A 110,164-nucleotide genomic window follows, 5' to 3' on the forward strand; every position below is an offset into this window, starting at 1 on the left:
ACTCCAGAGCCCTTGCTTTTCTGCCACCTCTGTTGTCTCCATAGACCTTTTTCTTTTTAAATTAATTTTTATTTTTTTGGCTGCGTGTAGGTAGATTTGGCAAGTAGGGACTACTCTTATTGTGGTACGCAGGCTCTAGGTGTGTGGGCTCAGTAGTCGTGGAGTTGTGGTGCATGGGATTGGTTGCCCCGAAGCATGTGGAATCTTCCTGGACCAGGAATTGAACCCCTGTCCCCTGTATTGTCAGGCCAATTCTTAAGCCCTCTCCATAGACCTTTGGATACAGTTCTAAACAGTGGGTTTTCCCAGCTCAGAGTTGAGAGGACAGAGAGCTACACTGTCGGGATGTAGCAAGGACACCCAACAGAAGGTCACATACACGCACATCTGGACTAGATTTAGATCTATAATCTCCAACAGATAAGAGAATAGAACATTTCAATAGCCTGGGGCCAGCAAGCACAAGGGAAAATGGCCCTTTCTATCTTCATATCCCCCAAGAACACCCCAATAGTGCAATGTTTCGTGGGAGCTGACAGTAGGACTATGAGTCCTTGATAAAAGCTGAAATTTTCAGAATAGTGTGTTTAGGAAGGCTGCGAAGTCTATGATCTATCTCAGAAGCAGTCCATCCACAATTATCCTGAAAAGATACAGTACTGTGGAAGACAGAAAAGAGGAAAATCCCCGACTGATCTATGTCGGGTTTCTAACTGAGCCCTCCAAGGAAGTAAGTGACACGACTAGAATGCCTTCCGCTTACTCAGAACAAAAGGGACCAATCGCTGCTGGACAGTTGGAGGGCAAATCACAGCTTCGGAGTCGGACCATGGCTCTTCTCTGGACTGTGACAACGCTGGACAACCTACAGCCTCTCTCTGAGCCCAGCTGTCACCTCCCTCAGCGGGCTGGTGCAGTCAGTGGTCTTAGCATAGGTGCCTGGTGCACTGCCAATAGAGCTGGAGCTCAATGAATGTACTATGTACCTGGACAGCAAAAGTCAAGGATTCTGCCCACTGGGAGCTAGTCTGAGAAGGTCCCATGCAAGAAGTCAGATGACAGGGCTTCATAACAAGAGGGAAGATCCAGGTAGTCTGGAAGTCATCCTGGCAGAATGGCCAGGACGTGAGAATTCCTAAGCTGTCTGCTGGCCCTCGCAGAGGACAACAGTGTCTTCACGGGGGTGAAGAAGGAATTTAATTCACCAGAGCAGCGAACTAAAAAAATAGCAGCATGTCTTCTCTGACCCCTTGGAGAAGGCAATGGCACCCCACTCCAGTACTCTTGCCTGGAAAATCCCATGGACGGAGAAGCCTGGTGGGCTGCAGTCCATGGGGTCATGAAGAGTCAGACATGACTGAGCGACTTCACTTTCATTTTTCACTGTCATGCGTTGGAGAAGGAAATGGCAACCCACTCCAGTGTTCTTGCCTGGAGAATCCCAGGGACGGGGGAGCCTGGGGGGCTGCCGTCTATGGGATCGCACAGAGTCGGACACGACTGAAGCGACTCAGCAGCAGCAGCAGCAGCAGCACACCCCCTGCCTGTGGATGACGAGGAGGGCGGAATCTGGAATGGACTTTGTATTTCCCTGGGTGGTGGCCTCTAAGCACCTGTGGCCTAGTTGAGGACACACCTGTCCCTGCCTCCAGGCATGATGACCCCAGATGTCCCACAATCATCACAATTTTTTTTTTAAAGAAAGCTAATATTTAAAAAGATAATTTTATTTATTCACTTTTATTTACTTTTTACTTTTTTACTTAAATAAAAATATAAAATTACTTTTATCTAGTTTATTATTTATTTACACATTATTTATTTTATTTATTCATTTTTGACCATTCTGGGTTGGTTGCTGCAGGGCTTTTCTCTAGTTGCAGCTAGCTGGGGCCACTCTGGTTGCGGTGCGCAGGCTTCTCACTGTGGTGGCTTTTCCTGTTGTGGAGCATAGGCTCCAGGCATGCAGGCTTCAGTAGCTGTGGCTTTCAGGCCCTGGAGCACAGCTTCCACAGTTGTGGGATGCGGGCTTATTTGCTTCACAGCATGTGGTATCTCCTGAATCAAGGATCAAACCCGTGTCTCCTTCATTGTCAGGCATTCTTTACCGCTGAGCTACCATGGAAGCCCCTCCTTCTCTTCTTGACTTTATTTATTCTAAGTGCTCAGCATTCTGTTCCTTATCAGTTACACAGCAACGACAACAACACACTTGCACACACAAGCTTAGGAATGGATCCTGGATCCCAGCAGTTCCCACCCCCTCTCAGATCAGAATTGTGCTTGTGAGTGCTGTGGTGTGATGCGCAGGCAGGAGCAGGTCTTTCCACCTCTATCTGAACTAGGTGTGGTGCAGAGAACACAGGCCTGGGGATCAGGAGATCTGACCACTTGACACTGGTTAGGCATGCACTGAGCTGCAGGTAACAGCCATCCTAAACTCTCCTGGCTTGAACAAACGGGGGCTTATTTTTCTGGCATAAGGAGCCTGGAGGAGAGCAGTTTCAGGACTCGTGCGGTTGCTCTTTCTTTCTGGTGCTGGGGTGGAGTGAGTGCTACACAGATTTCCCCACCACACGCCCACAGTAGCTGTGGACAAGGACACAAGTCTGGGGCTTCTGAAATCGGGGCCCATTCTGGCTCTACTGCTAATCAGCTGTGCAACTTCAGACAAGTCACTTCACCTCTCCCAGGCTGTTTCTCTTCTACAGCAGCAAGGGTAGGACTAGATTATCTTCAAGATGACCCTCCTTCTTGACACGAAAGCAGGCCCTATCTGTGCACATACACAACTTGGTGTATTTAGTTATATCTTTTCAGTTCAAGGAGCCTGAGATACAACCTATTTTAATATGAAGACAGGAGGGGCTTCCCTGGTGACTCAGTGGTAAAGAATCTGCCTGCTAACGCAGGAGACATGGGTTTGATCCCTGATCCAGGAAGATCCCACATGTGACAACTGAACCTGTGCTCTACAACTATACAGCCTGCGCTCTGGAGCCTGGAAGTCCCAACTACTGAGCCCACTTGCTGCGACTACTGAAGCCCGAGCACCCTAGAGCCTGTTCTCCGCAACAGTAAAAGCCTCCGTGACGAGAAGCCCGGGCACTGCAACTACAGAGTAGTCCCCACTCACCACTACTAGAGAAAAGGCCACTCAGCGATGAAGACCAGCACAGCCAAAAATCAATACATAAAATTATAAAAAAAAAAAAAAATGAAGACGGGAAATAGGCATATGAAAAAGGACAGAAGAAGACATTTCAAGAACAATTTTCAGATCCTACCCTTCCATCTCTTCCAGACAGATCCTTAGATGTACATAATTTAGGCTACAGAGGGTCCTTTAGACAGAAAAGTGGGTTGTCTTTCTTTTTTTCTCCTCCTCCATTTTGCGTGGAACATGTACACCTTGCCTCCCATTTCCAGGTCTTTATAGTACAATCATATCATTTGACACGAGTGCTATGAAAGTTTTGAAGTGTTTCTTTAATTGTAGCCTTTATGAAAACCAGAAGCATCTTGTTAAGTACTGTCAGCTTCATTTCCTACCTCTTGGCATTCACTGACTCATTATTTAATGTGTGCCTTCAGTGAAAAAAGCGTTGAGGTGAAAACCTCACCCGCCAGCCACTTCTCTGGCCAATGTGGAATGTTCTGAATTGTCCAAACCCTTTCTCTCAGCTCTTGTCCCAGGCTGAAACCCTTTTGTGGGTCCTCTGGGTGTTTACGCAGCTGACCTAGTTAACATTCCTGTCATCAGGAGTTCCATGCTGTGTCCAAACCTGGCCTGGGCCTGGCCTACCCCTCCAGTCTCACCACTCACCTCTTGACCTTTACCTAAACCACCACGTTGCTCCTCATCTGTACAAGTCATCTTGCTTGGCATCCCCTTTCAGCCACCCTCACCTGGCTAACCCGACTCATGCATTTAGATGCAGCATAACCACCACGCTTCCAGGAAGCTTTCTTGACCACCTTCCCAGGTTGGGGGCCAAATGTGCCTACAGGGACTCCACAGTCTTGTGCTCACCCACATTTCTCAGTTGAACTGTGTGAAGCATACATTTAACTAACAAAAATCCAACCATCTCTGCTTGGCCAAAGAGAGAAAGAGAAGGGCATTTTAATTCAAACAGGGCAACCTTTGGCCTGAACACTTTCCTGAGAGGAAGCAATGGAAGCCCTGACTGCATCTTAGTACTCCTATGTCCTAACGTTGTGAGCATCTGTCCTTTCTGGGAGTGATTCTGGCGTTTAAAGATCTATGTGTCGCACAGGGCAGGAAATGTCCCAGACAGAGCAAGAAGAGTCACATCCTGGGGGACGAAAGGAGAAAACATTAAAAATAGGAAAGGAAAAGCAGGACATACCCAAAACAAGCGCTTTTCTTTTATAAGTTTTAGGATATGAGTTCAAATCCCAGCCTTGCAGCTAACCAACTTGAGTATTTTGGTCACGTCACTGTAACCTGTTTAGACTTGGGATCGCTAGGTGTGTCTGCCCATCTTAGAGGGTTACCCCGAGGCTTAAATGAGCTAACAGATGTATGGAACCCACAAGGTGGACTCTCAGTAGCAGATCACTGTTACTTCAGCTCCTTCCGCCCTGGCTTCTCAGAACACTGCACTGAAGCATTCCGTCCACCGACGGCCAGACTCTGGGCAGGTCCACGCGTTACAATCAGAGGTTCAGGAGCTGGAAGGGTTGCAGGGGAGGTTCTATCTCCAACGCCTCAGTCTGCAAGCGTCCACCAAACTCCGACCCAAGGTGGGACCCGGGAACGAAGAAGAGTCCGGTTATAACCCTCCCCCCGACGGAGATTTACGCAGTAGTCCCAGGGGGACTCTAGGGCTCCCGGCCCCCTTGTAGCACTCTTCCTTCTGCAAGCTGCGTCCGGGTCTATCTCCCTCCCGACCGCGAGTTCCTCGTGGGCGGGACGGGTCTGCTGCCCTCAGGATGCTGAGCTCAGCCTAGGGCTGCTCAGCGTGCCGGGGGCAGGAAAGGTGACTGAGTTCACGGTTCCCGGGTCACCGTTAACGATGCAGGAACTCGGCTCCTCCCCGCAGCCCTGACCCCATAACTACTGTCACGGCTCCATCTGGATGCAGCGCGCTCCCAGCTTTTATTGAGGGACGCGACCTCGGCTGTTGCACACAGTAGACGCTCCATCAACACTACAAACGCCAGTCCAACAGTCTTAGCTCATGCCGCCGCCCAGGACCATTTGCCGGCTCCTTCCCGACGACCGCGTGCTCAGGACGCCGGGAACCCGCCGCCCCAGCCACCCGCGGGTACCAGCAGCCCTTCCCTGCCATGGGCACCGCCCCCTCGGCCCGGGAGTCGCCCCTAGCAACAGCAGTCCGGCCGGCTTCCTCGGGCCGCGCTGATTGGCCGAACCCCGGGAGGCGGCGGTGTCGTCACTTCCGGCATCCGGAGGCAGCAAAGGAAGCCGAGAGGCGGCCATCTTGGGTCCGTGAGGCTCGAAGGTGCCGGGAGCGGCGGTGTAGGCAGCCACCGGGCGGAGGCTGAAGCGGAAATAGAGCCGGAGGGAGAAGAGTAGCCAGGCGCAGGCGCCGCTTCCGCAGTTCCCTCCATGGTCGGCGCCCGCAGCTCGCGGGGACCTGTCTCGCACTCCACATCCTCTTCAGGGGCCGCCGGCGGCGCTGTGTGGAGGCTCAGGCGCTGAAATCCGCGGCGCGACGGGCGGGGGCGGAGGAGGAGGCGAGGGGGTCCGGGCCTGCGGGGCGCCCTGAGGCGCGGGGACGCCGGCGGGCCGAGCCGCAGCCCGCCGCCGCCGCCGCCGCCGGCGGCCCGGCCCCGCCACCGCCGACCGCGGGGCTCCTCGGCGCGGCCGCCGGGGCCGGGGGAGCATGAGCCCCGCGACCCTCCGGGGGACGGCCCGGGCCCGGCCCGGGTTCTAGACGGCCGTGGGGGAGGGGAGCCGCCCTCCCGCGGCGCCGCTCCGGAACCGCCGGGCTCTCTTCGCCGCGACGCCGGCCCCGGGGCCGCGCTGTTTTGTTTCGCCCTCCCGTTGTGAAGTGAAGTGAAGTAAAATGTCCACTAGGACCCCGTTGCCGACGGTGAATGAACGGGACACTGAGAACGTGAGTAACCTCGGCGGCCGCTCGGGTTGGGTCTCCGCGCGCCGCCCCCGGGAGCGCGGCCGCATCCCTCTCCTCGCCACCTGGGGTCCGGTGGGCGGCCCGTTTCCTGAACGCGCGGGGCGGGAAGCGCATCCGTGACTATGCCGGGTGCTCTCTCGGAAGCGAAGCGCTGAGGCTGCAGCGTGGCCGGCCGCGGTCCTGAGAGGCGGTGGCCGCGCAGTGGGCTCTCAGAGCGTGTGTCGGGTCTCCGCTACCAGACTCTCTTCAGATGAAGTAGGCAGCTCTTGAGAGGCTCTCGGGTTAAAAACGGGTTCGTGGTGTTGACTAAACGTACTTAATTGGACCAAGTGGACTGTCCTTTATGCCTCTTTCTGTAAATCGTCTGCAACTGAGTGTAGTGACAGTCACTAGAAGTAAACGCCCTCTGAGGGATTTTTTCGGCCCCCTTAGGTGGAACTCCAGAGCTACTCAGAAATTCTTGGAGAGAGTTTAGACTTATCGAGTAGCAGCCGCGTTTCCAGACGAATCTGTTTTGAAGGAGTTAGTTGAGCACCTTTCAAATGAGGGTGTGTAGTCAAGCTGCCTGCCTCGCACTGCCTAACCGAGGGTTACCCACTCTGGGCTTAGCTCTTCTCCTTCCTGAAAAGAACTTGGCTTAGATGAGCTCTTTGGTCTATCCTGGCACTTACATTCTATGATTCTGTAAAAGGAACCTTGGCTTTTGTTCTTGTGAACTTTTTAAAAAGGCAAGGAACAGCAGTTTTAGTGACTGACAACTTGTAGTAAAAATTCCATTCCAGAGATGTTGACTCTGTCCCAGTGCGATTGGAACTCTTCTAGCTCTGGCTTCAGGACTGTTCCCAGTCTAGCTGTGAGTTATCTTCTGTTAAAAACAAAAACATCTAGGTTGGGGGTGGGGATGGGGGGATGGACATGTACACACTGCTGTGTGGATAACCAGCAAGGACCTAATGTATAGCACATGAAGCTCTGTTCAGTGTTGTGGGGCAGCCTAAATGGGAGGGGGCTTGGGGAGATCGGATACATGTATAGGTACGGCTGGGTCCCCCTCACCTGAAACGCTCATAGCTTTGTTAATTGGCTCTACCCCAATACAAAATAAAAAGTTTTTAAAAAGTCTAGAAAATAACTTGTAAAGAAACTTCACTGGCCTTTTATTATAAGTGTTATGAGGTAATTCCTGGCAAGAAAATGCTGTCACTTAGGAAAAGCTTCCTTGCTCTGCCTGTTTTCATGCTTTCAATAACGTCCTGAGACCTTGTGACTTAGTGGTATCAAATACCTTTATTTCACTCTTCAAAATGCCACTTATTTGCTGGATAACCATTAGGTGATTTAATCTGTTTATGTAAATCTTGGCCTAAAGCATCCCTTTACGTATATTAATGGATGATATTTAATGCTCTTTAACCTGGACATGAATTAGGAAATTACATGAAAAGCAGTAGAAAATCTAGACAAGGTGAATTGGTGAATTTCATTTTCTCATAGAACCTAATTCTTCATTGTTTTCTTGTTCTTTGACTGTGTAGAGTGGAGCAGGCAAAAATGTGAGTTAACTTGCATCATTGACTTTCACTCAGAGAAGCACAGTCTTACATCGAACCAAAACAGGAGGTCCATACTTCCTATTTTGTTTCTATTATTTTTCTATTTTTTGACTGCACTGCATGGCATATGGGATCTTAGTTCCTTCACCAGGCGTGGAACCTGGGCCCCCTGCAGTGGATGCGGGGAGTGTTAACCACTGGACCACCAGGGAAGTCCCAGGAGCTCCATAATTTCTAAGTAAACTATAATCAGAAACAATGATAGCAGATTTGTGATAATGAAGGGTTTACACCAAATGGGTCTTTACTGGTTTCTCTGTTGAATTTGTTGAATTACGGTGTAATCTTTTTGTGTGTCATTAGAAATTACTAACTTTAAAAAAAATGTAGGTTATGGAGTGTGCCTTTATTCTCTTGGAATGTATTTAAAATTGAATTTCTGACAGTGATAAAATAGAGGTTTGTAGTACATCATTGCATTATTTCTCCATGCCCTCTTTTTAACTCTGGTGTTGACATGTTCTGAAAGTAGTTGTATATCTTTCACAGTGTGATACCTTGTGTGGTGTTTCATGTCTGGCATATACCATATTATTTACCTGATACTACTGAACTGAGTATTAGACTTCCTGCCAATTGAGTAATGAGGGTTCAAGAATGAATGGGAGTTCTCAGTCTGATGGGCAGCTCTTTTAAGTTGTGTATGTTGAGATAGAACATTCACTCTTCCCAAGTGTGCAGTTTGATGAATTTTGACAAATGTATGGTTATGTAATCACTATCACGGTCAGGTTAGAGAACCTTTCCATTGCCCAGAAAGGTGCCCTGTTTCTCTTCACAATTCCCTCTCCCTTCCCCCAGCTGTTGGCAACTATGGATCTGTTACCTGTCTCTCTGGTTTTCCTTTTTCTGAAATGTTACTTAAATGGTGTCAAAGAGCGTATAATTTTGTGGCTAGCATCTTTAATTTGGCTAATATTTTTGAGAATTATTTGTGTTTGTGTGTGTATCAGTAGTTCATTCCTTTTTATTGCTGAGTAGTAAGTAGTTCATTGTTTGGGTGTATAGCAGTTTTTTTTTAATCAGTTCACCAGTTGATGGACAATTTTGGCTGTTTTTTTTTAAAACACTTTGTTCAAATTGGAGTCTATATTGGGTCCACATATTATTAGATGAGTAATATGTGAAACAAGTGCTTTTTTTACTTTTTTATTTATTTTTAACAAGTGCTTTTTTTAAAGGCAACAAAAAGTTTGCATTTTAGTTTATGTTCCACAGTCGACTTGTATAGAGGTCATGAACAGATTATGTTTGTGTACTGGTAAATTTGAAATGTATTTTCCACTTACATTTCAAAGCATATGACACTTTGTAAGTAAGCCTGGGTTACTTGCCAAAGTACCGGAGGCCCTGGAATACTTTGCCACTTAAACAGCTCCTGGTCTGTGCACATTGTGTCCTTACTTATTGCATTATTTGTTAATGCAGACAGTCATCAGAATTTTTTATCTCTGTGAAATAATAAACTGATGTTGTTATTGTCCAGCCAGCCACTGGCAATTTGACTGTTACCCTGCTCAGACCTGAGTGCCTGCTCTGTGTGTGGCACTGTGCCAGGCTCCATGGAGGATATGCCTAGGAACTCCATCACTCCTCTGCCTCTGGGCTCCCAGTCCCCGAAGAACACACCACCCCGAGCTCTGTGAAACTAGCCCGCTAACTCTCAAACTGGAGCAAACACTGGAGGGCTTATGGAAGCTCTGATGGCCAGGCTCACCCCTAGACCTTGATTGTAGCTTTGGGGCCCTAGAGTTTGCGTTTCTAACAAGTTCTACCAGATGATGTTAATGCTTCAGATCTAGGGACCACACTTTAAAGAATTGCTGTGTTAGTATTCAGTGAAGGCTTGCTGACTAAATTATGTTCCTTTAGATTGTCTTGTGACTAAAGAAGAGATTTCAGTGGTTTCAATAACATTTTCAGGTTCCTTGAGTTGTAAAATTGGTTCTTTGTTGAAAGTGAGGTTATCAAGAATAAAAATAGTTACTGGTTGTTGAATACTATGTATCAGGCAACAGTACTAGGTACTTTATATAATATTTAAAACATGTCCTGTGGTTTCACTTAATCTGCTTAACTTCCAAGCACAACTGTCTATGGAATCAAGCGGTTTGAGCCTTAAAAAAAAAGGTTGCTCTCTGAAGAATTAGTGTTTTTATTGGGCAAAGTGTTTGGGAAAAGATCTTATTCAATTTGAGAGTTGTTTTCATTTCTTTTTTATGTAAATTAGGTGAAGGTGGAAATTTTCAGTGAGTAGAATATTTGTCGTTTTGAGTGTGTGTGTGTAGGCTTGGCTGTGTCTGACTTCTTTGCAACCCCATGGGCTGTATAGCCTTCCAGGCTCCTCTGTGAAATTCTCCCAGCAAGAACACTGGAGTGGGTTGCCATTTCCTACTCCAGGGAATCTTCCTGACTCAGGGATCGAACCTGGGTCTCCCGTGTCTCCTGCAGTGGCAGGTGGGTTCTTTACCCCTGCTCCATCCGGGACACCCCTTTGATTGTGTAGTGCATGATTATTTGTATTGTAATTACTTTTAAGAGATTCATACACAGTTTAATATGAATTAATGGTACTTGTTTGTTACCTTTAATTTCAAAGAGGATTGCTCTGGATTCTAAAACATGGCTAGATTTTATCCCTGGAATTTGTTTCCAAGTTGGAAGTAAGAGTCAAGGAGTATAGCCACTTCTGATCACCACTGGGAAGATTAAAGTATTAATTCACTTGTCTCCCATCCATTTTAAACTTTCAAAATAATGAGAAAACAGATCTCTTCCTTGGGAATCTCCCAACTTTAATGTTGTCTTACACAGGAATTTAAAGAATGTGCTTGGAATTGATCTACAAGTAGTCACAAAGGGTTTGTGCTGACCCACATGCACCTGCCTGTACAGTAATTGAGAGGGCAGAAGTTGGCACTGGAAGAAAATGACTTTTTTGAGGCAAGTCCAGCTTTTTCTTCAAACTAGATTCTTTAGCACTGCCCTTAGGTCACCTGAGCTGCTCGGTGATGGTTGGTTAGTCCTGCACAATCTTGTGTAGAGTAGATAAGGCATTGTTTCTACCTTATTGCATCTGGGTTACCTGGGATCTTGGTTTTCAGAACTGAAGCTTGAACAAAGCTTAAGATGTTTTGTTTGTGTTTCTCACTAATAGGCAGTTGCTTGGGGGGAGGGGGTGGAGGTTAGATATTGTGGGATTTGTGCTGTTCATTTGCCTAGTTATGTCTTTGATTCTTCGTGACTCTGTGGACTGAGCACACCAGGCCTCCCTATCCCTCACCATCTCCCAGAGTTTGCCCAAGTTCATGTTCGTTGTATCGGTGAAGCTGTCCAGCCTTCTCATGCTTTGACTCCCTCTTTTCCTTCTGCCCTCAGTCTTCCCCATCATCAGGGCCTTTTCCAGTGAGTCGTCTGTTTACATCAGGTGACAAAAATACTGGAGCTTCAGCTTCAGCATCAGTCCTTCCAGTGAATATTTAGGGTTGATCTCCCTTAAGATTGGCTGGTTTGATCTCCTTGCTGTCCAAGGGACTTTCAGGAGTCTTCTCCAGCGCCACAGTTTGAAGGCATCCATTCTTTGGCGTTCTGCCTTTCTTATGGTCCAGTTCTCATGACTGCACATGACCATTAGGACATTTTATATGAAAATCTATTTTGGGAGAGTTTCGTATGAAGTTTGAGTAAGCTGAACTCAAGGGTCTTATTCTAGAATTTTATATAGCCCCATTCTTTTTATAGTCAGTACCTTTATGACTTCATTGACCACAGTAGCAGATTAAAATGAGAATCCCAGGGAGGAGTAAACATAGAACAATTTCCTAACACAGCCTTCCACTCTTAGTCTTACCATTCTTTGTCCAGAATCATAATTTAAGCTGGGCAGGCAACTTTTATTGTTGAAGGCACATGAGGTGTTTTTGGTGGCACTCCATTCACATTCTGTCTTCACCTCTTTCCGTGTCTTCCTTCCTTTGCGTAGTCCTTGCCTGTCCCAGACTTGCTTTGGTATTCATGGGCGTGTGTTAGCTTCACTAGTGAATGGACTAAAGGAGCTTATATAGTGTTTCTCTTAAAAGAAGGTTGCCTTCTAGACATTAAAGATTTTCAATGATAAAGAACTTTCGACATACTATGGTAATGTATTCCAGTTTCTTTTTCTTTCTCTGTTAACTTAGGTCAGGTGCTTAACATTTATTTCCTGTTTATTATATAGTTATCCTACTTATTATTGCTGTGGAACTAGCCACTCCACAACTTAGTAGTGTAAAACAACAACTGTTTCATTGTACTCACAGATTTTGTGTGAGTAGTGTAATTTAAATGGGAATGACTTATATCTGGGACTTCACTTGGGGTATCATGAAAGGCTTGGGGATTTGAACAGCTGGGTTGAAAGATGCATATCATAAGTGAAAGTGAAAGTCGCTCAGTCGTGTCTGACTCTTTGCGACCCCATGGACTATATACAGTCCATGGAATTCTCCAGGCCAGAATGCTGGAGTGGGTAGCTATTCTCTTCTCCAGGAGAATCTTCCCAACCCAGGGATCGAACCAGGTCTCCTGCGTTGCAGGCAGATTCTTTAGCAGTTGAGCCACCTAAGACTACTTCTTAATCTGGCACATTGACAGGTGTTGTTAAAAGGCTGCTGGGGCCCTTGGTCAGAGCCACTGCGTGGGCCTCTCCAGCATGGAGACCTTAGTGTGATCAGACGCGAGGTGGCTTGATATTTCAGCAAACAAGACAGAGCTGCTTGCCTTTTATGGCCTATTCTCAGAAGTCACATAGTATTAGTTCTTAAAATGCTAAAGCATTCCGGGGCGCCCAGATTCAAGTGGAAGGGACATCACCCTTTCCTTGTAATGGGAGTCAGAGACTTTGGGGTCATGTTTTCCAGCCACTGTAATAGTTACTCTTGGAGTTTATAATCTGACCTAGCGTTTTTTGTGTGCCCTTGGACAAGTTTTTTAACTTCTTCATGTCTCATCTGTAAAATGAGGTTTTACCTCATCTATAAAATGGGATTGGTGGTAGTAATCAGCTCATGGGGCTGTTATAAGATAACACCTTCCATGCTGTGGCCTGCCCTACCTCTCTGCTCTCATCTCCTGCCTCGTCTCACTCACCGTGTCCGTAGACCCGAGGATCTTCTTGCTGTTCTTTGAGTACACCAGGGACACTCCAGCCTCAGTGCCTTGGCGTCGGCTCTTCTCTTTGTCCGAACACTTTTCTTCCAGGTACTCTCATGGCTCATTCTCTCACCTTCTCTTTTCAGGCATCACCTCGGTGAGGTTTGCTCTGACCATTGATGGCCCTCCCAACCTCCCTAACCCTGATCTAGTGTTTTTCCCCCCATTGCATTGTCACCTTTAGCATAGTATATAGTTTATTTATTTCTTAGGTTTATTGTGTTTTGTCGATATCCTCTGGCATACTGAACACTCCATGAGATTTTTTTTTAATTGATACTATTTCAAATACCTAGAACATGCTGGTCATTTATTACAGGTGATCAGTAAATAAATATTGGTTGAATTAGTGATTAAATGGGACAGTATGGGTAAAGCATTTAGAATGGTGCCTGACACATAGTAAGTAATAGATAAATGCTAGCCATCATTAATGCTTGTTTATTGGTGTTTTCATCTCATCTCTATGTTGTCATTTCTTTCATCTCTCATGTCCTGTGTCTTCAGCCGCTTTTTTCTGTAATTCGAGTGATTTCATCATCTTTCTCCTTTTTTAAAACCTCAGATAGCTTTCTTAAAGGGAGGCTTAATGGGAAGAGTCTGGGCTTTTGAAGTCAGAGTTAAAGATGGGAGCCTAAGACTGTGGTTGAGGGAGAGATTCTGAAGTCACTTCTGAGGTGGAGTGGACCAGATGTGGAGCCAAAAAAGAAGGAGCAGCAAAATATGAGAGAAATTTGGATTTGGAGTTAGAGGCTTGTGTTTGAACCTGGTCTTCCAATACTAATACAAGTAATTTGACCATGGGCAAGTTAATTACTTGTCTGTGCCTCATTTAAAATTTTTTAATATAATTAAAAACTTTAATTGATGTAATTGACACGTAGCATCATATTAGTTTCAGGTGTACAACATAATGATTTGATATTTGTATATGTTGTGAAATGATCACCAAAATGAGTCTAGTTAATATTCATCACCACATAAAATTAAGCGTTTTTTTCTGTTCAGAGAATTTTAAAATCTACACTCTTAGCTACTTCAAATATATAATTTAGTATTATGTATTCAATATAATATAATCCGCATGCTATACATTACATCTTTTTATCTAACAGAAGAGAGTTAACATCATCTATTCAGGGTTGTTGTGACTGAAGAAACTAACCCCAAAAAGTGCTTGGCCCAGTCTGCTCCACATGATGAGGATTCTGAATGTAAATGTCAAAGTCCCTCTTCAGGTAGCTTTTGTAGTGTTATTCTAGAAAGCTGGGTAATCTAAAGTTTGGTTCATTATTCAAAGTTACGGACCCACCTTTCTAATTCTGTTTTTTCTAACTGTTCACCTATTTTCCTTGACTTTTCATCTAGCAGTTTCACACCTGCTGGTTGCCAGTTCTTGTGTTCTAAGAATAGAGAGAGAGAGAATTATTACCATCAAGGAGCTCTTAGTCAAGTACTTCAGTGTAGGAATTAACTAAAGCAAGGGGATGCAAGACAGAAGTGCCAGCCTAGTCAAGAACAGAAAGAGAAGAAATTTCCAGCAGTCATGATGTCAAGGAATTAAGCCAATTTTTTTTTCAGTGTTAGAGGTGTGTGAAAGAATTGTGAGAGGTGAAATTGGCTAGACCATCAGGTTAAGGGATGTCTCTCCTGGCACCCTCCAGGCTTTTTAAGCTTTCCTTGTGCTCATGTCAGGCTTGAAATGGCCTTCATCTTCCTTTAAAACTCTGCTACTTGTCTTTCAAAGACTCCATCCCCATTTTTCCCCTCCATCCTGGTTATCTGTTTTTCCTTCATCTTGCCCAAACATAGTCATGTTGTCTGTGTGCTTAGAGCTGCATTGTCCAGCACAGTAGCTACCAGCTATGTGTGGCTACTGAGTCCTTGAAATGTGACTGGTCTGAGTTAAGATGTCTTGTGTATAGAAAGTATATTCCAGATTTTAAAGACAGTGTGAAAAAAGGAATGTAGAATCTTACTCTTTTTATATTAGGTGTTGAAATATTTGGGGATATATTTTTGAAAATAAATTAAAAATTGAATAAAATTAACCTGTTGCTTTAATAGAAAGATGAAAACTTCACACATTTCTCACAAACCTGTTGGATGGTGCTTGGAGTAGTCACACTTTGATTTTCTCGTGGGGCAGGGATTGCCCCTGGTTTCAGTTACTGTTCTCCGTTAGCTCCCCAGCTAAACTGTGTGCATATGTTCTATTTGTTTTATTCCTCTGTAGAACCTGTTATTTAATGAGTACTTAGCATATAATTAACTGGTCAGAAGCTACTGAGTCAGTTTTCTTTAGCTGCAATTTGTGCTTTATTCTTCTGAGGGTAAGTCAAGTAAATTTATTTTTCAGTATGTTTCATTATTACGATGCTTCATCTGCCATACCAGTAATCAGTTCAGTTGAGTCACTAAGTTGTCGTGTTCAACTCTTATGACCCCATAAACTGCAGCACACCAGGCTTCTCTCTCCATCACCAACTCCTGGAGCGTGCTCAAACTCACGTCCATCGAGTCGGTGATCCCATCCAACCATCTCATCCTCTGTCGTCTCCTTCTCCTCTTGCCTTCAATCTTTCACAGCACCAGGGTCTTTTCAAATGAGTCTGTTTTCACAACAGGTGGCCAAAGTATTGGAATTTCAACTCCAGCATCAGTCCTTCCAGTGAATATTCAGGATTGATTTCCTTGAGGATTGACTGGTTTGATCTCCTTGCAGTACAAGGGAGTCTCAAGAGTCTTCTCCAACTCCACAGTTCAAAAGCATCAGTTCTTTGGTGCTCAGCTTTTTTTATGGTCCAGCTCTCAACATCCATATTGATTACTGAAAAAACCATAGGTTTGACTAGACGGACCTTTGTTGCCAAAGTAATGTCTCTGCTTTTTAATATGCTGTCTAGGTTGGTCATATCTTTTCTTCCAAGGAGCAAGCATCTTAATTTCATGGCTGCAGTCACCATCTGCAGTGATTTTGGAGCCCAAGAAAATAAAGTCTTTGTCACTGTTTCCATTGTTTCCCCATCTATTTGCCATGAAGTGATGGGACTGGATGCCATGATCTTTGTTTTTTGAATGTTGAGTTTTCGGCCAGCCTTTTCACTTTCATCAAGAGGCTCTTTGGTTCCTCTTCGCTTTCTGCCGTAAGGGTGGTGTCATCTGCGTATTTGGGGTTATTGATATTTCTCCCAGCAATCTTGAGTCCAGCTTGTGCTTCGTCCAGCCCAGCATTTCCATGATGTACTCTGCATATAAGTTAAATAAGCAGGGTGATGGTGTACAGCCTTGTTGAACTCCTTTCCCAATTTGGAACCAGTCCGTTGTGTGTCCGGTTCTAACTGTTGCTTCTTGACCTGCATACAGATTTCTCAGGAGGCAGGTCAGTTGGTCTCGTATTCCCATCTCTTTAAGAATTTTCCAGTTTGTTGTGATCCACACAGTCAAAGACTTTGGCATAGTCAGTAAAGCAGTAGTAGATGTTTTTCTGGAACTCCCTTGCTTTTTCAATGATCCATTGGATGTTGGCAGTTTGATCTCTGGTTTCTCTGCCTTTTCTAAATCCACCTTGAACATCTGGAACTTCTCGGTTCACATACTGTTGAAAGCCTCACTTGGAGAATTTTGAGCATTACTTTGCTAGTGTGTGAGATGAGTGCAATTGGGTGGTAGTTTGAGCATTCTTTGGGATTGTCTTTCTTGGGGATTGAAATGAAAACTGACCTTTTTAGCCCTGTGGCCACTGCTGAGTTTTTCAAATTTGTTGGCATATTGAGTACAGCTCTTTCACAGCATCATCTTTTAGGATTTGAAATAGCTCAGCTGGAATTCCATCACCTTCACTAGCTTTGTTCACAGTGATGCTTCCTAAGGCCTGCTTGACTTCAGACTCCAGGATGTCTGGCTCTGAGTGAGTGATCACACCATCGTGGTTATATGGGTCATTTAAGATCTCTTTTGTGTAGTTCACTTCTGTGTATTCTTGCCACTTTTTAAAAAAAATACTTTCTGCCTCTGTTAGGTCCTAATACCAGTAATAAGCATTTTATTACAAATGAAACCAAGTTGGCTGAATTTATGCATATGAACAATAATAGTTCCTCTTCCCTATTATTCATATTCTTGGAAACATTTTCATAAACTCAGCTGCAGAAGTCACATCTTGATGAGTGTGAGGCCATTCTCTTTATTCCTGTTAATCCCTATATATCATATCCCTTATCTTCCCAAGATGTTAGTGTTCTTCTGTGTGTTCTTAAACCTGTATGTTTTGTGCTTTGTGTAAATATTCCAGTCTCATCTATGCATCAAACCTGTTGCCTCTAACTGTAGAATAGCACTTCTGTGGTATGAGTCTGCCACATTTTACCTACTTGCCAGAGGTTAGAGGCAACATAAAAGACACCCTGTGACTTTATAGAATATTGTAATCTTTGTATCTTTATATGTATATACCTATCAAACTTTTTATGTTAAAATAAGTTTAGACTTAAAATTGTGAGATTAGTACAGAGTACATACATATTTTTCACTCAGTTTCCCCTGATGTTGAACACATAGATACCAGTGAACCAGTAAAGTTGCTCAGTCGTGTCCGGCTCTTTGCAATCCCATGGACTGTAGCCTACCAGGCTCCTCCATCCATGGGATTTTCCAGACAAAGAGTACTGGAGTCGGTTGCCATTTCCTTCTCCAGGGATCGAACCCAAGTCTGCGTTCCAGGCAGATGCTGTACTGTCTGAGCCACCAGGGAAGCCGGAACCATGGTACAGGTATGAAAACTAGGAAACTGACCCTGGTCCAGTACCCTTAACAAGGGCTGCAGAGCTTATGTGAATTGTCACCTGCTTTTCTCCAGGGTTCTTTCTCTGTTTCAAGATCCAGTCAAATATCCCAAAATTTAAGTTTGTCTAATGTTTTCTCAGGATTAGATTAAGGTTATATCCTTTCGGCAAGAATGCCACAGAAAAGATGCTGTGTTGCTCTTAGTGCATGCTTTTGAGGGTACAGTGTGATGCAGGTATGTCTTGTTACTGGTTTTAACCTTGATAACTTTTTATTTCTGAGCTTTATTTAACTCTTTTTCGAGGCTGACCTGGTAGCCATGAAATATGTGTCCATGTACACTTTAGAGTAAGTTTAAAATTACTCATAAACTACTAGCTAGAAATGTTAACTGAGATTGCCTTGAACTTACAGATAAATTTGGGTAGATTGTATAATATTATCTGTCCAAGACTGTGGAATTCCCATTTTACAGTATATAGGGTATCTTTTATGTCTTTTATTAAAAATTTAAAGCTTTGTCCAGGGAGCTCTTGCATAGTCTTCAAGTTAATTTCTACCTACTTTTTAGTTTTTATTGCTATTGTGAAGGTTATTTTTTAGTTAAATTTTGTGGTAGGTTACTACTCATGTAGGGAATGTTTGTTATAGGTTGATCTTGCACCTTGCTAAGCTCTCTCTTGAGTTCCAGTGGTATTTCCATTTCTTTTGGTTTGCAGGTGGTTTATATCATCTACAAATAATGACATTTTTTCTCTCTTTTTAAGATTCTTTTTTTTTTTTAATTTTTTTTTCTTTTTAAGATTCTTATAAATTTTTCCTACAAGTACTAGCCATGAGCTCCAGTTTTTTGTTAAATAACGATAGTGATAGTAGGCAGCTTTGTCTTGTTTCTGATCTTAAGAAAATGATTCTAAGTTTCTCTGTTTAGGACTTCCCTGGTGGTCCAGTGTTAAGAATCCGCCTGCCAGTGCAGGGGGCACGGGTTTGATCCCTGGTCTGGGAAGACGCCACATGCCATGGGGCAGCTAAGCCCACGCACCACAGCTGCTGAGCTGTCATGCTGTAGAGTCTGCTCCGCAGCAAGGGAAGCCACTGCAGTGAGAAGCCCGTGCACTACTACTGGAGGGAAGCCCCAGCTCCCCGCAGTTAGAGAGCCCACACGCAGCAGTGAAGACCCAGTGCAGCCAACAAATAAAAAATGAAGTCTCTCTGTTTAGCGTAATATTTGTTAAAGGGTTTTTGGTCTATGATTTTTGTCAGATTGAGAAAGTTCTATTCTATTCCAAGTTTGCTAAATTTTTTAAAACACAGGTTATTCAGTCTTAACAGGTATTTTTCCTTCAGTGAATGAAATAACTGCTCAATTGTTTTCAAAAGTAAATTTTGACTTTGTGACTATCTTTATAAAGTACAAAATACTTGAGGAACAGGTTTTTACTGTCATAGTTTGGATTTGTAGACCCCCCCACTTTTGTAGATTTTTCCCCCCACTTTTGAAAATCCTGCCCATGTGTTAACGAGGTGGCTTGTTATTTTAAGGATTAGAAAGGATGTGTGGGCACACACATTTTATAGACGAGGCCAAGCTCTGTTCAGGAAAAGTTAAGATAGAGCATTAAGTTGCTGTAAACATTTAAACCTGATTTCTTAAGTAGGCCCCTCAAATTTCAGCTTGGTGCTTTAGCAGGTAGATCCAAGGGCAAACCTGGAATCATACAGTTTAAAAAATCGTATAGTTAAAAAATTTTTTTAGTGTGTGTGTGTCTTAGGTATATTCTCATTTGTGTCATCATAAGCACAATAATTTATATTCTATGGTTCTTTGTTCCCCTCTAGGTTTCCTTTTTTTTTTTAATTAATTTTTATTGGAGTATAGTTGATTTACAACGTTGTGTTAGTTTCTGCTGTCCAGCAGAGTGAATCAGTTATGCGTACATCCGCTCTTTCTTAGATTTTATTCCCATGTAGATGATTACAGATGTAGGTTCTTACTAGTTACCTGTTCTACCACAGTCGTGTGCATATGTCAGCCCCAGTCTCCCCGTTTGTCCCCCACCCACCTTCTCCCTCTGTAACCATAAGCTTGTTTTCTACGTGTGTGACTCTGTTTCTTTTTGATAAATAGGTTCATTTGTACCATTTCTTTATATTCCACATACAAGTGATAACACATGATAGATGTCATTCTCTGTCTGACCTACTTCACTCAGTATGACAGTCTCTAGGTCCATTCAGGCTGGTGCAGATGGCATTGTTTCATTCTTTTTTTTTTTTTATGGCTGAATAATACTGCATTATGGGGCTTCCCAGTTGGCGTGGTGATCAAGAACCAACCTGCCAATGCAGGAGACGCAAGAGACACAGGTTTGATGCCTGGGTTCCACAGAGTAGGAAATGGCAACCTGCTCCAGTATTTTTTTTTTTTTCCTTTGTATTTTATATTGGTGTATAGCTGATAACAACGTCATGATAGTTTCGGGTGGACAGCAGAGGGACTCAGCGATTAATATACATGTATCCATTCCACCCCCAAACTCCCCTCCCATCTAAGCTGCCACATCACATTGAGCAGAGTTCCCATTGTGCTATACAGTAAGTCCTTGTTGGTTATCCTTTTTTTTTTTTTTTTTTTTTTTGAAATTAAATGTCCACTTTTAAATGATGGGTGTATCTAAGAAGCCATAACAAGGAAAATTAGAAAATATTTGTAACAGAATAAAAATGAGAAGAGAATTTACCAGAATTTGTTGCATGCAGATGAAACTGATTGATGCAGTTAAGTACAACAGGGAATCTTGAATAAGATATGAAAGCAAATAATGGACACTAGCATAAAATTTTGTGAAATTTGAACAAAATCTATACTTTCATTAATACAGTACCATGTTAATTTGTTTTGTTTCTTTAACAACATAGTATTTCTTTGTATTCTCAGAATTGGATTAAAAGTTTTAAACCTCATTCAAATTTTTTTTTAAGTCACTAAGATAATAAACTTTCTAGACTTTTAGTAGTAACTACTTCAGTATTCCTGCTTAGAAAATTCCATGGATAGAGGAGCCTGGAGGGCTACAGTCCATGGGGTTGCACAGAGTCAGACAGATTGAGTGACTGAACACACACCCACTATTCCATTTTATATATATGTTTTGTTGATGGACGTTTAGGTGACTTCTGTGCTGCAGTGAACATTGGGGTTTTTTGATGATAACCATTCTGATTGGTGTGAGGTGATAGCTTTTTGTAGTTTCTATAGCTCTTCTACATGTAGACAAATTTTTAAAGAAGAACTAATATGTATAGCAAAATGGAGTGCATTCCTCATTCAGTTTTTATTGCTTCTTTCTTCAATATTGATATGGCACCTGGGACAGATTAGTGCTTTGGCTAAAAGTAACTAACTTATACCATGACTTAACCAAGTAAGGGTTTATTTGTCTCACAAAACAAGTCTAGACAGCCTCTAGCTTTGGTTCAGCAATTCAATATTGTTGGAGTTGGTGGTTTTTAAAAATATTTTTATCTTCTCTCTCATGTTTCAGACCTGCAGCTACAGGGTGACTTACAGAGCTGTAACTCTTGTGGTTTCATTCAAGGCAGCAGAAGGGAGGAAGAGGCCATATTAATTAGAGTACTTGTCTGCCTTTATGAGAAACAAAGTTTTTCCAGGACCACCCAGTAGACTTTCACTAATGAGAACTGACCAGAACTAAGCCATGTGCTACCTCCAGCTACAGGGAAGTTTGGGAAAACAAGAATTTCACTGACCGTGTTTCCTCCCCAAATTCACATCTGGCTTCTGTTAGATAAGAAGGGAGGTATGGATGTTGAGTAGATACCTACAGTATTTGCTCCATTCCTTAATATTACCTAGCAGCTTAAATATTTTGCATTAAACAGAAACTTTAGTTTGAAAATGAACACTTTATGAATTTGTTAATACTCTTTTATCTTTGCCTTGATTCTGCATAATTTTTAGTAGCACTGCCCATGTTCTAGTTTTCTTGGTGGATAAAGTGGTTCAGCTCAATTCCCTGAGAGAAAGATCTGGACTCTTTTACTCTTTAATAAAGATTAAATTAAACAGCTTTGAGTGCCTGTTGGGTTTTTAGTGCTTCCACAAAAAGTGGCTACTATTATGTCACTTTTTGTTGTCACCTTAGGGAGAAAAAAATTTATGGATAAACTGGCTAATAGTGCAATAATTTAGTTATTTGCTAAAATGCTAGGAAATTTTTTCTTCTTTGGGGCTACTGATGGATGCATGGGGAAGATGGAAGCCAAGTCGAATCAAAAATGCAGTTTAATTTGCTTCTGTTCTGAGAAGTTTTTAGTTAAACACCTTAGATTTTAAAATTTAAGGAATTTATCAAACTAAGTATTCTTAACTCTGTTGGAATTTAGCAAACATCAGCTATTTCAATCTGTTATATGAGTTTATACACTTGTGGGACAACACAGTTTTCTTTTTGGATTTGTGTTATTATTTATTTGCATGAGGGTGTATTACGTAGGCTGGGTTATGCTGTGGTAACATACATGACCAAAATCTTAGTGGCTTAACATTGACTCCATGAAGCCTGATCTTCATTTCCAGGCCTTTTGGTCCTATGACCCTCACTTTTTGGACAGTATTCTAAATTCAGGAGAACAGAAGAACACAGGGCTAGAGTCAAGCACTGTCAATAAATACTTCAGCATGAAAATGGCATATTCACTTTCACTCATATCTCATTGGCCACACTTGGTCAAATGACTGTGGAACCTCAGGTTGAGTTTGTCTTTCTAGGAAGTGAGTGTAGTATGGTGGATAAGTGTCTACAACAAAGTAGCAAGATAGAGATAGATACAAGCAAAGTACATTGGCAGTCCAGAGAAAAAGCAGTTCTGCTGGGATGCAGGGAGAGTCAGGGAAGATTGCTTAAAGATGGTGACAAATGACTCAAGCATACGGGAATGAGTAGGATTTTCTTAGGTTTGAGTGAATGGAAGAAAGGGCACTCAGACTGAGGGAGGCTCACGCTAGAGAATATAGCAGGTGATATAGCAGCGGAAGAGTAATGGATTAGATCAGAGAGGACCTTGACTTCATTTAATATTCGTGCAGCAACAATGTATTGCGTAGCCACCATAGTAGGCACTGTTACAGTTTCTGGGAGTATCTGATAATGAACAAAACAGACAAGGCTCTGTTCTCCTGTAGGGTACATGCTAGTGGAGGTAGCCCTAAGGAGTTAGTTTGGGGGAGCAGTTGTTTGTGTCTTGTTTTTTTAATGTTTTGACCTTGCTTCAGGCAGCATGTGGGATGTTAGTTCTCTGACCAGGGATGGATCTGGGCCCCCTGCCATGGAAGTGCAGGGTCTTAACCACTGGACCACCTGAGAAGTCTCAGGATTTATTTTTTTATTATAAGTAGCTTGGAGAGTAAGCAAAGGTATAAACTTCATGCTTATGAATTTTAAGGTTCTTCTAATATTTCTATTTCACATGTAGTAGAAGACAGTTGATTTGTGCAAAAGTTAGTATTTTGTCTACTTAACTGTGCCGCACTCCAGAAAATTAATTTTATGTAAACTAATTAATACATGAAGGGTTGAATTTGTGAACATAAAAATTAAAAGTGTATGTTTGCATTTAAAAAGCTTTTATAACCAAAATTTTGAATAGTAGTTTAATTTTAATAACTATGTTTTCATTGCATAAGTAGTAAAACCACTTGACGTACACCTCATGGTTACAGGGACTTTGTTTTATGTACTGCTGGGTTTGTGACACTCAGAACAATGCCCAACTCATAATTATATAAAATCTGTTATACATTATCATTCAATAAATATTTGAATAGAAGAAAGAAATTTGGGAGATAAAAATTTCTTGTAATTTAACCATCTGAATGCTACAGTGGTTAGTGTTTTGATATCATTTATTTAGTCATTCCAATATTTATTAAGGCTTCCCTGTGGCTCAGTTGGTAAAGAATCTGCCTGCAGTGCAGGAGACCCAGGTTTGATCCCTGGGTCAGGAAGATCCCCCTGGAGAAGTAGATGGCAAACCTCTCCAGTATCCTTGCCTGGAAAATCCCATGGACAGAGAAGCTTGGTGGGCTGCTTTCCATGGAGTCACAAAGAGTTGGGCACGATTGAGCAACTAACACTTTTCACTTTCCAGTGTTTAGTACCTGTTACATATGTCAACTACTGTTCTAAGATACAGGAATAGGAAATTACTGTCCTTGTTTTTATGGAACTTACGTCTAGTTTGGAAATAAGCATATCTTGAACATGTTTACCAAAATTCTTTTAAAACTGTACTTTGTTGTTGTTCAGCCTTTAACTTGTGTCTGACTCTTTGTGACCCCATGGACTGCAGCATGCCAGGCTTTCCTGTCCTTCACTATCTCCCAGAGTTTTCTGTAAACTCATGTCCATTGAATCGGTGATGCCATCCAACCATCTCATCCTCTCCTGCCCCCTTCTTCTCCTGCTCTCAGTCTTTCCCAGAATCAGGGTCTTTTTTTTTTTACCAATGAGTCGGCTCTTCACACAGGTGGCCAAAGCATTGGAACTTCAGCATCAAGTCCTTCCAGTGAATATTCAGGGTTGATTTCCTTCTAAAAAACCCCATAGCTTTGACTAGACAGACCTTTGTCAGCAAAGTGATGTCTCTGCTTTTTAATGTGCTGTCTAGGTTTGTCATAGCTTTCCTTCCAAGAAGCAGACGTCTTTTAATTTCATGGTTGCAGTCACCATCTGCAGTGATTTTTGGAGCCCAGGAAAGAAAATTTGTTACTGCTTCCACTTTTTTCCCTTCTATTTGCCATGAAGTGACTGGATGCCATGATCTTTGTATTTTGAATGTTGAGTTTTAAACCAGTGTTTTCACTCCTCTTTCACCCTAATGAAGAGGCTCTTTAGTTCCTCTTGCTTTCTGCCATTAGAGTGATATCATCTGCATATCTGAGGTTGTTGTTGTTTCTGCCTGCAATCTTGATTCCAACTTATGATTCATCCAGCCTGGCGTTTCGCATGATGTACTCTGCATATAAGTTAAATAAGCAGGGTGACAGTATATAGCCTTGACATACTCCTTGTCGTATTCCTTTCCCAGTTTTGAACCAGTCAGTTGTTCCCTGTAAGGTTTTAAATAGCTGTTGCTTCTTGATCTGCATACAGATAGCTTTCTCAGGAGGGAGGTAAGGTAGTCTAGTATTCCCAGCTCTTTAAGAATTTTCCACAGTTTATTGTGATCCACACAGAAGCTTTAGCCTAGTCAGTGAAGCATAATAGGTGTTTTTCTGGGATTCTGTTGCTTTTTCTGTGATCCAGCAGATGCTGGCATTTGATCTCTGGTTCCTCTGCCTTTTCTAAATCCAGCTTGTACACCTGGAAGTTCTCGGTTTACGTACTGTTGAAGCCTAGCTTGAAGGGTGTTGAGCATTACCTTGCTAGCGTGTGAAATGAGTGCAGTTGTACACGATGTACGTTCTTTGGCACTGCCCTTCTTTGGGATTGGAATGAAAACTGACCTTTTCCAGTCCTGTGGCCACTGCTGGGTTTTTCAAATCTGCCAACGTATTGAGTGCGGCACTTTAACAGCATCGTCTTTGAGGGTCTTTCAGTAGCTCAGCTAGAATTCCATCACCTCCACTGGCTTTGTTTGTTGTAGTGCTTCCTGAGGCCCATTTAACTTCACACTCCAGGATGTCTGGCTCTAGGTGAGTGATCACACCATCATGGTTAGCCTGGTCATTAAGACTTTTTTTGTACAGTTCTGTGTATTCTTGCTATCTCTTCTAAGTCTCCTGCTTCTGTTAGGTCCTTGCCATTCTGTCCTTTATCGTGCCCATCCTTGCATGAAATGTCCCCTTGATATGTCCAGTTTTCTTGAGGAGATCTCTAGTCTTTCCCATTCCATTGTTTTCCACTACTACTTTGCATTATTCATTGAAGGTCTTACTATTCCTCGTTTGTAATGGGCTATTTTCCCAAAATTCTCATTTGAAAATTAGAATCTTTTTGCTACAGGAATAAAGTTGTTTAGATTTGCAACCAGTTTGTAAAAGTTTTTTTAACTTAAAATAGAAGAAAACCTATCTCAAAACTTGGTACAGAAGGGATAGAGATTTAGTAAGAGGAATATAAAAATCTAGATGGAAATTAACGTGGACATTCTGAAAAGGATATCTTTTGTGGAATTCAGAGGTTGATGGCACAAATTCTTAAGCTTTCACTGTAAAATATAGGGGTTTTTTTTTGTTTGTTTTTGTTTTTTTTCATTTTTCCTTGATAAGAATGTGTTACCAAGTGTAGTTTCTTATGTTTATCACCTAGAATCAGGCTTGTTTTGACCTACAGGTAGAGAGAGAACATGAGAAACAAGGGACATTTTCCAGGACAAAAAGCTAAAAAGGAGAAAGGAATGAAGGTGCTTGAAAGTGTCCTGAGAGGGAGAGGAAGCAGTTAGTGGTCATGAGAGGTAGGCAGTGAGGTGTGGCAGCCTTGCAGCGTGTGTGGGGAGAAAGGACGCGCTAGGCAGCTGGTTGGTTATGCATGCAGAGCTGTCCTCATCAGGCATTTGTAGCTCAAGCACCTTTCTATTTAATGTGGTTAAAGGCATTTATGATTTGTTTTACCTTTTTGGAGTATGTTGAGTACTGTATTCATCTGTTCAACAAATGTTTATCAAGGGCTTTAGAGTCTGGCACACATCTTAAAAATCATTGTTAGCAGCATAGTTTAGAAAGAAGTTGGGAATCCATATTCTCTTTGGATTTCTCACTAGTGATTTGGTGGTGAATAAATCTCAAGATATCCTCATCTGGTGAATGGTGATGTTACCTGTTCTACCTGTATCATAAAGTGTGTTAAGTAAAATATGTGCTGGTATATTTAATAGCATGTGGGAAAGTTAAGTTCTTTATGACTGTAAGGCAGTCTTCTTTCTCCTATTTTATGTTATAGCCACATACAGAAAATAACCTTATCTATCTGAACACCCAGGTGAAGCTCAAGACTGGTATTTCTCTTCTCAGCATTTTATTTTCCTCATGAGTTTATATCACGTGGGGGCTTCCCTGGTAGCTCAGACGGTAAAGCTTCTGCCTACAATGTGGGAGACCCGGGTTATATCACTGGATCGGGAAGATCCCCTGGAGAAGGAAATGGCAACCCACTCCAGTATTCTTGCCTGGAAAATCCCATGGACCGAGAAGCCTGAGGGGCTACAGTCCATGGGGTCGCAAAGAGTCGGACACAACTGAGCGACTTCGCTTCTTCGCTTTGTATCACGTGGGCAAGTCCCCATAAAGTGCCATATATATTGGGATTAAAATTAAAGCAGTGATGTTTTGTTCCTTCAACTAGAGACTCTTAAACCTTGTCAACTACTGTGGGTTCCTAATTTCCTACCCTTTGTTGTCTTGTTTTATTGTAGCACACGTCACATGGAGATGGGCGGCAAGAAGTTACCTCTCGCTCTGGGCGCTCTGGAGCACGGTGTAGAAACTCTATAGCTTCCTGTGCAGATGAACAGCCTCACATTGGAAACTACAGGCTGTTAAAAACTATCGGCAAGGGGAATTTTGCAAAAGTGAAGTTGGCAAGACACATCCTTACAGGCAGAGAGGTAAGTAACAAATTATGCTTGATTTCTGTTAATACACTTTTCTGTTTATTTCCATGTGAGAGAAAGAGGGACACAGTGTATATATTTGGACTTTCTGTAAGCTAATTAAACATTTTTTAAGAATAGGAAGCTTATATATTAATTATCCTGGGAGTTCTTTTACTTTTTCATTTCTTTACCTGTTGTAAAGATTACATATTGAGTGTTTGAATGATCTTTGCCTTTATAAAGAGGTAGCATTCTTTTTCAGTGGTAAATGTCTACCACCACAGTAAAAATGTTTAACTTCATTACAAACTCATGGTACTTGGAAAAATCAAGTGTTGACTGTTTTTATAAATTTATCCTCAAGAAGCTTCTTCATCTCCCCAAACATTTATCTCATAGCTTATGTTTGATAGGTTATTATGTAGAAAGGCACATGCTTTCCTAATTTTTGTTATATTTGCTTTCTGCTCAACCACATTCCGTGTTTATCAAAAACACTTCCATTAAAACTGCTCCTGAATTAAGCCCCTCCTCACATAGGCTTTGGGCAGCACAGAGCTGTTTTGGTGTCTGGGTTCTGGCTGCACTGGGTCTTGGTGGAGGCGCGGGCCTTTGCTGGCGTGCAGGCCCCTCAGCTGTGACGCAGAGGCTGAGTTGCTCTGTGGCACATGGGGTCTTAGTTTCCCAACCAGCCATCAAACTTGTGACCTCTGCATCGAGCAGTGGATTCTTAACCACTGGACCACCAGGAAAGTCCCTGTTCTGCTTTTTTTTTTTTTTCACATAGTTTCTTGGATTTGGATCTTTGTACCTGCTGTTTCTTGCCTAAAATACACTTCATCCTTTTGTATCAGAGTCACTTCTTGGGGAAAGTAGTGGTTGACAGACTCCCTTTCCCCGGGCATGGCACTCATGATAAAAATCATGATACTTTCCCCCTAGATAGCATTTACCATTACGGTTATGTAAGTAATATGTTTTACTATTATAATTACAATTATGTTGCAAATGGCTTATTTATCTGTCTTTCCGCTCTAATCTATAGGGAAGACATCAGCACAACCATATTTGGCACATATTAGGTACTTGTTGTTTAGTCGATAAGTTGTGTCTGACTCTTTTTTGACTCCATGGACTGTAACGCCCAGGCTCCTCTGTCCATGGGGTTTTCCAGGCAGTGGATTTTCCTGGAGTGGATTGCTTTTTCCTTCTCCAGGGAATCTTCCCAGACCAGGGATCAAACCTGCATCACCTGCATTGACAGATGGATTCTTTACCACTGAGCCACCAGGGACGCCTTAGTAAATTTTTTTAAAAAACTTTATTTTGTATTGGTATATAGGCGATTAACAAGTAGTGTTGTGATAGTTTCAGGTGGACAGCGAAGGGACTCAGCCATACGTATCCATGTATCCGTTCTCCCCCTGTACTTAATATTTACTGAATGAACTTAGTGTTACTTTTGAAGGAAGCTGTAAAGAAATGATCCCCGTGTGGCAGAGGCTCCTGATACGTGTGCCAAGGCAGTGTTAAGGTGTCCTGAGGCCTGCAGTCCTCTGTGCAAGGGCCTGCTGGAGCGGGACCCACCCTGGGTTTGCTACAATTTGCCCTACAAATATTCTAACTTCCTCTGTGTTCTGAGACCTGAAGAAGGTTGTGCATCATTGGTCTATTCTAACGGGAGTCTTAAGTAAAAACTCTAACTAAAAATTTGCCTCTTCATCTTTCATCTCAATTTTAGTGACACTTCCCTGGTTAAGACTCCATAGGGATGCGGGACTGCTTTTGGAATCAGTAAATAGCATGAGTTGGTGGAGCTTTGTTTGCTGCCCTAGATCCAAACTTTTTGAAATAAGGAACAGAACCTCTGAGTTTATTTACCCCAACCAGTTTTAGGTGGTTACTTAGCCAGTTTCCTTATATAGATAGAGATGGTGGGTTAAAAGAGGAGTGAGACAGATAGACCTTTTCTGCTTTAACATAACATATGTGTGCTGGAGTTAGACTTACAATGTTTACATCTAGTATGTTCTCTCCAGAAATGCTTGAATTTGACTAGATAGTGGCTAACTTAAAACACTTTTTTTTTGAGGTCTGAAAAAATTGATTTTACTTTTTCTCCCCCATATTGTAGGTCTTACCCAGAATCATGTAAAATATAAATGTTATAGAAATTCATTATGTAGAAAATAAAATTCCTGAAACTTTCTCCCAGAGGATCACTTTCAGCAGTTTGGTATACATTACCACAGTTTTGTATATACACAGTAACTTTTTGTTTATTTTAACAAGAAAGGACATAATGGTAGTTTTTCTAGCAAGTGGTTGGTCACGTCTGGATGTTGGTGCTTCTAGATCTGACGCACTCTGTTTAATGGGATGTTGCCTCTTCTGGTGTGTGCTGGCACCATGGTTTACCTGTATTGATGGGCCTTGAGTGGCTTCTGATTTTTTTGCTATTACAAACATCTGCACTAAATGTCCTTACACATAACTTTCTGTCCTTTATTAAGAGTGTTTCTGTAGGTTAATTTCCTAGATGTCTGGAAATCCTGGGTCAGAGGGAATGTGAGACTGTAGTTTGTTGCTGTTCAGGCAGTAAGTCGTGTCTGACTCTTTGCAGCCCCATGGACTGCAGCACGCCAGGCTTCTCTGTCCTCCACTGACTCACATTTTGCTCAGGTTCATGTCCATTGAATTAGTGGTGCTGTCTAACCGTCTCATCCTCTGCCACCTCCTTCTCCTTTTGCCTTCAATCTTTGCCAGCATCAAGGTCTTTTCCAGTGAGTCAGCTCTTGGCATCAAGTGGCCAAAGTATTGAAGCTTCACCATCACCATCAGTCCTTCTAATGAATATTCAGGGTTGATTTCCTTTAGGAGTGATTGATTTGTCTCCTTGAAGTCCATGGGACTCTCAAGAGTCTTCTCCAACACCACAGTTCAGAAGCATCGATTCTTTGGCATGCAGCCTTTATGGTCCAGCTCTCACGTCTGTACATGACTACGGGAAAAATCATAGCTTTATCTATATGGACCTTTTGTTAGCAAAGTGATGTTTCTGCATTTTAATACTGTAATAGGTACTGCTAAATTGGTTTTGAGAGAATGTGTACTGTTTTATTAGCCTACCAAAATGAATGAGAGTGCCTATTTTTCTACACCCTTACTAACACTATAGATAATTTTTGTCTATCAGATAAACAAAAAAATGATACTTTTTAAAAGAGATTGCTTTTTCATGATAGCTACTTAGATTGATGATATTTTCATATCTTGGTGTTATTTATATTTTCTTTTTAAAATAAGCTTCCTGCTGTATATACTTTATCTGTGTTTCTTTTCTCTTTTAATCTTAGTGATGTAAACCTTTTATGTGGTTTTAGACATTGGTCTGATCTGTCTGGGTTTCATGTCTTGGTGAGAACAGTTTACTTTTTTCCCAGATTGTAAACATTCTGCTTTTTTCTTTATTTAAATCCTGCTGTGACTGGTATTTGAATGTTTAGTTGTGACGTTCTGTGTATTTTGGAGGATTCGTGTGAGGTTTAGAGTCTTAACTTTTTCTCCCCTATTTATGTGCATTACTGGTTTCCCAGGGTCATCAGTTCTTTCCCCCAATTGTTAAATTCCCTTCTGTTTCTCTGATTTAATTCATTTAGGTTTATACCCAGTCGTGGTGTTCTTATTACTGCAGCTTTTGATTGATTTGTTGGAGTAGGTTAAAGTTCCCTGCTGATTATTCTTATTTCTTAAGAGTTTCATTGATCTTCTCACCATTTACTCTATCAGATGAATTTTTATTTCATTCCACTTCTTTTGGCGGGGTGGGGGGTGGCATGCGGGATCTTGGTTCCCCACTGGGGGTTGAGTCTGCGCCCTGTGTTGGGAGTGTGGTGGGGTCTTACCCCCTGGCCCAGCAGAGAAGCCCCTGTACAGGCCTTTGTGTGAGCATGAACGGGGATTTCCCTAGGATGGTTAATCCAGGAGTGGGATTGCTGGGTCATTTGGTAAAAAACTGGTTTTTTTAGACAGTTGATTTTATTATAGATATATTATGGTATATATTATATTACAGGCTTATTATAATATTCCTCATAGATCAAAAGAAACCTAAAAACTGTAGTTACTGTATTTTTATCACTTGGTACTGTTCTCCGGTCAGCCCATTGAAAATGAAAGTTTTTTCCGTCAGCATTCTGTTGCCCTTTTATGGAAAGGTGATGTGTCTTTCCTGTTGAGGTACTAAGACCTCTAAAGAAAACCCAGAGTGCTCCAGGAGGTGATTTTGGTAATTCAGAGACTTAATTCATTCAGTCAATAGACGGTAAACAGTTACTATATGGTATATTAAGAGACATCAAACCAGTCAATCCTAAAGGAAATCAATCTTGAATATTCTTTGGAAAGACTGATGCTGAAGCTCCAATACTTTGGCCACCTGATGCAAAGAGCTGACTCATTGGAAAAGACCCCGATGCTGGGAAAAGATTGAAGACAGGAGGAGAAGGGGACGACAGAAAATGAGATGGTTGGATGGCATCGCTGACTCAATGGACATGAGTTTGAGCAAGTCTGGGAGATGTTGAAGGACAGGGGAGCCTGGCGTGCTGTAGTTCATGGGGTCTTTAGTTCCCTGACCAGGGGTTGAACTAGTACCCCCCTGCAGTGAAAGTGTGGATTCCTAACCACTGGACTACCAGGGAATTCCTTGGAGTTCTAATTAATCAGAAATTGGAAGCCTTGAAAAGGCCTTGATTTATATGATTTTTGATTGTGCCATATGGCTTGTAGGATCTTAGTTCTGTGACCAGGGATTGAACCTGGGCCTGGCAGTGAAAGTGCTGAGACCTAACCACTGGACCACCAATGAATTCTCAAGAGCCTTGATTTTTTAAAGTTTTTGTGTATTGTTTTCTGTCTGTTTCTGTTTTGCTTTCTGGAAGATGTCTCCATCTTCCAGTCTTTCTCTGAAATGTGTGTGAGATCCTGTGGGTGTCCTCCTCCTCCCCCCAGCTCTAAGAGTTCTCTGGTTATGTGTCTTTATAGTGTCCAGTTCTGGTATCAGTGCTGTTTCTTCTGTTAAATCCCTGAGGATGGTATAATGCATTATTCTTTTTGTTGCTCTTGTTCCCTACATTGTTTCTCTTTTCGCTGGGTTTCTTTATTGGTGTCTTTCTTAAGAGACTTCATTTGGAATCTGGTAAGTCTTGGTTGTCTGTCTGTCTTAGGTGGAACCTTAAGAAGCTGATTGGAAGCTGGGTTCGCATGCATAGAGTATGTTTGACCACTTTCATTTGGGAGTTGTCCAGTGCTGTTGTTGGAGGACCCAGGTATCTCTGCCATCTCTTCTCTGGGACCCTTCTGTTCTCTCGACTAAGGACCCTCTGCTCCGCTTGGGAGGCTCAGTGGTCCGGGCCCTCCTCAGTGGCAGTCTGACACCTGATCCCCCGTTTCCTCTCCAGGCCTCACTCCTGCCCTCTCCTGGCTGTGACTCAGTCCAGAGCCTCTTTTCTGGAATTCGTGGTCATTGGTTGGGCTGAGGAGCAGCAGCGTTCTTTATGCAGACTTTTGACTTTGAAATTAGCCCAGCAGCTCCTGTCACCTGGAACCTCTATTCCAAGCCATGGTGGGAATCACATTGTTTCTGGTTATAGTGTTCCTCCACCCTCTCTCCTTCAGAAAGTTACTGAAATATATTTCCCACTGTTGTCTTCTCAAGTTGTTACTGCACTTTTTGTGATTGTATGCTTTTACTGTCAGCCTGTGTCCTCTCTCCTACACTAGAGGAGGAACCAGAGAGGAGCGAGAGGAAAAAAGATTGCAATCTTGAACCTCATTTGTCCTCGGCCTATTTTTCAACATACTTTTGGCCCTGATTTTGTATGCTGATTTTTTTTCCCTTCAGAATTTTATCCTTAACAGTTTTCCCCAATGCTGCATAATCATAAATTGTAGGTTTCAGTCGTTATATGCAGTTTCATTGATTTGAATAGTAGTTTTCAAATTTTTTAATCTCACAATTCCATTAAACTTTTTAAATTGGGGACTCAGAACAAGTTTTTGTTTATATGAGTTACATTTGTTGCTGTTTATTGTTTTAGAAGTTAACACTAAGAAACTTTAAAGATATATTAATTTATTAAAAGTAATAGACCTTTTACTTGTTCATATAAGCATCATATTTTTATGTAAAATGATTTATTTTCCAAAACAAATTACAAAGAAGAATGACATTATAGTCATTCTTATAGTTTTATATTATAGTCATTCTTTTAGTTTTCATTTTTTGCAGTTCACTTTAATATCTCATTTAATAGAAGGTAGCTGTATTTTTCCACTCCAGTACTCTTGCCTGGAAAATCCCATGGACGGAGGAGCCTGGTAGGCTGCAGTCCATGGGGTTGTTAGGAGTCGGACACGACTGAACTACTTCACTTTCACTTTTCACTTTCATGCATTGGGGAAGGAAATGGCAACCCACTCCAGTGTTCTTGCCTGGAGAATCCCAGGGACGGGGGCTACTGTCTATGCGGTTGCACAGAGTCGGACATGACTGAAGTGACTTAGCAGCAGCAGCAGCAGCAGCTGTATTTTTATGTCTGTTCTGCATTCAGACAATTTTGGTATGTGGTTCTGGTTGAAGTGCATGAAGAAAATCTGGCCCTACTCAGATAAGCAGCAAACAAAGAAAGGAGGACCTCATTATCTCTCTCAGGTGGTTCCAGGTATTACCCTTTGCTGCTCTGTTAAAACTCAGTAAGTAGTCGTTACTGGGATGGGGACAGTGATTAATCGAATATTTCTTCAAAACAACTGTTGACACATGAAAAGAATATTTTGAACAGTTTGCTTTTATTGGAAATAATAGTAGCAGATTTGGAGATAAGCGAGCAGAATGGTAAAAATGAGCTAAAAGCGTTAGTAGTCTAATAACATAACTAAAAAGCATAAAGATGTTAGTGGTTTATTATGGAATATTTATAGCTAATGTGCAGAGAAAGAAAAAACTTCACATAAACCTAGTTCTTACAAATTAAAAAGGACTTAATTACATAATTGTGACACTTTTTTATTGTGATAAAATATACATGACATAAAACTTACCATTTTAGCCATTTTTAAGTATGCAGCTCAGTGACATTAAGTACATTTATATTGTTTGCAACCATCAGCACTCTCCATCTTCAGCATAGACCCACTAGTCAATCTCATTATTCACAAATCCCATATTTGCAGATGTCCATACTCTCCAGAATCTGTTTGCAGTCCCTAAGTCAGCGCCAGCGGTGCTTTTGCAGTCTTTTTGGCCATGCACAGAGCAGTGAAAAGCTTGAATTGCTTTATGTGTGTTGCCTCTGCTGAGGTCCAACAGGTAACACTTGACCTTCTTTCAGCTTTCATACTATAAACAAATGCCTGTTTTGTGGTTATTTAGTCCATATTTTCCACATTTTTTGTGCATTTTGATGGTGATTTTGCTATTTAAAATGACCCCCACCTGTAGGGCTGAGGTAACTAGCCAGTGTTTCTAAGGGCAAAGGCTGTGAGTGCCTTATAGAGAAAATATATTTGTTAGATAAGCTTCTTTCAGGCATGAGTTAGATAGTGCCATTCAGTGTTAATAAATCAGTAACATACAGTAAATGAGATGTCCTTTAGCAGAAACATAAAACAAGATTATGTATGGGTCAGTTGATGAAAATGTTATGACCAGGGGCTCACAGGAACCTCTTTTCTCCTAGAAACAGTGGTTCATATCCACTAATTCAGTGTTCACAGTGAATTTATAGAATGGAATTACCATGAATAATGTGAATCAGCTGTCTTTTTTTTGAAATAAGAGGAGGCTTAATTGTTACCGATGTTTTCTTGTGACAGCAGATACATGGAAAGGAATATTAGGAAAGACTGAAGGCAGGAGGAGCAGGGGACAACAGGATGAGATGGTTGGATGGCATCACCGACTCCATGAACATGAGTTTGAGTAAACTCCAGGAGTTGGTGATGGACAGGGAGACCTGGTGTGCTGCGGTTCCATGGGATTGCAAAGAGTCGGATGTGACTGAACTCAAGTGTCTTAGTCTTGAAAACATTTTCAAGAGTGGAGGAATCACAAGCACACTGAGAGCTCTTTACATGAGGTGTGTGGACTTGGCTGGCTTAGCTTCACGGTGGCTGGGATGAAAGTTGTCCTTTCACTGGGACCTTCATTTACACAGCATTGCATTGTTTTCTCTCGTCAATGAAGTTTTTCCTGGGTTGTATCCTTCCTTGAGCACACTCTGGTCTTGTGTGTGCTCTGCTGTGTGTGCCTCTTGATTTCTGTCTCCCAGAAATTGCTTCATGTCTCTTGTTTGCTGCAGCTACTTCTCCCATTCTCTTTGCCTTTTTTTTTTAATCATTTTGTTTTTATTGTTTAATTGGACTGTCAGATGGGAGAAGAGAGAATGCACATGATTAGTGCGCCATCTTTAACTGAAAGTACTCACTATGGGTACGAAAGAGGCTTTTAATCAAACGGGGGTCTCCTGCTTGCAGGTGGATTCTTTACCAACTGAGCTATCAGGGAAGCCCTTTAGTTATTTTTATTCAAGTTAGTTATATATTACACAGTTTAAAGAATCAGTGCTTTTTTTTTTTTTTTTAATGTTCCTTGGCCCCGCCCCAATTCCCTAATCTCCTCCAAGATGGCCACTTTCAGCCTTTTAAACTGATCTTTAGGTTTTATTCTTAATTATTTTTCAATTTTAGGCATCATTAACTATTGACTTTTCAACTGTAGTTTTTTAGTCATCACTGACTTTAAAAAAATTAACTCCATATTGAAATATAGTGCACACATCCAGAAAAAAATATAAGTGTTTGCAAAACCATGACCCAGAGCAAAAATGCACCATGATCAGAACCCCAGAAGTCCTCCCTTCCACCTCCTCCTAATCATTTCACTTTCTTCCCCCTGAGATAACCACTATAATGACTTCTAAAACCCCACAGATTATTCTGTTTGTTTTCCTTTTAAAACTATGGATCGTACAGTGTCTATTAATTTGTGTGTGTCTTTTACTCTGCCTTATGCTTGTCACATTCACTCATTGTGTTGTGTGCTGTTAGGGTTTAATTTGGAGTTGATAGGCTTGTTCTCCATTGCTGTGGACTGAATTGAGTCCCCCAGAATTCAGATGTAAAAACTTGTCTGGAGATAGAGCCTTTGTGGAAATAATTAGGTTAAATTAGGCCATAAGGGTAGGCACCTGATCTGATAGGATTAGTGCGCTTATAAGAGACACCGGAGAGCTTGCTTGCTTTTTCCGCCTTGTAAGGACGCAGTGAGAAGGTGAGCACATGCTCGCCAAGAGGAACTGCCTGTGCTGGCACCCCGATCTCTGATGTCCAGCTTCCCAAACTGTGAGAAAATAAACTTCTGCTCTTTAAGCCACCCTTTCTGTGGGTATTTTTGCTGTGACAGCCTGAGCTGACTAATATGCCATTCTTCTGGATTACTCTGTCCTTCTAAAGGACTTGGGAGTCTTTTTCCCCTGCTCTTCTAGTAGTTGTAATGCTTTAACACCCGTCGGGAGCAGGATAAGGCTCTTTTGACCAGTAGTTAATTGACAGGAACTGGAAGATAAGGATTTTTCTCCAGTGAGTGTTTGCCACAGGTTTGTTGAACTCTCTTGATTTGAGGAATGTTGAGGGAAGCCTTTCTTACATGTGAGCTCTCTTTTATTCCTATTTTGTAATTTTCCACTTTGCTTCAGGCATCAGGGCAACACATGGAATTTCCCGGAACTTTGCACAAGTGGCAGGGACACTTCTGTTCCCTTGCCTAGTGAACCCCCGCGGCTTTTGTTGTGCAGGCGTGCACTCACCTGCGAGCACACCCATACACACACACCCTCTACAACCTTGGGAATGACTGAGTGGTCTGTTGGGTCCGCATCTTTCTCAGGCACATAGTGATGCCCCACAGTTGCCTCGAGGTCGGAGCTCTTCTCCTGGCTCCAGCTCTGGGCCTAAGTTATTTCGGTAGTTGAGTCATCCCAGCAGGGAACTGGAAGGAAGAAGGGATTAGGAGCTTCCCCTTCAGCTTTCATTGCCACACACACATACATGTTAAATGAGGACACTTGCTTTTGATAGAGCCTCTCTTCCACAGTGAGATTTAGCTGAACGCAACGTATTTTGAACTGTTTTTGCTTTAGATACTATTTGAACAGCTGCTGCTGCTAAGTCGCTTCAGTCAGGTCCGACTCCGTGTGACACTATGGACAGCAGCCCACCAGGCTCCTCTGTCCATGGGATTCTCCAGGCAAGAACACTGGAGTGGGTTGCCATTTCCTTCTCCCATTTGAACAACAGTACTTGAAAATGAAAATGTATACTAACGGAATCAGAATGGAATCTCTAGAAGGTAGATACTGAGCAAAGGCAGAAGAAGTGAGAAACAAGGGGCCTCTGAGGAGAATAGAAATTGAACTGGAAAGACAGCATTTATGGTGGATTTGGACCTGAGAAGAAGGAAGAAAGCAGGATTGTGGCCAGAACAGTGTTATCGAAGGGGTTTCTTTGGGAATGGGCAGATCCAAGTATACCACATAAAATTGCTTATGAAAGTAAAGTTTGTGGGGGTTTTTGGCCACACCACGTGGCATGTGGGATGTTATTTCCCCGACCAGGGATGGAACCCATGCCCCTGCAGTGGAAGTGCAGAGTCTTAGCCACTGGACTGTTGAGGAAGTCCCTTGACTTTAAAATAATGTAATTTTAAAACCACACTGATGTTTGCTAAAATATCAGAAACCCTGTTCTTCACCGTTCTGTCTCCATATGTGATGTGTCTGTGGTTACTGATGCGAGTGTTCAAGGCCCCGGGTCACCACAGCGAGCACTGACTGCTTCCTGTGTACAGGCTGTGTGCTGGGGCCATAGTAGGGTGTTCCTCCCCAGCTGAGGTACGCACAAGGTTGTCGTCGTTTGCATACGTCAGAAGCCAGTATTTCCTTTTGCTTTATTTAGTTTCCATCAAGTAGCTTCCATCAAGACTTAAATTTTCCAAATACAAAATTAGAATTTCGACTTTGCTTTTTCAGTCGTGTACACTCATTAACTCTCCCCTCCTCCACCAATTCTGATTTTTTTTCCTCCCAGACAGGGGTAAAGGGGTGATGGTGTTTCTTCCACTCCAGGGTCAGACTCACTGGATGCCTTTCTTTAGCTCATTAGGAGGCGAATAGATTCCTAGCAAGTAATCAAATATATGGGCAGATGAAGGCTTTGAACCAAGTTAAGCAATTTTTTTAAAAAGCATTAATTTGAATAGTACAGGGTTTTTTGAAGTAGGAATGTGGACCCCTGTAGGTGTTCTGAGATCCTTTTAATGGGGGTCTGCAAAATCAAAACTGTTTTGGTAATACCATTAAGACATTATTTGCTTCTTTCATTCTTTTCCACAAGTGTAAAGTAGAATTTTCCAGAAGCGGTGTGACATGTGATGTAATAACCGATTGACTACAGGAGGACATGTGAGAATTTTGTTAAAATGTTATTAACATGCAGCAGACTTTTCCAGTTTTTTATTGTGATAATGTGCACATAGTATAAAATGCATTAACTATTTTAAAATGTGTATTTCAGTCATATTAAATACATCCATAATGTTGTGCAGCCATCACCACCATTCATACCCTGAACTCTTTATCTTGTGAAACTGAAACTATATCCATTAAATTCGCCATTCCCTCTTCTCCCCAGCCCCTGGCAACCAACGTTCTGCTTTCTATCTCTATGCTTTTGAATATTCTAGGAACCTCATATGAGTGAAAGTATACAGTATTTGTCTTTTTGCTGTTGATGTTGTTTAGTCGCTAAGTTGTGTCGGACTCTTTGCTACCTCATGGACTTTAGCCCACCAAGCTCCTCTGTCCATGGAATTTCCCAAGCAAGAATACTGGAGTGGATTGCCATTTCTTTCTCCAGGGAATCTTCCTGATCCAGGGGTTGAACACACATCTCCTGCGGCTCCTGCATTGCAGGATTCTTTACTGCTGAGCCAGCGAGGAAGCCCAAATATTGATAGATATAACCTGTATTTGGTTCAGCATAATCTTTAAGAATATAAAAGGGACCAAAAAGTGCAAGAACTGCTGACAAAGAATCTTTTGTTCTTTGTTCTGAGGGAGACGTGGTAGGAACACAGCCTTGTTGGTTTGGGGTGAGATCATTTGTTGTCCTGGACCTCAGGTGTAAAGCTAGGTTAATTATGTATGTTCCCTAGTTCATGGTACAGACTCTATTCGCCTGTGTCCCCTTCTGTCCCCTGTCGTCACCCCACCCACCCTTCTTGCTGTCTGTAGTCCCTAGTTTTGGATATCCATTGTTGCTCAGTCGCTAAGTCATGTCTAACTCTTTGCGATCCCATGGACTTGAGCTTGCCAGGCTTCCATGTCCTTCACTGTCACCCGGATTTTGCTCAACTCGTGTGTATAGAGTCGGTGATGCCATCTAACCATTTCATCCTCTGCCACCCCCTTCTCTTCCTGCCCTCAGTCTTTGCCAATATGAGGTTCTTTTCGAATGAGTCAGCTCTTTGCATCAGGTGGGCAAAGTATTGGAGATTGAGCATCAGTTGTTCCAGTGAATATTCAGGGTTGATTTCCTGTAGTATTGACTGGTTTGATCTCTTTGCTGTTCAAGAAGCTCTCAAGAGTCTTCTCCAGCACCATAGTTCGAGAGCACCAGGTCTTTGGCGCTCAGCCTTCTTTATGTTCCAGTTCTCACATCCCTACATGAGCACTGGAAAAACCACAGTTTTGACTATATGGACTGTTGTTGGTAAAGTGAAGTCCCTACTTTTTAAAATACTGTCGAGGTTTGTCATTGCTTTTTTTCCAAGGAGCAAGCGTCTTTTAGTTTCATGACTGCAGTCACCATCCACAATGATTTTAGAGCCCAGGAAAAGAAAATCTGTCACTGTTTCCACTTTTCCCATGTGTTGGTAATGAAGTGATGCCATGATCTTAGCTTTTCGAGTATTGAGTTTTAAGTCAGATTTTTCACTCTCCTCTTTCATCTTCATCAGGAGGCTCCTCTTCACTTTCTGCCATTAGAATGGTATCTGCATTTCTGAGGTTGTTGATACTTCTGGCAGTCTTGATTCCAGCTTGTGATTGAGCCATCCCAGCATTCTACATGGTGTACTCTGCATATAAGTTAAATAAGCAGGGTGACAGTATATAGGCTGGACATAATCCTTTCCCAAATTTGAACCAGTTTATTGTTCCATGTTCCATTCTGTTGCCTCTTGACTTGCATACAGGTTCCTCAGGAGGCAGGTGAGGTGGTCTGGTTTTCCCATCTCTTTAAGAATTTTCCAGTTTGTTGTGATCCACAGTAAAAGGCTTTGGTGTAGTCAGTAAAGCAGAAGTAGACGTTTTTCTAGAACTCTCTTGTTTTTTCTGTGAGCCAACGGATGTTGGCAATTTAATTTCTGGTTCCTCTGCCTTTTCTAAATCCACCTTGAACATCTGAAAGTTCTTGGTTCACATACTGTTGAAGCCTCACTTGGACAATTTTGAGCATTACTTTGCTAGCATGTGAGATGAGTGCAGTTGTGTGACAATTTGAACATTCTTTGCGTTGCCTTTCTTTTGGATTGGAATGAAAACTGACCTTTTCCAGTCCCATGGCCACTGCTGAGTTTTCCAAATGTGCTTGCATATTGAGTGCAGCACTTTAATGGTATCATGTTTTAGGGTTTGAAATAGCTCAGCTGGAATTCGATTTAGATCCCAAATTAGATAAAAACGATGAATAATATTTTCATTATATAATCTCTCCCCTTGTGGTGTGATTTCTGGGAGTTTTTTTCCCCCTTGTCTGTTAAAATGTAAAATGTTGTACCCATATTTGTATGAAGCCCCTCTTGTCAATTATAAAATATTTATAAAATGTTAAATAATTGTAATTAGTTGAGTTTTAAGTTTTTAAGGTTTGTTTAAGTGCTTGTTTTTCAACAGTGTCTCCTGTCTGGGTGTTCACAAAACTGTTACCAGTTAATCTGTGATTACCAAATTCTTGAGCTTCCCTGATAGCTCAGTTGGTAAAGAATCTGCCTGCAATGCAGGAGACCCTGGTTGGATTCTTGGGTCAGGAAGATCCGCTGGAGAACCCACTCCAGTGTTCTTGGACTTCCCTTGTAGCTCAGCTGGTAGAGAATTTGCCTGCAATGCAGGAGACCTGGGCTCGATCCCTGGGTTGGGAAGATCACCTGGAGAAGGGAAAGGCTACCCACTCCAGTATTCTGGCCTGGAGAATTCCATGGACTGTATAGTCCATGTGGTCTCACAGAGTGAATGAGTGACTTTCACACCAAATTATTAAAATCCATAAATATTTATTATTTTTTTCTAGGTTGCAATAAAAATAATTGACAAAACTCAGTTGAATCCAACAAGTCTACAAAAGGTAAGATTGGTCCAACAGATGGTATTTTTTTTAAAAATGATTTTCAGTGCTAATTGCCATCTAATTTGTCCATTAATTACCTGTACTGTAATTTTTATTGTGTTTAGTACACAGTAAAGCTTCCTCTTCCTCAGATGAATACTACTTGAATGTAATATTGTTTAAATGCCGTATTGTTCGATTTTTTCCTTCCTTTCCAGTTGAAGATAATGATTTTTAAAATGTACTTAATAGCACAAACTGAAGGCGGTACTTTCAAATTGAATGTTCTAAATATTGACTAGAATAGAATTACAAAGACAGAAAAACATATTTTCATGTAATTAGTCTTATGCAGAGTTATACATCTTTTACAGCTAATACTGTGATCTTTTTTCAAGTCAGCACTTTAGCTTTATTAAGCTATCACCATGTCTACTTAAGGAGCGATGATTAATTCATATGAAAGGAAAAAAGTAAAACTGAACTGATAGTTGAAAACATGTTTGTAATACACTGCTGCCATTTGTATTATCTGGGGTGGCTCAGAGGTTCTCAACGTGCTGCATGTTAAAATCACCTGGGCCTTTTTTCAAGGTCCTCATGGCCCTTGGGAAGATGTCCGTGCTCAGGCAGGGCCTGGTCACAGGTATTTCACTGGTGCATCAGTGAGTGATTAGTACTCTTCATGAAAACATCCCTCTAGTCCTTTTTAGTTTTGCAAAGCCTTTTTGCATTCTTCATTAGATTTCTAGACTTGGTACCTGAAAGGTACGGAGACCTAGAAATAAGAACAGGAAGTCCTCTGCCACTTCACTGAATGTCTCACTTGACCTTGAGCTAGTCACGTAACTTTCTGACATTGGGTTTCTCATCTTTAAAAACAGAGATAATTTCACTAAGTGAAGTAAGTCAGACAAAGACAAGTACCATATGATCTCACTTATATGTGGAATCTAAAAAACAAAACAGACAAAACAGAAACAGACTTACAGAGAGCAAAACTGTTGGTTGCCAGAGGGGAATTGAGTGAAATAGGTAAGGAAGACTTAGTTACGAAGTAAACAAGTCATGGGGATATAATGTATAGCTTAAGGAACGCAGTCAATAATGTGATGATAATTTTTTATGGTGACAGGTGGTTATTGGACTTACCATGGTGATCATTTCATAATGTATTTGATTGTCAGGTCACTATTTTGTATACCTGAAGCAAACATAATAGTGTATGTCAACTAAACTTCAATTGAAAATAATAAAAAATAATTAAATGGAGATGTAATCTTTTCATGATGGATTATATCCATGAAATAACACATGTAAAAGAATTTTGTATACTGCAAAGCAATGTGTAAGGTATTTTAGGTGTAATGCCTTATGTACATTTCTAATGTAGTTCCAATGGTTATTTTCCATTTACATCATGATTTTGAAATCCTGTCCTTGAGGGGTGGGGTAGAGGTTGAGGTGGGAAGTGAGGTAGATTTTATCTTGCACTGAAAATGTTATTTAAACAAGTGGTTCTGAAGGACATAGTGGTCTTTAAGGATTTTCAGGGTGGCCCTGGAAGGATCCAGAAATTCTAGTTCTTTGTTCTGAAGATGAAATTATATCCCTTTCCTTATTTCATTTCTTCATGTACCTAGGGACTTGGTGCTAATTATTAGGTAAGGGGTTATAAAAACTTGGTGTTCAGAACTAAAATTAGTATGTAAAGAGGTTTGCTGAGAATTCTAATGATGTTACAGATCTTCCATTGTTCAAGTGTACTTGTAAATAGCTGGAATTCTAGCATTTTTCTAGGAAGAATTTTATCATAGTATTGAGTTGATTGCAATTTTTGTTTCATGCTTGATTGCTTTTTTCATTATTTTTGGTCATAGTTTTTAATTGCCACTATTCTTTTTTATTATTATAAATTACAGTTTGTCTTACCACTGTCAATTCAGTACATGATAGGTTGTCTGGCTAGCTTGATAGTGAGATTATTCAGATTTGTTCAGCGTTAATTTTGGCATATAAACAATAGGTATGACTTTTAAGATTTGTTTGGTGTGGTACAAGTATGAACCAGCCACAGAAGATTTATACTAAAGGAAGATCCATCCAAGTTAAATAATCTGAAAAGTGTAATGTTTTCAGTTTTAGGGCATTGTTTTAACCTGTAAATCATGTGTTCATATTCTTTTCTTATAAAGTAAAAGCATTCTATAAATACTTCCTTCAGAATTCTTTTTCGCTGAGTTCCTTTTCCGTGGAAAAGTGGCAGCAGGGTGGTGGATGTGCCTGGCATCTTAGGCCCCGGAGTGGTGCTTCTTGCTTCTGGTTTTCTTCCTCAGCGTCACTTGCAGTTGTTACCACACCTGCGTCAGCAACAGAGTTCTTATATTGTGACCTTAAACTCTGAGCTTCGTGTGCAGCTTTAGGAGCTAACATTTACATTAAGGAGCATTCTGTCAACAGTATGTAATCTTTTTGTACTGCCACTACCAAAAGTATGTGGACTGGTTCATTCAGGCAGTGTTTGAACACCAGTGTTAAGATAGTTTAAAAGTGCTCGCAGTATCCTGGCTCACACATAGATCATGTCTGATAAATGCAGATAAGCAAACCTGAGGGGATTGCGTATTTGTAAACTGACATCATTTTCACTGACAAGTTCCTCATTTCTCCTTTTACTTTTTCTAGCCACTGAGTGAATAAATGTTAGATTCTAGTCAGATATATCTTTCTTCATGTTTTTTTTTGGTACTACTAAATTTCTAAGTAACTATCCCTGAGACATTTTTCTGTTTATAAATGTCTTTTAGGTCAGCCTTTAAAGAAATGTGTAATGAAAAAAAGAAAAGAAAAGAAATGTGTAATGTTGTGTACCTTAATGCTGTTGAAAACAACATGAGTTTTAAAAATGTTAGTCTTCTTCCTGGTTTTATAAAGTCATTTTTAGCTTTGATTTGGTTACATGCAAATGGTCTTGCAGCCTTGTTTTGTTTTGTGTGTCGTAAAGAAGCAAGCTATGACTTTATTAAGACATGCCAGTACACTAAGTGTGACCCACCTGAAATTTTCTTTTCTAATCTTGGAGTAGTACTAACATAAAGAGAGGGCGTATAGAGTCATGGGTGGGAAAATGGTGAAGCCAGGCTACATGGATTCAAGTTTAGGCTTCAACCTAGCCTAACTTTGTGACACGTCACCTCCCTGGACCTTCATTTCCCTGCTTTTAAAATGGAAATAAGAACATTATCTCTAGGGCTGTGGTGAGAATTAAATAAGTTAATATTTAAAAGCCCTTAGAAGAGCTGAGTGTAGTTCCTGGCATATGCTAAGGACTGAGTGTTATTATTGTGTATCCTGCTGAATGTTGATGTTGAGGTAGAGTAGAAGATTTTCTTTGGTTTTTTATTTTTGGAGTGTAGTTGATTTACAGTGTTATTTTAGTTGCAGTGTACAGCAAAGTGAATCAGTTATACATATATGTGTATCTATTTTCTGTCTCTCTTTTTTTAAATTCTTTTCCCAGAGATATTTCTGTTTGTTTCTTTAATTTTACCCTCACAGGAAGTAAGTAAAGCTTAAGAATTTAATTGTGGGTTCTGACATGGGTCTCATAGGACCTATTTGCTGTAGACTACTTCTGATAATGGCTTAAATTTGTGTGTTTAGTATAAAGTACTGTAGTAGTTTGCTCAAAGTGCTATAATAAAATACTGTAGACTGGGTGGCTTTATTTCACAAATTGTGTTTATTTCACACAGTTCTAGAGGCTGGGACGTCCAAAATCAGGGTTGCTGGCATGGTCAGGTTCTGGTGAGAGCTTTCTTTTTGGATTGCAGAGAGCTGCCATCTCACTGTGTCTTCACAGCAAAGTGGGGGGAAGGTGTGTGAGCACATGTGCATGCTCTCTGATGTCTCTGCTTAAAAGGGCACTAATCCCATCATAAGGAAACACCCTCATGGCCTCATCTAAACCGACTTAATTCCTGGATGCCCCATCTCCACATATCACATTGTGGAACAGTTTCATGAGGTAAGCTCTGTTATTCAGGAGAGAGAGGCCAGGAGGTAAAGTAACCTGCCGAGTCCCCTAACTGATAGATGTGCGAGCAGTCATTTCATGATGGGTGTAGTCAGCGTGAAGTTGAACATTAGCGGACTCTAAGTGAAAGCATGTTTAACTCAGTTTAGATAACAGAGCACTTGGTGTAAGCAGTGTCCTCGGGTCCCTCATTGGATAGGATTTCATTGTCGTTAGATGCCAGAGTTCCTGTGTCCCCACATACAGAGGCTTTTTCACACTAACTAGCCTGATGGATATCTTTTCCTCTTCATACTCTGTTAGGTGAGTATTACTAACATCTTGACTTTGCATTGAGGAGACAAACTGAAAAGTTAATATAGTAAGCTCTCCAGTTCGTAGGTGATGAAGCAAAGATGTAAATCTTAGTCCAACTCCAGAGCATGGACTCATTGCATTTCCTTACGATACCCTTCTGTGATTACATTTCCCTCGTTGAGGTGGGAACTAACCTGAGACCTCTCTCTGTAGTGGTGGTGAAGAAGTTAATTAATAATTTCAAATTTGAAGAGATATTTCAAGTACGTGAGAAAAGAAAGCCTTGTTCCCCGCCTCCCCTTCGGAACTTTGCATAACTCATGTCTTAATGTAAATTTGTTTACTCTTTCACTTAACACGAACTTCCAGTAAATACCTGCTGTGTGCCAGGCACTGTTCTAAGTACTGAGGATAAACATTGAACCAAATGAAGTTCTGGCTTTCATGGAATTGACATCATAATAGGGGAGTAGCAGTAAGCAGATACATGGTGTAATGTCATGTCCGTGCCATAAAGAAAAACAGAGCGAGATACATTAACTGTATTTTCCAATTTTTTGTATTCTTGACGCTCTGGCTGATCTGGGAGAGAGTACTCCCAGAATTTGCCAGCTCCTGGAAATAGAAAACTGCTCCCCTCTGAGGATTGTTCAGGTGCAGACCAAGCAGTGCAGAGCCCGTGCTCTGACCACGTCCTTTGCTTGTTCTTAAACTCCAGGAGTCAGCTATTTCTCTGCCCTGCAGGTACTGGGCACCTAACAACTATGCTTACACCTGAGATCTGCTGAAATTATCCAAAGGAACCAGTCCTCAGCCTGCTCACCCCGCCTGGACTTGCCTTTCCTGTGGAAACCAGGATAAAAACTTGCCCATGCTTTCCCCTTGCTCTTTCTACCTCCTGACCCATCCTGGTGCTCGCTCACAAGGCCCTGAATGGTACTGTGTGCCCCTTTTTTGGGACCTCTAAGTAACCATCCTTTTAGTGGTAGTCTTCTCCTAACCTCTTGACTCACCATACCTGAATAATAACTTATGTTTTAAAATACAGGGTGAGGAGATAATGTTGTGAGGAATGTGTAGGGGTGTCCTCTTAGTAATTCATTTAAGAAACTTTATTGTTCTTCTGAACCAAGCCTTGTGATGATAAGTCAGACAAGTGCAGTGAACTCTGGGTGAACCCATATGGTTTGCAGTAAAATTTTACCTAGGCCTTGAGGATCTAAATGTTTTTCAGTAAGTCATGAAGCATGCAAAGACATTTTCAGTCCTCCTTGCAGTGCTGACATGGAAGTCCTCATTGAGCATTCTTGGAGAATTGCACAGACAATGTGAGGAGCAGCAGCAGCAGCAGTAGCGGGCTGCAGAGGCCTGCAAGTTTACAGGGCCATGGAAGGCCCTGAACCAGAGCCTGTATCAGGCTGAACTGGGAGCCTCAAACGCCCCGGCTCTTTAAGGAACAGTCATCTGTGTATAATAAACTTTTCAGTGGTTCCCTAACCTTCCCCTGGGTTCTTCTGACTGAGATTGTGTTGTTTTAGAAATAGTCTTGGGACTTACCTGGTGGTCCAGTGGTTAAGAATCCACCTTGCAATACAGGGGATGCGGGTTCGATCCCTGGTGAGAGAACTAAGACCCCACATGCTGAGGAGCAACTAAACCTACATCCCACAACTACTGAGCTTGGAGTGCCACAACTAGAAAGCCCACGCACCAGAACAAAAGATCCTGCATGCCACAGCTAAGACTCGATATGGCCAAATGAAATTTTTTTAAAAACAACAGTCTTCTTGATCGCCTTACATCAATATAAGCAGTCCACCATCTGTTTCTTAAACTGGTACCGTTTAGTTGAAAACAAGAACTGTGTAAATTAATGAAATAATTGACTTTTTTTTCCTAGTACATGTTTGTGACAGCTGGTTAGCTAGCATTAGAGTTTCTGTGGTGGCTCACTGGTGAAGAATCTGCCCGCAGTGCAGGAGACCTGGGTTGGGAAGATCCCCTGGAGCAGGGCATGGCATCCCGTTGCAGTATTCTTGCCTGAAGAATCCCATAGAGGACCCTGGCAGGCTGCAGTCCATAGGATTGCAAAGAGTCGGACATGACTGAAGCAAGCGATTTAGCACTTAGCCACCTTTAAACACACAGAGAGATGGAGGCATTCTTCTTCCTGTGCCTCTCTGTTCAAGTGTTGATGACTCCAGTTATTGACCAAATTTTTTTCTTTTCTAGTTAAACATCTGTCATCTAGAAACATGTATGTTCTCTGTTCCTTCATGTGGAGCTGTGGTGAATATGGCAATCCAAAAACAAAAAGGCCCAAACCCTGCTAATGCAATATAATCACCTATTTTGAGTCTTATTGGTCCCATCTGCAGAATAAACACTGAGCTTCTTGGGCCAAGTACAGGACTTGCCCTCAACACAGGGCTAGTTTATTCCATATCTATATTTGATTTTTTTTTCTTTTCTGAATATATCTGATTTTTGCTGAAAGCCATTTAATTGGTTTCCTGCTGTAATTCCAGTCTGCCAGGGATAGTTTTGAAAAATGAGTGTTTTGTATTACCTGTCACTTCTAATCTGGTGCTCTGCGCTTTGGACAAGGATGTCTTTGTCCAATTAAAGATCTGAGAAGGCAGAGACAGAGCCCTCAATGGAGAATCCATGTTATAGTTGATCGTGCTGACCTAGGAAAACATTTTTTTCAGTAAGATTCAAGCACCATTCTTAAATCCAGACTATTAGAAAAGGAAATCCCTCTGTTTAAAAAGTGTTAATCAAAATTACAGAAGAAAAAGAAGAATGAACCTTAAATTCAAATATGCGCAAATTACGAGAACTGCCTGGCGTTCCGTTGGTTAGAACCCTGCCCTTCCACTGCAGAGGGCCCGGGTTCAGTCCCTGGTCAGGGAACGGAGATCCTGAGTAACAGCACGGTTCAGTTCAGTCACTCAGTTGTGTCTGACTCTTTGTGACCTCATGGACTGCAGCACGCCAGGCTTCCCTGTCTATCGCCAACTCCTGGAGCTTGCTCAAACTCATAATCCATCAAGTCGGTGATGGCATCCAACCATCTCATCCTCTGTCCCCTTCTCCTGCCTTCAATCTTCCCCAGCATCAGGGTCTTTTCCAGTTAGTCAGTTCTTTGCATCAGGTGGCCGAAGTATTGGAGCTTCAGCTTCAGCATCAGCCCTTCCAATGAATATATAGGACTGACTGGTTTGATCTCCTAAGTCCAAGGGACTCTCAAGAATCTTCAACACCACAGTTCAAAAGCATCAGTTCTTCAGTGTGCAGCTTTCTTTATGACAGCACAGTGCAACCAAAAAAAAGAAAGTATGTGTAAGATACATACCAGCTTACTGAATGATTATTGACCTATTGACTATGGATTCCTTTTATCAGGGTCTTTCTGGGAAATTCTGCTTACACCCACTCAAGTCTGTTTTCTTAAGTCAGTGTTTTTTTTTTTTTTTGAAGCCACTGTAATGCTTAAGAGGTCTGCAAGTGACCTTTTCTTGGCATCCCAGGAAATCTTAGTTGTGGGACAAACCAAAGAACTGTATATTTGGAAGCAGAGAGAACCGGTTCATGCTTTTCATATGGTCTACAATGTAATTTACTTTTACTGTTAACCACACCAGGTTATTTGGAGTACCTTTGCTTCAGTCTCCTTAGGCCAATCTTTTTTAACCCTTGCTGTGCATTAGAATCATCTCTCGTGGAAGTCTCTGGCTCAGCGGGTAAAGAATCTGCCATGCAGGAGACACAGGAGATGTGGTTTCGACCCCTGTGTCGGAAAGATCCCCTGGAGGAGGGCATGGCGACCCACTTCAGTGTTCTTGCCTGGAAAATCCCATGGATAGAGTAGCCTGGCGGGCTACAGTGTATGGGGTCACAACGAGTCTGACATGACTGGGTGACTAAACACACAGTGGAGTTAAAAAAAAAAAAGTCCATGTTTTCTTCAGAATACTCCACCCCCTGGAGGTGCCGACTGGTTGGGTCTAGGGTGAGGCAGAGGGATCCGGGTGCTCATCTCAGATGAGAATGGATCCCGGGCTTCTTTTGCTTCCCTGCAGGGTTCTTAATTTCTCTCCTCTTTCTGAGGGTGCCCTTTGTTAAAGGTGACCCCTTCCTCCAGTGGTTTAAGTCTTGTGGGCTGGTGCCACTACCACTGCTGAATATCTCCTCCCTCTCAGACTCTTCCTAACCAAATTTCTGGATTTCTTTACTTTTCCTTGCCCATCTGGTGAAGCACAGGTCATTTTTGGAATCTTTTTCATCAAGCAGCTCTGTTCATCTTTTTCCTTTGTTAATAGCTTCCTCTTTCCATATTGATTTCTAAGAGGCTAAGTAGCTCAGGCCACTAACAAAAAGAGTTGTTAGAGTCCTGGGTTTTTTAAAATTCATTTTTAAAAATTGAAGTATAGTTACTTATATAAGTTAAAGGTGTACAATATAGTGATATTGACCTATTGACTTTAAAGTTTATACTTTTAAAGTTTATACTCCCTTTATAGTTATTATAAGATGTTGGTTACATTCCTGTGTTGTACAATAATCCTTGTAGCTTATTTCATACCTCATATTTTGTACCTCTTACTTCGCTCCCCCATAATGCCCCTCCCCACTCCCTTCCCCCCATGGGTAACCACTAGTTTGTATCAGTGAGTCTGCTTCTGTTATATTCACAGTTTGTTGTATTAAGATTCCACAATGAGTGATATACAATATTTATCTTTGACTTGTTTTACTTTGCATAATGCCCTCCAGGTCCATTCACGTTACTGTGATGGCAAAGTTTCATTCATTTTTATGGCTTGAGTAATATTTTATATATACACACATACCACATCTTTATCCATTCATCTGTAGATGGACATTTGGGTTGCCCCTATTTCTTGACAGATATAAATAATGCTGTTGTGAACATTGGAGTGCATGTATCTTTTTAAATTAGTGTTTTGGGTTTTTTTTAAATACGTACCCAGTGATGGAATTGGTTGTATATAGTTCTGTTTTTAGTTTTTGAGAAGCTCCGTAGTTTTCCATAATGGCTGTACCAATTTACATTCCCATCAATAGTGTGTGAAGGTTCTCTTTTCTCCACATTCCGACCAATATTGATCTTTGTGTTGTTTTTGATAGTAACCATTCTGACAGATGTGAGATAATATTCATTGTGGTTTTGATTTGCATTTCCCTGATGGTAAGTGATATTGGGCATCTTTTCATGTGCCTTTTTGGCCATCTGCATTTCCTCTTTGGGAAAATGTCTATTCAGTTCCTCTGCCCATTTTTTAATTGAGTTGTGTTTTTTTGATGTTGTGTAATATGTGCTGTTCGTATATATTGGATATTAGTTCTTTATTGGTCATATCATCAGCAAATATTTTCTCCCATTCAGTAGGTTGCCTTTTCATTTTGTCAGTAGTTCCCTTCGCTGTGTAAAAGCTTTTAGGTTTAATTAGGTCCCATTTGTTTATTTTTGCTTTTGTTTCCTTTACTTTAGGAGAAGTTCCAAAAAATACTGCTGTGATTTATGTTAGAATGTTCTGCGTATATTTTTCTCTAGGAGGTTTATAGTATCCAGTCTTACATTTAGGTCTTTAATCCATTTTGAATTTATTTTTGTATATAGTGTTAGAGAATGTTCTAATTTCATTCTTGTACCTGTAGCTGTCCAGTTTTCCCAGCACTAGTTATCAGAGAGACTGCCTTTTCTCTGTTGTGTATTCTTCCCTTGTCTGTCACACATTGATTGACTATAAGTGTGTGGGTTTATTTTTGGGCCGGTGCGATACTGCTTTAATTGGTGTAGCTTTGTTAACAAGTCAAGGATGCCTCCAACTCTCTTCTTTCTCAAGATTGCTTTGGCTATATGAGATCTTTTGTATTTCTATGCAAGTTTTAAAATTATTTTTTCTATTCTTTGAAAAACACTATTGGTATTTTAATAAAGATTTCATTGAATCTGTAGCTTGCCTTGGTCAGTATGGACATTTTAACAATATTGTTTCCTTAGAGCACTCCATCTGAAAGCAGCGGAATACACATTCTCTTCAAATATACATAGAACATTTTCCAGAATAGATCACATGCTGGGCAACAAAACAAGCCTTGGCAAATTCAGGAAAATGTAAACCATATCAGATGTCTTTTCTGACTACAACACTGTGAGACTAGAAGTCAAGTACAAGAACAAAAAAACTACAAAAAACACAAAACACGTGGAGACTGAACAACGTGGATCGCTAAACCAGTGGGTCTCTGAAGAAATCAGGAAATAAAAGAAATACCTAGAGCCCTGACTGTTATTTACAATCCAGGGTCTGCATTCGGATCCGTGTAATGAATCACGTACAGGGTACAGACTTTTACAACAGGAAGTAGGAATATGAGCTCTAATACAGACCCTTCATCTTGTGCATTTAAAATACTGAGAATTAAAATGCATGTGTATTGTCAGATTTCAAAAGTGATAATAGAAGTGAAGGAAAATACAGCTTCAATGTTGCTGCTGCTTTAGAGGGAAAATTTCAATTTATTGCCTGACTTATTTTCACTTTGGGTAGGAGGTTTAGAGTAGATTTTGAATTAAGGATATTAGAATTTATTTTTAATTGTACCAGTGGTTCACTGTGCTATTTAGAAAAGTCACTGAAAAACCAAGTATGTTAGCACGTTATGGAGTGGGGATGTACTAATATGTCTTTTGTTACCTGCAGGTTATTGACCGGAGACATATCAGTACATTTTTAGAGAATGATAAGTTAGCATCACCGTGAGAAGTTGTTAGAGCTTAAAATTATCAGGGGTTCACTATACAACTTAACGATTGTCGTTGTCATTCACATTTTGCTCTGTTAGGTTTTTCTTTCAACCAAAGTATATATTATAAACAGGAAATTTCCCAAAATGATGCATCATGATATTTTGAGTGTAGAAGAATTTCTCAGTGAGTTTTATGCAGATACTTTCTCTGATTTTCCGAGCAACATGTATACTGGTGTCTCAGAAGATGGTAGTTCTTCAGAATATAGTTACGATTCAGACAGTGTGAATGTTATACCAACAAAAAGAAAAACCTTAGTGATTGATTCTGATCCAGAAAGTGAAAATGAAACTCATGGTGCTGGAGAATGCTCTTTTGCTTCAGCAAAAGAGTGCAGAAGATATTTCACAGAAATTAGAAGACTTATTAACAGGTGTGTCAGGTATAACTACTGAATGTAGTAACCTGCAGTGCTAGTGAAATAACAGAATTAATTTTTAACCAACCAAAATAAAATCACCAGCCATATGCATTAGTTTCTACAAAAATCCCCCAGTCAGTAATGAGTTAAAGGGGTCAGACTTGGAGCCCAGCCTGGAGAAAATCAATTTGCAAAAAAATTGAAAATAGGTTTAAAAACTAGACCTTTGGGGAAGAATCCTGGCAGTAACAGCCAGAATCACAGCCGCATGTTGCTTACTGTGTGCCAGGCACTGTTCCAAGGTCTCTGCCTGTCAGACCCTTTATCCTGGGAGTGGAGTCCCGGAGGCCCAGGAGGCCTAGCCACCCTGCTTCAGTCAGTCAGGGAGTGGCAGAGGCCCAGGTGGGGCCAGGTAGCGTGCTCCGGAGGTCAGAGTCTTAATGACCGTGGACGGTCTGCATCAGTCATTGCCTGTTGTCACAGCAGCCCTGTGACATTATTTTTATCTGTAGTTTACAAATGAGCAGTTCAAGTAATGTCACATCCTTGTCAAGTTTTCGTCTGATTTTTCAGTTCTTGCCCATCTGGTAGATATAAAACTATGTCACTGTGGTTTTAATTTGTATCTCCATGATTACTGATGCGTATTACATCTTTCATATTTGTATTGGCTTTTGTTCTGTCAGTTGCCTGTTGAAGTCTTTTGTTCAGTTTATATTGAATTCTTTTTCTTAATCATTTTAGAGATTGTATATTCTGGATACTAACATGTGACATGTAGCTTCTTCAGTTTGATGGTATATGTTTTCATTCTCTGGATGTTGTCTTTTGATAAACAGGAGAGATTCTTAATTTTAGCACACCTGAATTTATCAATCTTTTCTTTTATGGTTTGTACCTTTTATGTCTTTAACAAATTCTTCCCTGCCTGGGGCCATAAAGATAGTTTTCTCTATTGTCTTTAAGTTTTATAATCTTTAATCTACCTTGAAGTTGTGCATATTGTGAAATAGGAATCTTAATTTCATGTTTTTTTCATGTGTTACATCTTACTATCTAGGCTCTCCTTTTTTCACTGATCTGCAGTACAGTTTCCATTCATGCCTGTACACACACACGCACACACACACACACGCACTTTGTTCTTTGAAGTGTTTTTTCTGGTTCATTGCACAATTGCTATTTTAAAGACAGTTATTTTACATTTATTTTCACATTTAAAATTTTTATTTTCAATAGTAAAAGGGCAGATGATAAATAGAATCCCAAAATCCGTGACAGGTAAAATTTGAGCTAAAATTAGAAGCACAAGAGTGACAAAGGAGGCTTCCTCTCTGAGGCTGTGTGTGGCATGTTAAGTAGAGGAAGAAAGATACAGGTCTTTACATAGAGCTCCTCCACTAGCCCATATTACAGACTTGCACATTTTTAATTTAAATTATTTGGCCACACCTTGTGGCATGCGGGATAATAGTTCCCTGACCAGAGATGGAACTTGTGCCCCGTGCAGTGGAAGCAGAGAGCCTTAACCAATTGACCACCAGGGAAGTCCCACAGATTTGTGAATTTTTTTTTAAAAGGCATCCCTTTCTTAGGATACATTACTGCTATGTGCCAGGAAATAATTGTGATAACTATTAAAAACTATGATGACTGCAAGCAAAATGATTTCCTCAGGATTGGGCACTTGTGCTGCTAGCTATAAGCAGTGGTCCAGTTAATACAATTAATAAATCTAACTAAGAGATATTTCCAGGTTACATTTTCTGAACAAGCAGTAAAAACAGAAACAAAGAAAAAGTACCAATGTAAGGAACTTAAGGCACTCACAGAACTCATGGAGTCTAAGAGAAAATGCAAGTCAAAATTGCAGTGTATCTAGAAAGTTACACTGTGTATCAGAACCTATAGAATATTGCTTTTGTTGTTCATGAAAATCTGAAACCTTAAAGATATTAACAAAAAATGACAGTACATTAAATATTTAGTAAGTTAGAAGAAGGAACAGAATAAATCTCAGGAACTAAGAATAATGTAAGGAACTAATAATGGACTTCCCAGGTGGCACAGTGGTTAAGAATCCGCCTGCCAGTGCAGGAAAACACAGAGAGTCCTGAGTTTGATTCCTGGGTTGGGCTAATCCCCTGGAGAAGGAAATGGCAATCTGCTCCAGTATTCTTGCTTGGAAAATTCAATGGACATAGGAGCCTGGCAGTCTACAGTTCATGGGGTCGCAAAGAGTCAGATACAACTCAATACCTGGAGTTCACTGTGGCTCAGATCATGAAGTCCTTATTTCAAAATTCAGGCTTAAATTAAAGTAGGGGAAATCACTAGGCTATTCAGATATGACCTAAATCAAATCCCTTAAGATTATATAGTGGAGGTGACAAATAAATGCAAGGGATTAGATCTGGTAGCTAGAATGCCTGATCTTCCGTGGACTGAGGGTTGAAACATTGTATAGGAGGCGGTCACCAAAACCGTCCTTAAGAGAAAGAAATGCAAGAATGCAAAGTAATTGTGTAAGAAGGCCTTACAAATAGCTGAGAAAGGAAGAGAAGTGGAAGACATAGAAGAAAGGGAAAAATATACCCAACTGGATGCAGCGTTCCAGAGACTAGCAAGGAGAGATAAGAAGGCCTTCTTCAGTGAAGAATGCAGAAGTAGAGGAAAAGAGTAGAATGGGAAAGACTGGAGATCTCTTCAAGGAAATTGGAGGGACTTCCTTGGTGGTCCAGGGGTTAATAATCTGCCTTGCAATGCAGGGGATGTGGTTCAGTCTCTTGACTAGGGATTGAACTAAGATCCCATACGCCGTGGGGCAACTAAGTCCCTGGACCACAACTAGAGATCCCACATGCTGCAACTAAGACCCGCCACAGCCAAATAAGTAAAATATATAAAAGAAAAGAAAATTGGAGATACCAAGGAAACATTTCATGCAAGGATGGGCGCGATAAAGGACAGACGCGGTAAAGACCTAACAGAAGCAGAAGATACTAATAAGAGGTGGCAAGAATGCACAGAAATACTATAACAAAAAAAGATCTTAATTACCCGGATAACCAGGACGGCTGTCAAAATGTATCAGAAACAGGGAAGAAAGCTGTAGTTCAATCTCACAACATCTGTTCAAAAATTGGGAATTAACATATTGGCATATAGGCCATCCAGTTAAACATTAGTACATTTACCTTTGCTTGTTTCTCCCACTCACTAAATAGTAGTAAAGGAATTAAAAATGAGTGTCAAAAATAGAGAAGACTAGCAGAAAAAGAATTAAACCAGCTTTGCCAGATGGAAAACAGATGGGTGAATAGGTGCATGTGTGTGTGTCTACACATTATTGTATTTTTTTTTTTTTTTCACGTAATAGATTTCGTGTGTCATAGTGAGCTGAAACCAAGTCCCCAAAGGAAGCAGCTAGGGGCAGGAATAGGTAGGCTGGTCCAGCAAGAATCATGCTGAAGCATGCCACAGAATTCAGAAAGTTTAAGAATGAGTTCTGTTAGCTCTTTTCGTGGATGGAGGTACAAGTAGAACTGAAAACAGGATTGGCTGAAAATCTGTAATTGGATCTTATATCCACCTTAAGGCAGCCCGCCCTTCTCTCCCCCAGTAGAAATTGGGCAGCTTGTTTTCTGAAGAGGTTCCATCAAAGAGCATTAAACTTGGGGACCCCCATACTAAAAACAGGGGCCTGCTGAGTGATGAAAGTCTTTCTCCCATCTCCTTGCTTGCTTCTCAGAACTCTCTTAGCCCTTCATGTTGCATAAAAGGAGTTTGGAGGATTCTTCTCCAGGAGAATTGAGCTAAATTAAAATATAGCTAGAGGCATTTAATGTCTATCAGTGAATCTGCTTAATCTCTGCCTGGTCATCCTCTGGTCCAGCTCTTATATAACATTCTGTCCAGTGTTTTGGTACCTCTCTTAAATACGGGAGGACAGCCAAGAATCTCCAGATATTTGAGGATAACCTGAAACAAACAGGAATAAGAGAAAGAAACACTGGAACAGGAAACTGAATTACTTTAAAAACAAATACACACACACTATAATTGGTGTTTTCAAAGAGTTTAAAAAGAGGGAGACAGTGCAACAACAACCATTATATTCATGAAAGAAGAACCTGGTGCATTGAAGAAGGACTGTTGGGGAGAGGATAGTTCATGGTATTGGAAAGAAATTCAGTAAAGGGGTTAGAAAATAAAGCCAACAAAAGCTCTCAGTTCGTAGAGATGAAAATTAAGATACCATGTAAAACTGAAGTGCCTATCTAGGAGGTCTAGTTTCTGATGAAGAGGAGTTGTAAGAATAACTGGGGATAGGAGGGAAGATTATCAAAGACTAACGTGATTTCCCATAACTGTAGACCTGAATTTCCAGATTGAAAGGCTTACTGCCAATGCAGTAACGGACAGAGATCTACAATATATCTGGACTGAGTGCTAATGTACCACAGAGACTGAATCTGTGGTACATTAAAACATAAATACATCAAAATTAAAGAGAAGAAAGGGGGGGAAGGTCATAAAGAATTATCACTGTAAACTGGAAGAAAATGGATCAAAGCCTTTAAAATTCTGAGAGAACTGAATATTCATGTGTAAAAGAATGAAACTGGACCCCTGCCTTACACCACTCACAAAAATTAACTCAAAATGGATTAAGGATATAAGTGGAAGATCTGAAAACAAAGTTCATGGAACAAAGCACAGGGGTGAAACTCCTTGACACTGTTCTTAGTATTGACTTTTTATATGACACTAAAAGCACAGGCACAAAAAGTGGGTCTACAAAACTTCTGCACAGACAGAAAAAAAGCAGTCAGCAAAATGAAAATGCAGCCTGCAAAACGGAAGAAAAGGGACTTTTAAAACCCAATAGCAATGAAACCCTAAAGAATCCAAGTTAAAAAACAACAGAGGATCTGAATAGAAATTTTTCCAAAGAAGACATTCAAATAACCAACAAGTACATGAAAAGGTGTTTAACATCACTAACCATCAGGGGAATGCAAATTGAAACCACAGCGAGATATCACCTCACACCTGTTAAAATGGTTATCAAAGAGACTAGATAAGTCTGACAAGAGTGCAAAGAAATGGGGAATGTGTACTGTTGGTCGGAATCTGAACAACGACTATGGAAAACAGTGTGGAGGTTTCTCAAAAAATTAAAACTAGAGCTATCATACAACTCAGCAATCCGTTTCTGAATCTATATCCATAGGAAATACAGTTACTGTCTCGGAGAGGTATCTGACCGTCCGTGTTTGTTGCAGTGCTGCTCTCAATAGCCAAGTCAGGGCAACAGCCTAAGTGTTCATTGACAGATGAATGGATAAAAAAGGCGTGAGGGGTATTGTTATTCTATATTTCATAATTGTATATATTATATATATTATGTAATAATAGGAATATTATTCAGCTGTAAAAATGGAAATCCTGCCCTTTGTGACAACATGGATGGGCCTTAAGTGCATTATGCTGAGTTAAATCAGACAGACACTTGTTGTTCAGCCACTCAGTTGTGTCCAACTCTTTTCGACCCCATGGACTGCACCAGGCCAGGCTTTCCTGTCCTTCACCATGTCCTGGAGTTTGCGCAAACTCATGTCTATTGGGCTGGTTATGCCATCCAACCATCTCATTCTCTGTTGTTTCCTTTTCCTCCTGCTTTCGATCTTTCCCAGCATCAGGGTCTTTTCTAATGAGTTGGCCCTTTGCATCAGGTGGCCAAAGTATTGGAGCTATGATATCAATTATGTGGAATCTTAAGGAAAAAAAAAAACTGAACTCATAAAAAGAGTTCATAGTGGTTACCAGAGGTTGGGGGGCTGAGGGAAATGGGGAGCGGTTGGTCAGAGGGTACAGACTTCCAGTTGTAAGATGGGTAAGTTCCAGGTTTCTAATGTATAGCATGGGGACTGTGGTTAACAAGCATTAGGTACTTGAAAGTTGCTGTGACAATGGATCTTAATTAAATATTCTCACCATAACAACAACAAAAAAATGGTAATCTTGTGAGGTGAAGGATATGTTAATTAACTTTATTGTGGTAACTATTTCACAGTATCTGTGTGTATCAAATCATTACATTGTACTCCTTAGACTTAAACACAATGTATATTATATGTCAAGTATGTCTTTAAAAAGGGGTGTGGCACTTGCAGAGAAAACTTGACCGTTACCAACTTTTTGTTAGTAACTTTAGAGAAAACTAGAATTCTTTAACCAGCCAAGTGTCAATCAGATGTGAAGGTAGAATCAGAACATTCTGGGCCATGCAAGGTCCAGAATTGAATTTGAATTTAGACATCTGCTTACTCTTCCTCAGGAATATTGGTGGGTCTAGCAAGGGAGAATACTAACAAGTGGGAAAGCCTAGGATCCAGAACAGGAAATCCAACACAGCTGGTCTTGAGATCAGAACAGGGGCCTCCAGATTATTAATATCTTCAGAGAGGAAAAAAGAATACTTGACTAGTTGAAAGTATCTGAGAGGAGATATACAGTTCTGTTACAGAGCTTAAGGATGGACCAGTAAAGTGAGACCTATATAGAAAACCTAAGTGAACAAAATAACCAAAACAATTATTAGCTCAAAGGAAATCAAAACATTTTTGATAAATAAAAAAGAATGGAAATGCATTCCTAGTGTGACTGTAAAGAATATTTATAATGCAAACTGAATAATTTAGCCAAATATTATGGTGACTGATCAGAGGAAGGAGGGAAGGGACGTGGGGGGGGGGGGGCGTGCAGAATGTAAGAGCAGTCTTCATTGCTATTATTACCAGGTCAATAGCTAATCAAGGGGGAGAAGCTAAGAAATCAGACTAGCGGCACTTCTGCTCCAAAGTAAGGCAGCTCAGATACCTGGGGTAGAGGGCTCCTTGTTGTGAGCAAGGGTTGAGGGTGGAGCGAGATACTACATTAAACAGTTCGACTTTCAAAGCTGCATATATGTACTACTTTTATCAATAAAAATGAAACTATTTAGCCAAAACTATAATAGAACCTCATGAAGACATTGGAGAGGGAAAGCATACGTCTGTTTGGAAGGGCTTTAGGAAAGCTAAATCCACAGTGGGAAATCAAGGAAGCCATATAATCTGGCATTTTAGAAATATGTAGGTGAACAATAGATGACAGAGCTAAAGAAGCTAAAAGGATTGCTTATGAAAAACCAGCAGAGAAAGAGTCAGGATGAATTTATAGAAGTACCCAACATTGTCTGCTATGGCAGACAAAGTTCCTGTTTCCTTACTACATAAAAAGTCTTGCAAATTAAGGAGAAACAGGAGTATATAACCTGATAGAAAATAGTCAAAAGATATACTCAGGCAATTAATAGGATAGATGGTGAGTGTTCAAGTAAAAATGTTCAACATCCACATCCGAAAAGAATACATTTGTGTCTTTCACATCAGATTCATATTGTTGGCAAGATTGCGGAGAATCAGGAACTCTCTTATTGGCAATAATGTGAATTAATATATTTTTAGAGAATAATATAGTACTGACAAAATTTTAAAAGCATGTATGCCCTTTGGCTTCCATTCAGTTTCTAGGAATCTGCTCTGCCAATATAGTTTCAAAAATGTATGAGGATGTATATATACAAGGATGCTCACTGTAATAGTTCAGTAGCCAAAAGTTAGCAATAAACCTACGTGATATCAGTAAAATACTGGTTAATTACATGCAGTGCATCTATACATGGGCTTCGCTTCCCTGGTGACTCAGTGGTAAAGAATCTGCCTGCCAAGCAGGAGACTCTGGTTTGATCCCTGGGTTGGGAAGATTCCCCTGGAGAAATAAATGGCAACCCACTCCAGTGTTCTTGCCTGAGAAATCCCATGGACAGAGAAGCCTGGTAGGCAATAGTCCATGGGGCCACAAAAGACAGAGCGACTGAACAGCAGCAACACCCACACGTTTATCTCCCCCGCCTGTCGGCAGCTCTCCTGGGCAGGAGACAGGTCACCGCCTTTGCCTAGAGTCAGACAGCAGGTTTCAGTGATGCCTTTAATTGCCCTCTCCCCCTGTCAGCGTTCCTGCCCTGTTGTTCCCACGCTAGGCTGGCCTGAGGGGAGCCGGGCTGCCTTGACGCTCCCTAGGTTCTGCCTTGCTGTGCTGGCGCGCTTGTCTGCTGGTGTGTGTTTTTTTTTCTTTTTTCTTTTTTTTTTTTTTGCTGGTTTTTAAAGACATTCCCTGGAAAACTTGCTTGCCTTCCACCCTCCGGCAGCTTTGGCCCACACCATGAAAACAATAGTAAACTCTCTTTGTTAACAGTCCTCAGAATACAGCAACTTTCGGCTACCTTTTCTTTTTCAGAAAAAAACCCTTTTATCCAAAAACAAAAAAATACACACTTTATTTTCAACCTTTTTCTTAAAATTAATTGGAGAAGAGGAGATAGTTAGATATTTAGATCTAATTTAGATAATTAGATAGATAATTCAGTTGTGCTTCAGAGTTCACAGGACAGATAAAAGTATAAGAGTCAAAGTCTTTACCCATCCAGATGCCTGCCCAGAGATAGCCAGTGGCATTGGTTTCTTTGGTCCTTACAGAAATACCCTGTTTATAGAGAGGCGAAGACATGTATATTTTTTTCTTTTTCATACCAGTGCCTTTTCTTGACAGTTCCTTCTCCATGAACTCTGGCGTTTGCCAGGCTCTCTCCCTCACTGTTGGCTGAGGGTCTTTGATTTGTTCTTTTGCTCAGCAGAGGTTCTGTGATCAGTGTGGGGAGTAAGACAGAGAGACATGCTGAGAAGAAGTGGGTGATCGTCCTTCCCTCCTTCCTTCATAAAGTACCCCAGAGATGTTCCAGGGTCAGGGAGGCTGGTTTTAAGTCGAGGTTTATGACCCCACTTGTCAGTCTGAGGGAGGCATTGGATTCCGGTGTCTGGGTGTCATTCTGTCACTCCAGCTGCATTTTCTGTGTCTGTATTGTGATCCCCATCCTTTTTTCACTCTGAAATGCTTATTCATTGATGTTTCTGTCTTTCCATTTTTCAGTTAGGCAGTTGTCATTTCCTTCCAAGGATACTATCCCTATGCTGATAATTCTGCAGAATAGCCCAGATTTCTTCCTGAGCTTCAAACCAAAATACCAGCTACTGAACTTTGTTTTCACTATCGTCACTTAATTGCCTTTCACGTGGTGTGTCCTAAATCAGACTCAGCATGCCGCCCTTCCTCACTGCAGCTTGAGTCTTCTCTGTCTCACGGTGGCATCCAGATTCACAAACACGGGTGTCAGCTTCAGCTCTGCCTCGCTCTCCCTTACCCACTGAGTGTTTCTTATTTATAACCTTGGGTTTACAGTACGGCTCTCTCCTAGTAAAGAAGAGGTTGGTGATTGTATGCCTGTTCATTATTTCTAACACATAAGTTTTCATCCAGTCAGTTGCCCAGCTGACAGGCCCTCAGCCTTTGGCCTGTCTCGTACCTGTATGTCCAGAGAAGCCAGTTGGGTCATTTTTGCCATGACGACTTATGTCCCAGTTTGATGACTGTGACAGTACCTCACCCCATACCCTCTCTGATATGCTCATTTTATGCTTTTAATTTTATTTGTTTTTGGCTATGCTGGGTCTTTGTTGCTGCATGGGCGTCTCGTGGCGGTGGCTTCTCTTGTTGCAGAGCGCAGGCTCTAGGCGCCCGGGCTTCAGGAGCTGCAGCCCCTGGGCCCCAGAGCCCAGCTCAGTGGCTGTGGCACACAGGTCTGGTTGCTCTCTGGCTTGTGGGACCTTCCTGGGTGAGGGATCAAACCCACGTCTCCTGCCTTGGCAGGCAAGTTCCTCACCACGGAACCCCAGTAAAGACGCTGCTCGTTTTATTTTTAGGTCAATTGATAAAATTGTTTTTTCCCAAGGATAATTTCTGTATGTCCTCAGTCCTGGCTTTGGGGACATTTGTTTTTTCTGTGGTACTGTAGGCTTAGTGTCTCTTCAGTATTCTCATCACCCGGATCCAGGTCTTTGCCTTCAGAAATGTTTGTTCTCCTATCTGCCACTTCCTAAAGGACATAAAAATGGGAGATCTAGTGCCTGTTGATCTGAGGTGGAGCTGATGTAATAATAATAGAAATAAAGTGCATGATAAGTGTAATGTGCTTGAATCATCCTGAAACCACCACCCTGACATCCATGGAAAACTTGTCTTCCACAAAACTGGCCCCTGGTGCCAAAAAGGTTGGTGACCGCTAGTGTAGAAGATGGAGATTAGTGAAGAGAGGAGAATTCTTTCACTTGCACATTTCTGTGTTGTTTCATTTTATTTTTTACAGCTAGCATCTGCATAGGGCTGGAAAGGCATGTGGAGCAGCGCGGCGGCAGACGTTGGCGAGCTGCTTGCTCACTGCCCTTTGCAGCAGCGAGCCGTGCCGTCCTGTGAGGCCTCTCCTCAGTGCTCACGCTCTCAGCAGGTTATTTCTGCCCAAGTTTATCTTCAGTCATCAGGTGCACAGTTGATAACAATGACATCTCTGGCATGTTAATCACAAATTGTCAACTTCAAAAAACATTCTGTGCAGTACTCACCTGTTGCTCTGGAGTTTTCTGTATTGCCAACTTGTAATGTATCTATTGTTTTACTTGTACATTTCAAAGGTGGCTGTTTGGAATCATGAGATGAGTTAGGACTTTGGAGTCAGACAACTCAGACTCTGAGCTCTGGCATGTGTTAGCTGGGAAAACTTGGACTGGTTTCTTAACTTTCTCAGTCCTCCTTTCCTGTGCATTGGAGATGATCATAGTCACCTGACAGAGTTGTGAAAATTCAGTTAGATAGGATCACAGCTGTGGAGCATCTAGCGCTGAACTTCAGACACAGGTGACACTCGACAGCTGTCAGCTTCATGCCTCCTCTCCCCACCCCCTTTGATTAAGTTGGTATAGAGTTGATTCTAGTTTCTGCTTGATATGTAATTCTGACAGAGGTAAATACATAAAGTCATTTGGTGATACCCTGACACTGTCCAGCTGGGAGACCTTTGGCTACTCTATCTGCCTACGGAAAGAAACTTGTACTTTTCATCCCTATGTCTGGTTCCACTCACCTCTCCTGTGTGTTTTTACAACACATCCCTTGGTGTGGCCTCTGCTGTGTGTAACTCATTTCAGTCGCTCAGTGGTATCCGACTCTTTGCAACCCCAGGGACGGCAGCACACCAGTCTTCCCTGTCCATCACCATCTCCCGGAGCTTGCTCAAACTCATGTCCATTGAGTCGGTGATGCCATCCAACCATCTCATCCTCTGTCGTCCCTTTCTCCTCCTGCCTTCAGTCTTTCCCAGCATCAGGGTCTTTTCCAGTGAGTCAGTTCTTCACATCAGGTGTCTAAGTACTAGAGCTTCAGTTTCAGCATCAGTCCTTCCAATGAACATTCAGGACTGATTTCCTTTAGGACTGACTGGTTGGATCTCCTTGTAGTCCAAGGGACACTCAAAAGTCTTCTCCAACACCACAGTTCAAAAGCATCAATTCTTTGGCGCTTAGCTTTCTTTATAGCATGACTACAGGAAAAACCATAGCTTTGACTAGACGGATCTTTGTTGGCAAAGTAATGTGTCTGCTTTTTAGTATGCTGTCTAGGTTGGTCATACCTTTTCTTTCAGGGAGCAAGCATCTTTTAATTTCATGGCTGCAGTCACCATCTGCAGTGATTTTTGAAGTCCCAAAAAGATAAAGCCCGTCACTGTTGGCTTTGTTTCCCCATCTGTTTGCCATGAAGTGATGGGACTGGATGCCATGATCTTAGTTGTTTGAATGTTGAGTTTTAAGCCAACTTTTCCACTCTTCTCTCTCACCTTCATCAAGAGGCTCTTTAGTTCCTCTTCACTCTCTGCCATAAGGGTGATATCATATGCGTATCTGAGGTTATTGATGTTTTTCCCAGCAATCTTGACTCCAGCTTGTGTTTTATCCAGCCCAGCGTTTCGCATGATGTACTCTGCGTGTAAGTTAAATAAGCAGGATGGCAACATACAGCCTTGACTCCTTTCCCAATTTGGAACCAGTCTGTTGTTCCATGTCCGGTTCTAACTGTTGCTTCTTGACCTGCATCTGGATTGGGTTTTCAAACTTCAGTGTTTCCTCTAGTGTATTACTTACTACTACTCTCTAAAAATTACTCTAAAACTTAGCAACTTAGAACCTGTGTTATCTCAGTTTCTTTGAGTTATCTGTTTGAGGGTAACTTAGTTGGATGATTCTGACTCAGATGCTTTCAAGATATTTTGGGTAAGAGCCACAGCTGCAGGCGCCCAAAGGTTTGATTGGGGCTGGTGCATCAGCTTCTAGAAGGCCCTATCACCTGGCTTTTGTCTAGGGCCTACTGTTCCTCACCAGCCGCAGGTGTGAGTCCTCGTTTCCTTGCTGTCTGGGCCTGTCCGTTAAGGTACTTAATGTCCTTACGACATGCATGTCAGTGATCTGTGAGAGCGAGGAGGGAGTCCCAGTGCCTTTACAGCTTAGTCCCTGAAGTCCCCTCCCTATTGCTCTGCTTTCCTCTCTTCATGAAAAGCAAGTCACTAAGTGCAGTCCACACTGAAAGGGAGGAATATTAAGTTCTACCTTTTGAGAAGAGGATTGTCAAAGTATTTGTGGACCTGTTTTAAAAGCACCTCACCAGGGGTGCTGGTTGATATGTAAAATTCTTAAAGCTCATTTCAGATATAGTGATAGGTAGAACCCAGGAACCTACAGTTTGCACAGATATCCTAATGTTCTGATGCTGGTGGCTTAAAGTCCACACTTGGAAACCCACTGCTCTGCCAGATGGAGCACCTGGTCTTCTTGAAATAGTCTTCATTGGTTGCACCTCCCTGTCTTGCACAGATCACCAGCCCATTTTGAACTGCATAAATCCAGTTACCTCAGTGGTGCCTATCACCTCAGGCAGAAATAAGCTCTCTGTCCCTTAGGTCCCTGCAGGACTCTGTCTTTCTCCTGCTCTTTGGTTCTGATGTTGTAGTGCTGTGCTGCTAGTAGGATGTAAGTTGTTTTTATTTGGCCTCTTTTGCCAGCAGAACTGTGACAACCCTGTCATAGGCATTCTGCTACTCAGGATCTAAAAGCAGCGTGGTCATTAGAATGCTAAAGAGACTGGCTCAAACCACACTTCTTGGTAGTCAGTACTTTATTGCAGGCATTTATCAAACAAATGAGTTCCTGTTGTGTGCCAGGCTGGGTTTCGAGGTTCCACTGGTGACAGGAGGCAGACACACTCCCTGTAGATGAGGCGGCAAAAATGAACTGATAAACACAATGTATTATCACAATGTGAAAGACATTTTGGGAAAGAAGCGCTGTGATGTAAAACAACGGAGACCTACTTAGATAAGGTTTTCAGAGAATCTGCCTGAGACTTGAAGGATGAAAAGGAGAAAAAATTGTAAGGAAAGAAAGAGTTAGTATGTTCTGGGGGGAAATCAGAGTGCCTGGAGTTGAGGCTGAAAGTGTAAGCAGTCTGTGGTGGCCATGGTCAGGGTTTCATTCTAAACACAGTGTCCTGAGCTGAGTTAGTATGATAGCCAACTTGTCACTCTTGTAATTTAACAGTTGTAGAAATAACTGGGAGGTTCAAATTATAGGTACAAGTCCAGGTATGATGAATTGGGAAAACAAGATTTCTCTGTTTGCTTAACACAGGGAAATGAAGAAAAAGCCTAAGCCTTTAGTGGATGATCCAGTATTCTAGGTGGTGGTGATTTAGTCACTTCAGCCGTGTCCAATTCTTTGCAACCCTGTGGACTGTATAGCCTGCCAGGCTCCTGTGTCCATGGGATTTCCCAGGCAAGAATACTGCAGGGGGTTGTCATTTCCTTCTCCAGGGGAATCTTCCCAACCCAGGGATCGGACCCACGTCTTTTGTGTCTCCTATTTGGCAGGCAGATTCTTTACCACTGCACCACCTGGGAAGCCCAGTATTGTAGACAGAAAGGCTATTCATCTTGATTCCAAAAAGCTCTGAGCTGTTTGTGGGTCAGATACCGTGCCTCCATGCCTGTTAGTTGCTGATTTCATTTCTAGTTTAGACCTGGGGGACAAAGACAAGTACAGGGAAGGTCCCTGCTACCTCATCCCATAGGCAGCTGCTTCTCGTTTCCCAGACCGCTCTGCAGCCTCGCCTCCTGCAGGCTGTGATACCCCGGGTGCTAGGAGACTGGTTCTGACCACGTTCCCCATAGAGAGATAGGAGAGCCTTGGAAGACCTTTCCTCTCTTTTTCTGGTTTCCACTGGTTTGCAGGAGGGTGTCTAAGATGGCCTCTAAAATTCTATTATTATTTTATGAGATCTCATATTAGCCCAGACCATGATGCTGTGACCCGCCTCTGAATTCACAGCATGTTTGTACAGCAACAGTTTAATATTCTGCCTTATTCTGTGTGATGGCTAGGCAGTTAAATAAAACCACTTGAAGTGGTTTTATTTAAACCTTTATAGAATTACTTGGAATTATCAATCTAATACACAAGATGCAGTTCATTGGGACTGTACAAGTTTTTGTTTGCAGAATTAGAATTCCTCGATAGATACTGAATTGGACTAAGTCTAGTAACAAACTACTCCTGCTTAAATCTGATTTCTGTGTTCAAGATAGCAATATATAATTCAAAGTATAATTCACAATAGCAAAATCTCCGAGAACTCTGCTTTTTCATACGATAAAATTGACGCATTAGTATTGGAGCATTAAAATTGATGCATTTAGTATTAGAGAACAAAACTACGTCATAATTACTCTGAATTTCCATGTCTTAGATGTGGACTACTAAACATTATCAGTGAATCAGTTATCTAAGAGAAAAATTTAATTTACATTGCCACTGTGGAATATAATGTTTAATAACCTGTGTTGGGGGGATTGTGTGTGTGTTTGTTTTTTAGCTCTTCAGAGAAGTGAGAATAATGAAGATTTTAAATCATCCAAACATAGGTATTTTCTGCTTTCTTAAATACTTTTGGGTCTAAATGCATTCTTGAAACTTTTTCATAAAGCTAAACATATATTCCAGAAGTGACAGGAGATTTCTTCCCTTCTCCCATTCCAGGTACACTTTTAGAATATGTATGTGTGTGTGTGTGTGTGTGTGTGTGTGTGTGTGTATGGTTGATCATTTCTGTTAACTTTTTGAAATTGCTCAAGATAGGTTAAAAGATTAGATATTAAACATTCAAATGTAAAGCTTTAATTTAGTAGAAACATCTGGAATCAGATTGTAATTTTCTAAATTTTAATATATCAAAATGTCATAATTGTACCTAAATTTTAGATAGAGGTAATTAACAGTAAGCTAAAGTTTTCAAAGGTCTTTTTTGCTCTAGCTGTATTCCCAAGAAAATAATGGTGTGTTGAAACATATTTTTAAAAATAAAGGGAATTTCCTGTCAGTCCAGTGGTTAGGACTCCGTGCTTCCAGTGTAGGGGGCACAGGTTCGATCCCAGGTCAGAGAACTAAGATCCCACATGATGCTCAGGGCGGCCATAAAAAAAAGATACAGGGCACTTGCTGCCCAGTAGAGTTTTTTGGCATGAATTATTTCACACTGTACAGACCTGCTGTATGTGTCCTCTGTGCTTTATGCAGTGAGGTGTGTCTAAAGATGAGGGTGGGTCATGGTCCTGCCCTCATCGTAGTTGTAGGAACAAGATGAAAGCTGACCCTGTGTACACACCTCAGTGAAAATTTTTGATTCCATGCATAATGCAGATCTTTTAAAATAATACAACTGCTTTCTTATATAGTAATAGGTCCTACAATCTAAAAACATTTGAGTGAAATAGCTCATAAGACAACCAATTGTATCAGCTTGCTATCAAAATCAGTTCTAGGAAGTGGAGTGTGATAACTTTGGTGTTAGGGATATCTTATCAAGACTTCTTGAAGCACAAGAATAGAAAAATAAAATGGAACCACAGGATGGAAAAAACTTACACCCTATTTCATCTAATCTGAGCCACCATCATTTAAAAGGCATTATTGTGTTCAGGTACTATTAAGAAAATGCTACCAAGCCATTATCCCCTTATCAGTGATGTTAATTAAAATGTGAAAAAATACATATCTTAGAATCAGTGAACTGTGACATGGTTGGAGAAAATAACAAGGGATATAGTAGTGAAAAGAAAGCCTTTATATTTTATTTCAGCTGTTTGAGATTAGCTAACCAACTCTAGATTTCAAATTTCAACTTCCCACCACAAATACACTGCCAAGAACCAGCTCACTTAAACCTATTTGTTTTGTTTTTTCTTAAGTGGTACCCTGATTGAAGTTCTCTATACTTACTACTAAATGACATATCTTTGAAAATACAAATTTCTAAAATTTAAATTCCCGTTGGATTAAAATAGTTTTCCTAGAAGAGCCAATATTTGCATTGGAATTTTATATTTTAATTTATCTTTGGCTTACCAGGTCTTAGCTTCCCAACCAGGGATCAAACCCAGGCCCCCTGCAGTGAAAGCACAGACTCCTAACCCCTGGACTGCCAGGGAATTCACCCTGCCTTGGAATTACAGAATTTATTAATATGTTGATGGTTTACCAGCATATGTCTTAAATTTATTTAAATAATTTTTCTTAACAACCTGAACATACGCCATCTTAGAAATGTTGTGATAGTTTTAATTCACCAGTTTGACAAACACATCAAATACTGTGCAAGCTACTGATCTGATTTAATACTCTGTATTAAAGCATCAGAAAATAATCCATAATAGCCACAGTAGAAGAGATTAGTATTCTTCCTCACTGCTCTCCTTTTTGCTGAATTTAATTGTAACATATGTATTAACAAATTAGATACAGGAGATAGTGATTTGATAGTTTTAGGAATTAGCTTCAGTTTTATTTAAAAATTACATATTTTTGATTGATTTGCTATGGTTTTATGAGTTAGCAGCAATAGAAATATTATTTTTATCTGTAATAAGAGACTGCTATAGCAGTCACACTGACCCATTGAAAATAATTAAAAAGTTATTTTCAGGGTAGTCGGTTCTATTTTTCGGTCTCTGGCTTTAGAATAGAAACAAAGGAATCTTAGGAATTCCCTGGTGGTTAGGATGCTGCATGCTCACTGACAGGGCCCAGGGTGGATCCCCGGTCAGATCCCTGGTGAGAGAACTAAGATTCTGCATGCTGCGTGGCTCAGACAAACAAAAATAAAAAAATAAAACGTACATCGTTAAAAAGGAAGGGAATCTTTTTCTCTGAGAATTGTGATAAATTTCTTAAGCAACAAAAGTCTCAAGTGGAAGTATGTGTATCCTTAAAGCCACAATGACAGGTGAATTGAACTTGAACATACAGGAGTAGGATAGGTACAGACATGCTACAGGAGCATGAAATGAGAGCAGAAAAACCGCTGAGTGCGTCCTGAAGTCACAGTGTTTGAGAACCCAGAAATTACGTTTATGTTTATGGGACTCCATGTTTTCATAAAATCTTTTCTGCTGTTGTAATATAAAGTTTCCTAAAATCATTTTTTTAAGAGGGCCATATATTAATAGGGGAAAAGTTAACTTTTTGTAGTTAGTTTATATGTATATGGTATGTACATACAGACATTTGTTTCTTTTTCTCCTGTATCTTCTCTCCTCTCGTAGTGAAGTTATTCGAAGTCATTGAAACTGACAAAACACTCTACCTAATCATGGAGTATGCAAGTGGAGGTAAGGCATTTATAAATTGTTCTTCCGTCCCTCCCTTTTAGAAGAATATGCACCCGCACTGCCCATGTGGATAATTGATAGAGTTTTATTTAACCTTCAGAATCATAATACACTAGGATGAGAATCAGAAAGGCTGATTGCTAGCAGTTCAGTGGGTTACTGTTAAGCATTTCATTGTTCCCATCATTAATTGATTGCAGATAGTTGGATTTTTTTTATGATGTAACGTAAAGTTTACCATTTTAACCACTTCAGGTGTACAGTTCTGTGGCGTTAAGTACATTCATATTGTTAACCAATACCATCATCCATCTCCAGAACTTTTTCATTTTCCCAAAATGAAACTGTCCCTATTAAACAATAATTCCCCATCCTCCCTCCTTGCAGCCCCTGACAACCACCATTCTGCTGTCTGTATGAATTTGACTACTCTAGGGACCTCATATGAGTGGAATGATACAGTATTTGTCTTTTTTGTGACTTCCTATGTACAATGTCCTTAAGGTTTATCCATGTTGTAGCATGTGTCAAAATTTCCTTCCCTGTTAAAGCAGAGTAATATTCCACTGTTTATAGCACATTTTTTTATTCCAGTACTTGAATTTTCAAAAAGCATCAGTGTATTAGCCTACTTGAAATGAATGTATGTTGCGTGCTGGATGGGTTTATCTATCAGGTTTTTACGTCAGTGCTGCCTTTTGTTTCCCAAGGCCAGAAATGGTGGTCACAGTGTATACGATTAGATTTCCTTCAAGATTAAAGACTACTAATTATTTGCCTCTAAGGATATATAAATGTGGAAATCTTTATGAAATGAAGGTATATAGCTGTGCTCTTTTGCAGAGATTCCTATTTTACGGTCATGGCTAGGCTGTGCTAGGTTTTGGACGATGCGTGAATGTTGTGGAGGCAGAGGCTTTGTTTGTTGTTTGTGTTTGTCTTTTCCCTGCCTCTAACCCAGTGCCTGGCACAGAGCAGACTCTGAGCAAATAAGAGTTGAGTTGAATGAATGAAACTTTAAACTACTGGAGACATGTTCTGTTTAACTCCACAGTATAGATTTAATTGTTTTTGATTATAGTAGAGTTTTATTTTGTTTAACAAGCCCTTTGGTCCAGAATGTAAAACCTGAGACAGAAAGTTGAATCACAGCCTCATTGTGATGCGTTGACCACTAAATAAAAGATTGTAAATCTGTTGTGGGCAGAGCAGACACACCCCTGACACCACTTTTTCATACTTCTAATTCATTATTTGGAGAAGGAAATGGCAACCCACTCCAGTATTCTTGCCTAGAGAATCCTGTGGACAGAGGAGCCTGGTGGGCTGCTGTCCATAGGGTTGCAGAGAGTCGGACACGACTGAAGCGACTTAGCATGCATGTATGCACTGGAGAAGGAAGTGGCAGCCCACTCCAGTATTCTTGCCTGGAGAATCCCAGAGACAGCGGAGCCTGGTGGGTTGTCATCTGTGGGGTCGCGCAGAGTTGGACACGGCTGAAGCAACTTAGCAGCAGCAGCAGCAGCAATTCATTGTTAATTGTGTGCTTCGTATTTTAAATGTGTGGGTTGGGATTTCAGTTGGGATTTTCACAGTTGAGTAGTAGGAAGAGCTGAAGGTTAATTGTAGAACCATAAATCTGTATGGAGTTCCAGTGCTTTCTACTCATCTTACGGTTTGTAAACTTCTCCTTTGTGGAGTACCAGTGCTTTTTTCTCTTGCTTGATCTCCTTTGACTTTCACAGTGGGCCCATTGGTGTGGCCAGGCAGTGAGTGAGGAGATGGAGGCTAGGAAATATCCCCATGGCCATGTTGCCAGGCCTGGAGCCCCAGCCTTCCAATACCACATAGCCTCTCCTGATTGGTCAGTCAGTCATGGCTTCCTGTTTCATCTGTTTTAGGTCACAGGGTCATAGCAGGTGCTCTGTATTGGAGAAGTGTCATCCCGAAAGGGCGGGCTCTGGAAAAGACAAGCATGGAGTCCGTCTCGCCAGTGCCCCTCGCTGGCAGTGCGACCTTATAAGTTGTCTCTGAGCTCCTCAGTGGACATGGCCGCACAGTCCTGCTCCGAGGGCTCAGTGCCGCTGCTTAACGCTGCAACAGCACTGGTCAGCGGTGGCTTATTGGCTTGGCCCGTTTGTTTAAATCAGCTCAACAAAGCACCTTCTGTCTCCAAGGCAGCGGTTTATTGTTGATATGTTTGCCAGTTTGAGCAACAAAAGTTTCATTAAATTGGCTACCTACTCCTACTACTGCTAAGTCACTTCAGTCGAGTCCGACTCTGTGCGACCCCATCCCTGGGATTCTCCAGGCAAGAACACTGGAGTGGGTTGCCATTTCCTTCTCCAATGCAGAAAAGTGAAAGTGAAGTCGCTCAGTCATGTCTGACTCTTCGTGACCCCATGGACTGCAGCCTACCAGGCTCCTCCGTCCATGGGATTTTCCAGGCAAGAGTACTGGAGTGGGGTGCCATTGCCTTCTCTGACCCAGCCTCTTATTTTTCAGTTTTATAGAATCATAGAATTTTACAATTGGAAAGAATCTCGGAAAGTCATCCAGGGCAACTGCCTAGTTCTTACAGATGAACCTCTGAAAAGTTGGTCCGGTTGCCCATGGTTTCTTCACTGGTTATAGTGACGGGACCTGAACCAAGGGCTTTCTGAACTGTCTTGACATGGATGGGGAGAACCACTGTTTGCTGTTTTTTTCTACTAGTAAATGATATCATGCAGAGATGTTTAATTTAGTTGCTTACCCTGGTTGCTGATGCATTTTTAATGAAGGGGGTTGGAAATCTGGGTTGTATGCTTGGTTTGTAACAGTGATTGAGGAGTATGACTTTATGGCTCCAAAATCTCTTAACAGATTTATATTGCATTGGAATTCTGAAATATTTTAAAATTACATTGACATTATCTGTGTGACTGTACACCTACTGGGTTTAATCCATAAGTTTTTTTTTAAGTCAAAACTGTACCATGTGGTATGCACACATCTTTGTTTTTTCACTTTTTAACCACTTGTTTTGACGTATTTTTTTACTCTGCAGGTAGAATGGCATTCTTGGAGAAAATACTGACATTTAATTTTATAATTCACCATAGTTAAATGTATTGTGTAGTGTAAATTAACAATATGTAATTCCTTTTAAAAGATGATGCAATCAGTAATAACTTGAAAATATTTACGCTAATTTATTAAAATTTATTCAGAGTTAGGGCTGAAAGTTCAAAAGTCAGAGGTACCAATGTACAGTTCAGAATAACCTTTTCCTCAGAAATACTTAAGTTCTGAAACTAAGCTTTTTAAGTATCAAAATGTGTTAGTTGGCTGCTGACGACAGTGTGCACTCCCTCACAGTAGTCAGCACAGTGCTTGCGTGTGTACATGCACGCACACAAATGCGCACACACCCTGTCTCTTTCCCCTGATTTTTCTCCACAGTACGTTTTATCATCTGATACACTGTATATTCATTTATTTGCTTATTATCTGTCTACCCCCTCCTGGAATGTAAACTCCATGAGGAAAAGGACTTTGCTCCGTTCTCTTGTGTATTTCCCCAGAGCCAAGAACAGTTCTCAGCAGATAGTATACTCTCAGTAATTATTTGTTGCATGAATGAATTTAGGAAATGCTTTTTTGTCATAATCCTATAGTGAAAACACCTTCTTTGAACACACATAATATTTCCATTTTAACTTTCAATTTTCATTTCCAAGTTTTTAGTAAACCATACTTTAAACAGAACCTTTAAAATAAAAGTATCATAATTGAAATATATGAGAATTTAATGTTAAGGCTTTTCTATAACTTAAAAGATTTTATCAATAAACTTGTCCTATAGTTAAGACTGGGTTAGTTCAGATTCCACATATTTCTGTTTATCTTCATAACTATATTTTTAAAATTAAAATTACAGCATTGCTAAAAGTGAAGCATCTTTAATTTATGGGAAAGTTAATGCTCAGAAATAGGACTTCTGATTACTTTTATTTTTCTCAATTATAGGTGAAGTGTTTGACTATTTGGTTGCACATGGAAGAATGAAGGAAAAAGAAGCAAGAGCTAAATTTAGACAGGTATGGATTGTTGCACGTTTAGTTTATTGATTAAATAACATTATCTGGCTGAAACCCTGAAGCACACAAGTGTTTGCCTCTATAAATGTCATAAGGCCTGTTGGATGGAGCAGGAGTTAGCCATTCAGTTCAATGCAACAAAATTTATTAATTTATTAAGTGCTTTCATGCCTAAAGCACTGTGCTAAGGCTATGAGTTCTATTTCTAGCTTTGTAATTGGAATTATAGTCCCACTCTTAACCTTAGTTTTTTGACAGTTGATCCTTAAAAAATGAATCTTTGAGCACTTGTGATTGCATTAATTAAAACGGTTTTCAATTTTTAGCAAAAAGTGTTACAATCTAAAAATTCATTATTGGTTTTGTCTTACATAAGCCAAAACCAAACAGAACATAACCTGTGAATTAACGACTTATCTTCTTGCTTTGTCTTTGCCCATTGCCTTAAAGAGACTGATTTTAATACATAGGTTTTGAGCATAAATGTGATCTAAGTCTCTAATAAAGGTAACTATTGATTGATCCTTGTCTGCTAATATTGGATGAAGTCCTTTGCCTCCATTAACGTAAATCTTACAGCAGCCTTGTGAGTAAAGATCATCGTAAGTAAGTGAAGTCGCTCAGTCGTGTCCAACTCTTTGCAGCCCCATGGACTGTGGGCCACCAGGCTCCTCTGTCCATGGGATTCTCCTGGCAAGAATACTGGAGTGGGTTGCCATTTCCTTCTCCAGCGGATCTTCCCGACCCAGGGACTGACCCGGGTCTCCTGCATTGCAGGCAGATGCTTTAACCTCTGAGCCACCAGGGAAGCCCAAAAGATCATTGTGCTAATTTGTTAAAGATAAGGAAACTGAGGCACAGAAAGATTACATAATTTGCCCCAAATTTGATGCCTGACAAATAGCAGACCTTCCATTGGTTCAGAATCAGGACCTGTGATACCAAACTAAAATTCTTAACAGTTATGGTGTGGTCTTACTTAGAGTAGGCATCAGCAAACTCTTTCTGTAAAGTGCCAGATAGTAAATTTTAGGCTTTGTAGGCCATACAGTCTTTCAAAACTATTTAATTCTGCTGTTGTAGTGTAGAAGCAGCTTAGACAACATCTGGATGAATACACTCATATGATTGTGTTCCCAACAGTACTTTTTTGGCAAAAACGAGTGGTAGGCCATATTCAGCCTACAGGCCATAATTGCCCACCTCAAATTCAGATAAAAGGAAGGAGCAGGTACTTTATTACTTTTAAACTAACTGTCCTCCCATAGTTTGAAGTTCTGTATGTAAATAGCAGTATAGCCTCATTTCTTTTAAATTTGTTTTATTCACCTGTAAGGTTGTTAAAGTGGAAGTATAGGTAGGAGTCTTTAAGGGTTTCACAATATTTATAAAAGCAGGTTTAACTGATTTTCGAGATTTTGATTTGCTTAGTCTAGTGTCTTAACTTTTGCTGTGCTTAAATTTACTTTTAAAATCTTAAGACATCCTAATGGTACTTTGAATTAAAACCTGTTACATATCAGACTTTGACCATCATTTAACTTTTCTGATCCTCAGTTTTTCTAGCTATAAAAAAAGGAAGTTTTACTTGATTAATTCTGAGGTCCTTTCCAATTTTGATATCACTTTATTCTGTGGTCTATGGAAGGGAGCTCAAATTTCTCTTTGTTACAAAACAAGTCTGTTTGGCCCTTTCCATATCTATACTTTTAATTTTTATAAATTGGCCACCTGAAAATCAAGATTTTTTTGCCTGATAAAACTGGAATTCCTTCCCACTCAGATGAGTGTGACTTGCAAGTGTTTATGTGAGTGTGATTTATTGACTGTGAGGAAAGGGCTCCTGCCAGCCCTCATATCAGATGTGAGCCTGGACCTTCTCCAGGGAAGCAGTGTGGTGCTTAGATCTCTGGCTCCTCTCTTCTTCCTTCTCTACCCGTCTCCCAGGTAGGATCTGTGAAGGGGACTTGGACATTTATCACTTTTTTATTTTTTTGACCATGCTGGGTCTTCATTGCTTTGCTTGGGCTTTCTTTCTCTAGTCGTGGTGAACGGGGCTACTCTTCCTCGTGGTGCTCGGGCTGCTGTTAGGCAGAGCACAGGCTGCAGGCTCACCGCCTCAGTGGTTGTGGCGCAGGGCTTAGTTGCTCCACAGCACGTGGGATTTTCCCGGGCCAGTCATCGAACCTGTGTCTTCTGTATTGGCAGGCAGATTCCCACCCACTGTGCTAGGGAAGTCTTGTCACACAACTTTTTATCTTAAAAATTTCCAGCACAAATTATGAAGCATGTAGTTGAGGAATCTATTAGTTGGTCTAGGAAAGATAGTTTATGTGCTTTTACAGTTAATGACTTGATTTACAGTGCTTATAATTAATGTAATCTTTTCTCCTTCCCATAGTGTTTCCTTAAGTTCGCTCATGTAAACCTGGAAAGGTCAGGCATGATATTGGTTCCTCCACTTTTCTGTTTCTAATTGCCATACTTTCCAAAAGGTTTTTTTTGTTGTTGTTTTATTGGAGAATCCAGAAACTTAAGTCCTCATTACTTTGACTAAATAGAAGATTTTCCTGTTCACAGTGGAAACAGAGGTATGCCACACACACAGAGCACACCGTGCTTCATCTGCTTTCTGTCAGAAAGAGGCCCTTCTTTCCATGTTCATCAGCGGGTGCTCTTTCCTCTTCCCACCTCCTTCACCACGCTCATCCTAGTCACTGTTTATGCTGTTTTAGTTTCATGGCTTAGCTCTTACTCTTCTCAAAGAAGAATAGATTGCTGGCTCCACTTCTTTTCTCGCCCTTCCTTGATGGGTTGCTTGTGTTGCTACCTCTACTTTTTCATGTGTGACTAGAAGTGAATTAGGCTTGCATTCTTATTTTAACCTGGGACTCAACCTGGGTTCTCAGCCTTCCATAGAAATAACTACTTTTACATTAAAAGCAGAATGTGAAAAGGCATTAATTTAAAGTTGAGTACTTCCAAGTTGTGGCATTTGAGCTGCTTAGAGGTAAAATAAGAGAAATTCTCTTTGAGAAATGGTAGGAGAGTGTCAAATCTGGTTCAAAAGTAGAATTTGAAAATAACCTATGACTGACTTGGGGAGGGGTGGGGGCAAAGGGACAGGGAAAATTGGATCAGGCAGAAGTAAGATAAAATTGTGTCCTCGGGAATAAACCTGTTACTTTGGGGAAACAAATCTATGTCACTTTCCCAGTTTTCATGCTGACAGAATGGAGCAACGTCGTTGCTAACAGATGCTCTTGAATCGGTGTCTTGGCCTTGGGATTTGTGTGCCTCTAGGCGACCGTGCGGAGAAGGCAATGGCACCCCACCCCAGTGCTCTTGCCTGGAAAATCCCATGGATGGAGGAGCCTGGCAGGCTGCAGTCCATGGGGTCGTGAAGAGTCGGACATGACTGAGCGACTTCACTTTCACTTTCACTTTTCTGCATTGGAGAAGGAAATGGCAACCCACTCCAGTGTTCTTGCCTGGAGAATCCCAGGGACGGGGTCGCACAGAGTCTGACATGACTAAAGTGACTTAGCAGTAGCAGGTGACTGTGAGTGGGGCTGATCTTCTGCGTATTCACTTTATAAAGTAGGAAGCTGCTTAGTGAAGCCTTGATTCTGGCATCATTCCCAACCCCAGCCCACCTTATCCTTACTGCTTATTTTGAACCAATATCAACCGGTAGATCAGCCCTTTCTTAGTTTTTGTGTCCAGTATAGTTAGGTGCATATTGCTTACAACTGAAAGTTGACGAGTTGGAGAAACAAGCAGTATTTTCATTATAGCCCCCAGTTTTGTATGTGCGTAATCATATATATTTAAGTACACATACATAATACCAAAGTAAAGACTTGAAGCAAATACACCAGAGTAACAGGAAATGTCATCTCTGTTTGATGGCTATAAAAGCATATTCTTGAATGTACTTTCTGTATTTCCTAAAATTTTATAATCATATAAAACTTCATTAAAGCTTATAAAGTTTTAGAAAGAGAGTCTTAGAAGTTGGTAGTAAGTGTGAAATTTCTAGAGCAGTTATTTAACAGTGCCAGTCAGGGAATTCCCTGGCGGTCCAGTGTTTGGGACTCAGCACCGTCACAGCTGAGGGCCCAGGTTCGATCCCTCGGGCTGGGAAACGAGGATCCTGCAAGCGGCGCTGTGCAGCTGGAAATGATAGTAATAATAAGCAGTGCTAGTCCCAGGAGTAATCAAAAGTCGGCTAAATGAAAGGATATTATTTGCTAAGTGTAGGAGGGATTCTTATTGATAAAGCACATAATAGTTTTCATAGTTTGTAGTTCACATACATTACAGCATTCATTCTTCCATTTTAAGAAAGAGGACACTGATCATTAGAGAGGTGACGTCTTTTTTGCTGTCCTTGAACCTACATTAGCCAAAAGGAAGAGCGTGTTGTCAGGAGCAGAACTGGCAAAGGAGAACCACCAACCTGATAAAACACCTGGTATGGAGGATCCGTAACTGCTGGCTTGGCTTTGAGCTGATGATGTGGGCATGGAGACCCTTCTAATTCTGGGCCCTGGGCAGCCAGCGCCCTCTGGGTCCCACTGGTTTGCTGAGCCCTGGCACCACACTTAGCATGTTGAGGGACAGGGCCTGAGAGGAGACTTTATAGTTAAAACTGGAAAGAGCAGCCTCACCTCAGTCTTCTTGCACTCACCCCTCAGTCTCTCCAGATTGAAAGGTATAAAGCATAAGAACATTATCTTTAGAGATCCATACAGCCGTTGAAGTGCCAACTGAGTGCTTTGCATATGTGACCACGAGGGGCCTATTTCCATCTTGATCATGAGTCTGCAGCAGTGACGATTAATGACCTTGCTTCTCTCCTGTGCAGATCGTGTCTGCAGTCCAGTACTGCCACCAAAAGCGGATCGTTCACAGAGACCTCAAGGTGAGTCACAGTGCCCTTACTCGTGTACGCTTTCCTTGTATGAGTTCAGTTCTTCTGCTGCTCACGACACAAATGAGGGATATATTAGAGTGTGTTATTAAATTTAAAAAGAATCCTAAGGTTTAGTTTCCATTTTAGTTAAAGCAGCTCATTGTTGGTCTCTAGAGAAAAATCACCCACCACCAAACAGCCGAGCGCTCCCAGATAGGCACGCTCTCCCCTGGAAGCACGCTCGGTGCCGCCTGCACCCTTTCTGCCTCCCAGTCAGCGTTCTCCCCTGTTAACAGCAGCTTCTATTTGAGACCTGCTGCACGGTTCTCCGCCTTCGCCTGCACTCCTGGCATAGGATCAGGTTTCCTGTTTCACAGAGAAAATAGAAACAGCAGGCAGAAACTCCCTGTTTCCCAGCAGGCCCTCCAGCTTAGCTGCGCCTGCGTCCACCCTTGACCTTTCAGAGTTTTCCTCTTGTTGCAGGACAGCGCAGCACTTGTGCTGACCCCGCTGGCGTTCAGGGCCTGTGTCCCTCCCTCCCAGGTTCCACCCCTCCTTCCTCACCTCCTTCTGTCTCTGCTGGCGCCTCACTAGCAGCATGTATAAATCGTGCTTACATCCACACCCCTTCTGCCTAAGAACCTCCCACCCCAGTTGTTCTTCCCGATATACCCTTTTATTCTCTTCACCTTCACAACCATTTTTCTCTAAACATTGTCTCGATTCTTTCTTAACTTGGTCATCACTTCCTCTCTCTCCTCACATAACTGTTATTTACTGATTTGCTTGTTCCTCTGTTCACCCACCCTTGCTGCATTCACATTCACTCCATCACCTCTGGTTTGCTAATCCCCAGATCTGTTCCTGCATCCAGAGCTCTCTTCCAGGACTCAGTGTCCAGTTGACAAAAGGACACCTCCTCAGCACCCCTCAGGCAGCTTGACTTAGCATGTTAAATACCTAAACCGTTCCTTCCTAAACTTAAATTTGTATTTCTCATTGTGGTGACTGATGTACCCCAAGTGCCTCTCTCTCCTTTGCTCTGACACCCACTCAGTCCCCAGGTCTCTACTGCTGTTCCCTGCGTGTTACTGAGCTTGTTCTTCTCTGTCTCCACTCGCATTGTCCATTTCCAGTCCACTGGCATCTGGGACTGGATTACTACACTAGCCTCTTGCCTGGTCCTCCCTGCTTCCAATTTTGCCTCTTTCTTCCATGTCTGTTTCCTACATTGCAACCAGAATAGTCCTTTAAAAACACAAATAAAATTGTCATGGGACTTCCCTAGAGGTCCAGTGGCTAAGACTCTGGGCCCCCTGCATTGGGGGCCCAGGTTTGATCCCTGGTCAGGGAACTAGATCCCACATGCTGCAACTAAGACCCAGTACAACCAAATAAGTAAATAAATGTTTTTTAAAAATCACACACACACACACACACACACACACACACAAATAAAATTTGTCATTTCCCTGCTTGAATGACTTTTCAGTGGCTTCCCATTGCCCTTAGAATAAAAAGCTAAACTTCCTGAATACAAGTCGCTCAACTTGCCATTTTTAATTCAGCCATAGCATGTCCCCAGGCCTCTAGTCCTCTCTACCGTACGTTGCCTTTCAGTTGCTTGAGCAAACCGTGTTCTCTCTCACCCTCTGGGTTTTCAGACTGTTATTCTGCTTGAAATCCCTCTTGTTGACACACCACTGCCGTCACCTAATCTCGAAGTGGTTTCAGTTCCATCCAGTTAGGGAGCCAGACCATACCTTTCAGTGCCGGGCCACCACTCCTCTCTTCCCGGTCACAGTACTGAGGCCCCGGAGTGTAGCTGCAGGTTTTTCCTCCCCTCCGTTTGTAAACTGTGAGCTTTCTGAGGGCAGGACCCTGTCTGTGCATCCAGACACTAATATAACACCTGGTGTATGATTGCCACATGATAAAATGTCTGTTAAGACAAGCAGTCATGACCATGATCTCTGTCTTAAATGAAGTTTAGGATGCCCCTCTTCTCAGTAATAGCCATTATACACCTTATTTAGCAGTGTTTGTGAAATGTGACTGTCCACTTTAAAGGGTACTTAGAAGGATCTGTTTTTTAAAAGCCCCTTGTTCTTAGCTGAAAAAGCTCTTCCAATACTGTTTTGTCATGAACATTTGCTGTTTAAATTGGTGCTGGAATTGATCTATACAGTTGGGCCCCCATATCCCCAGGTTCTCCATCTGTGTCTTAGGAAGGCTGGCTGACTGGACTGTTTTATACGATGGTGGAGGGTGGTGTCCACGGGGTCCGAGCCGGCGCCCTCAGAGACCGAGGCACCACTGCACCTTACCCCTCTTATTGGTTGTTACTGCCAGAGCATTAAGTCTTCTGAATTATCTCCTTTTTTTTTTCTCTCTAGAAAGAATGTTTTCTTATTCATTAGGATATATTAAGTTTATATCATTACAAAAAGCTTTTATGAAATGCCTAATTCTATCACAGTTCATTATATTTTTTTGTTAAAAATTTCATTTTTGTTTTGATGTTTTCCCTCTAGGCTGAAAATCTATTGTTAGATGCTGATATGAACATTAAAATAGCTGACTTTGGTTTTAGCAATGAATTTACTGTTGGCAGTAAACTGGATACGTTTTGTGGCAGTCCTCCATATGCGGCCCCAGAGCTCTTCCAGGGCAAGAAATATGATGGGCCGGAAGTGGACGTGTGGAGCCTCGGTGTCATTCTTTACACTCTAGTCAGCGGGTCGCTCCCCTTTGATGGGCAGAACCTAAAGGTATATGAAGCAGTTGCATCCTTGTTCTTCAGAAAGCTTAAAGGATTTTATCAAATGATCAGAGTTAACATGTCAGTGTTGTTTCAGTGGGGGAGTTGGGTTCTTTTTTAACCTAAAAGTTGACTTAGTAGTTTTCTTTCCTCTCTACCTCCCCAAAGGAACTGAGAGAGCGAGTATTAAGAGGGAAATACAGAATCCCTTTCTACATGTCCACAGACTGTGAAAACCTTCTCAAACGTTTCCTGGTGCTAAATCCAATAAAACGAGGCACTCTAGAGGTAATAACATAAGTGGAAATGAAGAACAACTTTGGAGAGTCTTTGAAAGTATTTTTAGAATTTTGCTTAATTTGTATGACATATTGAATACTATCCTGGGTTTTTTGTTTGTTTTTTTTTTTTAAGCAAGATTGAGACATTTTTAAGTTATCCTTTGAACCTTAATTGATGAAATGTTGAGAATAAATTTCCCTAAATATTGTGATTATCAGAATGCTTCATTTATACTGCTAACGACACAGTTCACCTTTCAGCAAATCATGAAGGACAGGTGGATCAATGCAGGGCATGAGGATGATGAGCTGAAACCATTTGTTGAACCAGAACTGGACATCTCAGACCAGAAAAGAATAGGTAATTACTCTGTGCCTGCATGCTGGTGTGTGTGCAAGTAACATACTTGTCCCTTCATTGATATGTATACACCTAAAACGGGAATGGGCTTCCCTGGTAGCTCAGTCAGTAAAGAATCTGCCTGCAATGTGGGAGACCCAGGTTCAATCCCTGGATTGGGAAGATCCCCTGGAGAAGGAAATGGCAAATTGCTCCACTATTCCTGCCTGGAAAATCCCATGGACAGAGGAGCCTGGTGGGCTACAGTCCATGGGGTCACAAGAGCTGGACACAACCCACCAAAACAGGAATAATAATGGGGATAAGTTAGGTTACATGAAGCAGCTAATATGTTTTGTCATATTTAGGAAGTTATCTACAGGCCCAGTAATAGTACTCAGTAACTCAGAAATAAGCCAGCTGCCCATTTATGTTAGAACAATGTGTGATCTTTTCGGTCAAATAAAGGAAATTAGTTTACGCTGTAATGTAATGATTTCTTAACCAAAGGAAACCCGTAAACTGTATTGTGCCCTTCTTTTAGATATTATGGTGGGAATGGGATATACACAAGAAGAAATTCAAGAATCTCTTAGTAAGATGAAATATGATGAAATCACAGCGACATATTTATTGTTGGGGAGAAAATCTTCAGAGGTAAGTATAACCAGATAAAAACGTATAATATCCTTTTGTGAATTATTAGCTCATGTAATAATTAGTTTTGGGGGTTTTTAGTGTGTATAACATTGATAATATTTTTAAATTTACCTTCACACGACTGATCTAACTCCTATGACTATTATGAGTTACTATTTTAGCTTTAAGATAATAACCTTTAATAACTTGGCTTTTGTTAACCTGTGTAGTCAGTAATAGTTTTAAAATGGCGTAAAGTATCAGATGAAATAGAGAATTTTTAGTTTTTTGAAAAAGCCTAGAAGAACATAAATATCTATTCTTGTGTGAATTTTTCCAGTAGTCAGAAAAATACTTTTTTCTGAGTTTAGGGTTGTATTTTTTGTACACTGTGGTTTTTCTCCCTAAATGAACAGTCTGTGAGAGGTTTGTGTGTTATGAGAAGTTTAGTTTCATGATAAACCATTTGGGCTCGTGTTGTGGTTTGCTCTGTTTTTCTCATTTTCTCTTAGCTGGATGCTAGTGATTCCAGTTCTAGCAGCAATCTTTCACTTGCTAAGGTTAGGCCAAGCAGCGACCTCAACAACAGTACTGGCCAGTCTCCTCACCACAAGGTGCAGAGAAGTGTCTCTTCAAGCCAGAAGCAGAGGCGTTACAGTGACCACGGTAAGTAAGTTTGAGATCACTCCAGCGTGTTCCAGGCCTCCCGTTAACCAAGAGGCCTCCCGTTAACCAAGAGGCCTCCTGATATTGCCAGGCACCCTTTTGCTTATGGCCTCCTGGGGTTAGGGGTGCTTAATTGCCCTTCTTAGCGTTTCTTGAAAGCAGTCCTACAGGCGCTGCAGGCTCTGATCTCCTTGGTACACTCAGTAGTCTTGGGTTGACTAAGGCCTGGCTGGGTAGAAACCTGAGCCACATGGGACTTTATCAAGCACTTGAAGTGAGAAGGTGATTTTCAGTTTTGTCGAAGTTAAATTTATAAAGCCACATGTGGCCAGTGGCTACCACAATGGACAGCACAGCCCTGGAAAATGTATAATACACCAGTTTTGCCTTAATTGGTTTAAATTTTTGACTCATGTCATTCTCGACCCACACTCTTAACTGTCCATGTGTCTGAACACCTCACTCTTACGTTTTCACCATAGAGTGAATTTTCCATGAGACTTAGGACCCAAAAGGATGCTTAACAAACGTGACAGTTATTCTGCCTTCAAGGCAGCCCCGTTTGTTGTAATCCAGAGACTCTAGCAGATGTGCATTTATTCACGTGTTAATTCCTTTAATTCCAATGCACAGATTTATGTTGGCCTAGTCCTGACTTGGAACGGGGACTCCTCGCTCATTTCTTTGTTCAGGTCACTTCCCTTCCCTGGACCTTGTCCTCCTGTTTCCTTCCACCTTGAGAGTTGGTGCTTAGAACTGTACAGAGTGTTCCAGGTGTCTGCTGCTTTGGTTTTGTACCAAAAGTGATGACCCTTTGCTTGGTTTCCATTTCTCTTCCTGCTGCCAATGCCTCTGTGTGGTTCAGGCTGAAGCAGCACATTGTACTGGCGCTGTCAGTAAGCTGTCTGCACATCTGCTGTTTGCCAGGGTGTGACTGAGCGCTCAGAGCCGATCTGATGCCAGAATTTTACAGATGGCATTTGTAAAGCAAGTGTTGCTCTGGGTCTCAGTCTTTTGTGTTCTTATTAGTTGCTAGCAAGGAAGGGTTTTTCTGTGTGCTACATACAGAGCAATTAGCAAAATGCCTACGTGTTGCTCTGAATCAACCAGTTTATAGGGAATTGTTCCTAAATCCTGGAAGAAACCTGGTATTAGTTTTCTCATGTCCCTAACAACTGTCTTAGTAAGTTCATTCTTCCTTAAGCAGAATCTGTCTGGATTAGTAATGCCCTTTTTCCCAGCTCAGAAGATTGTAGAGCTAAAAAGAGATCACCAAACCCCCATATTGGCAATAAAGAAATAGGTCAAGATTGCTCACCAGGTCTTCTGGGGTTAAACGGAAGTGGAAGTGCTTGAGACAGAATCCAGCCCTCCTGGTCCCTGGTTTAGGGGCTCATCCACTACCACCCATTGCCTCTTGTAGTAGTGCTTTTATCGTGATAATCATCCTGCCTTCTTGGAGCCTTTAATACTAAAAAGAAATTCACAAAGGAGCATTTCAAGAAATTCTGTGCATAGATCACAGACCCAATTCCACATTCTTTTTTTTACTCTTTTTGGGGATGAAGATAGTGGTCAGAATGAAAGAAGAATTGATTATGCCTCTGGCACTGTTCATATAAGTGCTAAGAATGGGCTGGGTTCCAAGAACTCGGGTCTAGTAAAGTACATCCACTTGGTGCCAGGTGCGGCAGACAGACTGTGGCCAGTCCAGCCATAGCTCAGCCTCCCACCCTCATCTCTCCTCTGGTCCTCTAGCTCTCAATGCCACTGACTTACAGATGCCTGCCTCTGTAAAATTGTAACAATTTTTGTTTGTGTTTCTTCATTTGGGTCCCACACTGTGATCACCCCCCTCCCCAACCCTGCTGCTGTATGTGTATATTTTTTCTTTTGAAGGGAGCTCTTCATCAGATTTGTAAGTGATTCTTTTATTTAAAAAAAAAAAAAAGGCTGAAGCCTCACTATTCTATTAATAAATGGTATTGGGGTAGTTGGTAGTGATCAGAAAAAAAAAAAACTGCATCCATTTCTCACATCCTATACAAGGTTGGATTCCAATTGAAATAAAGATGTAAATAAATAAACAGAAACCATAAAAATGTTAAAAGAAAAAAATGAGATAATTTCTTGGTAATTTGGACTTGTTAAGGTCTTTTAAACTGTGGCCCCAGACACTAAAAGCCACAAAAGAAAAGACTTAACAAATTTGGCTACATAAAAGTCATATTTGGGGGAATTCCCTGGTGGTCCAGTGGTTAGTTAAGACTCTAGGCACTTTTCATGGCCCAGATTCAGTTCCTGGTTAGGGAACTAAGATCTGGAAAGCTGCACAGTACACCCCCCTCCACCCCTAAAAGATAAAAAAGAACAGTCACTTTTTTGTGTGATATGGAACACACCATGGAACACTCCTTAGCAATGAAAAGGAGCAGATTGTTGATAAATACAACAATTTAGATGGATCTTGGGGGAGTTACACTGAGTAGGGGAAAACAATCTCAGAAGGTTACATTGACTATTCACATAACATTCTTGAAATGAGGGAATTACAGAGGTGAGAACAGATGGGCCAGGATTTAGGAAAGGGACTTGCGCGATAGAGGTGGCTGTGAAGGGTCAGCCTCAAAATCCTTGAGGCAGAACTGCTCTGTGTCTTGGCAGAGGGTGAGCAAGTGAATCTGTACATGTGATTAAAGTGTGTAGAACTGAATACACTGCACACAGCGCACGTGAAACTGGAGCGGTCTGAAGGAATGAGGTCAGTGGGCTGTATCAACAGCCGTCTCCACGCACAATCTCAAATCCTAAAATGAAGGAAAAAAATTATCCTCTTAATCAAAATAATAGATGTTCAAAACAAATTGATATAGTTTTAGAATGTCATTGGATGTATCATGATAGAATAAAAACTAAGTATTAAGGGTAGCATCATCCCACATTTGGCTGATTCTTTGTTTTATATGTTAAAATTGCCAGACTGGGAGCTTAATTGTTGTCGTCCCATAAATGAAATCAAATCTCTTCATTTTTAATTCCTTTCCAAATAGATTTACTGTTTATATAGTTATTATTTATTGGTCACACTGAGTGTCTTGCGGGATCTTAGTTCCCCACCCAGGAATAGAACCCGAGTCCTTGGCAGTGAAAGTGCAGTGTCCTAACCACTGGACCACCTGGGAATTCTCTAGGTTTACCATTTTGATTTGTCTAAGAGGTAGCTTTTCTGTACCCCACTTCATCCTATTTTTTTTATTGATTTATTTTTCTATTGAAATATAGTTGATTTGCAGTGTTGTGTTAATTTCTGCTATACAGCAGAGTGACTCAATTATACATAAATATACACTCTTTTTTATACTCTTTTCCATTATGGTTTATCTCAAGATATTGAATATAGTTCACTGTGCTATACAGTAAGACCTTGTTTTTTACCCATTCTGTATGTATAGTCATAGGACTACGACTCAGACTCATAGTCCCTCCCTTCCCCTTCCATCCATTTTTTTTTAATAGACCCAAGTATATAAAATCTTTTCTCAACATAAATGTTGAGCATTTGGTGCTGTTTCTTAAGATTACCACTGGACGTTATATATAATAAACATGCAAGTTATCTTGTTCATTTCCAAAATTCTTTGAACTGCAGATCTCCTGTGTCATCACAGTCTCTAGATGATTTCTTGCAAGACATCAGTTATTTGCCACCCGGGATGTCCCTAAGCACCCTCCTGGGAGCAGATGTGAGCTGCAGCACCCCGCCCCCATGTCCTCTCAGTCACTTGCGTGAGGAAGATGCTTTCCTCTGCTTGTACTGCCTTTCCTCATCTACTCAAATTCCTGTTTATCTAGAAGAGTATGAGTGCTTTAAAAAAGATGCAAGATAAAGTGTCAAAAGAAATGGCCTGTAAATCTGTACTGTTCTTTTCCAAAAGGTGAAGGCATCTCTTGTACAAAAAGGATGAGATTCACTCAGATGTACCAGGTGAAGCAGTTATTCTGCATGATGTGTGTGCATACTTATCTGTCCAGGAACACCCTGTGAAGATGTTTCAGGACAACTATATAAGCTTACTAATTTAAAAAAAAAAAAACACTTTTAGAAAGTTGGGGACTAGTAAGTAAAATTTTAAAATTGCATTCATTGCATAGGGAAAGCATACGTGAATAGGGATCATCTTAGAAGATTTCACTGTTTTATATTAGATGAATAGAAATCTTGGATCATCTTATAAAGTTTATTTTCATAAGATAAAATACAAAACTTTAAAAATATTCAGCATATAAAATATTCTGACTTTTAAAAAGTGATTTCTTTATTTTAGCTGGACCAGCTATTCCTTCAGTTGTGGCATATCCAAAAAGGAGTCAGACCAGCACTGCAGACAGTGACCTCAAAGAAGACGGAGTTCCCTCCCGGAAACCAGGCGCCAGTGTTGTTGGGGGAAAGGGGATTGCTCCAGCCAGTCCCATGCTTGGGAACGCAAGTAACCCTAACAAGGCGGATATCCCTGAACGGAAGAAGAGCTCCACTGTCCCTAGTGTAAGTTGTTGCGCTATAGAGCCTGCCTAGGATTGGAGGATTGAAATGACACAGCATTTTGCTCCTCTGTTCTTAACCTGCCTACAAAGCCCTGCCCCCTGGGCCCCTGTGTACGTTGTCACCCTGTTGGGATCATTAGCTCTGTTGCTGGTGTTTCTTATTGCACTCCATCCCACTGGATGAGATCCTTCATGTCAAGGGCTGTTTCTAGTTACTCCAAAAACGTCTGAGAGATGGAAAGACCGCATAGTTTGACAGAAAATAAATAAAACCAGTAGTGACAGTGCAGACAAGTGGTCCCACACAGCCTGACAGATTCTGTCCAGGGCACTGTGAGGTCTGACTGCAAGGTAGGAACATGGTGTTTGCCCAGCATGTCAAAGGGCTCTGTCAATACAGAGCATTGACTGAGTCCTAACCTTGTGCCAGGGACCCTGCCGAGTGCTTTTCCATGTATCAGCTAAATCTCAAGGTGAAGAAATTGAAGAAAAGTTAGGTAATTGTCCAAAATTACACTACTGACCTAAATCTCTTAATTCCTGCACTTAACAAAATCTCCCTAGAGAGTAGGCAGTGTTTGTTAAATTGAATCTGTTCAGTTTCAGAAACTTTTCATGGATTGAAATGTGTTCTCTCTGAGCTAAAAAAATAATCACTCTTCTTAGCACTGTACAGAATTTTTTTTACTTGTGATGAGAACTTCTTAGGTTTACTCTCTTAGCAACTTCCAAATATACAATACAGTATTACTAACTATAGTCACCATGCTGTATATTGCATCCCCATGACTTATTTATTTTATAATTGGAAGACCCCAAAAGTAATTTTGATAAGAATTTGCAGAGAATGAACAATTTTAAGGATATTCTGTAATCACATTTTCCCTGGAAGTTAACAGTGACACAGCCTCCTTTAACCCTAAAGAAACCCCAGAGTCAGGAGGCAGCACTTTGTCAAGGCACAGCTCCCTTGTCCTGTTCTGGGGAAGGGCTTACACAGGAGCCCGAAGAGTCTTGTCTGCTCTGTCCACTGACCTTGTGCTTCTTCAGAATAAATGCTGTGTGGAAAGGCTTTTTATTTCGACTTCAGTCGTCATTCCATAGCCCTGCAGTTTAAATCCAGCCTTAAAGAAACTTGTTCCTTGCCTTCATAACTTCTGTTCCTTGGCTCTACTCATCAGCACATCCCCCTTTTGAAAATATATCCCAAGCATTATTAGCCACTCTTATTTATTTATTTATTTATTTTTCCCCTCTTTATTTTATTTATTTATTTTTAATTTTTCAGTGGGTTTTGTCATACATTGATATGAATCAGCCATAGAGTCACACGTATTCCCCATCCCGGTCCCCCATCCCACCTCCCTCTCCACCCGATTCCTCTGGGTCTTCCCAGCCCACCAGGCCCGAGCACTTGACTCATGCATCCCACCTGGGCTGGTGGTCTGTTTCACCACAGATAATATACATGCTGTTCTTTCAAAACATCTCAGCCTCACCTTCTCCCACAGAGTTCAAACGCTGTGTACAGCGTTTGTGTACAAGTGCGTGTACCACAGCTGCACTCCTTTACATCCTTACACAGTCACGTCCTTGTTTCTCCACATTCTTGCCCCATTTGTTATTTTCTAGTTGTTTTTTTTTTTTTTTTCAATTGTAGCTCTCCTAGTGGATGTGAAGTGGTATCTCATTGTGGATGTGATTTGCATTTGCTAAATGACCAGTGGTATTCAGCATCTTTTCATACGTGTATTGGCCGTTAGTATGCCTTCGTTGGAAAGATGTCTATTTCTGTCCTTTGCCCTGTGTGTGACATATCAAAATCGCTTGTCAAATCCAAGATTATGCAGATTTATCTGTTATATTTATTTTTTATTTTTTTGCTAATAGTTTTGCAGTTTTAATTCTGATATTTTTTTATTTTTGTTTCATTTGTATATTTACCTTATAATCCTTGCTTTTTAATGTTTCAGTTTGAAATTATTACCTTTTAAAAAGTGAATTTCTCTGTCTTCCTGCTTCATTTTAAATAATCCATGAGTTATTACTTTATAGATTATTGTAGCCAGCTTTTCAAAGTCACTGCTATAGCCATTTTTCATTGTTGCAGAAATACTGGAAGGTAGGAAAGAGGGTAGAGGTTGCTACCTTCGTCTTCTTTTCTGATCTAGTGCCCAGTGCTGTTAATACTTGGTTGTTCTTTAGTCGCTAAGTCATGTCCGGCTCTTCTGTGACCCCTTGGACTGTAGCCTTTCAGGCTCCTCTGTCCGTGGGATTTTCCTAGCAAGAACACTGGAGTGGCTTGCCACTTCCTTCTCCAGGGGACCTTCTCAAGCCTGCATCTCCTGCATTGGCACGCGGGCTCTTTACCACTGAGCCACCTGGGAAGCCCGTTAATAATTCAGGTTTATTTAAAGACTAAGTACTCGTGTTTATTTAAATGGGATTTTTTTTTCCCTGCTGTATTATACTTACTAAATTGTTTAAGACCAAAATGCCCTTTTTTTTAATAGAGTAATACGGCATCTGGTGGAATGACGCGACGAAATACTTACGTTTGCAGTGAAAGAACCACAGCTGATAGACATTCAGTAATTCAGAATGGCAAAGAAAACAGGTATGAAATTTTACCTGTTTGCAGGAAAATGTGTTTTTCCCAAAAGAAATGGAAGGATGATATTTACTTCTTAATTGTTATAATCAAAATTCAAATAATAGTGGTAAGTATTCTCTAATGGTAAGTTAAATTTAAATGCAGTTCTAGTGAGATCCTAGAATTCCAAATTCCTCTCCCGGTCCAGAGCTTATTCTCGGCCGGCTGGGTGTGATGATTGGAAGGGTTGAGTTAAACCAGAGAGCTTTCCCAGATGAAATAGGTGGTAAGCTATGCTTTAATTGTAGAATTATGAACAGGGACATGGAGATTGCTTTGTGCACGTGGATATCTTGAACCAAGACTGGAAGTGGGGAAGGATGATGACCTGAGACAGGGAGCCACGCCTCAGGGACGTGGAGCCCCAGATGGGATGGGTGGGCTGTCAGTTATAGGTCAGCAGTGTGCCAGAAGGGCCGGGCAGACAAAACACTTTAAACGTGGTCTTCACCTTAAAAGAGACACACTTGAATATCCAGAGAAATGGAAAGTTCAGTCTTCTCAATGATTTTAATCTGGTAGAGAGGAAATCTTACATTGAATAAGCATGACTTTTAAATACTGACAGTAATATTATCAGTAAGGAATCAGATCATACAGACCCTTTTCTAGGGGTTTCAAAATAAGAACTAGAAAAGTGGGATTAAGTAGATCCAGAAACCATACAGTAGAGTTCAGTTTGGATAGAGAGAAAAGAGAAGAAAAAGTTGGCTTGGTAGAGTAGTTAAATATATTCTGTATAGAAAATATTTCTCAAATGGGCCTGGTTTTCCTTCTTTTGTTTTGGAAGAGTAGTATAAAACTAAATTCAGAATGATGAGGTAAAGTGAGCAGAAAAGTTCTGAAATAGAAATCCATAAAATAAATTCACATCATCTTTCATTGTCCCCTGGCCTCTCAACTTGAACATTATTTGGTCATAGCACATTCTCATGTGTAGCATCAAAATTGTTTTTCTTCTTTTTCTGACATTTGCTTTCTGAAATGACACTGTAAAGTTTGTTTCCTTAGATTTCACCAGTCAAATGAATTGTTTGATCACTAACTTCTATAACAACCTATAAACAAAAATTCTATCATTTTTCATCCTTTAAACCAGACTATTTTGTCATTCCCCTCTTCCACAGACCACTTATGTTTGAATTGACATGAAGGGAAAAGCTTGTTCTGTGAGATTACGTTCATTCATTTTTTTCAGTGACTTTTTAGAAATATTTACATCTTGGTATTCTGTCTTTGAATCTTGTCTATGCTTGTTCTCTCCTAATAACGTGAGTAGAGCCACTGGGCTAGATAACTTACGGATTAATGATTGGTATGTTTATTTTTTTAATAGTAGTCTGTTCTTTGGTAAATTTTCTTTTATTGCAATTGCTTTCTCAAATATATCAAATTGCTTATAGTTCAGGTGACTGAGTAGGAGACACCAGTAGAAGACTTAATTAGAAGTTTCTTTATTTTTCTTTTGGCTCCACAGGATCTTAATTCTTAGTTCCCTGACCAGGGATTGATCCTGGGTCCCTGCAGTGAAAGCACCAAGGCCTAACCCCTGGATCACCAGGGAGTTGCCAGACATTTCTGTTAAGAATTTTATTTTTATTTATTTATTTTTTTCTGTTAAGAATTTTAATCTGTAGAACGAGGAGAATGTTGTTTCATGACTGTTGTTTTTTAAAAATTCTTCTAAATTGTTGAACTGTCCTCTCAGATTCCTCTTGAACTTTAGAATACACGGTTCTCTGAGGTACAGAGTCAGACTTTTCTCTGCAAGGCTGTTCAGACCGCCTTCTCTCCGCTCCCTCGGTTTGTGTCTGTGCATGTAGCTCCTCTACCTCTCCTCTCCTGCGGCCACATGGTCCACTCTTTAAAAACAGTTTTAAGAATGCTCTTGATTTCTTTGGAGTCATTACCTGGTTTCTACCTGCAGATACCTTCCTCAGTGGGGCTGCCCTCTCTTTAGCCCCACCTGGGTCTCGTTGCTCTGTTGGCATCAGTTATTTAAGTGCTCTCCTTCTGAAAATATTGTCTTTATCTTTAGTTAAACAGCCTCCTGCCACACAAAACGAGGCACATAACTTTAATAATACCTGGATTTTGGTTTTGTATCTTATAAATGAATTGAAAAATTATGGAAAAATATTGGAGGTTTGAGTGTCACACTAGTGGTCATATTTTTTTTTTTGCTTTCAGTTAAGGAAGACATTAAATGTGATTACTTTTTCACCCTTAAAATAGATGCTTGAGTGATAAATTATTCACAGAGCCTTCTCTGTGCACAGATGACTTCTTTGGCAGATTGTTGCTTTTTCCTCTCCTATAGACACACACACACAATCTTGTTCTTTGACTAAAATACTAGTGAGGTACAGGATGCCTGGATCTATGTTAACTTCTGGAAGAAAGACATGAATTCCTATTTTAGCCTTTAGTATGTTCGACTTTTTTCTTAAATATGTGAGTGTTGTTACAGAATTCCAACATAAGAATGATCATGGCTAATAAAAATTAGATGAACAAAAAAGGTTTTGTCACAGTTAACACATGTATCTTTGGATTATATTTTTAATTCTGCTTTTGCCCAATCACTGAGTATGCTTTGCATCAGCAGCCAAAATGTTTCATATTGGAATGTTCCAATACAGAATAAAAGTCATATCAGACATATTTAGATATAAAGTCAAAAGATCAATAGGAACATCACACAATTTGAATTTTAAGAAACAGTGCTATTTCTTTAAGTTAAGGTTTAAATAATGATTTTTTTTCCTTGGACCCAGAACTGCTAAAAATATGATGCAACTACTGTTTTGTTTGTGTAAATTTTTGTGAGATAGTCTGTGGACTATAACCATCCTCTTTACCACATTTCTAAGGAAAAAATTTTGTCCAACTTTCACAACAATCAACTTGATGCAGCCCATTGTGAGTGAGTTTGTTGTAAATAGAACTTTTGTGAGTTTGTACAAACATGAAATTCCACAAACATTTCTTGAGTTTACTGATTCCTAAATTGAGGTCGTAAGCCTGCTTTGAGAGTTTAAAAAAAAAAAAATCTGTTTTGTTGCTTCCTTTGTGGAACTCGTGATATGACATGATTAAATTTCTAGAGAAATAATTCTTTTCATTTCTTGTAAGATTATGCCAAAAATTAAATAATTTATAATGAATATATCAATCTGCACTTCCTTTTTAAAAGGACCTCTGACTCTAAGGAGGGTCAGTTTTTTGCTGCAAAGTACCTGTTCACATAGTCTTGCCTGCGCCCTCCAGCCAGGGGGATAGCTCAGGGCGAATAGACTGAGCCTCTCCCTGTTCAGGATTCTGACTAAAAGCCATTTCCTCCTCTGAGTCTTTGGGACCATTTATATATTCTCCAGGGAACATGCCAGGTAACCCCTACCACCTCTTCTTCCCCTGCTTTTTTTTAATGCACTTACTGACCCTAGGTCCTAATTTGGGCAAGAGAATGTCAGCTGCTGGGCAGGGGAATAAAGCATGTTGACCCTTGACCTGCTCTGAACAGATAATGGAGCACAAAGAACAGTTGCATTTATCTGTAGGACTTGCCTGGTGGCTCAGCTGGTAAAGTTATTTATCTGTAACTTAGTAAAGTAAAAGTGTATGTGTCTATGTGTACGTATGTCTGTATGTGCATATTGAAAACAACAAAGCCTTTCTTCAAATAGTTGAATCATTTAAGACTCTATGTTGGGGTGACAGAAAATCAGTCCAAACAAATTTAAATTAAAGGGCATCTGTGAATTCTTGTAACTGAAAAAGTCCAGGGATAGAGTCAGGGTTTGTCTCCTAATTCTGCTGCTTCTGCGGGAGTTCCTTGGTGGGCTCAGTGACATCGGCCTTGATGTCGTCCCACGCTCAGCTCTGCTCACGCAGAAGCCCTGGGGCGGTGTTGGTTTGGCTGTGGCCTGCCCATCTCTAAATCTGTCACTGGCCAGGATATTGGGAAAATCCAGCGGGGAGTCAGCGACATTGGGAGATGGAGACCAAGAGCCTATTTCTCCCAAAACAGAATTCAGCTGCCAAAGGAAAAAAAAAAATGTCAGAAACAAAAAAGTGAATCTATTTTTATCATTATAAGGTGATTGTACAGTTCTGTGACTGTATTAAAGTCACACTCACCCAAGTCAGAGGGCAGGATTGTCAAAGATAGACGGGCAAGCAGATCTTCTTGAGTAGTTTATTATACAGACCTGTCTCCTTCATATTGGGACTGCTGGAATTCCAGTGGCTCACCTCATTAACGTGCCTTTTCAGTTATTGAATATTCTTAAGTACCTGCTCTATCTGAGGCATACTGCTGACCGCAAAGTAACTGTCCACATAGGCTTGCACATACAATGTGGGGTCACATTGAGGCTGCAGGCCGTGTTTCCAGAGCACACAAGCAGACAGGAGCCACTGCAGTACAGTGGGGTGTGCATAGCAGGTGCCGTCACTGAATACACAGGGAAAGGAGTAACTCCGGGTGAGAGAGGGCACTGGTGAAGCCTTCACGGAGGGGATAACCTCGGAGGTGAAATTCTGATGAAAAGAGAAAGATGTCAGCTCTCCAGACACAGAGACTAGCTCCTGCAAAAGTTCTTTGACCTGATGCATGACCAAGAGACAGCAGGTCATCAGATGGGCCAGAAAGTCAATTTCCGGGAAGTGACAGTAGAAGGTCAAGCCTGAAGAGGTGCCAGGGGTGCAGCCAGACGGGCGCCTGAGGATGCGGCTCGGGTACCAGGGTGAGGAGTCTGAACTTTATCCTGAAGATGCTGTGTGCTTTTGCAAGGTTAAAAGCAGACAAGCGACAAGGACGAAGTTAGGTGTGTGTTTTAGGAAGTTCACAGCTGTATGGTGGACCGACTGGAAAGTGTGAGTTTGGGGAGCAATGAAGACAGGTGGCTGAGGTCTGGACTTGGAAGAGAGATGAAGCTCTGCCCAGAGACCCTCGGGTGTGGAGGCGTGGGGCGCAGTGAAGTGCTGTGAGGGGTTGTGATACCAACAGGATGACCCAGCTGTTCTGTATGTCGGGCGTGAAGGAAAAAACCTGATGGTTTCTAGGTTTCAGGCTTTGAGAGGATTTCTGCAGAGAGACACTGAAAGAGTATGGGCAGAATTCTAATCCCTGATTGTCCTTAACTGCTCCCTTTGAAATTCCACGGACATGATGGCTGAGCTGGCATTAAGAATGAGAAAAGCCCTAGGTCACTGTGTCCTGTAGCTAGCTGTGCAGGTGTGTGGTCACTGTGTCTCTCTTTCTCTGCCTATAAACAGTTAACTTGCTCTTATTAGTTTCCCCACCTTGAAAAAAGGGGGCTTTGTTGACCTCTTAAGAATTGTGATTGTTTTTTATAAAGAAGTCAGTGTGCTTTGAGTAGGGATGGTTTGATAACATAGGATACTTTGATAAGTACAACTAGTTACTACTATAGCCGTAGTTTTTCTAGTCCATTTAATGTATGCCACTGTGCTTTGGGAACAGGTTGAGAGCGCAGCGTACATATTATAGATTCGCTTTGATTTGAATGGAGACATCTTCTAAGATAAGCTTTATTTTACACATAGCTCGGAGATCTTCATCACTCTCACATAAATATTCAAACATGTACAGTGTTACTTTCTTTTCTTTAAAGCTAATAAACTTTTAAAAATTGCTCGTTTTTAAAAAGCAGATACAGATTAGCAGTTACTCCAGAATCCCCAAAACGAGTTTAAGAGATTTTTGTTCTTTGACAGAAATGAGATGGTTTGGGGAGGAAGGTAATGTGCTTTGAACAACAGGTTGCTCTTTTTGTCACTGGTCCATCATACTGTTGTTTCTGCCTCTGCCTGAACCCAAACCCCCTCCCAGCCTGACAGAAATGTTCGCTTACGCAGCTAGCCCTGCCTCTGTTTGTAAGACATCTTCCACCTGTCGGCTGAGACATCAGAAGTCGATGTCCATGTCAGCCTCTGGGCACCCCAAGATGATGTTACCTCCAATAGACAGTGAAGGAGATAACTTCAAGGCTATGTAAGAAAAATGCACATTCCTTGTGAAACTAATGTGTACCCACTGCTTCTTAATTTTGTGCTGTGGATATTACAGTCTAAGGTTTTGTTCCAGTTGTCCACAGTGTCCTTCCTGTGTGTGGTTTTAGTTCAGCGCATCCTGTCTCATGGTGTCCCTGGTCATCTTTGTATCCTCATGCCTCTTCATACTATAAAGGATGTAAGAAATTCCCCTTTCTCTCCAAGTTGCTTTCAGCATGTGGAATTTTACAATACTTATGCCATTTTTGTGCTTCCGAAACTTTTTAGTTGCCTATTCTTCAGTTTCACCTGCATAGCCTTTGTTTTTTTTGTATTGGCAGGGTTCTCTGCATGTAAGAATTTGAGAGGGAAGCAAAGGAAAAGAAGCTTGAGTTAGCTGTTCTTTGTTCTAAATTTCCTTGCATTAATCTTGTCCTTGAAAATACGTATGTGTTGTCCCTTCAGCTCCATGAGGCGTTGTTTCACTGTGTGCTCTTCCTTTGGTACCCTTTCCGTTTAACTTACCTTTGGTCTTAAGTCCTATAAAATACCCCTTGGATCTGGATTTATATACTGGTTATCTCTACTCTATCTCAAAGGTATATTATGACTGTAAGTGTTTGTGTGCCATGTTTGCTACAAAGCCAGGATTTTGTGAACGAAGCTCTAAGAATCTGTCATTTGCTGATCTCCTAGCACTGTTCCTGACCAGAGAGCTCCGGTTGCTTCAACACACAGTATTAGCAGCACCACCACCCCAGATCGAACCCGATTCCCAAGAGGCACTGCCAGCCGTAGCACTTTCCACGGTCAGCCCCGGGAGCGGCGCACTGCCACGTACAACGGCCCACCTGCCTCACCCAGCCTGTCCCATGAAGCCACACCGTTGTCGCAGACTCGAAGCCGAGGCTCCACTAATCTTTTTAGTAAATTAACTTCCAAACTCACAAGGAGGTAAGTGCCAGGTGGTGCTGGTTGGTTGGAGCAAACATAAGGGCAAAAGGAGAAGTGTTCCCCCCCATTATGTGAAGCCACTGCACAGATGCTTTTCATTCTGTCTTTTTTTTTTCCATCCTGTCTTTAGCTCACATTTTTCTGGTTTGTATATCTCACTCTGTACTTCTGAAACCTTTTAGAACAGAAATTAGAGAGCCCCGAGTCCTTTCACAACACTGAAAGTTCTCTAGCGCTTGGGAAATTGTTGTTCCTTAATTACCGTTTCTGTTAATCATACACTTCTCCACATGGCGTGTGCACTGCATTTAGCAGGACCCCAGATGTGGTGTTGTCCAGCGGCGGGTGCTCTGCAGGCTGCCACTGAGGAGGACTGTGTGGGGTGACCACACGTAGGCACACAGGAGGGACACAGTGCCTCTCCTCTCATTTCATGCCAGTGTCGTGGAGGAGCACTGCGTTTCTTGCAGCTTAACTCTTGACATTCTTCTCTCTGTCGGCCTAAGGTATAATGAGAACAGATAGCATTCTTACAATGTATAGTTTTGGAGATAAAATCCCTGCTTTATTCCCAGGAAGAAGCTAGTATCTGGTGATGTATAAAATCTTTTGTTTGTCCAGTTGACTGTCAGCTGGGGCCTTGGGAAATCTCTAAGGTACTTTACTTGCAGAATCTAGTCTAGAGGTTGCTGAGCCTAGAAACATTGGCTGCTACCAGAGGAAAGGTACCACTGTACACTGTTGGCGAGTAAGCGAAGGCACCTTTAGCCAGGGCCACTCGCAGGAAGCCTCCGGGCCCCCGCAGTCCCGGGTTCCTGGAGGAAGTTCTTTGCTCTTGAGCCTCCCTGTGCAGCAGTCTCTTCTCCAGGTGTTCTGCAGGTGTGCCTCTCGAGACCCTCACCGGGCAGTGATGGGGCCTTCCCAGAGTCTGGAATGAGAGATGCCCTTCTCACTCCTCCTCATTGCTCTGCACTCCCTGTGGTGCATTATCCTGCTGATCTGTTCCATTCCATCTGTGTTACTTAACTGTAAGCTGGGCATCACTTGGCAGTCTCCTTAATGCCTCCAGTAATGTTATTCTAAATCAACCATCTAAAACTTAGATAAAATGGGACTTCCCTGCCAGTCCAGTGATTACGACTTTACCTTCCAATGCAGGGGGTGAGAGGTCAATCCCTGGTTGGGGAACTAAGACCCCACATGCCTCAGGGCCAAAAACACAAACTGTGAGACAAAAACATGGTAACAAATTCAGTAAAGACTTTAAAAATGGTCCACATCAAAAATAAAAAATAATTCAGACAAGTCACATTAAGCTATCTTTCCCCAGATTATCTCTTCATTGTCGGGATGTTGAATACCAAATTCAGGAGGACTTCTGAAACCCACTGGCAATTGACTAGAGATCAGAGGAGTAAAAAGTTTCTGGCCTACCCTCCTATTCTCTTCTTAGCCCTTTTGCCGAGACTTCCCATTCCAGGATGGGCTAAAGAGCACAGTGGTCCAAGGGGCCTTGCCATATTCGGGTCACCCATTTGTGACCATAGGAGAGACAATGAGTTCAACCCAAGGAGTCTGATGACCCCAGAATAATGCATTGCCTCCTTTCAGGGTCATTCCAGGAGTTCTCCCAAGCCTCCCTGTGCCTTAGCTCATTCCTTGGAGACAAGGCTGCTTAGTATCAACTGGTATTCTGCCTTCTGGTCCCCGAGCGCGGAGGCGGGGTGTGGCAGTCAGGTCTGTGTAAGCCCCAGTCACAGGATGGGCAGCTTTGTGTCCTTAGGCTTTGGTCTCAGATGGGCTCTTTAAATAAAGCCTTGCACATCATTAAAATCCTTGCATTTTTTTGTCTCCTTTGTGTTCTTTTTCTTTTGTCTTCTGAATTCTATCACTGATAAAAGTAGCATCAGCCACATTAAATCAGATGCTTACTATGTGCTAACAAATAGATAGATGTCTGTACATTTATCGATACGGAGATACTTGTTTTATATACCTATGTATGCATACATACATTCTCCCTCACACACACATTGAATCTCCACAGTCTACCCTGTGGAGCGCACATTATCCCAGTTTATAGAAGAAACTGGAGGTAAGATTCAGAGAGAATAAGGCACATGTTCAAGATCCTGTGGGAGAAGAGTGCTGAGTCAGGCCCATGGTTCCAGGACGGGCCCTTGATCCCCACTACATAGCGTCCCTAATTGTTATTTTATGTATTTGAATTGAAATTGAAGGCTGGGGCTCCTCTTTAAAAATGTTCTAGAGAGGGTCGTCTTCCCCCATGTTTTTTCAGGAAGTCCTCTCTCTGTTGGTTTGCACGCCGTCCTGTAGCCTCCCGTGGTGCTGTGCTTCTGTTGTCGTCAGTTCATTCCTAAAGGCAGTCAGAGTCCTTGCTGCTCCAGCAGCATCTTCTTAGCCTCCCCTAGTAATGGTGCTGATCAGAGCTAATGCCCAAAAAACAAAAAAAACAAATAACAAAGCTAATGCCCAGAAGGCTCAGGTGTTGGCATTTGAATGCCGCAGGGGAGACCTGCCGGGACGTGGCAGAACAAGGACTGGTGTCCGAGCTCGCCCTCTGCCCCTGGCTGTGCGCTGGATAGTGTGAGCGCTTTAGAGAGCCCGTCCTCTGCAGGCGGGACAGCCCGGGTGACGCGCCGGGGCCCTGTGCCCCTGGGTCGTCCACGTGCTCCCGAGGCGTCGTCCTCTTTATCCCTCAAGGGATTACTTTTCAAATTGGTAGGTATCTGAAGCAGTGCCAAAGTCATCCCAAATTAGAGAAAAATAAAAGAACAAAAAGAAAACTGTCAATTCACTCAGCAAAATACTCTTGGGTACTTCCGTGCTGTCACAGAACTGAGATTCAGAAGTGTCAGTAGTTTGACAAGCCCAGGACGCACTCACCCAGGAATGCTTATCGTGTCATCACACAGACCTGAGCCATAGTTGGAAGTTTCTTTTGTCAAATTCAGTTCAGTACAGCCTAAACATTTCCTTAAATTTTTTAATAAGCAGAGTCAGTTCTTTTAAATAGAGCTCTTTCAATGTATTACTTAAAAATGAAACTCCCAGTTTTGTCATTTATTTTTCTATCATTTTGGTATAAAAGCTTTAAAAAGTCTACTTCATTTTAAACTCCCAGGAACGTATTACAGTGCTGTATGTCAATTATATCAAAACTGGAAGGGAAAAAAAAATCTCCAATGACTTTTTTTTTCCTCTCCTTAAAAAGTGATTTATATCGAGCCACTGTAATAAGTATTGATTCTCTTCATGGATAAACATTTTATAATGATATTTTTAATGTTTCTGTATAAGGTGATATTTTTTGTTTAAAGATAATTTGAAGAAAATTGAGAAATATTATTTTTAAAAAATGTTATTTTATTTCTAGTACATTGAAAATGGCTTTTCTTTAATACAAGATGTTGAATTTTATTATCTTAAGGTGTACCCATCTGAAGACCCTTAAAAAATTTAACTGTAGATACTGTCAATATTTACTGCTAAATTTTTTCTTATTAATACAGATTCTTTTACATTTCTATTTAAAAGACACATAGTCAGTTATTTGTGATAATTTTACTTTTTCATCAGATGTCACTGTTTTCATTGTTCACTGGGCAGGAGAGGAGCCCTGTTTTACTTGCTGGTTTTATTTTATCTGTAATAACTATTTAACTTATGCAAGTCATTTTTGTTAATTTTTTTCTTTGGCTTAATTTCTTTTAGAAACATGTCATTCAGGTTTATCAAAAGGTAGGATTTATATATACACATTTTTTTTTCAATCCTCACCCCGAAATGGCTCCTGCAATTAACATCAGGTTTGGCTTTGTAGCCCTGTTGAAAACTAAACTTTCTGCTGAGAACTAAATACTTATTTCTTTGAAAGGAAATTGAAGAGAAAGAGATTAACTCTGTCAGGCATCTTAAAAGGGACTGTTGCACCCATGTAACAAGAGGCCTACGCATGCTCTGTGCATTTTCTTCCTTTGGTAGAATTGTTTAGCCTCCAAATAATTCTGTCTTCATACTAATAACACTTAGCATGCTTCTGTTTGAAGAATGAGATGTTCAGTAACAATATGCAATTAATGATTAGCCCCAGGCATGCAAAAGGTAAGTGGTAATTGTGTTTTTGTTTTCTTTTTTAATTTCATGGAGGATTGCATTTAGGAAAGGCTAAGAGTTGAAGAGTAAATAGTATTGTATATAAAAGGCACTTTCCACCAACCGCTGAAGAAAGTATATCTTATTGTAGTAAATATTACTCTTATTAGGTAGATATTTTGTGATGTGACACCCAAGAGACCAGGGGCATTGCTCACACTCTCAGGACACATGCCCTTCAGGGGAAAGTGGCCCCTGCAGCCTGGTCGTGCCCACGCCTCTCAGCTCCCCAGAGGCCAGGCCAAGGGTTTACCTGCGATGCCATAGGTGGGTCACAGAGAGGCTTTATTCATGGGAGCTCTTTGTCAGAAACCACAGGAAGAGTGCCTTCTTCCTTCCTTCTTTCCACTCTGTGATGATTTAATTGGAAACCCACTGTACTTAGGGGCTGGAGACGGAAATGGCAACCCACTCCAGTATTCTTGCCTGGAGAATCCCATGGACAGAGGAGCCTGGTGGGCTACTGTTCATAGGGTCACAAAGAGTCGGACACGACTGAGTGACTAAGCACATACTTTGGGGAGTGATTAAAAAGTCAGAATAACTCCAATCGAAAGCCGTGCACGTGCACAGATTCCAGAACTGGGCAGGAATACCTGTCGTGTATGAAGCAGATGTGCGGCCTGCCTCCTGCACAGCCTTCGCGGGCACACGGATGGTTTTTGGCTGAGTCACACCTGCAAGAGTACGAGTTGTAATGAGCTCAACAGGTGACCAGAAAGTGCTTTGGGTTCATTTTATAATGTCTTTATATTTGGGTTGGTCGTGTACTGGTGTGTAAGATTTCTTTTCTCTTTCCCACTTCTCTGTGCTTCTGCATTCTATTCATTGAGGCTTCCAACTGAATATGAGAGGAACGGGAGATATGAGGGCTCCAGGTGAGGGAAATGATTTTTACTTAAAATATTTTATAGGTATTTACTTCATTTCTGTGGCAGAGGCAACACTTTTCAAGCATTCTGCGTCATATCCTTGCTCCACGTGGGGTTGCTTAGGGCGGGCAGCAGTCTGGTCAGGAAGCGTGTGTGCTGCTGGCGCCCGGCGGCCACGCGAGGGCGCTACGGTGCCGTCGCCGCCTGCACACCGCCCATCCCCATCCGGGTTCATGCTAGTGTTTGGGTGTTAAAAGTACCACTCCTCCTGCCTGCGCTCTCCTGAGGTCTGGGAGTCGATAGCAGCACTGTTGACATGTGAAGACTCCTGGCCTAGTTGTAGTCTCAAGGAAGGAAAGCAGAATATTTAGGAGAATGTCTGTCCTGTCTTTTCTTTCTTGGCCTTGCAACGTGTCTTGTGGGATCTGAGTTCCCAGAACAGGGATTGAACTCCAACCCTGGCCCCAGCAGTAAAAGTACCGAGTCCTAACCACTGGACCTCCAGGGAGTTCCCTAGGAGAATTTTCACATTTCAAATTAAATGTCTTTTTTTTAATATATATGTAAAATGATTATGTAGGGCATTCCCAGGAGGTTCAGTGGTTAGGACTCTGAACTTTCACTGCCAACAGCCTGAATTCAGTCCCTGCTTGGGGAACTAAGATCTCACAAGCCATGCAGTGGAGCCAGGAAAATGAAAAAAGAATGATTATGTGGTTGAGTGTTTTGCTAAAAGCAAAAAATTTTGTTTAGCTGTCACTGCATGGATTTGGCTGTGGAGAGAGTGACCAGATGGGCTCAGGACTCTAGATTTCTTCCATGTGGGCCCTTTTTTATACCAGTCACCATCGTGCTGTTTCAGGTCCTTGTTAGTGCATCTACTCTCTTCCTGAGGCACAACTCTGGTCATATGACTTCCCTGAATAAAAGCCTGCAGTGGCTCCCTCACCTGATCGAGCATGTCCACACGAGGTCCTGTGTGGTCTCAGCAACTCCAGGTTTCCCCACACACAACCTCCTCAGCTGAGCAGAAGTTTCGGGCAAGAGCCAAGAGGCAACCCCAGCCTGGCCTGGAGCAGGTCTAGCTGCCCCGAGTTTGTTTCCCAGCCACAGTCGGAGGCGGAGGGACAGAGCCTTCCTCCTGGTGTGCTGAGGGATCAGGGGCTCGGTACACATTCTGCGCTTCTGCACCTCCTTGCCTTCGTTAGATTTCCTCTGCTCAGCAGGCAGGCTTAAGCCGCCTCCATCATGTTGTTGAAAGCCCCTGGGCTCTTCATAGCTGTCCTCAGTCGCTGCTCCCCACCCCCGCCCGCCTTGTCCCTTCTCTCTCAGTCCTCCCACGAGGCGGGCTCCGCCTCTCTGTGACCCGAACAGACCACCTGCGCTTCACCTGTGCTGCGGCTGTGGCCCTGGGGTTTAGTCTCCTCCCCTGACCCCGGCTCTGAGTGCGTTTGCTTTTTTTAAATAACCTATGTCATATTTAACAGCACTTTATACTTAGGAAGCTTTCAAACAGTTTTGGTAGATGTGAACCAAACTGCGTATTCTACTAGCAGGTGGATGACAGGGAGAGCTACGTACATAGTAAAACCCATGGCCCACCCTGAGCGCTGATGAATTTGCCAAAGGATTGAGTGTATTAACATATATACACTGGGAGGTTTTAATGATCAAGAGTGTTAGGTATTCACCGTCCTAATTGAGACCTCCAGAAACACACAGGAGGCTGTGAGTAGCGGCTCCTGGCAGTAATGATGGAATGCTGCAGAGCAGACCCGGTAGGCGCCTGTTGGAGTCCCTCAGAGGGCCGCGCCTGGGACCGCAGCCTGCGCTCTGTGAGTGTGCACGGTCTGCGTTCAGACCAGTCATTTTAGTGCTCAGCAGCAGAGAAGTCTCAACATGCCACTTCCCTGTTTCAGTAGTAAGAGTTATTTTTAACTGCGATGTTTGAGAAGTTTAAATGTTTAAATGAACAGAATAGAAGGAAAAACGCTAAGATTTTTGTAGGGATCTGAGAGAGTGGCCCACCTGCCACCCGGCTCTGTTCAGCAGCTGCGGCCATTTACGGGGAAAGTGACTTTAAAGTCCGTCGTCACTGATTATCCTGAACAACAGTGAGAGTGGGGGTTATGATGAATTTTTTTTTTTTTTTTTTTTTTTTTTTTTTTATGATGAATTTTTAAAAACCGGTAGGAAAAGCAGCCAGGCGGGGCAGAACTGGAGGCTGGCGTGCTAACGCCACCTCCCCGAGCTGGGCCTGTGAAGGGCTGTGGTAGGCCTTGCTGCCTGCAGCCAGCCTGGATGACAAGGGCTGGGCTCTTGGAGATGTGCTCAGATCGCTCTCTACCTTGCCTGACTCCCAGGGATTCTGTTTAACAAATTATTTTCTTAATTTTCACCAGATGACTGGTGAAGGTTGTTCAGCCAGGTAGATTTTTTGTGTCTTAGCTTATGATGGGGTGGGAGAATGGATAGATGAATGCTTCTTAGAGAAGGAACTGATTACCACCGGTGAACCTCTGCAGGCATGACCCAGGAGTCGTTTATTACGCTGCATTGAGCTAGCTAGAGTAGAGAAGGTGGGGTTTCCTATGTCATTAAGAATAAACCTGCCACTGTGCATTTCAGTCGCAACGTGTCTGCTGAGCAAAAGGAGGAAAACAAAGAAGCAAAACCTCGTTCCCTGCGCTTCACCTGGAGCATGAAAACCACTAGTTCCATGGATCCCAATGACATGATGCGGGAAATCCGCAAAGTGCTGGATGCCAATAACTGCGACTATGAGCAGAGAGAGCGCTTCTTACTCTTCTGTGTCCACGGCGATGGGCACGCGGAGAACCTCGTGCAGTGGGAGATGGAGGTGTGCAAGCTGCCAAGACTGTCTCTGAACGGGGTCCGGTTTAAGCGGATATCAGGGACGTCCATAGCTTTCAAAAATATCGCTTCCAAAATTGCCAATGAGCTAAAGCTGTAACCCCGTAATTATGGTGTAAATTAAGTAGCAGTTTAAGGTGTTTTCCTGAACACTGATGGAAATGTATAGAATAATATTTAGGCAATAACGTCTGCATCTTCTAAATCATGACATTAAAGTATAAGGACGAGCGCACGCCTGGGAGCGAGAGCTGGCCTTTTTTCTACGAATGCACTACATTAAAGACGTGTGACCCGTGTGCCCTCTGTCTTCTTTCCATTGCCCTGAAGTCAGCGTGTGACGCCCGTCTGCACGGGCCTCCTGTCTGCGGGTGTGAGCGTGGGCGGTGTGCGTGTGCGTAGTGCTGCAGAAGCATCTCCTTACACTGGCAGCCAGAGCTTTTATGAGTACCTCTGTGGGAGATTATTTGGTGCTAAAACATTAAAATTGCCAAGGAGGAAAATATTGAATTACGTCTAAGAATTAACTTTAAGACTAGTTGATAATTAATACAGGTTTACAGTTCATGCCTGTGGTTTTGTGTTTGATGTTTCGTGTTTTTTTTTTTTTTTTTTTTTTAGTGCAAAAGGTTTAAATTTATAGTTGTGAACATTGCTTGTGTGTTTTTCTAAGTAGATTCACAAGATAATTAAAAATTCACTTTTTCTCAGTAAAATCTTGCTTTGTCTCCTGATGCTCTATTTAAGATTCAGATTAAGGCAGTGACTAAAAGTATGTGTTTTTGCCTCCACCGCCACCTTGAACAAAAGCAAACGGAAAGCATGTGAAGGCTAGGCCACTTTTTCCTTGTTGTGGATCCTAATATTTTGTCATTTCTAGCATCTTCTTTCCCCAAAGGCGCTGAAGGGAGAAGACGGCCCACGTGGCGACCAGAGCTGGACGGGAGTAGGGCGTGGCTGTCGGCCTCACCCTCGGGAGTCATGTGTGCCCCTGCGCGGAGAGATGCCAGGCCTTGGCTGCTCTGGGTCTGTTCTTCAAGAAGTATGTAATTTTCCTCTCTTGTCCATTGTGATTCAGGGCATGAATTAGACCCACAGCCTTTTCCCAGCTGCTGCATGATTACGCAGAGTGGGTACTGAGGTCATCGGTCAGTCTGACGTCCCAGTCTCCTTTGGGAATGCTGTGACATTGGTGGCTGTGGGTTCTGGGCTCGTCTGTGGTGGTCCAGATATGACAGTCTGGACACAAGGTCATCAGTGCTTACGTCTACACGGGCAGGGAGGTGGTGTAGGTGTTTGGGATGCATCCCTGACCTCTTTAAGTTTATGTCCTAATAGGGCAGCAGTCAGTAAACAGTAATTAAGTGTCTAGTACAGAAGAAAGGGGTCAATGGCACGAAAAACATCAGTGCAGGGTGAGGCATCCAGAGGTCCCGGGGTTTGAGTGGTGCCATGTTAAATGGGTGATGGGTGGGGATGAGGTGCTTTAGCTGAGACGTGGCTGCAAGGGAGGCACCCGAGTCCGCGTCTGGCTGAGGCCAGAGTGCACCCTGTGTGCTGGAGCAGAGTGGTGGGGGGTCAGAATGCCCACCTGCGCCACGGAGGCCACGCCAGTGTGTCTACTCTGAGATGGGAGATTGGGAGTAGGGTTTCGAATGGAAGGAGAGGGGCCTCGGGCTTTCAGCTGCTTGTTTTGGCAGCAGTGTTGCAGGATCACTGCTGGAAGCAAGGAGAGGCCAGCAAAGCCACTCGCAGGCTGTTGGCACTAGTGAGGGAAGAGGGGATGCTGTCCTGGTGAGACACGGGTTGGGTTCTGGGGATGTTTTGAAATAAGAGTCCATTTGCTCTTGGATTGGAAGTGGGTGAGAAAGAGCCAGAATGCCTGTCCCCCACCCCCGTTTTGTTTTTTTTTTTTTTGGCCAGAGCAGCAGAAAGTATAGGGTTGCTGTCCGTGAAACGAGGCCAGTTGTAGGAGAGTTTAGGGGTGTGAGAGAGCAGGTGTGGACACAGTTTGAGGTACCTTTAGGTATAGGTGGTGACTGGGGGGAAGACCCCAGGAGCCCTCAGCCAGTAAGAGGAGCAGAGGAGAGGACCAGCGCCGAGCCCTGAGGCGGTGTCTGGGGAGGCCAGGACAAGAAGGGGGCCCGGCAGAAGAGCCCTTTGGTGGGGGGAGGCCAGACCGGTGGGCCTGAGTCAGGGGTCAGGGAAGGGTGGCAGGGTGAATGCCTCGCAACCTAACAGCAGAGCAGGTCCTTTTCACCTTCCTGGAACTTCATGCTCTAAAGGACAAACGGAATACAGACCTCTCTCAAAGGAGTTTAATTTCTCTGATTGCTCATCTGTCATAAGCTCTCTCTGTATTTTAGTATGTTACTGATCCAATGAGAAATGGTGTCTTTAGCACCAGTGTTCATCTGCAGAAGTCATCTGAACTGGTCATATTTTAAAGGGTTCTAACAATAAAGGTTTGATTTTAGTGGCAGCATAGATAGTGCTAAGTTTACTGAGGTTAAAATGTGAAATCTCATCCATTACTAAAGGACCCATGTCCTTTCTTGAGATACTGTACCCTTGGGATAGAGCATTTTTATTCTTCATACAGTAAATTTTGAAAGAGAATATTCTAGAGTACTTCAGTCACTTGAGACAAAGCTGTGTTTCTTTTTTTTTTAATCCCCAGAAGTGAGGTAAGATACCTGGTGGGGGCATGCTACTGTTTTTATTTACCCAACACCCAGAATGTTTTCTTATTCCTGAAAATAAGGCTTATCTCCTAGTTAGGTTGACTTCCCGCTCATCTAGATCAGGCATATCGGGTGAACCAAGACATCATTCTTTATTGACAGACCTTGTCCTCAAACTGTCCTTTCATTTCCAAAAATGAAGACCCGTGCAGAAAACTTAAGAAACATCACTGAAACTTTCAGAAGAACAACTGTGATCACTTTCACAGCATATCTTGCTCCAAAAACCTAGAGAAGATGATGTTTAAAAAAAAATTTCCCTCTGTGCAGTATGAACAAGTTACCATTGCCATGGAAACCGTCCCTGGAATACCCTCTCCCAGCAGTTCTTGCTCAGTGAGTGATGCTTGGTGACCGCAGGATCCATGGAGCTCGTGTGGCTCCATGAGCAGCATCGGGGATGCCAGGGGGCACGTCTGTGAGGCGCTGCCTCCTGGTCCGGCTCAGGCCAGAGGGGCAGCGGGCACAGGAAGGGCTTGGAGCGCAGGGCCCAGAACTTTGCTCTTTGGGGTTTTGTTGTTGGGGTGGATTTTCTTACTCATTTGCTGTGAAATCCTTTAGACAGTTCAGCAGCCCTGTAAGTGGGGAGGAAAGTGGTAGCTTTGAAGGGAGCGGTGTGAAGAGCATGGCAT

General features: G+C 41.7%; 1 protein-coding gene across 9 annotated transcripts; it reads left to right on the top strand.

Moving 5' to 3' along the window:
* The first annotated feature begins 5,442 nt into the window (after positions 1 to 5,442).
* On the top strand, positions 5,443 to 107,504 carry MARK3 (microtubule affinity regulating kinase 3). Of its 9 annotated transcripts, none has more exons than XM_065905888.1 (18): positions 5,443 to 6,107; positions 27,149 to 27,340; positions 41,738 to 41,791; positions 68,222 to 68,270; positions 70,947 to 71,012; positions 75,024 to 75,094; positions 79,965 to 80,021; positions 82,547 to 82,783; positions 82,942 to 83,061; positions 83,304 to 83,415; positions 83,939 to 84,051; positions 84,594 to 84,699; positions 89,025 to 89,242; positions 91,755 to 91,858; positions 98,609 to 98,866; positions 102,602 to 102,628; positions 103,876 to 103,920; positions 106,543 to 107,504. In XM_065905888.1, exons 1-18 carry the CDS (start codon positions 6,057 to 6,059, stop codon positions 106,886 to 106,888), a joined length of 2,226 nt encoding a protein of 741 aa, XP_065761960.1. In that variant the 5' UTR covers positions 5,443 to 6,056; the 3' UTR covers positions 106,889 to 107,504. The 9 variants fall into 9 exon arrangements, with proteins under 9 accessions (XP_065761960.1, XP_065761957.1, XP_065761959.1 ...); XM_065905885.1 differs by having other exon boundaries at positions 5,444 to 6,107; positions 84,546 to 84,699; XM_065905886.1 differs by having other exon boundaries at positions 5,445 to 6,107; positions 83,316 to 83,415; positions 84,546 to 84,699.
* The last annotated feature ends 2,660 nt before the right edge of the window (positions 107,505 to 110,164 follow it).

This window comes from Muntiacus reevesi, chromosome 15 (assembly GCF_963930625.1).
Source record: "Muntiacus reevesi chromosome 15, mMunRee1.1, whole genome shotgun sequence".
NCBI classification, from domain to species: domain Eukaryota; kingdom Metazoa; phylum Chordata; class Mammalia; order Artiodactyla; family Cervidae; genus Muntiacus; species Muntiacus reevesi.

Excerpts from the sequence above, each read along its gene's own strand:
- MARK3 (XM_065905885.1), top strand. The coding sequence starts at position 6,057 with ATGTCCACTAGGACCCCGTTGCCGACGGTGAATGAACGGGACACTGAG. Across the intron at positions 6,108-27,148 it reads ATGAACGGGACACTGAGAAC|CACACGTCACATGGAGATGG; the intron begins GTGAGTAACCTC and ends GTTTTATTGTAG. Across the intron at positions 27,341-41,737 it reads ACATCCTTACAGGCAGAGAG|GTTGCAATAAAAATAATTGA; the intron begins GTAAGTAACAAA and ends ATTTTTTTCTAG.